We start from the raw sequence: 130,733 nt of genomic DNA, 5'->3' as shown, positions 1-130,733 counted from the left end.
TGCCATGGCACAGCTGGAAACGTTCCATTTATTTTAGGAGTTATCCTTGGCCTTTACAAGTGAGTACATCTTAAACTGACATACAGTAAAATGAGATCTGGCTAAGCATCAAAATGGATTTCTATCATGAGGAGCCCACCAACAGGCCCAACTTGAAAAAAAACGGTTATACTGAAGTTGGGCGCGACAGAAGCACCTGCTGATCATTGGCCCTATTGATAGGTAAGTAGGTGGCGACAGTCACAATTGGTTTTAGCAGAGACATTTAATCAGTATTTATAGTTTGCCTTTTGGAGTAGGACACCCAGGCATCCTAAATTATAAACAATAAGGGATTTTAAGATGACATTTTGCATATTATTATTCTAATCACATATTTAATTAAAACAACATCTTTTGTGGTTGTACACAGAGCACAGATTGATTTGACACAGAATGACCCATGAATACTTCACTGCAAATCATTCACAAGCATCACATAAGGACATTTCACCATTCATTTAAATGTTCTACGGTTATAGTAAAATACCTACTTTTGACTCTCTTCATAGAACACAATAGATATGTAGCACACACTCTATGTAAATGACATACTTGATCTGTAACCAGTGATATATAAAAGCTGCATCTCTCTGTTGCAAGTCAGATTGAGTCAAGATGAGCAAGACATCAGAATTGCATCGATGGATTCTTTGTCATTTAAAAAAACAGAAAATGAAATCACTACCCTCCACTCAGTGTTGTAAATCACATTAAATAAATTAGAGATATTGATCTTAATGATAGGCCAACATGCATTTAAGTAGATGCATATCTGAGTGACAATGAATGTAGGCGGACGATAGTCTCCTTGGAATCACATTGTCCTTAACTGGCAAGTTGGAGGAAGCCAATGAAATGGCAGATTAGCTACTCACATGCGTTTGCATTCAAGTTATTTTAAGCAACAGATGAAGCTAAGCTGCTTGCCAGAAAATCCTATTTGATTTCATTGGTTGCCCTCGGGTATGCCATTCAGTTATATTGATCACCAATATACAATGGCCCCAACCATTATTCAGGTACCGTACATTTCAATAGTTATAGTCAAAAGCTTGACAGATAATAGCCACGTTATTGAATATGGTTATTTAATCCCAATTTAATTTAACAATTAGACCTACCTGTAATTTATATCAAAATTTGTATTTACAGTAACTGTCGGAATAATTCTTGGTGTCGCTGTACCCAAGCAAGAACCTTTTGAGTTATACCATAAAAGGTCCCAAATATGGATTCGGTAAGGGCTGAGGGTTCTCAAAGCTGTGTACATTGAGAACCTTGTGTCACCAGCAGCACAGATTGATTCTGAAAGGAAAACAAGAAGAAACAACTTCCTAAATTAAAAGTATAAGCAGTTTCATTTTCAATTCAGGGTTTCCTACTAGAACAATTATTTATTGTGATTTGGAGTAAAGATTTTTGAGAATCTAGCCTTATATCCTTTTTCAGTTTGGAATGGTATTACATAAGTTATATGAGGGTTGAATTCAATCTGTACTGTGTGCATTGTTTCCAGGGCTGTGTGAATACTTACCTTTAATAATTGTGTTGTTTCCCTGTTCTATGGCAACATACAATCTAACTTTCTAGATTTGTGGTAAACCCCCGAGTTGTAGCAAGAAAATGTAAATCCCTATACAATTACAGAACCATCCAACAGCCACAAGGAAACACTCCTTATCAAGCATTGTCCTGGATTATTATTATTATTATTATTATTATTATTTATTTCTTAGCAGACGCCCTTATCCAGTGCGACTTACAGTCATAAACAAAAATACATTTCAAAGAATCACAGTACAAGTATTAATACAATTAAGAGCAAGATAAAATACAATGACTTTGGACTTTGGATTGATTCAATGTACTTTATTATGGACCATTCAGATTGGCTTTACAATCTTTAATATACATGTTAATGTCTAAATAATATCCATTGTTTTATGGAGTATTGCATAATATACAGTATATTACTCTCACGACAGATTTACAGTCTGGAAATTATTATTAATGCATACCTTCACACAACATACACAAATGAGATTCTGCATCTGATTGATTGTGGTGACCTGCTTGTTTCTAGTTTTACAATATACAGGTTACAGAGTCAATTGATTTGCTCAGGGTCATGCATTAAACCTGTGGTTTGGATTAGACCTATCCTCTTGTCCAGTGGTACTCAACTCTGGCCCTCGAGATCAAATCAAATCCAGGTTTTTACTCTTCTGTTAAGAAGCAATTAACTAATTTTGGACCTGGCTGGAATAAAGACCAGGACTGGAATAGATATTGAGGGCAGGAGTTGAGTACCACTGCTCTAGTCCTTAACTACAACCACAATGTGATACTGACACATATCCATGACATGGAGAGTAATTGCATTAAACTGAGGACTTTCCTTGGCAGCACAAATGCAGTAACTGCACAAAGTATTTCTTCCCTTGAAGTAAAAGAGTGTGGAAGTCATTGCTACTAGGCAAATTGATAACAAAACTAAGGTACTGCTCTCTGCTGTTGAGTATGTTACGAATTAAAAAACAAACAAAAAAAAAACAGTAAAAACTCAGCAGGTCCTTCCTTATCAGGGCAATTACTCCATTTGATCATTATAAAGTAAAACTTGAAAACTGAATACTGTATGGATCACAAGCTATTGTAAATAAAATACAATAGAAGTTTGTTTAAGACAGAGTAAGGCTTTTTTTCTCATATTTGTTTGGACTGATTTTTGAAATGGCTGTCGTTTGTTTACAAATTAAGTGCAGAGAAGCAGCATGACATCATATATTATCAAATAAACATGCAGTTTACAATAAATTCACAACATGTATACATATGAGATCAAATGTTTCAGTTAGTATCCCCTCACACTGAAGGCACTAACCCTAACGCTTTTCTGCTTGACTAAGTTTGTTTTAAATTTGACTTTATAACCATGGTAACAAAGATAGTTAACTGTTAAATGTTTTCGGTTTGTGCTTTCATTTGTGTAATCAAGGCAAAGCATTATTTGCAAGGGAATCTGGTAACCAGTCAGCTGGCTGTATAGAAACATCAGGCTTTTTCAACGTGAAAATTAGGACTGCCGTGCCTTGACGATTCAGACAAGGACCAGTTGGAAATGAATGTGTTCACCAGACACTAAACCTGAACCTTAGCTAGCTGAAAAGATGTAGACAGCCTCTGCAATAAGTGATCCTTATGTTTCGGAAGCTCTCTGCAGCTTTCTCTTCACATGCTGTTGACTGCTCCTGCTGATGCTGCAGAGACAGGTGGTGATTAGTGTAATGTAGTCACCTCAACATAAGGGACTGCGCTTTGTCCAACACTAGCATATCACAATGTCCTTTCTTAAGAAATGTTTTGCTAATGGGCAGTAACAAAACTAAAACAATATACTCATATTTAGAATATACATATATACTGTACAGTAGAATATCATATAGGGGTTCTATAAAATACATGCTTTCTGGTTCCTCTGATCTTGAATGAGGTGAAAATCAGCAGGTATCTTACTATATTGTTCATAATATATAGTTACATAAGAATAATTAGACAGCTATAGCTATAACAATTTTATTTATTTTGGTATTCTTTTAATTATTTCTTTTATAAATATTTTATTAAATATAGAGTGCTGATGAGTAGACCAAACTAGTAATATCTGTTTGATAAACATAATTAATTAGTCCAAAATAACTTTAATGGAAAATAAACAAATTTTCAACACCAGAGATTATGACCAGTTACATCCAAATTACACCATACAGACAGCGCAAAATGGGTTTGAAAAGAAGACATCATTAACCACTCCGGATAAATTCAGGAAAAGAAGTTGTCAAATACAGAATAGTGGTACCTTAAGATGTTTACCATAACTAAAATAAAGCATTCATTTAAGCCTGACCCAGGGGTAGGGAAAGCCCACTGCAGTTTTAGCTGTTATTTATTTATTAAGTGCTTTAGGACATAATCTGAGGTTGAAGTCTTTTAATAATTAAGGTGGCTGGAATAAAAGCCTTTATTGGAAAAGTCAAAAGTCTACTCTGGCATAAACCATACCCCAAACCTAACTCCAAAGGTCTGTGTATAGACATCTTTTTATTAATGTATTTATTGCATTTATATAGCGCTTTTTATACAAAAGTATCGCAAAGCACTGTACGGTATCTAGCAGAAAAAAAGAACAAACCACAATACATTTGTTTAACTACGTGTAGGCTACTGTACATAAATATAACACATATATAAAATCATTGGTCCCCTTTCATATAAATACTATCTGGGGTATAAATCATAGCATACCATTTCATTACATACAATTAAACAGAAAACAATCTCTCAATACTGTGTTTATAAGAAAATATAATGTGCCACCTGGTGGCCATTTTTTGCACTATCAGAGAACAGAAACACATATCCGCCATAAACGTTTATCCACCATGATCAACTGCTTCAGCAACTTTAGTTTATTATTGAACAAAAAAGATAAGTTCAGAGGTTGCAGCACCTACCAAAGTTTGCGTACACTGTGTTGTATGTACTCTGTGCGCTACCATTGTCATGTGAGCAGTTCAGTGTGTTGCTATGTAAATAAATCCTGTTTGCCTGCAGGGCGTATCAACTTCAACCTCCGTCTCGATCTCAGCAGCGAATGCACGCACCCACACGGCATGTTTCTGAATAAGGGATTTATGGGAGCTCCCTAATAAAAGCTGAATCTCAAAACAATAATTGTGTGAATATAGTAATTGTTACAGATGTATATAATGATATTGTGATGGGGTACCCCCACCCCAGTGTGTATTTTGTTTATTTTGTATATTTATTATTATAGTGTGTAAAAAAAACACAATGTTTATTATTGTTGCTTTACAGCATGGAAGGGGTTCAAATTCCCCATCCAGCTAAACCCGTGCAGAATGTGACCATCTCCAGATGGATTGATTAATTTATTACTAATCTGAAGATGGTCACATGTATAAAAACCTGCAGCTTTGGCTGAATGAGGCTGGGTGTTCAGGGAGGAAGAACAAGAAAAGTTAGAACTGAGAAATATATATTAACAATTGTTACTGGTGCTGGCTTTAAATCCAGCACAATACTTGTTTTGTTCAGTGTTTTGTGTGTGTCTGTTTATTTTGGCCACTGTGCCGTTTTATTTTGTAAAAGTCTTTAGTTTTGTTCAACCTTTTTATTTATTATTGAAACACACAACTGCGCTTCATACCTCCCAGTACTGTGTGTGTCTCCTTCCTGGTCTGATGTCTCCCACAAGCCTATCCGTGACAGGTATTTAAAACAGGATTAATTTATCTGCCTTTTTACATATCCGCCCTTACTCTGGTCCCACCGAGGTCAGATATGCGACGGATTACTGTAATAGTTTCTTGGCTTTCCTCTACTTTGATGAGATGTCGGGCGAGGCACAGCAGCTTGACTGGATAAAGAACGTAGTGAAATACTATGAGAAATGTATCTTACAGTCCCTACTGAGTCATTACAAATCTCTGGTAGTGTAATGGACAGCATTGTGTGATGCACTGCCATTATGGATTTTGTCCCCTGTTGGTGAGATGACACAAACCTGCCTCTTTTGCATAGTGGTAAAGCTGCTCGCTTGCAGTGTGCAACGTTGGGTTGTGCTTAGGCACAAGGTTTGTCTGAGAGGTGTGTGAAGATCGTCATCAACTACAAAATGTGTTGAGCATACCAGCAGCTTCACTGTCAGTCTTTTTTTAGCTCAACTAACAAGTGCTAGGATTGAAAGCTCTGTATTTCAAATCCAACCCTTACTTTGTGTGGTTTAATTACTTTCTGGCCAAATTCTATAATGCTACAGAGTACAGATGAAACAGTGTAATTAACCTAGATGACTAAAGATATTTTACATTCAGATGGTTTATAATCTTAACATATTTGTCTCTGTACCACTGTTATATTTAACTTAATGTTGCAAAAGGAAACAGAATGACAGATAAATGTCATCTCAATTTTTGATAAATCACGTACTGATTTTGTAGATGTACACATCAGTACACAGTGCCATGATTTCTGGTTTAATTTAATGGAATGGGCAGATGGCAGACAAGATTAACCCACTGTAATTCTTTCGTCGTCTGTTTGTAGGGAGGGGTGATTCATATGGAGAGACCAATGTAATGTCTCTGCTCTTGACTTTCAGAAATAAGGTTTTTAATGGGATATGAGCAAACATAATATTGTTTTGTATTTTTATTCCTGTTAAATGTTGTAGCAATGCAATTGTTCTGTACTAATGTTTATGGTAACACAAAGGCAGCTATAGTGTTATGAGTCATTGGTAGAATGGTACCAGTTTTAACAGTTTCATAATTTGACATACCAATAATTTCACATTAGTATGAACTATTGTGCTATCATACCAGGACCAATATTTGTTCCAAGCCACGTGCTGTTATGTGGTGTGTCAATGATTATATCCCAATATTTTTCTAAGAACACCAACTTTTAAATTGTTATTTGTGTAACCTTTTAAACTTTGTCTTAACTGCAGGTGTCAATTATTAATAATACAAGTATATCACCTCAAACAACACAACACAACTTGTTTCACTCACAGATTTGACCATCTTTAGTGTCCAGGAAATCAGCTTAGTATTTTATTCAAAGGAAAAACACATTTAGTCCTCTGATGTCTAAAGAGTAAAGCAGCCATTGCTTGTATGCCCAGCATGTGTGTACGTGTTCAGTGCCGCCCACAGGGGGGGACAACTGGGAATTTTGTCCCGGGCCCGGACATTCCAGGGGACCTGGACTGGCCGTTTTTTTTTTTTTTACAGCTGTGGGGACTTCAAAACTTTTCCCACGGCGAAAATGTATGTGGACGGAACTGTATGTATTCTTCCGATAGTGTTGTTCTGGATTCTAAACTGACATCTCATGACTAGCTCCTCACATAGCAGTTCAAGCACATTTGGAGACTTTTTTGGGAGGCTGATTTAATCTCACAGGTATATCCTGGTTACAAATTTCCAACAGTTAAACAACAATTTGCAGTTGTTTCTGTCAGCTGATTTAAATCGCATTGGATACACCAAAGGTAAGTAAGAAAACAGCCAGAAAATATGAAAAAAAAAGCTGAATCTTTCACAAAAATGTGAAGCCTATTTTCCCTAAAGTTACAGTCACCTCTCAGGGGACAATGGCATATTATTTTCTATAGGAATCAGTACACCTTTCTTAAGAGGTTATTAAAAGAGATCTTGTTCCTGAATGGATTTTCGCCAAAGCATGTGAATAATAGACATTCCACACATCTAACCAAAGCAAACTTTGAGCAGGAAGGCGAGAATAGACCTGTGGTTAAAATGTCCACCAACAGGAAGCAATGGTTGGTATGCTCACCTTAACCCTTTCAGTCCTGAATTATTTTTGACATGCTGAAAAATAAGCTCCTTTGAGTATACATGAGAACAGGACAACATTGTTTTTACATATATGTATACCCGTAAGGTACCAACGTGATTTCCAACAGCATATATTAACATATATTAACAGGAGGCTGAATGGCCTCCTCTCGTTTGTAAACTTTCTTATGTTCTTATGTTCTTACATGGCGTTAAGTTCAGCAATGACTGAAAGGGTTAAAGGGAAGGTTGTTTAGCTGTTGTCGTGGAAATTCTAATAAAAGGAAGAGAGACTGCGAGTTCCAAACACACAGGCCTTTATTTCTTAAGTTTGCAAACTGAAAACACTCTCAACACACAGAGTGCTAGATAATTATCGAGCAGTGTTTCAACATACAGAGTTAGATCAGTTTCTTATATACCTTAAAACTGTCAGCAAGCCAGAGGGTTAGCCAATGATGATTCAGGTATTAGCATATAAGAGAAAACTTATAACTATGCATACTATGCATAAGAAATAAATAATAATAATACGTGGCATAAAACTAAGCAAGCAGATAAAAGGATGGGTGGTTTGGGTATACGTGCAAAAAGACACGTCTGGCTCATCCTTTTATCTCACAGCCGCAGCTGCAGTGTAGGCATCTTGCGGTTCTTTGTAACAAACTTTATCTTAGGCAAAGCATACAAGGTTATATGAGCAAGGTTATAGGAGTACAAAATGCCAGTACATTATGGCGAGCCAATTCTATTTTCTGTAACATTTCTATTACACTGTCAATCTGACATTGCTGCTCTTTGTAATATTGGTTTTCAGGCAATTAATTTCTTATTTTTTTTCTTTTTTAACACTTACCCTGTTATTGTTTTATTTTATTATTTTTTCATTTTAGGGGGATAATATAGGAGGCTGTGTGGTCCAGTGGTTAAAGAACATGGCATGTAACCAGGAGGTCCCCGGTTCAAATCCCACCTCAGCCACTGTCTCATTGTGTGACTCTGAGCAAGTCACTTAACCTCCTTGTGCTCCGTCTTTCGGGTGAGACGTAATTGTAAGTGACTCTGCAGCTGATGCATAGCTCACACACCCTAGTCTCTGTAAATCACCTTGGATAAAGGCGTCTGCTAAATAAACAAATAACAATAGCACACACTCCCCACTTGATTCATCAACACGAAGAATGCATAACTTACCTGTTATCACTAACCTTTATACCATGCTAACTGTTCCTGTAATTGTAACTCTAACCCTTCCCTAAAGCAATAACTAGAAACCAAACTTCAATACCATAGTTCTGGGATGAGCGTTTAAAACATTTACAGCTTTCTCTGCATTTTATATTGAAAATGTTATTTGCTGATTTTGATCAAACGTAAGTATCAAACACATAAAACAAATAGAAGACAAGGCGTTTTAAATAGTGTACAGATTATCAGTACTCCAAAAAAAAAAAAACACTAATCTGATCGGGGTCTGGTCCTAACCGGTTTGTATTAGCAAGAGCCTACTGTACATGAGTTTATAAGCATACCCCTCTCAATGGTAAAATAAATAGTAATGTTAATTTTTATTAAAATAAATTAAAAAAGGAAGTGAGATGATGACACCTTCTGGTCTGATAAAATCATTGCAGAAAATGTTTGTTTTTTTCTAACTTTGAAACCCTGGCACCACTATCTTATGGTAGAAAGCAATCCTATTTATAATAACTCAAGTCCATATCTAAATAGGGATCAGGTACAGAACTGAATTTGGCACCAATTGTTTTTGTAATTTTTATTAAAATGCATACATTTCCAAAAATAAGTATAATCACTGAGATAGGTATGGATTTGTCTCTGATGTAAATATAATTCAATAAATAGCAGTTTCAGAGTAGTACATCATATCTTTAACTGGATTAGAGCAGTGGTGAAGAGCAAGACATTACAAGACAAAAAACGAGATGCATATAATATATTATGAGTAGTAGGTTTTATTAAATGTTCTTTAAAAAAACATGCTTTTTTGATAGTGGTTCCTATTAGTATTGCTGCATTTCATCATGAAAGAATCATTAAGAAGAAATACAAGCGACAAATCATTGATGGAAACAATGTACTATTTGATATAGTTTATTAGGTTTTATAATCGAAACAGTAACATAATAAAATGATTTCCAGTATGTATTCTTAGGACAGAATGAATCTTGTTTCTACCACTGAATGTAAATACCACTTTGTAAGCACAGTTTTTTTTTCTGAGCTCTTTTCATTGGTTAGATGAATGCCCATTCTTTATTTTGAAAGCATTTCTTGGCTGTAGTTCTTGTATTGAGAAAAATAAAACACATCACTCAGAATAGAAGGACATTTTAATTATAGTGTTCCCTTTCCAAGATAGCGCAATATGTAAGATAGAATATAGAATATTACTACATCTCAACTTAGATTTTTACTTTTTAAACTCACAATATGAAAGCAAATTAAGCTGTATAATGTTTAATGTATATGATTTATGGCAATGCATGTGATATGCGCTCATTATATGCTATTAAAAATATTACCATATTATATATTATCTTAGCCAGTTATGCTGCATGCAAAACACATAAAATAGCTAGATGCTTTTGGTTATTCCATTATAAAAAAGAAAAAGTGTATCTATTTGCAAAAGAGTAGTTTTCAAGATGAAAGATATAAAGTGTGCTTTATTTTAGCCATTAGTGAGGGAGCGGTAAGTCAGGCCGGACTGGACACCACATCCTGCAACGCTGCAGTTTCATATTCTTGGATTTGCCGACCTCTGTGGAAGGGAAACAAATATGCTTCTGAGTTTGTCTTTAGTATCATCAGCTATTATTTTCATAGATATGTTTATTAACATACTACAGGAATCTAATAAGCTATATAGAAGACCATCCATCATTAATCTAAATCACATCAGAGAGAGAGAGAGAGAGAGAGAGAGAGAGAGAGAGGGAGAGAAAGAGAGAGAGAGAGAGAGAGAGAGAGAGAGAGGGAGGAAAGATAGAGATATATTTATTTATATATGCTCAGTAAACTACTAAATGTAAGTCATGCAAGAGGATTACAATACTGTATATTAATGTTCCTTTAATAGTGTATTCAATTATTCTTAGGAACAACGACAGTTAAAAGAAAAGGGTGTAAAAAAATCCAAATAACAATGAATGTAAGAAATGTGAATACATTCGAAAGCAAACATACATTTCAGTATTTGGTTTAAACTAATACATTATATTCTACAGTACTATAGATTGTGGAGATTGCTGTAAGCATGGCGTTTACTTTCACCTACATCTTGTTGGTTTGGTATTATTGAGCTCTTGGCTGGCTTCCACCACTTGCGTGATGGGACACGGCCAGTGGGGGTGCTGGGGGTGCGGCCGCACCAGCAACTTTTTTCGTTAACTTTAGTTTATGAATGAGCATTTGCACTGCCTACAAGAAAGTCGTTAATCAACGTTTCAACCAATTAGTATTGCCGTATGCGTGCTGTCATTTAGTGTTTCAACCAATTAGCACTAAGCATTGCTATGCGAGGGCGATGTTCATTGTTCCAACCTATAAATGACAGTATCAGCACCAAGCACTGTCATGCGAGACGCAGCGTTTACTTACAAATGTGTCCTGACCTAGCAGCTGGTGTCGCTATGATAACTGTGTGTTTAACAATGTGGGATGGCAAAACATTAAACATTAATCTCTAACTTCCAGAACCACGTTTTACTAGTAGAAAGAACCAGTCCACGTTCTGTATGCCACTTATTTTAATTTAATTAAACCAAAGAAATCATACTCTAAACTGTATTTTTAGTGGTGCTGTCTTCTCTGTCGTGTTTATTATTATTATTATTATTATTATTATTATTATTATTATTATTATTATTATTATTATTATTATTATTATTATTCCCTATGCCCTTTAATAACTGTTACTGCAACAGCCCAGGCCAGTGAGGCACGATAATTTCCATTAGTAGGCACATACTATTACTGTATTTGGAATTTAAAAATGTATTGGTATGGATTCAAGTAGAAAGTGACATTTTATGTTTTCGGTAAGAACTCAGAAGAGACGTCCAATCGCTAAGGAAAGTAGATTAAAAGGTTAAGCTTACGCTAACGTCTGTTTTAATGGATGTATAACTGTGTTTCTTGCCACGGCATGACAAACTGACATTTTCATTTTTAGCTTCCAGTAGAAAATAGTTTTTCAATTCACCATTGTTGATTGTTACATTTTGAGTTGAATATTTTGTAATTGACCGCAATGTAATGGGGGAGTTCCCAAATGTAAAAAAGAAATGCAAGACGCATATAGAAGGAAGACAGGGAGGGATGCAAGACGTTTATAAAGGAGGGGGGGGGAGGGGGGGGGGGGGGGGGGGGGGGGGTGTGAAACTACTAAGAGATAAAACGATTCAAATAAAAACTAAATCTAAACAAATCAATTTACAGCGATATTGACTTCAATCTTTCTTTCACTCTAAAGAACAATTACTCGCAGATAAAAGCAATGCTACTAGCTCGAGTGCTAACAGGTTTATTGTATCACCAGATTGCAATTTAAATAGCGCCCCTTTTAATGCAAACACAGATAATTAATACTTCAAGTCGTTTCTTTGTTAATTCTACATTTTGGTATTTGTTAAGTTTAACAAGCCGTGTGTATCCAGACAGAATATCTGTATTTTACGAAATCAAAGGTGTGTAGTGTAGTGACTATATCCTCCTTACAGTGAGTAGGAAGCCACCAGTTTTCATTAAGGAATGTACTAGAACTACAAAATATTTGCGCTCGCTTTAATTCAGCCCATGGTTAAACGATGCAAATTACAGCTTTAAAGACAGGTAGAGAGAACATAAATAAATGTAAAACTCTACCAACCCAAAATTAATAAGTAACCGTTGCTACCAAATGCTAAGTAGTAGTGCACTGCCTTTAAACATGTGTCTTTGTTTCCCAATGCGTCTACACAACGAACGTACAAAATGTGGAACTTTCCCGATTAGCATGGGTGTCTGTCTGTAACATGGTTTCAAGTCTGATCTGTGTTACGTTAGAGACCAGCACAATGTATAATGTGTGGATAGACCTATTAAACGTGTCGAATAGAATGAAGTCATTTTAGTGCCGAAGATTGATGTATTTTATTTGTAGGTATTTATTTAAAAAAGACATCTAAGGACAGTACACCTGTTTGCAACATCTGATTTGCAATGTAGTTAATACGTTGTCTTGTCGCTTTGAATCTTACATACATATTTTTAGACTTTGTGCCACTGTGTCTTATCCCTTATGAAACTCACCTGGTCTGTGCATATTTTCATTGTGAAATGCACACAAAATGACGATTTTGTATATATTAAAAAATTGCCCGAAGGTAGATCCGCCACAGTGTTTCTCTATGACTAATAGGCAGTTCTGCCACTTTGGATCAATTTTCATTTTTGTACTTACCTGGGTTTTTGTTTGAGGAATTCATCATGGTGTCTGGACCTGAAAAATAAAATGGTACAGTGCTAATTTGTGACACAATAGTGAACGAGTGCAGACATTAATGAAGTAACTCAATATAAAAGGAGATAAACGTACCACTGTAAAAGGAAAATGCTTTTGTTTGTGTGTGTTGCAGGGGGTGGGCACATTGCCTTGTGGGTAAAACAAGGCAATGTGGCTCTAACTAGCCTGTGGAAAGGGTTTCATTTATTTTTTTGAATGTTTGTTTCCTTGTTATGTGTAATTTGATATGTGCTTTTTAGAGGACATGTATTGTTATACAATGAAAAAAGGTCAAATCATAAAAACAGAATTACTGGAAAAAATATTTCAATGGGGGTCTGGCTTAGCGGTATAAATAGAGGAGGCTGGCCAGTATTTGGGGGAGTGTGAAGGGACAGTAATGAAGTAAAAGCTGAAGAGTAGTGCTTTAGAGTTAGCCACAGAGCTGCGGGCGCAGACTACAACACTAACCCACATTATGTAGGTCTACGTCGGGTATCTTTTTCTGAACTCATTCAGTTGAGTAATTGCAATAAAAAAACACTCAGAAAGAATGCACACATCAAAAGGTAAGAACATGTTATCTGAAACCACTTACTCTTAAACTATTTGTATATTTTTGGCTGAAATTATATTTACTGTACATGAGTCAGTGACTATCCCTTGGAATTGTATCAATAATTAGCTGGAAGGTTTTATTTGCAAAGTGGAAACATTGCAAGGAAATGGACTTGGACAAAGGTCCAAATCAATGTAATCGTAGTTTTGTTGTCTGAATCCCACACAATGTGACATATTTGAAAACCGTGACATTAGGCAGGAGAAAGGAACAGGTTTTCACTCGAATGACTGGGAAGAAGCCAGTATAAATAAAAAACAGCACAACTAATACTAATAAAAAACAGTGAGAATGTCAAAGAAAAAAGTAATTTATGTCCTACCTTTGTTAACTTCTTGATGATGTTTATATTTTATACAGCATCTCCTGTGTTTTCTTCTCTTTCCTTAAAAAGAGAAACATAATGTTTATTGCATACTAAGTGTCTCACATTTCCACTGTAGGAACACACTAATTCAACAAATAGGTATGTTGTGAAATTTAATAACATGTTTAATTACAAAAAAAGTAATATTGTGGTAGTTGGTATCTTTTGTAAGTACATTGTATTTACACATGTGCATTTACAATCGAGTTACTGTGTAATTACATATACAATTACAGTGTAATTATAATGTAGTTAGACACAGCTCAATGTAAAGTGTTACCCACTTACTCTATAAAGTTGAATTTACAGAGTTAATTTGGAGACTATTTGTATGCTAGCATAAGCTAATTGTACAGTATTGTATATGTCACAATACAGTAATTTTACTGTTGGTCTTTCATCGCTAGTATTGATATCTAATTGTGATTTTTCATGATCATTTGTGAAGTGTTAACAGAATTGGAACTTTTTTTTATTTTGCTCTTATCTGCCCCCTATTTTACTGCATTTAATCCTGTACTTCAGATTACTGTAATCTGCCAAGTGTTTAACCTGTAGTATTTTGTATTTAATCATATCCTGATGTAACTATCACTATTATCTGCTGTATTATTGAATTGTGGTTTGTCACACTTGTACTTTGCTTGAACAAAAGTTATTGTATTTCTTGCTCTTATTGTATTACTTGTATTGTAACACTTGAAATGTATTTGCTTACGATTGTAAGTCACCCTGGATAAGGGCGTCTGCTAATAAATAAATAAATAATAATAATAATAATAATAATAATAATAATAATAATAATAATAATAATTTATGTCATCTGTAAAACAAAACAAAAAAGTTTAATTTTCAGTTCCATAAACATCAACAAATTATTGATCATCTGCCATGAATGAGGTGCAAAGCTAAGTCCCAAACCTGAGCATGGAAAATTACTCCATTCAGAAGCATGCCTGAACAAGACACCAAAATAATGTTTACTCAACTACAGTGGCACTGCACACGTTTATGTATTGATTTATTTTTGTGTAGTACAAACACACAATTGTAATATTTTGTTGAGGGATCTGTTATTAGCGGTTATGCCTGTGTATGAATTGTGTCTTAGTATATGTTATTGTAAAAAAAAATATTTCTGACATTTATTGTCATTCAGTGTTATTGTTTCTAATTCTAATTTCTTCTTCAGCTTTTGTCGGAAATGTCCTATATATATATATATATATATATATATATATATATATATATATATATATATATATATATATATACACAGTATATGTTCTAATCATTTAAACCTTTTGTGCATAAAAACACTTAATTTAAACTTAATTAGTTTAATTTATATATATATATATATATATATATATATATATATATATATATATATATATATATATATATATATATATTATTGGCCTCAATTTAGCAGACTCATTCGTAAAGAAAGAACATCACAATCATTAGAATATTCAGAAATCTCATTTGGATCATTTGACCTTGGCATCTCATTGGCAGGGTGTTATTAAATCTGTTATTAACCGGCAGGTATGTTTTCAAGGTTTTGGAAGACCGCGTTGATATAACATTATGAAACTGGGGTATTTTGTTCTGAAACATACAGTACATTTATTTTCAAATCAATGCAACAACCCACTCAAGAGTCTCTCATTGAAAAGTGCAACATCCATACAATAACATTTATAAAAATGATGTGTGTGCTTGCATACTAATGTATTAACCACAATGTGGTTATCACAATACAATCCTTAGGTGTAATATATACTGTAACATACGTAAAACAAACACACTTTACTATGAGAAATAGACAGTGTTGTGGACAAGGGCATTGCACACCACATACAGGTTACAACAGAGCTGATTTATGTAATAAAAAAAATCCAGTGGAAAAAACAGCCTTTTCTCTTTAAATAGCCCTATGTTTCAACATACAACATAAAGGCATAATTGTCTATTGTTTGTGAAGCTAAATGTATAGTTATTAAAGGCTTGTCACTTATATAGAAAATTGCCTATATAGGAATTACCAGTTTCTCAGTACTTTTGCTTTTATCATACCATTGTAGGTTATATCTTAATTAAAAAAAAAAAAAAAAATACAAATATTAATAGTTAAATCAATTCTAATGTTCTTACCTTCAGTGGAAAGTACGGAGAAACAAAGCATTAACACAAGCACCAAGCCCACAATTGTCACCTTCCTCATATTGCTGCTGGATTGTTTAGGATACTGAAAAATAGAACCTGTGTGCCACCGTTTATTTATGCTGTATAAAGATTTCGTAAGCCCAACCCTCTTGTACCTTCTACCCTTCACAAGATGACTCACAATACATACAGGGCAGATTACCAACTGTTACTCTATTAACTGATTATATTATTTTAAAGGATCAGTGTGTTTCTTACAATTTCTGAAACTTGTATTTTAGATAACAACGGTGCAGATTGTGCTCTGGAACTACAGTTTAGTAAGTGCCACCAGAAAGTGGACTTCACAATAGCAGCTGTTAAAGGTGTACCTTGTTATACTGCCTGTAATGTTTGTATTACTGTTCTGTCAACTTGCCCTATCTTAAGTTTACTAGTTTTCCTCCCTAGGTCATCAAATATCCAAATGCCAATGACTTCTAATGTATTACTCTGTACTATATGTACTCCATTTTAACCACGAGGGCTGTACTAAAGCTGGGGATTAGCTGATCGAGAACCTGTCCCTGTATTCTTTCGTTGCAACTGGTAGAAAGATATTAGTTGAGTACATAAGGCTTGTTGCAAATGACCAACAATGACTAACCACTTTTGGCTATTTACAAGCGCTTTAATAAAAGGTCTGAGTTGTTCATTTTTTGTTTGATAACTTTATTGGGTGCTTTTTCGATTAACAATTTGGATTAAATGAGGGCTTTGAGAGTCTAGTCTGATGGGTCACTTTGGTGAAGACTTCTCTGATGATTTCTACCCTTTTTTTTCCAGAATGTATTAAAGGTAGTAAGAAATGAGGAAGCCTATCCTGTACAATGTAAATCACTTGCAGACTTGTCACATACAATCAGTACCTTCCAGGCTGTGTGTACAGTGGACCTTATGTCTGTTATAACTAGGCTGTAAATGCAGTGATGAAGACACTAGTTGAAACATTTGTCTACTTAACTGTTTCTGATAAGTTTTACCTTGGGATCTATATTGTGTTATGAAGTTATGGGTGCTGTACGTATGCTCAAGCCATGACAATGAAGTTGCACAGATGTCACTTCAATAAGTGTTTGCAAGTAACCAAACCTGTTTTAGACAATGACTGGTTTACCTGTGCAGTGGATTTCTAAGGGTTTTTTTTTTTTTTTTTACATGCCAAATCAGATGCTACATTCCAGCAGTTAAAATATTATTCTAATGGGAATTATGTAAAAATGGCACTGGCAAAATACACAATAGCACACTGGTAATGATATTGTACTAATTTGTAAATGGGTGTATAACACTGATTCTATTGATACTGAGCAAAGAACTATTGCATTGCCGCTGAATATCATTTGGTTTGATTTTATTAAGATGTGGTGTTTCGCAGGAACAGGTTTAATGGCTTGGCAACAGGTTAGTAAAAGAAAGAAAAAGAAAAAGTTCCAATGACTGGACCTGGCTTCTCAGAAGAAAAAAAACAAAACACATCCAGGCATGTGAACAGGGTTAATTCTAACGCCATGACTCTCATCCATTCCATCATACGCTGCATGTATTCTGTTTCTTATTGTGCCCTGAAGCATTTCTCCAGTGGGAGGTGAATTTTGGACCTGAACCTCCCATATGGGGCCAAAAGTGTTAGAACATTTCACACAAAGTATTCATTGAGAGATATATGACACAAAAAATACCTGAGTAATCTTCAACACCATTATATACAAATTAGCCAGAAGGCTAAATATTTGATTTAAAAATAATGTAGGTCAACTACAAAGTCTTATTTATTTAGACTTTTGTGTTTCTTATTTCACCAAAATGGAACCCAGCAGTAGCTTATAACTCGTGTTCATCATATGGTTGAGTTTTCATAACCTCACTGTAGTAACATTATCCACAACACCCCTTCCTGCTTGGCATTTACCTTGCTGTTACTGGCAACTGTCCATTTCAACAAGGTCAGGAGCAGTACAAGGGGATTTACAACCATTAAATTCTGAAACAAAGGTCCACATTTTTAAGCATTTACTCCAGTCTTCAATTAATTTCTTCCATTCTTTGAAAGAGGTACTATAAATAAAACTACTTTTACAAACTAAAGTCAGATATTTCAAGGTCTCTTAAGCACTCTCAATGAGTTTTGTACACATATAAACATTAATGGAAATAACACATGGTTCATTGCAGAGGTTGAGAAGATATGGAACATCCCTTTCCCTTTGAAAAACACAAACAGTCAGTTATTCTGTGAAAATGTGATATTTTTCCAGTTACCTAATCTTCAGAGTTAAGGCACCCTATCACGAACATGAGAAAAACAGCAAGCAATTGCTTAGCTTGGCAGAAAAACCAGGAAGTGGATATTACATTACATTAAATCAAGAACAATAACAAAAAACAATATTAATATTTTTGATTGATGTTGGTTCTTGGCTTGCTAACAAATAAGAAAACTAAACTTTGGCAAGAAAATGTGTATATATATTTATTTATTTTATTTTTTGTTATTACAGGCAGTTGAAGTTGGGGCAGTCATATAAAACATCATTATAATCCTGCTCAGCAATGCAAAGCCCAATACAAATCATAAACTATTAGCTGAAGTAAACCAAAAAAAATAAAAAATCAGCTGAAGTCCTTATTTTTTTATTCTGCCTTGCCATGGCATTTGAACATTGTGCCACAACACTGAAAACCCCCTTCAATTCTAAACACATTTTTAATATTAGTAAAAGCATACAATATTGATAGGCCAGTAATCAAAATTTGCTCTAATAAATAACGGAGTAACAGTGACTCACTCTCACAATTGTCATGCTTAAACATTTGAAGATTTGCAAAACAAAACATATTGTACACACTTTCTGGGCTAAAATGAAAAACTCACAAAAGTTTCCACAAAGAAAGTAACACTATAATGTGTTTATAGTTTTAATGGCTGCAATTAACAAGAACGATTAACTCTAGTTTAACTACAAGATCTAATCACCAGGTTGCATCAACAGGTTCCGTCGTACTAAAGATTTTGCTTTAGTGTAAACTTCCCATTAAAGAAGACATCCTAGTCATAAATCAGAAACGGGATTTTAAACAAACAGTTAACAGCAGATGAAGATATACTTAGAGAAGTGGAGGGTAACACATATTTTATTATCCTGTATTTCTAACAAAGAAAGTTACAAAACTAAAATCGGTCTTCCAAATGCATGCGATCATTCCAGTAAGATTAAGTTACAGCACACTTTCCATGAATTAGTCCCAAAAAAAAAAAAAGGAAGTCACGTGGTCTCATTTCCGTTTGCTGCCGCCACCATTTGCAAGAATGGTGACCACTCTGATGAAGATGTTCAGTGTGTCAGTGTAAATTCCCAGACATCTATTTAAAAAAATAAATAAATAATTAAATAACATGACAAAAGTGCATAATAACACATAGCTTTTCTAATGATGTTATCTACAAAATATAACAAGTGCATGTGTGTAGGGTGTCTTATATTGTATACAAGACGAAGTGAAGCAGAACTCTGGCTGCTCAAACTGTGCAAAATAATGGACTATACACAAGCCCCTTTTAAAAGCCCCTCTTCTGATGATTTAAATCAAGTATGCATTTTATGAAACCCTTTTCATCTGCTTCAGGCGGTAAACACTTTTCTTAAAATAAAAAAAAAAAATCTGTTTTAAACAGTTTAAGGTTTTAAGGCTTTAATTTTCTCTCTGTCATTAGCAGTTTGAGACATTTTTACCTCAACCAGATGCTATGCTCTTATACTTACGAATTGATGGGATCATATTTCTGTACTCCATAGACAGGGTAAGATTCGGCACGTCTGATTACTTTCTGTGTGTCGTACAACAGAAACATGCCAAACAGGATCAGACCACCATAAATAGCTACAGAGTAGAGACCTGCTCCAAAAGCTGAAGTAGGAGGCAGGAACATTGATCCTAAGGAAACAATCAAACACAGATTTTTATAAGATGACAATTTTATTTGAATTCAATTTTTACAATAAATTTCTCGGTTCTTTTTCTGGACATTCTATACTCTTAACGTGTTTCAGCATCCTGCATTCCTCCAGCTGGCAATGTTCAAACTGATGTTAGAATGAAATACATTCTTTTTAAGCTTTAAGTTTCACTTTACATAATAAAAAAAAAAAAAAATGGGCATGACAGAAAGATTAAACTGCCAAATCACTTTGTGGCATTCTTTTAATAATAGAAAGTTACTCTTATGCAGCAAAACCAGAAAAAAAATCTAAATTACATGAAGTGTGTGGTCTGGTAACCAACCATACATTTTAAATCTGATTTACAATTCATTTGTAACTATACTGCAATTTTTCTAATGCTATTTATGCTAACTACTAGTTTTGTACTATCCCCTGGTAAAATAACCTCTTCCTCATAGCTGGAAGCACTGCTCTGTTTGCCTTTTTCATTAGGAATTATCCAACTGTTTACTGCTGTGTCAAGAAAACTGGGTGGTAGGAAAAAAGTTCTGAATCATCATTCACAAAGCATTTTCCACTTGAAATCTGAAATACCATTGTACACTAATAAAGAAATTACCAAAACACTGAACAATCTACTCACCAATTGATGAAGCAAAAACCAGCCCCAATCCCACAGCTAATGGACCTCCCATGCTTAGGAACTTCTCACTAGGGGCACACATTGCCACAGTAGAAAGACCTCCCACAATACCAGCGGTGTACCAGGCAGCACGGATCAGCAGAGGACCCCCCAGAAGAGTCACTGGAGCCACCACGGCACCCATTACACCTTCATTAAAAAAATATAGAAAAACAAATATGAGCTCATATTTACCACCCTCATGCACTTAATCAGAATGCCTAATGGTGGTTTCATCCACCCTCCTGAGCGGCATCAAAATGCCATTTTCAGTAATGTAATTTGTTTTATTTAAAACTGAAACTGTCCTTCCACAAGTACAACCAAAGTATGCAACAAAACACTGAGAATTTATTTAAAAATAATTTTAGCTTTCCATTTATCTTCCCTTACTTAATGCTTGGTGTGGCTGCCCTCTTGTGGTACAGTAAGAAGGTACAACTGGTATTCAAGACATGAACAAGAAAATAACAACTGGTTTATAAAATGTGGAACATGTTAGGTTGTATGTAGCCTATCATTCTTTTTGTGGGTAGAGCTCCTATCTGTACATCCATTATTTTAACTGCTTTAGAAATAGACACAAATCACCTGAGAAATGAACATTTTCAATTAATACACCTAAACTTGATTACAGGATGCCGGAAGCTCAGACACAGTGTTAACATTCTCTTTTTTTATTTTTTTAAATTGAAGACCGCTTTTGCAAAAGCCTTTTCTGGGGGTAAGTGGTTACACTTTTGATTAGCAGAATACAATATACTCCTTGAGTCTAAGACACATACCTTGGACAGTTTTATTTAATTTTGACTGATGCAAGGCAAAAGCTGAGGGATCCCTGACAATCAGCACTCATTAATAATTAATAAGCAGAGATGAAAGTGAGGAGAAGTAAAAAAAAAAAAAAAAAATGTACACTTTCAATTGTTCTTGTTAATTTCTATTTTTGTGCACCTTCCTTTCCCTCCCGTTTGTTGAGCTTTATCACCGTGTAACAATTTTTTTTTTTTTTTTGGTTCCTGGGTAGTAAGTGTTATTTCCTAATTGCTTATGCCTCAAAAGTATAGAAAATGGCTATTATTCCCCACAAACTTTGCTTTTGTGACCAGGACAGTGATATTTTGAAATTTACCTATTTCCAATGAGAAAACGGGCGAATTTGTCTTTTCGTTCACATAAAGTCAGAGAAAAACAACATATGAATCCAAATTAACATGTATTTATACTAAAGTAATACAAAAATGACTACAAAAGATTTAGAAGCGAGTAGTTTTTCGAGATTTACGATTATACTGTAAATCACTTTCACGAATCAGCCCCCAAATGTAGTCTCCCATTTTTTTTTTTTTTTTTTTTTTTTTTAAATATCAGGAAAAATCCGTCTTGCCCTTCTCCGAAAGTTTTCCTGTCTGTCCTCAACAAGAGACAACCGTCACTGAATCATGAAGTGTTCCTGAGGCCAATGACAGGTCTCTGAAGGTGTGTGGTTTTATATCGCTCTTAATTACTCCCCTCTACAATGGTTTGCACCTTGTAAATGCTCTTTTCTTCATTTGAATACATTTCAATATAATTTACATGGATTAATGATGGCAAAGTGCTAATTTGATAGTGGTGCAGAATGCCAGGTGAAAACCATTCTTTACATGCGCAGCTAAAGTCCCACTGATTTTGGCAGCAATAGTGGTGTTTTGCAGCCGCAAATCACTTTGCATGTACCCTTACATCAGCCCCAAAGTTTTTAATAGTCTAAAAATGTACCTGCATACAACATCCAGGCAAGGTGTTTGGGACCTGGGCTCTGGTCATATGATATTGACCTGACTAACATTCCTGCCCCTATCATGGCTGCAAATGTTGCACCTATAGCCTAGAAAAAAAAAAAAAGAAAAGAAAAAGAAGAGTTTACATTCTGGCACAGACATGCAATACATAATTATATGACGTGTTATTCCTCAGGAACACTAAACTACCACAATAGTGGACATTTTAAACATTTCATTTAGTTAGCCACTGTGGCTAAAGTAACTTAACATTTTCTAGACACACTGGAAAAACTTTAGCCACTTAATACTATAAACAAGTTATAAACATACTGTTTCAGCAAGGCAAAAAGACGTGCATTTTATTTGAAAATACCTAGATATTTAAATGCCAAACCCTACATTTACACATAAACATATTTAAATTGCACTATAACTCTGATTCCCATTTAATAAATGCCAAACTTAGTCCCACATGAAAAAACGTCAGTACAGATTTCCTAAATTCTGAATAGGTTTGCAGAGATATTCATGTACTGCATAATCCTTTATTTTGACTGACGCTGTTTTCTTTCCACTACAGAACGGTAAAGCAAAATTGTGCCAGCAGACAGTACTATTAGTGTATGTTAATATTAATGCCTCCCTGACCAACCGCAGCTGTAGTTACACAAGATTATACATGTGATAAATAATATGAGTAGGATTGTACAGCCACTACCGGGTTTAAAAAAAACTTTTTTTTTTTTACCGTGTTCTTTCACCTGGGACTACTGACAGTAATATTGCACCGATTCTGACATTAAAACTCAACAAATCATAGTGAGACAAATCTTTCTTTTTAAAATAATAAATGTGTTTATTCTTTTATTAAATTGTTCCTCTTTCAAATCTACTCTGTTACTATTTCCAAAATATATTTCAGCACATTTTGAAAAGATAGCAAACAACGACAAAAAACAAAAATGTAGCTGTGATCTTTTGACGCTGCGTGTTTCTGTGAAAAGGTATGTTTGAAACCATGACTGCTTCACCTCCCTGTGAGTAGTATCACGGTAATATTTTAGTTTTTTGTGACTGGCATTCCTTGGGCTACATCTTTCAGAATATGATTCTGGTAATTTGTCAGTACTTTTTTTTTTTTTAATATATAACATTTATTAACATTTGGATGCCTTTTTTTTTTTTTTTTTTTTTTTAAACAAGCAGCGCCGTCTGCTGACTTTCTAATTTGAGCCCGTCCTCCCGCCAAACAAAATATTTGTGGCATGCACATGTTGCGTGATCAAGGGCTTTCACTGGGCAAAATGAAATCAAACTAAAACAGTATTGATTCATCTACCAGCACACGTTGAATGTGCTGGCAGTCTTACACAAGTACATTTTTCAAAGCCTTCGCCACCGTGGCGAACTTGGGGAAAAATAGTTGAGTCACAAGGTAAAACGTTTCTCTTGTGGCGACGTCGCGAACGGCTAGTGTGAACGTAGATAGTTGTTGCTGCCAGTGATTACATTTGGATAGTTGGGAACTGCATTTTTAGTCAGACAAACTAGAGAGAGAAACAGGGTTGGATACCAAAGAGTGAGTACGCAAGTCGAAACCACCGACAGCCGGGCGAGTAGCCAGAGTTTGTTTATTATTGAACACAGAAGATAAGTTCAGAGATTATAGATTCCACCAAACATTTCGTACACTGTGTTGTATGTGATCCATGCTGTTAGTGTCATGTGAGTCGTTCAGTGTGTTGAGATGTAAATAAATCCTGTTCGCCTGTGGGGTGTATCAACTTCAACCTCCGTCTCGACCTCTTGCCTGTCACTAAGCAGAGAATGCACGCACCCAGACGGCTACCCTGTCACAAGCATTAATACCCTGTATCTTTCTAAACAATGAATTAAGGGGAGCTCCCTAATAAAAGCTGAATCTTAAAACAATAATTGTGTGAATATAGCAATTGTTACAGCTGTGTATAAAGGTATTTAAAACAGGATTAATTAATTTTTATATCAGCCCTTACTCTGGTCCCACCAGTCGGAAACGCCACGGACTACTGTATCTGGAGAAATCAATTTATTTTTTATTTATTTTTTTACAGAATGAACACAACAAATAGCCTTGACTCATTCAGATGGGTAAAAGATTATACTGTATGGTAGAATGTTCTTACCAGCCAAGAGCCCCTCATCATCAGGTTCATAAGCATTGGTGATCTGCTGACTGCTACAGCAGACAATGCCGTCATCCCTACACTTCCTGCAAAGTACATGTATGTAGAGTGGATTCTGTCTTTCACATACTGAGGCCAGATACTGTTTGGGGTGGGAAAGAAAGGAGAAAATTAATTAAATAGAGAACTACCCATAACAACCTAGTCTGAAAAGTTATCATGCAAGTCATGTTTGTAGTACTTGCTATACCATTTACTACATTCTGATCAAACCCCAGAAATGTTCCCTGATGCATTGTTTCTTTCTTTATTTCAGGTATTTAGTTAGTGAGGAGCACATACAGCCTATTTATTTGCAGCTTATCCACAATCAAAAAAAAATCTGTTTTGTAGTGGTTGCTGCAGTTCAAAGACAATTTTGTCTCAGTTAACGGGATTATTTAAATTTACTTAGACAGCTTTTTCAATGGCACCAATTTCATTTGACATCCCCAACCCATAGTAACATAAAGCCCCAAGACCAACTACAGCTCCTCCAGCAAGGACCACTCTTCCCATGTTATCAACTAAAAGAAAAAACAAAAATGTACCTTAATATTACTGAAACGACCAGAGGTTAAAATAATGTGGAATTGAACTGGTTAATTTCTACAAAACAATACCTGTAAATAAACTTATTGGGAGACTCAGACACCAACTAAAAGCATAGGTCTGTATCACCGATATGGGCAGAGGATTAAAATATGGAATACAAATGGTGTATTAAATATGAAAAAAATACCTTAAAGAATGTGGTCTGTATCATCAATATGGCAGAACTTGAAACACTGCAGTGGTGAAAAGATTAATTTGTACTGAAAAACAGTGCTATTGGAATTTAAATGAGCAATTCATAAAATATAGCTGTATATCAAATGTGAAGACAATAACTCAAACTGTACTTTCAATGCCAAGGTGACATTTAACATAAAAATTAAATATATAGTCTTTTTTGTAAAATTGCTGCCATAAGAATATGATTTCTTGTATGATGCCCATTGGACTCATGGAATATTATGGAATACAGTTGTGTATAGATTATGAAACCAATAGGTCAGTGTTAGGCTAGGTCTTAATCTGGAAACCAAATAGTCACAAAACCACAATAGCGCAGCCAGATTAGGTCACAGGTCAAAATGAACGGTACTGAGCAAAACACACAAAAAGTAAAATAAACAAACAAACAAACAAAAAAGAAGCAAACACTAGAACATCTACATTAAATCTGGAAAACATTAAATGGGGGAAACACACACACAGACACGTTATGCAAACCAAAGATCTTACATTTAATTGCAGTTTCCATCGCTGGCTTCAAAGCTGCCTCTTTGATTGCTTCTTTAGCCGTTTTACCATGCCGGAAACCAAATCGAGCTTTGGTGGCGTATCCCTGGAAGAAAAACCTCCTATCAGTCATAAACCCTAAGGAAGCTTTTTGCCTGGTCGCTTCTCATTAAGATTGGTATGGTGATTCAGATTGAACATACTGAGATGTAATGGTGGCTTGCATACTGTAGAATTGCAAAGCATTTGCCTATTTTGGCTGTCCAGCCAAACTATTTTTTTCCTTGTGGAATTAAACAGTACAGTTTTTTAATTCCATCCAATCCCCTAAAAAAAAAAGTGTCAATGCTGTGAACTCATCAGTTTGTCATTGAATTCTAAGTATTAAATCTGAAGTATAAAACAACCTTAGTGAATCAAAATAAGCATTTACACACCTGGTTGAACTGCTTTAGAGGCGGACTGGTCTTCAGGCCGAAACTTCTTAGAGCTGGGGATGCCTGGATCAATGCAGAGCGCAGACCAAGGGCTGGTATACTGTGCAAACACGCTAGCCTTGTCACCAACATTATGGCAAAGCTAATTAAAAATGAGCCTCTCTGTAATAACAAAGGAAAAGTAAAGCAAAGCAATGAGTCAAACTGATGAGAAGCTTCTTTTTTAGGAAGCATGAAATCACAAACCATCTCCTGAACTCTATCTCCAACCATTTTAACTCTATAAAACTAGTGATGCACAAAGTGATCAGCTGCAAATTCCAGGAACTGCTGATACAGTGACCAACAGTTGGGGTATTTACATATTACTAAATATCTAGCACGGAAAGGTGCACAGTTTTATAGCAATTTGATTTATTCAGGACTGAAGAAAAAAATGTACAGTTTTTTTTTTATGTAATCTTATTTATACCAGTGTTGGCCACTGGGGGGGGGGGGGGGGGGGGGGGGGCATTTTGTTGCCTGACCTTCTTAGATTTTGTTAGATAAATTCACCTGGGAGTTTCTGGGCCTGCCGAGTTAAGAAATGCTAATTTTTGGGGGATTTCCCCCCCCCCCCCCCCCCTTCGAGCTGTGACCTGGCAAAGGTCAACCTAAAGTGAAAAATCACCCTGGGCTCAACTTAGACGCTACCATCATATGTAGCACCTTATTCAACTTGTAATGAATGGGCCTTTCGAGAAAAAATACCAGGAGCACCTAACTCGCTTTTGGCAAGTTGCCAGACCCAACCCTTTACCCTGTAGGGGATGCAGGTCCTAAAATGTTAGTATGGACCACTCTTCCAAATTTTGTGAAACACTTTTGGTTTCAAGTCCCCCCCACTGGTCATTAACCCCCTCTAAAATAAGAATTTTTCGTATTTCTACCAAGTTTAGGCCGAAATAACTCACTTGCGGGGACTCCAAAAATCACCCAAAGATATTTTTGGATTGATGTTGATGACATCTACAAGAATCAAGCAAAACATAAGTTTTCCTTGATTCTTTTGGATTTTTGAAGTTGTATTTGTCATGCATTCGAGCATTGCTTATGGCCACTTTGGTGAGGCTAAAGTACCACATAGTCCTAACCGAACTAGCATTATTCTTCAATTTTGCATTGTCTGGGGTTAGTGCTAGAGTAGAAAGTGACAGGGTGTGCTTCCAGTGGCACTAGCTTGGAGCTGAGGGGTTATGAACTTGTGTGTGGAACTTAAGATGTCTTTGTTACAGTGACACATTTGAAACTACCAAAAGCCTCAATTAGTTGCGTTTTAAAAACTACAAACTGATAGAAAACACAAAAAAATTGATTACCATGGTAAACTTAAGGAACTTGAGGGGTTAACAACTTCCGGCATCACTAGAATTTCACGTCTACTCCTACTGGAACCGAACTAAAAATCTCAGTTCTTATGACAAGTATATAAGTACGCAAAAAGGAAAAGGATCTTAAACATTTTAAAAGTTGCATGCAGAATGTAGTTGGTTAACAACTGCTACAGAAACCACACATCACCAAGTTGAGCCCAAAATAAATAAAAAATAAATAAAAATAATGATTAGCATTTCTGAACTCAGCAAAAACCCACATATGAATTTTTCCAGATAAATCTGAGACGGTCGGGCAACGACTCTGGTTCAGTTGGTATGGAATGACCCAGATGGCATTATTTTTCTATTTTATCTAAATGACAGTTAAATCACAAAAATGTCTGTAAATACAGTCATATTTACAAATCAACATTTTGTAAAACACCGTCTAATGTGTGTTAACATGCAGATTAACTAATTACGCATATAACAAATGTAAAGATTTAAAGCTGTCAAGTCATATGGGGCCTACACTGTCTAAATCTCACAGAAAATGTTAGCAATACGAATATTCACCTCAACAGATATGGGCATTTTCTGTCTAACCAATTTCATGATTTATGTTCTCTGAGGTTTCGTTATAACTCTTACAAAACGAAACTAGTACAGTACAAACAAGTAGCTGTACCCCTCAAAAATGCAAGGTATACACAGTACTTTTGCTTTGCTAATATCTGTTTACTTAAATAATATATATTTTAATGCATTTAGTAAATAACAATCCATACCTTTTAGCTACTGTGCGTGTTGTTTTCTCCTTGTGATAGATAAATCACCTTTCTTACGCACCACAAAATCACTCCAATGTATCTGACAGCAACCTTCCTGAAACGTCTGAGCTATTACGTCATACAGACTCGCCACCGTAGTGAATTGTGGGATTTTAAGTTTTCTTTCAAAATCTTTAAAGCAACAGTCATTTATACCATCCTCTGGTTTATTTTATTATTGCACTTAATCGTTACTTTGTTCCCATCAGATCCAATTATATTTATCACTCTCAGATTGACTTGATTGTTGCACTATATAAACCATTACTTATGAATAGTCGGAAACTAAAATTGGAAACTGAAATTCCTTTTTTGGATCTTATTATTATAAACATAAGCGCCTATGTGCCAAAAATAGACTTTTTTTCCCCAAATACTTTTTGCTGATTGTTTTTATCCACACCTATGCACATTTGACAATACTCGCACATTGGCGACTGTATATGTTATTGCTAGGGCCGAAGATTTTCTATATATTAGTCTGAACACAAGATGATTTTCCCGACACTTGTCGGCTCTCATGAATATTCATGAGCAGACAAGACGGGGGCGTGGTTTGGTTGTCAAGGATGGAATATGTAGATCAGCGACAATTCAATTCCTTGATAGCGGATTAATCAGGTCTATTATTATTATTATTATTATTATTATTATTATTATTATTATTATCACGACTACAATTAATAGGTAATACCGCGGAGGTGTTCGGCATTTAATTGTGGCAACACAGTTAAGAAAAAAAAAAAAAGGAATATCATCATTTTCAATTTTCCGCGTTATGATCTTCTGTAAATTTCTTAAACGTTATATTTGATTTATGGATATCACAGGTATGAATGTAGGCCTATAATTAAACACAGTGTATACTGCCTCAATTGGCTACACTCGTCAGACAATAAAGCCATTAATAGAACAACATTAATTTAATTAAGATATTCCTTTTTTTTTTTTTTACCTGTGTGCTGCCACAATTAATTGCGGAACACCTGCGAGGCATAGTAACCCTATTAATTAATAGCCTAAGCCTATTAATTGTAGTCGTGATTGAAATATTAATAATATTAATGATGATAACAATAAATAAAAATAGACCAAATTAACCCAATAAATAATAACCTATTAAATAGACCTAATTAACCCGCTACCAAAAAATTGAAGAACAGATTTTGCCTTCCCGCACACATGCATTCAAAGGCTAATAAAATTGCTTGAATGATATAAATTATTTTATAAGCAATATTCAACTGTAATGAATACCTGCTATTGCAGTGTTATAAAAACATGGCACTATTTAAAGCACTTATAAGAAACATTTTAATTATGTTAACGTGACATGGAACTATTTATACAACTCACAGTATTTGGTGTAAAAGGAAATTAATTAGAATAATTCCTCATAGTACCTTAATTACAGTTAAACATGAGCTGTGAATGTTCCGACACTGTGTTTTATGACTTTACACTAGCAATGAAACATTAAAAACTAACTGTAATAGACAGGTTTTCCTTGTTAATAACCATTAAAACCTTTGTTTCAGACAAAGAAAAACTCTCTCAGCACTGTATTGTGTAAGGTTAATACATTAAACACAAATAATTAAGTCAAATACTGTTGTCAATGAATGCTTTTAGTCCAAAAAATGTTGTTTTGAAATTATATAAACCTTGATGGACTAAAAGCAAAGTCAACTGATTTCCAGGGGGGATGTTAATGGATTAACACAGGTTACTCATTTAAAACATCTTATAGCCCTGTTACAGAAGCAAACATGATTCACTTTACAGTCTATACAGCAACCACTAGATGGCGATAGTATAACACTTTTTCGGTGAAATCTGTTACATAAGTCTGTGGCGTAAGTGAACCCCAACAAATAGTTCTAAACTGAACTTGAATATTATTGATTGATCATTTTCATAAATTCCATACTGAACAATATAGTACAGTACAAATAGTTTATAAAACTCCAATATACTGTACATAATGTTATGTTAGCTGCAGGTCTACATTTGCATGTTCATTAAATGGCTTGTTTCATAATACATGCACTGTTATTTACACTATTGCATTGCCATAACAATCCACATTCTATCCACACAGATGGCAAGTTTTTGTTTTCTGTGACTTTTCCCCCACCGTATATATAAATGAGATAAGAAGATAAATGTGTATTTTTTTTTATTATTATTATTTTTTTATTTAGCAGACGCCTTTATCCAAGGCGACTTACAGAGACTAGGGTGTGTGAGCTATGCATCAGTTGCAGAGTCACTTACAATTACGTCTCACCCGAAAGACGGAGCACAAGGAGGTTAAGTGACTTGCTCAGAGTCACACAATGAGACAGTGGCTGAGGTGGGATTTGAACCAGGGACCTTCTGGTTACAAGCCCTTCTCTTTAACCACTGGACCACACAGCCTCAAAAGCACTTACTCCGTTTTGATTTATTTTTCTAGAAGAAAATTCTAGAAGACCTCCACATGAGCAGAATACCTTTAGTGTGGGTTCTGCTAAACAAAGCAACATGAAACAACAAAACTCAGAGGTTATTTTTAGAACAATGGTGGACAGACCGTTTCCTGTGAGACAGCAGCACTCATTATGTTTGCAATAAGCCAATGCCTGCCTCTGGTAGAGATGTAAAATAAACGTTTCAGTAAGGCTATTGTAAAGAAAGAGGACTGCAATGTGTCCTCTGGGTAATTCATGCTTACTGTAGGGACCAAATTTTAAATAAAGATTCTCTGAGAGCCGATGAGAAGCAACACAGTTTTATTAAGCAGAATTCTGAAGAGAAGTAAAGCAGGCGGCCTGCAGTTAGTTCTGTGACACGTAATCACAAGTAACAACCTTTTATACCAGTGCACAGACAAGATAATGACCAGTGCACAGACAAGTTAATCAAAGAAGCAGACTTGTTTTGTGTACGTACAAGATAACAATCAAAGGAGAAGAATGATCAAAGAAGCAGGCCTGTTGTCTTGATCGTGCAGTAGGACATTTACTCGTGTACCAAGGGAACCATAAATCACAAGATGATTTGTGGGGGAAGGTATGGTATTGTCTCTGTTATATCTAGGAAGACAAATGTTACATTAAACAACACACTGACTCACCTATCCTAGTTCCACTCTCTGTTAAACACACATATTCTTAGCGAAAGATGTCATTATAATTCATTTAACCCCTTCATTGCTGCCTTTTGGGGGAAAAAAACTTCACAAGTTAAACACAAACATGTATTCATCAATAATTCTAACAAAACTAGCTATCTTTCTCAGAATTGAGAAATCTTTTGCTGCACATTTTGCATACGATAACATCCCTGTAGTGATCAAAGTAGACTGAACTACGTGTTAACCTGTTTATAAACCTATTTCTCTCTGTACATAGTTGTGCCAATCTTCAGGTGTGATGCTATTTCAGATTTTTATAAACATGATTTAAACAGAACCTCTAGATGGGATTCTGTAGTTCAGAAATGAATACAATGACCGGCACATGCCGGTACTTTTGAAATTACAAATTTATAGTGACATACTGTTTGGTCTGCAAAGATTTCATTTAAATCCACTGGCCATTGTGATAGGTTGAGGTGACCCATGTTACACTATTATCGTTTTACTGTTTTATTTTGTTGTAGTTTGGCAGATATAGGGAAAAACTTCCATCCTGTCACAGCCATATTCCCAAAGATTTAACAGATGAGGTTGATATTTATGAAACTGTTCTATACTTTTATTAGAGAATGCATCAACAGTTTCATAAATACCTGTATTTTAGTCATAAAATTATTCAAGGGACTTTTTAAAATATGATCTTCAGCTGTGCAGCCATGTCAACAAACAGTATTGTACTGCATCTATAACGTGGCAATAACTATTGCATTGTGTCCTCTGACCCAAAGACAGTGAGGGTTTGGAATGGTACTGGTGGGAAGGGAAGGACTATGATGTCCAAAGAATAAATGCAGAAATATGACAACAGTCAATATTAATCTTCTCAAAATGCAAGAAGGGAAGGAATGCAAAGACTTGGAAGATTTGTGTGTGTCTAATCTATTTGGCCTTTTCAATGAACTATATTACACTTAATTCAAATGCATTAATGCATGCATGTTCAATAACAGAATATACACATCTGTAACCACCATAGCAAGGCATACAATTTTCCTGTGACTAGCATTGCAGCTATGTCACTGTGTTACAGGGCTGGGAGGGGTATTTATTACATTTTAACATTTATTTGCCATTTTTAGTGAATATACCTGAATGGTCTTAGCATGCTATTTTAATGTATGATTTACATTTATTTTTAATTAATTGCTTTAGTTGTCAGGATAACATAACCACAAGGAGAATCATATGATGTTACAGTAAAATAAATACATTGGGAAAAGTTTATACATTTTTTTCTTTTTTTTTTTTTTTGTAGCCGCGTTTTGTACTATTTAAGAAAACCCTGCTATGAGCTTCTCAGGGCAGAGAGTGTGGGGAACTTGCCATGATTATAGTTTGCAGTAAAGTTGAACAAAGAATTGACGTCCCGGTACATTTACCTTCTAATACGTTATTTGGGAAAGGATTACAGACAAGTACGCTGAAAGGACAATAAACGTTTTTGGTGATTCAAATTCCCGAAAATTACATTTTCTTTGACCCGCACCCGAACCGCAAACCGCAAAAAGGTTAACATTCCGACCCGAACCCGAGCCGCTTTTGCGGTGCAGCCACGGGTACCCGACCCGATGCAGGACTCTAACCCCAGTGGCTCTTGAACGACTACTTGAATTCACGAGTGATCTGGCATGACCTTGACATGTTCGTGGATGTAATGCCTGTAGGAACGCAAAGACATAATTTAGCAAGGGATGCTATTCATAGGACAGATAGTTGCATTGAATCGTCTGCAACACCACACACGCCCTCATAGTCGACTCGTTGCAATAAACGTTCACATAAATCGTGCAATTTCTTGCGAACCTCTCGCGGACCACATTTGCATTGTAATTTCTTCACACTTCTTTGTTTGAAAAGGGAACTGTCTCCCCGCACATTTCCAAGTAATAAACACTTTATTTTATTGCGCATTGGTGTCCTTATTATAACTCCATTATACTGTAGCCTAAATTATTAAATTATCATTTCACGTTTTAATACGTTCTGACTATTTACAGTGATTTAAAAAAATATATATCACTGTATAAGAAGAGAAATCTGAAATCATTTCAACTCAGCAATCCCGTATCAGCAACACTTGTCACGATTCCTCGACCTCTTATCTGACAGGGAGAACAGTCAGCCAATGGAAGATGACTATTTTTGTGTAAATCCTTATTAGCACACAACAAGATGCAATGTAAAATACATGCAATGTATGTATGTTTTTAAAGCTTCAAATAAATTACTCGGGGGAGCTCCTACAGACACCTTTAGTTGTGTCCGCTTGTTCTGTAGCATTAAAAAAAAAAAACGCGGAATTATTTTCTTATTATATAACCCACCCTATTCGTTTTTTTATTTATTTATTTTTTCTAATTTTGTTTTTATCAAAGACTTTCTTAAATACTTATAATGTGGGTACATTTACATAGAAAAAACAAATAAGTCAAATAAAACCTCAACACTAATTTAATTAATTTGCTTTCTGAAAGGTTACGGATTGATTTTTTACAATTTTCATTTTATTTTATTTCTCTCAAAGTGTCTTTGCACTTGCTTCAGAGTGTTTTTAAAATATTTATTTGAATACATTCGCTGTATATTTGTAGACTAATTACTTTTTTGTGTGTGTCTTTTTTATTTACCACAAACAATATGAGCCTCAGTATTGTGATAGTACTAAATGTGTTGACGTACGTTTTCTTCAAGACACACACACAAAGACATGTCATGTCATGTCTTTTTTTATGACAATGTATTATAATAAACCTATATCGGTATGGGTAGTGATGTGGTGTTAATCATATCATAATATCTGTGTAAAACACAACCTGGGCGCAAGTTTTGACCAACATGTATTTTTCAGGGGCTGGATTACTGAATAGAAATGTCATGATTTTAAATGTGTAAATGTATCCAGGCTTTAATAGTGTACATTTTCATAATGAATTTTATTTATTGACCTTCTTAAAAGAAAATATAACATTGTCTATTATAGAATCTCTTTTGTTTAAACAATTTGTTCACAATTGTGTATGCGTATCGAAATATTGTAAATATTAAATTGCTTATCAAGTTGTGCTAATATTTTGACTGCGAATGGTTTAATTCGATATGTTGTATTTTGAGTTAATTGAAGGCATATTGTGCTGAACACATGTGCACAAACTATACATGTTTAAGACTGACCAAAAAAACAAAACAAAACAGAAATAAAACATAACAATAATATTTGGTTGCATGGATTCTTAAATTAATTTAGATGCCCATTTTATTACAACATTACACAAGTAGACGTTATAATGTTTTAATAATCAATTTAATTGGTTACAATTATTATAACATAATATAAAATTCAGTCTGCAACACGTCAGAATATTTTGTTAACAGGCGTTATAACGCAAATGATAGTTCTACTTTTTATATGAAGATAACGCTATTGGTCAATTGCTAAATACCATTCGATGTGTTAGGGTAACTTATTTTTCTGTTACCCAAATTCCCTTATCTCCGCTTGATATCTGCAAATAAACGTCTTGGAATGGAGGTTTGTCTAAATTAAATCCGTTCTAATTTCTTAATAATCTCTTACCACATGCAATGTTCATTCGAGCACTACATCTGAAACTCTTTCAAGCCCTAGTGTAAATTAACTTTAGAACCAGCCAGGTCTAGGGGAGATCAGTGATCCTATTTCAATTTCGTATTAGTTTACTTTGGGTGTTAGAAGCTGGCATGCAAGCAGCTCTTCTCTCTGGATTCAGTGTGTTTGTCTTCAGGGGGCCTGGATGCCCTTTTGATCATTTCAATCTCTTTTTGGTATTTTATTCCTGATTGGTCGAAAGAGTTCGAAGGGGAAAATCTTTAATTAAGAAGATTATCTCTTCCTGGGATGAGAGGAGCTCCATTTCAGAACCCCCCTCGCTCTCACATGAGAACTTCAATCTCAGAAGCAACACTTCTTGGCATATCACTCTGCAAGAAAACCAAAACGAATGCATTTCTGTCGTTGACTATAAAACACTAAGAAATTCGTTTATAAGAAGGATGATGCTTTCTCTGGAATCGTGCTATTCACTATTTCTATTGATGGCCCACCTGCAGTCATGTTGTACCTGGTAAGTTTGTGAGGTTCTTACCCTGTAAATTGCATTTCGTTTTACCCGGTTGGCATTTCCAAAAACTTTACATTCTTGAATGCATATGGGAAATTGGTACTGAAATATGTTGTGGAAAAACTGGTATTCTTCTTGACGCTTATTGGCGTGCAGCTGATAGCATAGGTAAACATTTCAAACTTGTACATCTGTGGGGATGTAATTTCAAAGGTTTAGCTGTGGGCTGAATGCGTGCCATTTTCTTAAATCGTCATTACTTATTTTAATAAATATGTTTTGAAACATACTTAAAAATATATTTTAACAACAATACTTTTAATGATTTACGTTATGTCATTATATCAATTGTAAATTGGTTAATTTACAAGATAATCACCAAAAAGACAAAAATCCTCAGACCACTAAAAACAATTCCAATTTATTTTAGAATCTCTTCTTGTTAGATATCTGTAGGCCTACACTAAAGGGAAAATTATCACCAAACGAACTGCATTGAACGTTTAAGTTTTTCTTAGAGGAATAAAGGTGAGCATAACTTTTTTTTTTTTTTAACAAATATGAATAATCAACTTCTTATATAGGCTGCAGTTAAACATACGATGACCAGCAGGGGCTCTTTTCTACATACACATACGTCTTACGACGTGGGGAACAGAATATAAGTTAAGAGCAGCGTTTCTAGATGACGTTGCTCACACGATTCGATCGTATTACCTGTTGTATTTTACCGACGCCAAATTACCTGGTGTATAAATACGACGGGTGGATCACAGTCATTTCCTGCGTTGAATGTTGAGAAACATGCCTGCTCTAATGCTGTGCAGTTAAGACATAGACAGAGACAAGTCCAGCGACAGAGAGAATCGTCTCAAAGAAATGTCAATAGAAGATGTGTGCGCAGCATCTTTGACATGCTTTCTGATCAGGCAATTATATTGAAGAGGGAGGATATCCAACAGCTTTTTAAGTTTTGTGATCCCTTCGCTAGCAGCACTCATTTTGTTCGGAAAGCCTGTCCATTTCATCTTCATAAAGCGGTTGTTACAATGTTTTACAATGTTTTATTCGTGTTGCTGTTTGGGCACCTGCCATTTTTGTTTTTCCTATCCGCTTTTCCTCCAAACACAATTTTTCTCCTACAACCTTGCTTTAGCCTATATAAGCTCAATATATATATATATATATATATATATATATATATATATATATATATATATATATATATATATATATATATATATATATATATATATATAATTTTCTCTTCCCTTTTCTCTCTTTTGCTTTCGCGAGCCAGATTTATGATGATACATTGTTTTTAATCATCAGCCTACAATCACACGTAACTTTTATGCACTGAGCACGAGCATAATGCTAAGAATCAGTTTGCTGCGGAATAACGCGGAAAACTGATTTTCAATGCTGTGGGAGAATTTTTAGTTATACACTTGGGCCTTGTTTTTTGTTTGTTTGTTTGATAACCAAATCAATACTCTTATCATATAGGCCTGATCATCAATTGTGCTTTAAATTTACGTAATCATACTTGTTCAATAAAACTGCAAGGTTGAACGAGGAGCACTGTCAGTGTCACATCATGCTGAAACGAAGCTGCAGTTTACTTCAGTATCCAGTGCATTGTTACGACTGAACGAGCTGCTAAACATGCAGAAAACGATACAAATCACACCTAAGATCGGGTCACAGAGTTTGGCAATAGCCAAAGACTAACTCGGAGATAAACTGGTATGAATACCATTTCTCTCTCTCTCTCTCTCTCTCTCTCTCTCTCTCTCTCTCTCTCTCTCTCTCTCTCTCTCTCTCTCTCTCTCTCTCTCTCTCTCTCTCACTACACATAAGTATTTGTAAAGTTAAATGGTAAGTTTGTTTATATCAGTGATTGATGGCGCTGGTGAGCTTGTAAATTCCTTAGAATTTAAGAGTACCAATAAATGCTTTCTGTATTAACTGTTATTCAATAGTACTGCTTGTTTATAATGTGACGATGGGGGCCCAACTTTGGCATTTTATTTTAATTGCGGAATAACGTGGATTTTTATAGTTTTTTTTAATCAGAGATTTTTTTATTTTTTTATTTTTTGCGGAAAACTAAGATCCCTGGTGAAGACGGTATGTACAGGTGAGGTCTGTCGCGCGCACACGAGCAAGCCGTTTGAGCTGTAACATATTTATTGACCTGGTAAGGGTTTTTAAAACACCGAGATTCACGCCGTTGTATTGCAAAATATTACATTTGAATCTTATTACATATTGAAAGTTGATTATTATTCGAGAAGGTTAAACGTCAACAAGTTTGCACTTAAATATTTGCAAATTACTATTCAAGTTTGTTTGCGTATAATTTTACATCTTCAGTAGAAGGATGTAAAATGGTTAACAATAGCCTATCCCTATTCTATAGTGATCAGCAAGTAAGTCGCTGGTTGAGTCGCAATCTTAACCAATACCGCCTAACTTCCAATTTGCTATTAGGCCGCACAGTTCATTGGGCCGCACAGTTAAGGGTGTTTGGTTAAATATTTTTTGTTGTAATTCTTTCATCCAACTTCTATCAATTGCTTAAGCAATGTCAGCGTTTTCAAATTAAATCGTTTTACATTCTAATTTGCTGGATTTGTATAGGACATTTTTATTGAACTTGCAGCTGTTGAATATTATAGAAAAATGTTCTCAATAAACCGTATAGGTTTACATAAAAAGCCTAGGATCCCTTTTGGCGAAATTATGAAATAATATGTTCACTCTAAAAGCTTATTTACCATTGAAGTTGCAGAAATACAGTTTTTAGATTTTTTCCTCCCCATGATCTGCGTCTAGTGGGTTTTCAAAGAAAAAAACAAAAGTCAGACCACAAATGCCAAACAGTTTGTGAAGGGCGTTTTATTTCTCTGGTTTAACGGTGTGCCCTTTCTGTCTTCCAGGTCAGTGAATAATTTTCTGATGACTGGCCCAAAGGTAAGAACATTTCTGTTGATAATGCGCTTTTAGAAATCACAGAGGTGTCCATGCTACACAAAATCATGGGAAACTTGGAAAAGGAAGTTATTCATTAAGGATATAGGTATATATACTTTTAGTCCAATTAAAATAGATAAATGTTTCACTTAGATTATTGTGAAATTTGGGGACATTGGGACATTGTATTACTGCACTAAAACCTAGCAGTTTAAACAACTTAGGACAGTGTTTGTATTTAAGCAGGGAATGAACCTCCCACTCAGGGCAAGACATTCCAGATAATTCCATTCCCCTTGATAAGACTGCCTTGGTGGGCCAATTACCAGTAGATGAGAGGGGGAGCCTGTAGATAAATGGATGTGTGTGGGTTTTGAAGAGTTGCGCACTAGAAGAGAAAAATGGAGAGTGGGTTATGAAGTTAATTTTAAAATGTAGCCTACTTCCTTAGAACTTTTAGTTGAAACCCTCCCTGTAGTTTCTCATGCTTGACAAACGCTGGCACACACGTTAATCCTTTTTAATATTAATGACATGCGGATGTGATTCTGTCATTCTTTTACAGAAGCATGATTGTGTTTTACCATGCATTTGAAATCCTTTTTCTTGAATGTGCTTTTAACATGAATTTCTGGTTTATATGGGATAGGAACTCTTGTTTAACTGGAAGTAACACCAAGGGGGGTGCTGGTGTTCTTGGGGGTGAGCCAGAGGTCTCTTTAGCAGGAAACATTAGCAAATCTGTCACCATATTATTGGGGAGGGAGGGTCGTTGAGAGAACTAGAAACGTTCTCACTTGTTCCACTTACAGCTCCAAGAAGTTTTACAAGGCTTGGCTATTTAAAAAGGTGTAGATTGTGTAGGTCCTGATTGTGAACCAAGACAACAAGCAATGAGCTAAATCTTCTCCTATCCTTTGAAGACTGCCACTTGCCACCAGCTGAAGTATTGATTAGGTTTCAGTATTCTGCTAGTGACACGTGATAATGTTTTAACAGAGATAAATGGTTCCAAGAAGTAGAGATGTTCATGCAAGCTGATATTACACCACGTGCATTTAGACTAGTGTCAGGCAGGACAGAGCATGCATACAACCTCAGGAATGTATTGCGTCTTCTGTTTTGTGTGTTTATCAGTCAATGACCATTCCCCTCAAGCTGCCAGCAATGTGTTATGCATTGTTACTATATTGGGCTGTGACAGCAATATTTAGCTTGTTTTGCTGTATAAAGTCATTTTCAGGACATTGGTATTGGCTGCAGCCAGGCCAGTGCCGGCAGGTGCTATGAAGGATTCAATTTACAACACCAATCCTGGTCTGAACTCCCCCTAACACTTCGTGCTGACCCTCACTCAGGATGTCAGTTGTATTGAACTGTGCCAGTTTGTGTGCTGGTTCACTGAGGGTTGAGACCACCAAACTCACAGGTGCTAGAACTGAGGCTAAATCTAAATGTTACAATTGTATTTTCTGACTAAACATGTACTACAGTAACATTAGCTATATCCTAGAAGTAACAACAGTAAACCTAACTGTGGTCTAATTGATTTGCAGGCCTATCTGATCTACTCCAGCAGCGTGGCTGCAGGTGCACAAAGCGGTATTGAGGAGTGCAAATATCAGTTTGCTTGGGACCGCTGGAACTGTCCAGAGAGGGCGCTGCAGCTCTCCACACACAGCGGACTCAGAAGTGGTAAGAATTGATTTTTCTTTTTTAAACTGAACCTTAGACTGGGCGTATTTCTATATATCTGCATATGCCTCAGTTAAAGTTTTTTAAATCTGATATGCAATGTGACTGGTTATAAAGAAAATATTTAGGTCTCTTTGTATATTGATTGATGCATATTAGATTCACTGCAGCTGCCATCTTCCAGTATCTGTGACTATTGTCATTCTTGACTTATCGCTGTAGTTGCAGTGTGGGCTACAAATGTTCAGACTAGTCTGAAACCCATTATCATGCCTCTTTCCTAACTTCTACCAATATAATCTGCCAACAAGTTCCAGGTCTTATATACAGTGTTATAGCACAGTTGATTGAGAGTTCTTTCAAATTACATAAATCTATGTACTGTTATAGATAGCTAGCTAGCTAGATAAATAGACACCAACACTAGGGGGACACATATTTCACATTATGAATATAAATAATTGTGGTAATAACCACAATGTGATTTGTAAATGAATTTGTTTATTGGTTGTTGATATTCATTGTTTTTTTAACCAGGCTTAAGGCTAAGTGTAGTCATAGTACTACAAACAGTACACATGATGCATACAATCATGTAATTCAATCTGGTAGATCAGGCGTACTGTATTTATAAGTAGATACAAGCTTTAAGAGACTAATTGCACTGTAAATGTGGACTCACTTTTGATCAGAACCAAAAGCTTGCATCCCTTTACAGATTGCGAGTTGATAAGGTGTGATTCTCTTTGTCAGGAAAAGCCTGCCAATTAAAGGATCATTAAATTAGTGAAGCTGAAGTCTCAGTTACAGCCACTGATTCAGTCCACAGAGATTAAAACAAATGGTGTAATCCAACTGGGATCAACATCTTAGTGGCTTCTTGGGCCATTATGTGCTCATAATTACAAGGCTTCCTAGACAATTACAGCTGTCTCTCAATTAAAGGAAAGAATAGATACATTAGGGATATTTTAAAGATGAAAGGAGAAAGGGAACAATCTTTTTTGAGATTAAGGTTTTATCAAAAGTGGTCTACAATCCAGCACAATTTCCATTCATACTACATACTTGAAATGCCAACAAGGAATGGGTGAATTATCCAGAGTCCCAGCTCTGTGACTGTGAAACTCTAAAAGAGGACCTGCCTGGGTTTATATACAGTACTACATGTCTGTTCTCTTACTCTTCTGTCATCTTTTCTAAATCATATTATGTTAGACACCACAGGGATTAATATAGATCTGCTATTAAAGCAAACCCAACTATCTCAGTAAATTCATACACATAGCTACACAGATGTTTATCTGTCACATAAAAGCTTTTTATTAACTGAACAACTGGAGTTAGTAAATTAGTAGGTAGTAGCCTGTTTATCTTGCTTGCAATTACTTAATACTGTGTAATATTCTTGATGAAGTTAAAATTGCTGTTTTTTTTTTTTTTTAAGCAAACAGAGAGACGGCATTTGTTCATGCCATCAGCTCTGCTGGTGTCATGTACACTCTTACCAGGAACTGCAGTTTAGGAGATTTTGATAACTGTGGCTGTGACGAAACTAGAAATGGGCAACTTGGTATGTAAAACCATTTTCCTGCTATTCTACTTTTATAAAGTCCTTATTTAGCTTAGACATGAACTGCGTTGCTGTATTGAACTCAGCTAAAGGCCTGAATGAACCTGAATGAATAAAAAGCAGTGCTCTAGCACCACAATGCTTATGAATCCAGATCTATGTATCAGTATATTGCCCCATTCATTTCCTAGTGTGCCTTTGCTTTGGTCTCTGCAGGAGGGCAGGGCTGGCTCTGGGGTGGCTGCAGTGATAACGTTGGCTTCGGAGAGGTAATCTCTAAGCAATTTGTTGACGCCTTGGAGACTGGACAAGATGCACGGGCTGCCATGAATCTCCACAACAATGAAGCAGGCAGAAAGGTACATGGGTGCTTAGTTGCATTAAAAAAAAAAAAAAAAAAAAGATTTGGGGTGGAGTGGGGTGGGAGCTGGGGTGTGCCAATAATACTTATTTAAATATCAATTTCCTAGAATGCATTATAAAACTGTATGTTCCACTTGTAAATGCTATGTTGGTCTAGTGGGCTGCATGATACAATACAACCTTGTGCACTCAAGGAATCCAGTTCAGACCACACAAATTCATTAGCCCACCAATAAGGCCCCTAAAGAGAATGACAAACAGATTTTTTTAAAATATGTTTTAGAAAACACTCTCTGCCACCCAGGCATCCTATTCACCCCCTCGTTGGTAAGGTGCCACTCTAACCCATAACACTGTGTGCGCTGTAGCAAACTGAATCCCCAGAAGGGCCTATTACCAGATTTGAATGTCTTTTATATCAACGATTTCAACCACAGATTCTTGGGGCCAATGGTACAAGTCTTAATTAGAAGACCAGGGATGTTTAGTTTGGTTTTATTCTTGCTCTAGATATCTTACATTTTGGTCTTTGTGACACTTGGGAAACCCATGGTGATCACTGCTATGCTGTTTAAGTACTCTTTTTCACTGCCAGTACTCATTCCGCATGTTTTGTTTGATTCTTATGGCACCTGGAGCATCATTGTAACAGAATATGGACCAAAGAAACCCCTTTTCACTTCCCATTGAAAGGAACTTCTATTTGGTGTTCTTATAGCAGCAAGAAGAAAACATAGTGACAATAGCCATGCTAAATAAATTCTCCTTTTTTCACAAGCAGAACAATCTTTCTCAATGTGAACCCTTTCCCCCTCTTAGAAAGTGCTGCAACAAAAAGAGACGACCCTTTTGAAATAACAGATGTTTGTTTCTGGCAAAGTCAAGAGATATTGAAAGAAGATTCAAATAGATCTTGTTGAACCCCAGTTCCTTTTTATTTAATTAAATGCATTATCCCTTTTTGGAGCATATGGATGGAACAATGTACCATGTGGTAGAAGACTGCATTCCACTGACACCCAGATATTTACTGCACAAGTGCGGTACTTAATAGCTTCTTTGATTTAGACGGTTTTAAAAAAAGAAACATTGCTTCATGCATAAAAGTGCAGTACTTACTTGCTGATAAAAATATAGTTTGGTCATTAGACTTGTATGTCTAGTAATAAAAAAGAAAAAAAGAACTGATTATTACAACTGTTCAAATTCCCACCACAAGATACTAATAGTCTGTACTGTACGTTGTCCATAAGTAACAGTTAATACATTTAAATTACATGACACGACAAATGCATTAATAAAAAGTAGACCTTTCCAACCCAGTATTATTTAAACCTAGTATTAATAAGTAAATCTAAAGTATGTCTAAAGTAATTAATGCTTTGTGTACAGGAACCTATTAAATAAATCACACCCTTCTTTCCACAGGCAGTGAAAGGCACCATGAAAAGGACGTGTAAATGCCATGGGGTATCCGGTAGCTGCACCACACAGACCTGCTGGCTGCAGCTGCCAGAGTTCAGAGAAGTTGGCAACTACCTGAAGGAGAAGTATCACAAAGCCCTCAAAGTGGACCTCCTCAAGGGGGCAGGCAACAGTGCAGCCAGCCGAGGGGCCATCGCAGAGACCTTCAGCAGCATCTCCAAGAAGGAGTTGGTTCACCTGGAGGACTCCCCTGACTACTGCCTGGAGAACAGGACGCTGGGCTTGCAGGGCACTGAGGGCCGTGAGTGCGTCAAGAAGGGTAAGAATCTGAGCAAGTGGGAGAAGCGGAGCTGCAAGAGGCTGTGCGGGGAGTGCGGGCTGGCTGTGGAGGAGAGGAAGGCAGACATGGTGTCTAGCTGCAACTGCAAGTTCCACTGGTGCTGCGCGGTTAAGTGTGAGCAGTGCCGGAAAACCATAACCAAGTACTTCTGCGTGAAGAAGGAGAGGAGGGGCACAAACGAAAACACCGGCAGGAGGAAAAAACTCAGACTAAAGGCGGCGCACTAAACCCCCCCCCCCCCCCAAAAAAAAAAAATAATAAAAAAATAACCTGGCCTCCTTTACAGCCTGGATATTTAACTAATTCTCTCATAATCTGTAGCAAAAGAAAGATCATACCTTGGAAATACCAGCAAATACCTGCTTTGAAGAGTTGACATATTCTGTAATTGGATCTCCATTGTAGGTCATCAACAGTAAAGTCTGGTGCGATAGTAAGAAATAGAGTGGAGGAAAATACTGTACGAGAAATACAGTACTGTATGTAAGAAACTCCAAAAAGAAGGCAGACAGTACTGCAAACCCTTCTGATGCATGGTATTTAGATTTCATATTTAACTTTAACATTATTGGTGAAGGGACCACATTTTATTTCAAATGTGTAATTTACAAAATACAGATTTTCTTATAAGCTAACAGTTACCTGTCTGAAATAATTATTGTTCAACAATAGTGACATTTCATGACTTTATATAGTTTTTTGTTTGGAGGAATAATAAGGGCTGATGGTAAAACCATTAAGTTACAGAAGGAGAGCCGACATCCATAAAAGCGAGTGAACAATTACATTATTCTGAACAAGTTTATAAACTTACATGGAATTGTTGCAATTTCCACGTAAAACAATATAAAAATGAACATTTATAGAGATTTAGAATTCCTTCCAAAAATGCTTGGTTTCAATCTTTAAAAACAAATCTTTAACCCACATCCAAATGACATTTTGGTAAAGATTCCTATTGTGTTGATAATCTGGGAATTTCATGTCACATGGGTATATCAAGATGTCCTGAAAATACTTGCTTACTTCAGATTACCGTTTGAAGTAAATGAAATGTAACAGGGTAGCAAATGGTCCTATACTTATCCCTGAAAATTGGGTTCAGTCTTACTGGACTATTTAATTGTACATAAAATCAAGCACTTTGTACATTGTTAATTTATTGTACAGTTATAAAGGATTATGTGCTTATGTCTTTTGTTTATTATTTCAGAATTAGTTTTTTTTTTATTGTATGTTTTTGTGTTGTTAATTGTATACTATAAAACTGTAAAAAAAATGGTTTAACATTAAATGTGTGTACATTGATGTGTTTCTGAATAGTGTTTGTGTTGATTGTATACTTTTTCAGTGTTTTTTCATCTATTGGGAAGCTATCTGACTGAATGACAGCCCCGTGAGGTTAACAAGATTTATTATAAAGTCATATGCTGCCATATGCATATTAGTAGTAATTCAATATCTTCATATGTTACACCATAAATACATTTTAAAAACATATAAAACAATATCAAAACAAGAGATGCAACAACATCTTTTCAGCTGATATGTAGGCTGTAAAAGGTTTAATGTGCTTTTTTCAACATTGAAATTTAAAATGCTGCAATAGCCACAATATTGTATGCTTAAGCATCCATGAATGAATATGCAACTGTCTGATTTAAGGATTTGAATGATAGCCCCTCTGCCCATTTATAAATGTAACTTTAATCAAGCTACACAAAAATAATCTTGGTTTAAATAGATTAATTCTGTGCTTCATGAATGAAGTAGATCTTTACCAGATCAAAGCTATTGAGCTGGACTCAATTAACACAATAGCCTGTTGTCTGAAAGAGCAGTTTGTTGTTTTTCTAGAAATAATCTGTAGTTGTGGCAACAAAGAAAAAAGTACACCAGTGACATCTGACTCTGCTCCAGTGCTTCCTCATCATCTCTTTACATGCAGTGTGCCTGTTGACTATTTAATCAGTATAAGAAAGAAACAAAGAAAAAGAAAAAATAATCTGGCATTGACAGGCTTTACCATGGGTGATCGGGGTATTCAAATTCAAATTAATTTGATAGACCTATGCAGTTAAATAGCAAAGTTAACAATATTGAATTGTACAACTAAAACCTTTGACACAATTAAACAGCAATACGATAAAGCAGTACTGTAGTTGGTTTGTGACGATTACATTCATTAGTGTGAAAATGTGTTTTATTGTTGTGATGTGGAGATCCACATAAGATATTTAAGAGGATCCTTTTAAAAAAAGAATTACCCGAAAAACCTTGTTCATACATTTTATTATTTTAGAAACAATGGGGCCTATTTGTTCTAAAACAGTGGTGTACCACCACATTTTACAAAAATAAAAATATCTAAACTTGGTGTTTTACTTTTTTAGAGAAACAAACAAAAATAGACTCATACATACTGTAATAGATGTTGGTTTGGTAGTATTGAGTCTGGATTTGTTTTTTGTTTGTCTAAAAATAATGTGTGCACCACAGATAAATATATTGTTGATTGATTCTACAGAGATCTACAAAAATGTACACTTGAGGTGTGTGGAGGGTAAACAAACATTTAATCCTAACCAAAACCAACAAATCAGCTTTAACCCTGGCAGTTACAGCAAATAAATGTTTTCTGTAAGAATTGATTCTCTTTGGAACATCAACCAAAAGCACAAAAAATCTAAGACAAACCAAGTTCAACAATGTGTATTTTTCAAATCGGAGTGATTTTCAGTACCAAGATAAAAGACATTGATACTTTGTCAAAATGACTCTCTTCCATTCCTTTTGCACAAATTAAGTATTCAAGTTTTATATTGAGAAATATTTATATATATATATATATATATATATATATATATATATATATATATATATATATATATATAATGAACACTTATGAAAATGAAGTTACTTTCTGTTAAATAAGTTCAAGATAAAGCAACAACAATTTAATTATGGTTTTCATTCCTTCGTGCCTTTCTCAATTTCATCCATACAAATTCCTCTTTTTTATCCCATTGTAATAATCCTCAAAGAAAATCGCAAACGCCCTGCCAAATGGAAGTTCCCTTACTGTATAATAGAAGTTTAATTAACTTTGTCAGGATAGAGAAAGGATTTGTAGAAAAACATTAAACAAGTTGCCCCTCGAATCCTACTGCCTCTTCATTTTCTATGCTAATCTCCTTTTTCACACCACCTTCTAAAAAAAATGTTGGGAAAACTTCTCGTTGTCTGCGTAGGGCTTCCTGTGGATTTTTTTTATTTTTGGCCCACCTATTTGGCTCTTTTCACTCCTCCAGGGCAGTCCTTTGCTCGATTTAACAGTGAATGGCGAGCTAATCAGCCCCCTCTGAAATCTGTGGCTGCTGAACAAGCTAATCCCCTCTCCCCTCCTCCCTCAATGGCCTGTTGTCTTCAAAAGGACTTTGGGAAAAGGCTTTGCACAGATTCACACTGTTTCGTGAATAGAAGTTAGTTCAAGTATTGTACCCAAACAAGTGGGTTTAATAAACAAATACTTGCCAACAACCACCCCACCTGCAAAACCTCAACTCCACAGCAACACAAAACATGAGGGCCCTCCAAATGCGATGGGATCTGAAAAGGGATTACATTCCATTGGTTCTGTGGATTTCATGACAACCTTACTCCCCACAATAAAGGCATAAGGAAGCATCTTATTGACATCTTATTTACAAAATGCAGTACAAATCTAAACTTCCCATTTCAAACAGCAGCTACTACCATTAAGATCCATTTCAAAGCTTCAGTTTCCCCTCAAATGCTCAGCACTTCAGTAGGAGAATTGCATTAGGGATGGCCACAAGGAATGACTGTAGCAACTGTTTAAAATAATGGCTTGGCTATAAATAACAACACTTCCATAGTAGTCGCATTCCTAAATTGACTGCTGCTATAACTGTTAAAAGTCAAATTTGTGAATGCTTCTCTTTTAAACCAAGACACTTTTTTTTTTTTAATTTAGTCGTCGCCAATGGTTTTTTATGCAGGTTTTCTCCCCAATTTGGAATACCCAATTATTATTTTTATCCCGGTTCACCGCTGCAACACCCCGGCGACTCAGGAAATAGAAGCTGAAACGTGTTCCTGCCAATCTGTTATTTTTTGCACTGCGGATCCACAGCGAAGCCACCAGACCTATAGTGCCGGAGGACAACACAGATCTGAATGGCTCCACTGCAGACCCGCAGGCGCCCCATCAGCCACAGGGCTCACCGGTGCGGGGTGAAGCATGGATTGCCCAGCCTACCTAAGCCCTCCCTACCCGGGTGGCGCTCGGCCAATTATAAGAACATGAGAACATAAGAAAGTTTACAACGAGGTGAGGCCATTCAGCCCATCTTGATCGTTTGGTTGTTTGTAGCTTATTGATCCCAGAATCTCATCAAGCAGCTTCTTGAAGAATCCCAGGGTGTCAGCTTCAACAACATTACGGGGGAGTTGGTTCCAGACCCTCACAATTATCTGTGTAAAAAAGTGCCTCCTATTTTCTGTTCTGAATGCCTCTTTATCTAATCTCTATTTGTGACCCCTGGTCCTTGTTTCTTTTTTCAGGTCGAAAAAGTCAATACCTTTTAGAATTTTGAATGCTTGAATCAGATCACCACGTAGTCTTCTTTGTTCAAGACTGAATAGATTCAGTTCTTTTAGCCTGTCTGCATACGACATGCCTTTTAAACCCGGGATAATTCTGGTCGCTCTTCTTTGCACTTTTTCCAGAGCAGCAATATCCTTTTTGTAACAAGGTGACCAGAACTGAACACAATATTCTAGATGAGGTCTTACTAATGCATTGTAAAGTTTTAACATTACTTCCCTTGATTTAAATTCAGCACTTTTCACAATATATCTGAGCATCTTGTTGGCCTTTTATATTATGCGCTGCCCCCTAGGAACCCCCGGTCACAGTCGGCAATGACATAGCCTGGATTTGAAACTGCGATCTCCAGGCTATAGAGCGCATCCTACACTCCACGCGGAGTGCCTTTACTGGATGCGCCACTCGGGAGCCCCGAGACACTTATTTAATATGCAATACTTCTTTTGCGTGTTAAAAACCACCTCTGAAAAGGTCATTACACAAATAACTTTTGTTATCCTTAGGCCTGTACAATTTCACTACATCAGGTACACCAGAGGATGAACGGGAGCGACTTGCAAGTCCAGGTTCAATGACTCATTAGGAGAATGAACTTATTTATCTGGCAGTTTAATAAATAAATAATTATTTTTTATTATTATTTATTTCTTAGCAGACGCCCTTATCCAGGGCGACTTACAATTGTTACAAGATATCACATTTTGTTTTACATACAATTACATTATTATTATTATTTTTTTATTTTTTTTTTTTTACATACAATTACCCATTTATACAGTTGGGTTTTTACTGGAGCAATCTAGGTAAAGTACCTTGCTCGAGGGTACAGCAGCAGCGTCCCCGCCAGGGATTGAACCCACAACCTTCCGGTCAAGAGTCCAGAGCCCTAACCACTACTCCACACTGGAATGATTAATCGTTCAATTAATGTGCTTCCCCACACAATGCAAAACTCCGCTAAGCAAGACTGAACCAATCCTTTTTCAGAAACACATTGCAGTACAGTGGACTAAATGATTAGTTCCTATAGTGAAAGACTGTCACTGGTTCATAAAATGAAATTGCCACAAAACATCCCACTGCCCCCAAAATCTTTTTACACCTACCGCTTGTTTTGAAACACGAGGTAGGTTATATTAAAAAAAAAAAAAAAACACAGAATGAAAAAAATAAAACTTTGCTGAATGAAAATAATTGTGGCAAATGGAGCAGTGAGGCACTTCAATTCAATGCCTTCAATGGACTGTGACCATGTCTTCCTATAACATTCGTTCCTTGCAAATTTGTACTGTCTACATCATTTAAATGGATCATAGTTATTCTTTAAATTCAAGATATTTTACCAACCTTTACTTAAACATCTTTTAAAACTAATACACAACTAACACCCCAAATGGTCAACTTGGGAGATGCGGGCACAGGAGATCATTGAATAACTGATAGAACAATTAAATATAAGCCAACCAAAAGGATGCAATAATGTCCATTATTTCATGTACAGAAAAAAAAAAAACCACTAAAAGTAAAATTAAGATTTTATTGACAGCATCCAAGCAAAGATTGTGTTTGATGTTTGTTATAAAAGATGCCTACATCATGTTGATTATGCAGATAATAATGTTTACCTTTATGTATGACACAGGACTCTGCTAAGTCGTCCTAGTTTTGGTGCAATGAGCAAATATAAATGTGCTGCTGTAGCAATTAGCTTCACTAATATTACTCTCCTCATTGTACGCAGCATTTTCCACTTACCCAATATTTTTAATAGATTGTGACAGCAGAGAACAACAGAAAAATAGAAAAAAAGTTATGCAGGAAGCAAAAAAAAAAAAAAAACACCAGTTGGGACTTCCAAAAAGCAGTATTACACACTGATGTAGATAAACCCTCACGACAATATTTAGCTGTTTGAGTGACGTTCATTGTTAAGTGATATTCTGAATAATAACCCTTGCTGTTATCTATAGTGGCTACTGAAGAAAGACTGAAACGTACTGAAAGAACAATTGTGTTCAGCACTCTGATGCTGAGGTTTCAGTTGGACTGCTATGTTTTTAATTTTATTAACAGCACATTCATACAACAAACTGAAGCAAACAAGGCACAGTTTAATGTCGAAAAGGAATGCAGTTTAAAATAAATAAGGAAATAAATAAAGGTTTCCTTTCCATAGACAAATCTGACTTGCACACTGTTACCAAGAGCTGGCTACAGCATTCAATTAGTATTGTCACAGCAAAGAAAACAGTAAAATTTGCACTCCAAGTCATAAGATGCTTGAATGTAAGTGTAGCATAATTAGTGATTCTGTTTTTCGGGTTTTATTAATTGTATATTTCGGTGCTTATTTTTAGCTATTTTCAAGTTTTATATAAATCAGAATTTTTTTTTCGGGGCCTTCGTTTTTTATATACTGTATGAAATTAGTGTTATCGGTTACTTTCCAAAATGCTTCAGCATTTTTTTTGTGTCAAAATATGTATAGTAATTTCGACATTACTTGCATACTTAAGTTGTACCTTCTTTCCTTTGCTGTCTTCCACAACGAAATCCCTATGGTCACGGGATCATTCTTCTGGGGTTTTTGTGTGTAGGCATTTTTGTACATTTCGCCACAATTCTGTTTTAAATCCTCCGTATCTTAACTGTAATACAGCTTTAAATTCCGCTAACAAGCCTCCATCCTGATTGTAATCTCATTTTAAATCTTGCAAGCGGAGTCTCCAATAGAAATGTAGGAATGTGCTGACACTCAGTAGTTGGGGCGGGTTTAAAGTATTCAGAACGAATCAATGATAGATACAAGTCAGGAAGGCGGGACATTGCCCAGCAGCACTGTGAAATGTATTTATTATTATTTTTGTAGTAGGTTTTATTTTATTTTTTTTATGGGAAAAGGGTAAAGTAAACGTGAATAGATTAACCATTTCCACAGTTTTTCCGGTGTTTTCCGTTGTTTATCGACTATCCACCGATTACATTTTTTTGTAAAACCGAAAATCAGAAGCCCCAAGTATAATATATCCCAACCAATGCCTCCTAATTAGCCATTTATTTAAATGTTGTGTGCATCATTTAAAACCATACACCTTACAACTGTTTGCTACAGGTTTAGAAATTCTCTAGAGTACTTTCTAAACATAAACAGACATAAAATAGTATGTAACCCGTTTTGAGTAGTATTTATTTAGTGTGTAAAGGGTGCTCCAGTTAGAAGCCGACACTTATTTTACAATACAAACTGAATGTTTGCTGTAATTACAGTAGTTTACATTCATTTCTATAATAACTTCAACAGCACAAATTTTAAGTAACCATATACAACCGTCAAATATATATAGCTTTGTAAACACTGAAATACTGCAAGGACGTCACAGCTGTTTGCATTGTTTTATTTTGCCTCCTTATTCTCAGATACTGAGCTTATTAGCAATTGTTATTACCACTTTAACGATGGGCATGAATGCAGAAATGTCACTGAAATTGCTGCTGCTAACAATTTGAGTGTGGACTGCAAGTGCTTGTTGGTAGTTTCGACCTTCAATGCAGCGTCCAATCTCGTGCAGTCCCCCGAGGATGTTAGGAGTAAGCTATGGGGGAAAAAGAAAAGGTAGACAAAGATGAAAGTGTGACTGAAATGTATAAATCCATTATGCATTACAAAAAAACAAACAAACAAAAAAAAAAAAAACTGTCTCAAAGGTGCTCAGCAAGAATGAGATCCATATCATCCAATTAAAACAAGAACAGCTGTTTCTGTAAACTTCACCATTTTAGAAAATTGATTATATTTTAATAAAAATGTTTAATAATAGTTCATAGGGCATTTGCCGGGACTATAGGGTAGGACACAGAAGGCAGAACGAGCTGTTAGGCGAGACAGCAGCGGGCAGAGAGAGCCCGATTTAGCTCTCCGATTTAGATGCCAGCTCTGACTTCTGACAGAAAAGAGACCCCCGATAGGGGAGCCGTCCTACGCGGAGGAGAGGACTCGGTCTTGAAGGCCCGAGGATCTGAAAAACATAAGAAAGCTCCGATGCGGCAGAGTCGCCTCGTAGGGCGAGAAAATAGGTCTTTGTGCTGCTGAGACCTGAAAGGAAGTGATAGTATAGGGTTCCCTGGCTGATAAGGTGCTGCCCTCAAATAAAGTGAGGCGCAGCCTCCGAAGCCGGGAGCAGAGGGGCATCCCGCAGTGAACCTGTAAAGAAAAGGAGTAGATGGGTTAGTCGGGACTCGAGCACTGAGAGATTAAAGCGGGCCACATCCGGGAGGGTTAAATGTAGGATAGAGCCTCGATGTGATGAGGTGAGATAAGCGGATGAGCTGCGAAAGGAAAGTGTGGCCAGGGGTCCTTTCTGACTCACATGGTGAGAACCTCCCTTTAATGAAGGTCGAGGAAGCGTAGCATGACCTGAGGTCAGGGAAGTGAAGCTCACTTACCCCCCCAAAGAATGGACCCCCGGCTCCCTGCAGAACCTCACCGTGAGACAAACAGCAGAACACGGGCCAATGCATAACATAAATTCAAGGAAGAAATGAACATACAAGACAAACAGAGGTTAGAAAGGGTTAGAGTGTGGTGGTTTCTGTGTTTACTTGCCGCTCAGTGGAGAGGAAAAAAAACCCTTTTACAAATAGGGGAAAACCTCTGGTAGCCCTGATGAAAAGGTAGCCCATGCTAGCTATTTTCTGGTGGGCTGTGGCGATGTCGGAGGGCATGCGGAGGGCATGCGCGAATATACGTGTCTACTGCTGATGAAGACCATATTTTTTATTAAATAGAGATTTATGTTGGTGCTGGCTGCTGAAGTGGCTGCGCCGATTCTAAATGAATGGGGTGTGTAGAATTGTGGCAAAAGGCCTGCTCTGGAGAGGAGTGTGTTTGAATGTGATGAAAACCAATGTCGGCATATGATTGAGCGGGAGGAGTCGATGAACAGCGGCTCTGATGTGAGAAAGGGCTTCTTGAAGGAAAGCAGCGGTGATCTGTAACCGTGTGCTGTGGACTGCTGTCAGTAGTGTGCAGTGGCCTGCTGTAGAGAGCAGAGATCTGCTGAAGAAACTCATTGTGAGATACGAGCAAATTTAAGCTGCATGAAGCGCCTCCTTGGGATTGTAGGTGGTTGTTGCACAATTGTCTGCTACCTGAAATTTTGATAGGACATCAATATGGTCTTTGTGTGTTAAGGCGATTTAGATGGTGCCGAAGATGAGGCTGGTTTTGGCAGAGATGTAGAATGCATTGCTCTGAGGCCGCTGCAAAATCGATTTGATCAGGAGCAGTCTATGAGCGTACTGTCCATTGCAAGACAGTAGGCTGCTTGACTGAAATGTTGACAATCGTTGGACATGGTATCCTTATCTGACTGACAGCTCACATCGAATAAAATATTGACCTTCTGAAGTAAAACTGATTCTGATTTGAAAATGTGACTTTTGCAGTGAAAGAGGAACAGCTAAAACATATAGAACTTGTGGTGTTATACTGCCATCTAGAGGTTATGATTAGAATAAACCGTTGGCTTTAGAAAGTGATTCAGGGTAGAATATATTTGGTTATTGTGGTTAATAATCCTTGTGATTGTAATGTTTATCCTAAATGCCCTGATGCTGTATCATGGTTGCATTTGGACAGAGGGAGGTAGAATGGGCTGTGGGCATGCAGACTCTGCAGCGTTGGCTCGCAGATCGCTGAAAATGCGGTTTAAAAGAGGTCTAAAATCAGAGGAATCTTATCTGCTGATAAGATGGCGGCAGCTTTAGTGGAGAATTCTTTATGGCAAAGGTGCGCGACCAAACTTTTATTACGGGCTGCATGTCCACAAAACTAGTTTAACCTCATGTTTATAGCGGGCTGCACATTAAAGAATAACCAGAGTTTAACCCTTAACTGCAATATTATATATTATATATATATATATATATATATATATATATATATATATATATATATATATATATATATATATATATTTCCCTGTTAATTTCATACTGCACAATACACAAACAAAAATATACAAAACAATTAAAAAACAAAGTATTGTTACAATATACACACACGCATAATACAAGGCAATTTAAATATCAAGTTCAATTGCAGCAGCCAGGCAGAATGCTGCAAGCCTGACTCCTATGTTGAGAATGGGTTCTTTCAATGCGGTGGGTTTGTGCATTTGAGAGAGGAAGTTGGTGAGAAGTAACTACCCTCCGCTGTACGAATTAAAACGGTGTGCTGCTTTTTTTTGTGAAAAATGAGAAAAGCAAGGTCGACAAAGTAAGAAAAATATTTACAATATATTTCAGAAGTGAAATTGAATGGGCCGTAGTCAGACGATAAACGGGCCTCGGGCTGAGTGTCCCTGCTTTATGATACTCATAGAACATAGTATCCCTGTATTTAACTGAGAGCTCCACGATGTAGAATAAATATTGATCCAGCTCTTGACGGTGGTGTGGAACTTAATGTTGTATGACTCGAGTGTAACGATGATATCTTTACCTTCAATTATTTACGCCTGATAGAAAGGGCTGTGTAAATCACAGGCCGTTCGTCAGTACAGGCAAAAGAGGAATGGCCTCGCTGAGCATTTTCTATCTATGAAGACAATTTTGCATATTCTTTATATTTATTATGTAATTTAAAATATATTGAACACATTTTTAGGACTGTTAAGCATGTCTATAAGTAAGTTAACATAGGTTCTCGAGACCTGCAGTTTGATTTAAATGTCACGGATTCGGCAACTTGAACTTGCTCTCTGCAGTTGTGAAAGCGCAGCTGCAGGAGCTGGAGCTGCAGTACTGAGGCACAGAGCTCAGTGCCTCATGAAGCTGCCTGGTTACCACGGCAACTAACACTCACAGTAGTTGCTCCATGAGGGCGTTGCCGTAGTAACCATGTCCTGTGAAGCACCAGTGAAAAAGTTGCAGCACAGTGTAGTTAGAGTTTAGGAGGTCGGCAGTTTGTTTTGTTTTGAAAGTGACGTTATGGGAGTAGGCGTCACGTGATACGTTACAACACACGAAACTAGAATGAGAACAAAGCTGGGGTTCCTGCGTTGAAATGAGTATTGAAACCAAATTAATGTCCTTACCCATTATGATTTTCTGACTCAGCTGCTGATAGTAGTAGTGAATTGCTAAAACAGGTACCCACATGGGGAACAGACGCAAGCGAGTTGATTGGCGGATCTACTGCGGAGGCGGGAGTGAAAGGAGCAGAGGCTGCAATGGCGTCTGCAGCGAGATGAGAGAGCAGCAGAATTGTGTGATTCTATTATTGAATGACCAGGTGGGGAGGGACACTACTGCTGCTTTAACTCTGAACTGCTACGGAGGAGAAAATGCCTTTACAAGAATAACTGTGAATCTTGTGGATGTACTAGTCTTTGAAGAAAGGTCGCGCTGGAAGTGCGTCCAAGGAAGATTCTGTTTAGATCTGGCTGCGTGGAACGCGGGGGGGGGGACGTCTGCTTGTAGTTGCTTGCAGGCAGGGTTTTGAAAGTTTGGCGGAGAGCCGATCTTTATCAAGGAGACGCAGCGAAACTGCTGCACCAAGAGAAAGAAAGAAAGCTGAAGGACGAGAAGAATCTTCAGAACAGGTAGGAAAATTCTCTAAATCATCTGAATCGGAAGAGACAGCGAGAAGACAAAGTTTAGACAAAGAGACCGTTTAAGTACATTTTGACGGGGCCTGAGTGTTTGCTAGAGAAAGAAAAACGCTAGACAAGGAAGGTGTGTGTGTGTGTGTGATTAGGGTTTAAATAGGAAATTGGTAATGATAGACCGCGATTAAAAGCCCCAGGCTCATGCCCCCGAATCTCACCAAAAGACTAATGTGTGCTGCCTTTTTTTTTAAATCAACTTTCGACTGCATTTTGTACTTTTTTTCTTTAAAAAACACAAGACAAAAAGGTGAGTACCAAGAGAACGTATACTGGCAAAATACACATACCGCTTGCTCTCTCAGCTTGTCGTAGAGGTATTCCAGCCGCTTGGAAGCATCATCAAGCTTTCTCTTCGTTTGCTAAAACATAGGCATTGTTTTAAACACATGTATTTCATTTCAAAATAACACAACACTGGATGTCACAGATCTGATAGTACCCATTTCAGGAGCAGGGTTTTTTTTTTTTTTTTAAAACCCCTTCTTACTTACCAAACAATAATTTGGACACTACAAAAAAGATGCATGCAGCTCAAAGAAATTTGGGAAGTACTGTATAACCATGGACACAGGAACCAAGAAAAGCTACTGACGCAATTGAAAGGGCAAAGGGAAGGGGAACGAAAGAGGGCCAAGGCTTATAACAAATGGTCCTCTTTGCTTTAATATCTATGTTAGAAAAAAAAAAAACTGGTTTCCGATGAAAACTAAAAAAGAAAGTGATAAACACAGAAGTCATCCACAACATTTGATCATAAATTCTGAGGTAAAACATGTAAGAGGCAAAGTGACTTCAGTTTTGGTTAATGCCTTCAGTCAGTTCCACCTCAGTAGGGAACTTTTTCCCCCCCTCCAAACTGGACAGAATTTCTTTATTATGGTCTTTTGTACACTGACACACAGGGAATGCACAATGCTTCTGCATTTTCTGGGTTTACACAATTTCATTTAGCATCATAAGCAAAGGTGACGACAGTGGGATAAAAAAAAAAAAGTCAGCTCCACCCCGATAACCCTTTAAGGACCGGGATCGTGCTAACACGATCATACTGAAGCGGGCTTCTAGGACCTTGATTGTGTAAACACAATAAAAAAAAAAAAAAAAAAAACACTTTTTGATGACTTACAGGGCCACCGTACAACTGATGTTCACTTCCTGGTAGTTTGGGTTTTTTCGTTTGACGTAACTGAGAAGGGCATTTAGTGTCTAAAGGGCGGAGAACGTTTTGTAGCGTGGAGAGAAAAGATGTTACAGTCTGCTTCAGAGAAACTTGTAAGAAAGGTAAGAAAGACAGACATGGAAAAATGCCGTAAATCTGATGTATTTGACAAAGTTATATTTGAACATTTAGTCTGTCTTGTGTTCTTATATATATATTTTTTATATATATATATATATTTTAGCTCAAAGAGCCAGCTGCCATATATATATATTATTTTATTATAAATATCAAGAAACCAGAGGATACTATTTCATGAACTAAGTTATCAGGCAAATGTTTCCCTTATTACTGAATAATGGAATGAATAACTTATTTTATTTATAAATATTTATTTTGAGAACATAATTGACAGCAGTGTATATTATTGCTTATAAAGACCCCGAGAATAAAGTGTATTATGTCATTGCAATCACTCAGGTGAAACAATGTCTTGTAATTTGCCCAAACATCAATATTTTTCAACAGAACTTTCAGGAAGTATTGCAAGGTCCCTCAGGTCATAGAATAACACGTTTTTATACATATTTCTCGAAGCAGAAAATAGTAAAAAATACTTTACATTAAAAAAAAAAAAAAAAGTTTGTATGGTTTCTGAAGTACTTTATAATGTTCCCCAGAATTTTAATTTTTATTTGCTGAAAAAATTATTGGTACTGAAAAAATTAAATGCTAAATTATAAGAAAATGAGACCATCATGCAAATGCACTGAGTGTCCCACAATCAAACCTGCACTGGGGTTGTTTGATTATTTCAGTCTCTGTGGTAAAGCCATGACAGAGGTGTTTCAAACAAAGTAAAAGATTTGACACCTTATCCGTGTTTACAGTTGATCTTTTTTGTTGTTGTTGTTGTTTGTTTTTAGTTGAGCACTTTATTTATCTTGCCTTTTTGTTGGATTTATGTTTTTCCACTTCAAAATGAAGGTTGTACCCATTCACATTTCTCACACTTGCTTAGTCCTATTGGGATTGACATACCGGGTCACCAGCAGCTAGGAGGCAGCGCTGCACCAGTCCATCAAAGGTCGTCTTCAACACCAGATGCTCTTGTGGAATCTCCTTCTTTGCAATCTTCTCTGCTGGTAGTTGATGAAGAGTCTAACCAATTACATAAGAGGAATACAACAATTCAGCCTTAACAACACTTTATAAAAATCATTGCTGTCTTATTTAGATGCAGAATGTTGGCAGCATAAATGGAAATCCTCAAGATACTACAGTGGCATGACTCGACCCAAGATGGCCAAATGAATTATTTGATTTAATAGACAAGGACCATAAACACAAACAAACAGTCTGCCTGGACCACCCCTATTATGTTTATCTAAAACAGATAAAACACAATTTCTTCACCTTACCTGGATATTGGCTTCTATAGGTGCACCTGGTGGCGCCTGAATAGTTTCCTGAGGTAGAGAGGCCTGAGGTTGGAGTGCTTTGTGTTCCATAGAGAGGTTCATGACAGGTGCTGTGATGGGGGCTGGTGGGGTGTAGCTCTCATGAAGCTGTGCAAAAAGAAAGAAATGACAAAACAACTTGCAACAGTTCTTTAATGATACATATGAGGGGTAACATTGTAATCCTGAAGGGTAAATATTTAGTGAAATAAGTTCATCATTATTATTATTATTATTATTATTTATTTCTTAGCTGACGCCCTTATCCAGGGCGACTTACAATTGTTACAAGATATCACATTATTTACATACAATTACCCATTTGTACAGTTGGGTTTTTACTGGAGCAATCTAGGTAAAGTACCTTACTCAAGGGTACAGCAGCAGTGTCCCCACCGGGGATTGAACCCACGACCTTCCGGTCAAGAGTCCAGAGCCCTAACCACTACTCCACACTGCAGCCCTATATTAGCTGGCACAGGTGAATCTGGAAATAAATGTGATGAATAAGCATGCTAACAATTACATTAAAAAAAAAAAAAAAAAGCTTCAAAACATGCACGTGTGGCAAGTGTCTTCACGTCTGTCCAATATTTAACCATCTCCAGACACTGTACACAAATGTGCTACACACCACATCACCTATCCACTTTGTTACTCATTCAGAAATTATATTTAAAAAAACATATTTTACATTTCTACATATAGTGTGTGTCATATATATATATATATATAGACACACACACATTTATAACTACAGCTTTGAATAAAAAAAAAAGTTAGTTTGAAAAACTGTGCATACATTATCTGTAATTCAACAAAATGTGAAAACTCTGCAGGGGGGTGAAAACCACTGTGTGTGTGTGTAATATTATATATTATATTTTTCACAAAAAGGTCACACTTTTGCATTAAAACCAAGTACTTCACAGATAAAAAGAAGAAAGTCATAATTAGCCAAAAATAGACACAAATTGGCTCTGGACCTCAGCCTCGGTGCACATGATGCGGCTGCTAAACACATTACTGTACTCCATTAACCCGTTTAGTAAAGACCAATTCTGTGTAGGGAAGGGGAGATGAAAGAAGATGGTTTTAAAGATGAACTAATCCGGTTCTAGTAAGGAGGACCTGCTGCTAATTCCATTCTTAGCTAAGAACCTTAAGAGCTGTTTTTAAGTTTTGATCTCCAGGTTCTTTCCAGGGACAATGGGCTCAAAATTCAGTGTGTAGATACCGCATGTCAGAGAATCCTAGCTAAAGCTTAGCTAAACAAATCCACTCTAACCATCTACAACTGTGTTTCATCAACACTTATTTCAACAAACATAAATAGACAAGTAAAAGTCTGTCTAAAACTAGTACTGGTAGGTAAATCCTGCACAGTAACAAATACACCAATCATTTCTGGGAAAACCATTTAGCTGACAAATACCAAAGAGTAAAAGCTGGCAGAAAATTAAAGAATGACAAAAAAGTTGTACTTCAATAGTACAGAATACTATAGAAGAAGAAACAACTGAGTAGTCGAATGAAAAGTGGATACCGGTAAGTTGTTTAAGACCGAGACATCATAAATGAGGTGTTAGTATCATAGTAGAGTTTATTAAAATGATTTACAGTATGAACATGAACTTCTTGTGATCTAAAGATACATGCAAAACATAAAATAAATTAGAGAGAGAGAGAGAGAGAGAGAGGATACACACACCCACACTCTGAGAACAGAATAAACGTTCCAGACAACTACTAAAATAAGTGACATACAGTTGGACTAATATATGGACACAATAATATATCCCCAGAATCTAATCAATAATTTACACTGAACAATGTTAATACCAAGTTTCATCACAATTGGATAAGCTGTTTTTCAGACATACGTGACATTCGTACTTACAACCGTCTCCACTATAACCCAGGCACTGGGGATTTCATCCCCTGGGGGGGATATTAAAGAAAGCTCCCAAGTGGCATCCTCACTAATGTGTCAAATAGTAGGCTATGCTACTGCTTATAACTTAACTCTAATACCTACTGCAATATTGGTATCAAGTGTGTTTCTGTGGGGTTCTGCTTGTTCCCAGTATTAAACAGATTAGTGCAACTGTAGTGCAAGAAGCCAAGCCTACGTCAAACACTGAATCAACAGTGGAGTCAAGATTTGAAAACAGGATTTGCCCAACTCCCTGGACAAAAGTGGGGTCATAGAATAAAGCTGGCCCAAGCCAAGTCAAAAAAGTGGTGCAGCACACAAGGCATCACATAATCCTTTCAGGTCTTGTCAGACTCCTTCCTACATACTACAAGTTAACTACTTACAGCAGTTTTTACTGGGACACAGAAGATGAACCTGTGCCTTATTTTAACTGGGATTCAATAGAAAAAACAGAGAATATAGAAATACAGTATGATGATTGAATTGGATTAGAAGTACTAAATCCATCATTTTAGTCTCATGACAAAGATGATACTAAATGTAAAACGACACCAATTCACTGAAGTCATGATGCAAGTCCCCAAAAACTTGAAAATTGCAGTGAATGGTTCCAAGAATCCCTGACTAATAGGATTTGTGGCTTAACCCTTCTGGACACACTACATCAACAGGGGGTCTGGTTAACTGCAACGTGAAATCAGACTGGACAGATAAGCTGGCAAAGTGGTGGTCAGAATTCCATCCAACATTCATTCAATTTGTTTTTTGTTTTTTTAAGTGTTTTTTAGTTTCTCTTTGTACTTTTACTACATATGGTTGTTTCTGGATGGTGTAACACGCCTCGATTTTAGAATAGAGCTTTTCTGAATACATTTTTATAAAGTCAAGCAACATTTTTTTTTAATTAGTTTTTTGCTTTTGATTTAACAATCCAAATTAAAGTATGGTCAGCAAATACAAAATTAGTTTAGTGTTGTTACCTTTTTCTTCCTCGTCCCTCCTCGCACGTTGGGAGGATCATTCCATCCTTCTTGAGAGCCTGCAAATTAATGAAAAAGAATGTCTAAAATATATTCATACAGGGAACGAATTAGTTCCACAACTCTACCACAATGTAAGCCCAAACAGCCCAAGCCACACGTGTGTTTATGTTTTCAGCCACTTTGCTGCATTAATGCATACAGATCTGGAAGGTCTGCTACTTTTTCAGTGAGGGAACAGGTTGGTATATAGATAGGCCTATTTTTCCATTTTACATGTTCGCTTTATATATTTTTTTTCTGCAAAATAATTGAGCCTAATAGCTTCTCTAATTGTGCAAGATTAGGAAAATCAAGTAAGACAACATGAAAAAGGAGTTCATAAATAAATATCTAAAAACTTAATATATTAACATCATGTTTGTACATACAATGATTGCTGATATGTTACTGTCTTTTTTGTACACACTATACATCATGTAAATTATTTACTATGTAGCATTTATTGATTTTTATTTTGTATCTATGAAATGATCTGACTTGAGTCTAGATTTACATCGTGGATCACAGAAAACAAGCAGAGCTTACTTTTAGTGCCAAGCACTGCTAAACACCACAACAGTTATTCCCAACGTGAATGGTTGCATTTATGTGAATTACAAAGCAAACTACAAAACATTACAGCACCATTTCAAATGCAATCAAGCTGCTGACAAATAAGTTGCCAAAATCAAAGTCCTTGATGCAAAAGAAAATTATTCGCAGCATATCCTGGTATTAATTTATCCTGGTATTAATGCCTGCATTGTCAAAATGTGACACATCTTCATAAAGTAATAATATGAAACGCGTTTCTCAAAAACTACAGAAAATGCACCGGACATGTTTTTGCATACATTACACTGCCTAAAGAGAAGCATTCAGTGGCTGCTGCTTGAAAACAATATTTTCATTTGCTGAAACTTTAAAAACATTTCTAAATGATTAGATAATTTAACAGTATTCTAAAATAAGAACCTGCATTTAACAGTTACATCCAAAAAGGTCATGTTAGGTATGTGCATTCTAACTGTTAGTTAAAGACAAGCTAATTATAAAAAGTAAACAGTTTTCTCCACATTGGCAGACTTCAGGAAACTTTTGAAATATTTATGATTTTGTTTATACAAGTAGATGTGGTTGGATATAAGAATCTTGCATAAGTAACTATTTCCAAGCTTAAGTTATTTATTTTGCTTTAAGATTAACAGCTCTCTTTAAGGAATAAAGGCACCTGCCAAATAAATAAATAAACTTGGTTTGGCATCTCTTCAAATGATAAACCACATTTCTTTCATAAAATGCACAATGCCAAAAACATTTGTTATTGCCATGGACAGGACTCCACCACAATCACACACTATATCAGAGTTTGCACTTAATGTCTTTGCATATATGCTTTAGTGGTGTAATTTGCATTTAACTTTAGCTCTTATAATGGCTGGGTTCTGAACTCCATTACATTGCCTAATCATTTTCATGTATGAGCACATATCAGCTATATATAAAATGTATGAGGATTTTAAAATGGATGCCAATAATAATAGTATTTGTATAAAATGTCTGTACATCTCACTACTAATAAAAAAAAACACCCCAAAAAACATAGGGCTGAAGTTTTTATCATGCAGAAGCATTTTGTCCAAAACGTGGAGAAAGGGTTAGCAGAAAGACTTCTTTCGAAAGAAGTCATGCCCTATATAAAACAAAAAAAATAGGGCTAGCTCTTTCTCAAAATGCTGTGACAATCTCTAAAGCCAAGTCCTAGATCTGCTGTTATTCTGTCACCTTCATCATCACCACAACGATTTTCCAGCCAAGGAAAGTATCCTGAAAATCAAACAGGGAGATCTGAACAACAGCTCAAATATACACAACACTCACGACACTTAGGAAAACCTGCTACTCTTTCTTTATTACTGCTTTTTTTTTTTTTTTTTAGCACTGAATAAATGCAAGCCACAAGATTTAATTAATCCCACTTCTGCTCTAATCACAAACAGTATACTTTTATTTGCTCTTAAATAACCTATTTTCATATTGTTTTTTCACTAAACTGGGCAATACACCCTTAATAAAAGAGCATTTTCAACACAACTTAAGGGACTGGGACACTTTTATAAGGGTATGCACCAATAGGTTTTTCACTTATGCCATCCTAGGAGTAACAATAGTGAACAAACTATAGGTTTACTTTTAAGTTAAATGTTTCTGGGATTACTATACATATTTGATAGCACTTGATTAAATAATTCCCAAATCAATTAAACTACTGAAATACTAAAAACCATAAATCACAATTTACTTGGAATAAGTTAATTTAATATAGTCAGAGCTTTAAAAAAAGCTGGATCAAGGTAATGAGTATATTGAAAATAGAACTGGAATGGGCCTTTCTCCCATGCAGGACCTCAGGTTTTTTTTTTTTTTTTTTTTCATGAAACAACGGTTTAATGTTGCCAACAGGTGGCTTTGTCAAGAGAAATGAATGGGGTGGAAATAAATCCAACAGGAAATAGGCACAGACCTCACTAACTTATTATGCTAGTGTCTGTCTGGAACTTAATGGAGACAAAATGTTTCAAACACCACCACATACTTCTAAAAGAAAACAAACAGCTGTGCTTTATTGCCAATATGGACAAGGGAAGCTTCAACCAAGCACACCATTGTGTGCTGTAATTAGCTGGATTTTAGGGCTTCTGTTTTTATTAATTTCATTCTTCATTGCTTATTTTTTGCTATTTTTGAGTTATATGTAAATTATTTTATTTTCGGGGCTTTCACTTTTTATATACCACATGAATTTATTGTTTTTGGGGACTTTCGGTTTTTTCAGTCACAATACTTGCACACTTCATTTGTACCTTCTTTCCTTTGCTCTCTTCCACAACAAAATCCTTATGGTCACAGGCATATTCTTCTGGGGTTTTTGTGTTTTTAGTCATTTGTTTACATTTTGCCACAATTTGCAATCTAACTGGAATATAGCTTTAAATCTCATGAGCAAGAACAATCCTCCTTCTCTTGTAATCTCGTTTTAAACCCCGCAAGCGTGTTACAATCCTCCAACAGAAATGTAGGAATTTGCTGCCACACAGTAGGGCGAGTTTAAAGCATTGAAAATGAATCAATGCGAGATACAAGTCAGGAAGGAGGGACATTGCCCAACTGCACCTGGAAATTATTATTATTGTTTTTTTGTAGGCATTTAATTAATTTGTTTTAATGGGGAAAGTGGTCAACATTATTTGAGTAACCATTTCCAGTGTTTTTCCAGTGTTTATTGGATATACAAACATTTTGTATCGGGGGGGGGTGTTTTTATCGGTTAAAACCGAAATTCAGAAGCCCTAAACGTACTGTATACTACACTGTGGCAAAGCATGTGTGTCCAAAAGAACACAGGCAATGTTTCAATTAAAAGGCCATGTTTGGCCAGGCTGGTGCAAAAAGCTGACCCTGTACTGCCCTTCAGAAAGTACACATTAACTTATTACAGACTACTGAAATACTGGAAACAAATGTGCATGACTAAAGGATACTGCTACCCCATGAAACATTTAAGCTTAGCTTTTCTGTTTTGCATATAGAAGGCAGAGATAACTGATTAAAACTCCTCAAATCTCTTCTCAAATGATACCAGTGGTTCTGCAGTACCTGTGGGAGGGGGAGGAAAAGAAGCAGCAGCGAAGGTCTTGGCGGCAGGAGCTCCTGGGCCACCCTGGGGGTACCCTGGTCCCAGTGGGTAGGTGGTGGGAGGCTGTGAGGCTGGCATGGAGGTCGGAGTGCGAGCACCGCCTGGGAACATTGGTTGAAGACCAGCAGCCTGGGAAGATGGCGGGAGAGGACCAGAGGGCTGGTAAGAGGGAACAGAGGCAGGCCTAAAGGTAGGCCCTGACATTGTGGGGCCAGGCATTGACGGTAGGCCACTGGGCTGTGCTGCAAGCGGCTCAGGTCCCGATAGACTGGAAGCCAGGAAGGGAGGATGGGTAGGAAAAGCTGCTTGTCCACTTGGAGGCCCTCCTGGCTGACTGAAAGGTTGAGGTTGAGGGAATGCTGGAAGAGAGATTTGGCAGCCATTAATAAAATTAAGCATGTGGCTGTACCCGTGCACACAAACAACCAAACTGTATGAGCTATATATAATGTATGGGTATTTTAAAATGGATGCCAATAACAATATTTGTATAACATGTCTGTACATCTCAGTACTAAAAAAAATAAATAAATAAATAAAATGTAGGGCTATATCATGAAGTTTTTATCCTGCAGAAGCATTTTGTTCAAAACATGGAGAAAGCTACAAGGGTTAGCAGAAAAATCTATATTTTCATTGAAAGAAGTCAAGCCCTATATAAAACAAAAAATAAGGCTAGCTCTTTCTCAAAATGCTGTGACAAATCTCTAAAGCCAAGTCCTAGCTCCACTGTTATTCTTTTATACACAAAACAACCAAACTGTCTTAGAAAGACTTCTGCAACACACAATTTCTATATTAAACTGGCAGACCATTAGATTTTAAAGTAAGTGTGCCCAGATAGTTTTATCTTGATTAAATTTGTAATAAGTCTGTTAACCACATAACATCACATTCTAGTCAACAGGTTAATATATAATCACAAGCGAAGATGTTACTTTATTTTGTGGACAGAAGCAGCAGAGAGATATGCATTTTCCTTTCTTACTAGACACACAGATGTGTTCTCAAACATAAGCGTACAGTTTTAAAGAGACGGTTACCTGAAGCAGTGGCAGGATGTTGAGGGTATGGTGGTCTGGAGAATATGCCTGCTGGAGGTCCATGGGAAATGGCTGGCATACCAGAGCGAGGCATGGAGTCTGTCGTTGGCTGTGGAGTGAAAACTGGAGGCAGCCCTGAAGGTTGCATCTGAGGACGAAATGCAGGTTAGTATGGGCCCTACAAAAAAATAAATAACCAACCTGTGGTTCAGGGAACATGCAAATTCCTGGCACAAAAAAAAAAAAAAAAAAAAAAATCTAAAATTGAGCTACAGCATCTACAGATTCCCACACCAATCTGCTACACACAAAACAAAAAAGCTCCAGCCCATTTTAACTACATTATATATCCATCTACTCCAAAGATTATTAAACATGTTTTACTCAACCACTGCAAAAATATAACCACATTGGCAATAAATTACAATGCTTTCCTTTTATGCTTAGTGCCACATGACTGAGAATTGATATTACAGAGCTGGAATATTGCACTACTTTCTCCTAATGTGCAATACAGCCACCTTCTGGTGGCTTTTAGTCTCACACTGTAACTATTACACAGCCCTCCTCATACCTGCTGCTGGGTTCTGTGGCCCGGCTGGTGGGTTGGAACTGCAGTAGAGGCAGGACGGGCACCTCTCCCCACCTGGACTCTGTTGTAAGGGAAGGGAGGAGGTTGCTGACCTGCAACAGCCTCTCCCTGAGCATGAAACAGCCTGTCCCTCAACTGCATGATTAAAGCAAAAAGGAAGAAAAATAAATAAATAAATGTTAGAAGATAAGAACACTCTCTCAAAACAGTCATTTCAGGTTTTTATATAGTCATTTGCATTTACTAATAGTTATACAAACAGGAGACATTAATGGGTAGGCAGTCTTTAATCAATCTGATGTGCCCATTTACACAAAAAGTGCATGCTATATACTACTGGTGTTGCTATATTTTTCTGTGCCCTGCTGCTCCCTGTGATCATCTTACCTCCATTTTTCAAACAGGTTCCTGATCTCACCTACCTGACTGCTGCTTGCAGGCAGATAGCTCATGGCTGCAGCAAGACTCCCCTGAGCTGCTAACAGGTTGGCATACTGAGTCAGTTTCTCTGCCAGGACAGTGCTCCGAGTTGCCACATCGCCACCACGAAGCTGTTCAATCGATTTGCGTAAAACCATCACCTTCTCTACCAGATCCTACAAGTCAGACAACAGAAATGTACTTTCCACAGAGTTTCCATATATTTTTAAAGCATTTGCTCCTGTCTTAACTCATTTATTTTTTTTTAAAGGAAAACATATATACATTTTACCAAAAAGACAACTAAACCACTAAGTAATTGAATCCAAGGTCTCCAAGTTATTGGTGAATACTTATTACTCAATGGTGAACCCAACCTACAGAATCTGTGTAGTCTAAATTTACAAAATAGAGCGCACAAAACAAAAGTCAGTTGCATCATGTCAGCCCATTAAAGGAACATGAAATAAACCCTCATCTTTCAGAGAACCCTTTTTAAGATTGAACTTAACAATGTTCTTTGTGGGCTTACTTCTAGAGCCAAAGGTGATGAGGTTTCATTTTTCAGTACCCAGCATTCAACCAGTTTCTCAACGTTCCCGGAGCAGATGTAACACAGACAGGCCCGAAGACACATCCTCTCTTCTCCTTCACGCTCCAGACGAGACCCCAGAATATCTAAGGAAATAAAATAAATATATATATAAAACTGACAATCGGCATCAAACCTTTCAGGGATCCCATTATCAGCTGTTTCCTACATTTGCAGTCACGAAACTTCTGAAGATCTGGGTCTTTGATCATGCCACCTATACAACATTGGGCAACACTTGGGCAGTTATGCAGAGGAAGGCCTTGGTTGAATCTTGTTCAAGGAACACATGAAGTCTGCTTGAGAGAAGCTAAAGACTAGGGGTGTTCACAGAACCAGTTCACCAATGCACTAACTTGGCAAAGTACACTTCCATGTGTCCCAATCCAATAATAATAATAATAATAATAATAACCCAAACAGCACTCTTACCACACAGCTTCAAGAATTCCTCAGGACGTGCATAAGTCAGGAGGGCAGCTAAGGCTTCCTTCCAGTTTTCTAAGTCACATGACTGTACAATATCTGTCCAGTTTCGGTTAACTATGGAGGACACAAGCTGAAGATCCACGTAATGTACATTAGTCAGTCTTTTATTCTAAACAATACAATACACATTTGCAGACTCATTGATTCAAAGCGGTTTTATTTACCATTGAAATGCTGGTTTTCTGCTTTGCTAGATATCTCTGCTGGGTTTTCTTCAACAGCTCCTCTCCACCACTAATAGCCAGGATAATAGCATCAGCAAAGCGGGCATCGTTAAGACAGAGATCGACAGCCCCTTCAAAGTTACCTACTAGGAGTGCTTGGCTGATCAGACCATCGGTATCTGGCAAATGAAAGAAAGAAAAAGAAAAAAAAAAACACTGGAGAAAACCACACCTCAAGCGGGTCATGAGGGATTCAGCCAGTACTTTGAAAAGAAACAGATGTGCTACAGTGGATCAAATCACAGAAACCTTCAACAAGACACACTCATTTCCACTCAAACAATATGCCGGGAGTGCTTGATCCTAGCCACTTAAGGCCATTCTGTACTCGCATGGCCAATCAGTACACTCAAATAAATTGTATAAGTGACTTGTGAAGGAGCTGGGTTTATAGCACCATTATAAATATGTACCACATTGATTTGGATCAGCTCTGGTTGTTAGCACCTCTAACAAGAAAAAAGAATATTTTTAAAACACCAGTAGATACAAACGAACTTACTTGTGGTTGTAGAAATCTGAAATTTGGGCTTGTCATTGGGAAGATTGCTGAAAAAGTCAGACTGTGTTGAGGATGTGGGGGATGATGAAGTATCCCCTGTGGCACTGGATTCATCCGATCTCTGTGCATGGATAAATTATGTGTTAGTGGTCACACAGACTGCCACAATGTCAGACTATTAATGCACTTTGTCATATGAATTATGACATAGCATTTTTTTTCTCCAAACCAGTGCAAAACTTTGATAATACAGTGACATGATTCGCTGTAGTTTAAGAAGCCAAAAATACATACCTGAGCAGACAAAATTTGCATTTTTTCTGCAAGAGCATTAGCATCAACCCCATGACTGTTAGGATGTAGACTTTTTCCTAAGCAAGAGGCAATCTAGGATGAAAAGGATATTTAATTGGAGACAGGCTGCTTTGTTTAATAAATAATTAAAGAAAAGGATATTGCATTCAAATGCCAGTTTACCATATATATCTTCAGTCCTGTTTTTTCTGAATCAGGAAACCTATGAGTGAAAACCCATGACTGACACGGCCACAACGGTTACCCCAGGGTCTGAAGGGAATAAGTCACATTAATACATTTTCACATGATTTACCTTTTTCTCCAGTTCTTCTTTACTGTATCCCAGAAGTCTTAAGAATTTGCTGCGAGCATCATCTTCAAAGTTAACCTACAAGTAAAATGAACCACAATAAAATGTAGCCTTCAACTAAACATTATAGGCATCCAGCACTCATAACTGCAGACTTCTTTCTAATCTGAGGCAGTCACTGAATTCATTCCTTGCTGGGGAGACAGTGAACCCTAGTGGTAAAAAATGATACTGGCAACCATGACCTCAGATCTCAGCTGACTCAACCTGACTTCATTGTGCCATCTTGGTCAACTCACTTTACAGTACCCGTTTCATACAACTATGTCTTTTTTTGTTCACTTTATAATATAACATGACATCACACAAAGGTATAGGACAATACATTTATACCTTTAAGAAGCTCCAGATGTTCTTTTCAGAGTCTGTTGCTGCCTTCTGAATCTTGGCTTGGCAGTAGCTGGAGAAACTTCCAGTGTGCAGTGCTGACTGCAGCTCGCTGGAGCGCTGGAGGAACTCGGTTTCTGTGGTAACCTGGCTGATGAACACGTGACGTGGAATGGGCTGTGGTACTTGCTGTTGTGCAGGTTTGGGATTTTCAAAGGTTATCAGCTTCCCTCCAAACTAAACAGGAAAAGGATCGGGGTGAGTTCTTAAGTGGCCAGATTAGTGTAAACATCAATCGACTTTTCTGCATGTTAACACTGCAGTTAGTTGTGTGAGGATTCATTCTGCATTTAGATCCACTGAATGTGATTTGCTCCAAAATATCTCTCTATTTTGTGCAAGACAACTGAAGACAATGTATTGATGTTAGTAAGTATTATTGCCCATCAACTGTACATGCTAAGCATATATTATTTGCTTACTTACTGCAAATGATGCCCCCACAGGCCTCCTGATCCATTTAGGAGGCTTTTTAAGAGGAAGAATGACTTTCGTCTGGGCCACCTTGTGAGGAACCTGCAGAGGAGGGAGGGACTGCCCAGTTCCAAAAGGGTCCATGGCATCAAACGAGGAAGAGATCTGCACACATTAATTAAAACGACAGTATAGCAATGTGTGCAACCAGCTATCAAATGGACAATGGAATATGGTATGAAAAAAAAAAAAAAAAAAACACTCCACAAGGAAATTGCATGCGCATTGGCTATACAAGTTTAATTAAATACTTTAGAAACCATAAACTTAAGAGCTGTAATTCATTCTTTAAAATTTTCAGAGATTAATTACTGACCATTTATTTTAAACTCCATAGCAGGCAGATGTTTATGGGTCTTGTTCATTCTTTTATCCAAAGCTGTCCCCTAAAAGATTTTTTTTGTTTGTTTTTTTTGCCAAATGAACATACTACACTACTAGAAATGAGTCTCCTATTCACAACAAAGAGTGATTTTAACCAATAGCCCTGCTTTTGTGTCTCTGTTGGTAACAGAGAAAAATAAAAATAAAAGCAGTACTATCATGAAATCTGAGACACTTACCCAAACAATTTGCAAATGAAACTATGCTCAAAAGGTTCAGGGAAGGTCATGGGAATCCAAATAATGTAAACCGTCACAAAAACATACTGTAGTCGAGGTTACTTAAATGTACGACATACTTAATACTTCACTTCTGTCATTACAGTCAGCATTCTCATTTGTCAAAACTGGAACTGCTCACAGGTAATGACTTGTGTGCTAAAAAGGTACTGACAAAAATAATCTGTGCACAAGTTTACAGGGATGGAAATAAGACTCCAATTGCATAGCAGTTTGAGCCATTCCTGGTTTTAATAAAATGTTTAACAAGACACATCTGAGCTTGTTACCTATACACTGTGGCTAATCAAGCACATATTAAAACCTGGGATGGGTGAAACTGCTTTGCAATATGAGTCTTATTTCCATGGTTTATCACTAGCCCAAATCTATAAAGGGGAGCTTAAACCAAAGCACTTATTTTTGTCCCAGGATAGAGGCATGCCATTGACTCAAACTTTTTTTCTTTTCATTGAAAAATACAACAAAAAACAATCCTGTGAAGTGTACTTTATCAACATGGCCTTGTCCTTGAGCATCTAGGCTTCCTCCCATTACTGAGTAAATGCTTATCCGACCATCAAATGAGGCAGCAGAGAGAATGGCGGGATTCCTGGGACACCACTGGACATCGAAACACCACTGGCTGCTTGTTGGCAACTCGTAAATCACCTGAAAAAAAATGACATGATAGTCAACAATAGGACTTTAATCAAAAAAAGCAACCGACACAAAATAGCAATCAACTTCAGAAAATATGTTACATGTGCTTACAAAAAATCAATGATAAAACATTCAAATCTAAATGTAACTGTCAAGAAAATAAGAGTTTTCAAGCATCAACTGACCCACCTCTCCCGTTCCTGGGTTCCAGCACAAAATCCTGTTGTCTTTAGCACTACTGAGCAGCAGCTCTGGGTCAGCCTGGCTCCAGGAAATAGACAGAATACCTCTGAAAAAGATACAAAACTAGAGTTTCATATGCTTTACTTTTCCCTGCTGAGCGGTGTTAAAGATTGGGGTTAAGCATTTTTTATAAGCATTGCTAGCCATTTTGCAATGCATGTCATTGTTAATGATGTCAATGGGGCAACTACTTGCTCTTTACCTTGTGTGGTTCTCTAGAATTTTTAAAGGGGAAGAGGCAAACCGCAGGTCCCATATCTGGATTACTGGCAGACGATCATCTTCTGATGCCAACACCAGCTGAGTGGCCACTTCAGGGTGCCACAACATCCCAGAGCAATGCATCTGCAGACAAGCATGGATAAAACTCAAACAAATTGGCAAGAACACCACTCAAATACAACAAACAATCTTTTCTTTCTACCACCCCATGACATGGTTCAAGGCAAAGTAGCTCCACGCCGTGGCATAGTGCGTTTCATTTGCCATATTTAAGATTCCAGATCCCATTCGCAAACCTCAAACTGAGAGCTGTGTGCTTGTTGTCACCAAATGGCAGTGATTATGAGATGAAGCAACATAAAATCCAGAAAAGTAAACTGTAAACTTCTGTTTCATCCATCATTTCTTGCCAGATTCTGGTGCCCACAGATAATATCAAAACAATAGCACCATCACCTTCACAAAACTTAAATCAAAACCGATTAGCATGGATTCTAATCCATGTACCAAGTGGACTTACTCTGTTGCTGTGATCACTGATTTTAATGATGGGTTCATTTTTTCTCAGGTCCCACACAACTGCCTTACCACTGGGGTGAGCTGAAGCAAGGATGTGCTGCACTTGCCTATTCCAGGCAACAACACTGACGTCTTCAAGAGGCTACAAAGGAGATAAAATAACCCTTAAAAACATCTTATGTTGGATTTACTATCTTGTCACAATTGAAGACCAGGCAAATAGAACACTGTATGTATATTCTCTCCTGAAATTATGTGACTTTACCCTCTACTGGCATATTTTTGTAAAATCGAACACAGAATTTAATGCCAAAAACTGTTCAGGCAGATTCGCTCTCCTGCTGAATTGTGGCAGGGCCTTTCTGTAAGCAGACACAAGTGTTTTGTATGTGATACATTTAAGCCCTAGAAAAATCTGCCCATTTGTCTTTACTTAACAGGATAATGTGGTTTGGACCCCACCGGGCTACTAGTATACTGTTTACAAGTTTAATCAGTCTCACATAAAATTCACCGAGCTCTAAAACAGCTTTTTTTTCATATTTTCATAATATTTGCATACTACATAATACATGTTTACATGATGTAATTATTATTCTCAGACACCAAAATATCTGATTACATTACAAATTATCCGACTGATTTGGAACTTGACAACAGCACTGCACACTAACAGTGATTGAAAAAAAAAGTACTTACTTGTGACTTTGCCCCTGGTGTCATTGGATTACTAAAGTTATTCAGATCCCAGATATATATCTCTGAATCATTGGCTCCTGAGGCCAAAAGGTTACTCTGGGAAAAAAAGGGAAAATAAAAAATTATGACAAATTCTATAATAATTCTAACAATGTTACAAGTTAGTATTCTGTTTTTTCTTACGATATTGTACGGTCAACTCATTAAAAGCAGTTTATTCGAACAAATAAGGTTTTATAAAATAGGCTTAAGAAAAAACACTTTTTTGATTATGGTAAGAAAGGTTACAGTCTTTTGGGGGATGGGGGGTATTAGACATGAGACAAACCAGGCAAAGAGCTCAGCTGTAGTCACACCTTAAAGGGGTTGAAGTCAAGGGTCCGGACAGGGCCTGTATGTTTCTCACATTGTCCTACGATGGCCTCTTTTTCTGAAGCCAGTATCTTTATTGGGTTGTAGAGAGTGACAGCACCATTGTCACCCCCACCCACAAGCACCCCTGAGGATCCTGCTGTGACTGCTCCAAAATTCACCCAGATCAGGCTGTGAAACCTATAGTGGAGAAATACAAATCACACATATTTAAAAAAAAACAAAAAAAAAACACATGTATTAACTTCATTTTACAACCTGCCTTTATTAAAAGCACAAAAACAGAGCACTAATTTGATTGGCTTTTAAGCTGCCTGGATCCAGTGCATAGATTAAAAATACCACATTGACTAGTTTTCCGTGAAAATGGTACATTTGTTACACCAATAAGTCACTGATATTAGACAAAAAAAAATGTTGTGGTGGTGGGTCTATCCTGATACGCAAGGATAGTCAAACATATATTTACATATTTATATTGATGACACCAATGTAACAAACATCACATTTTCATATAATGGCCCACAATGAGAACAATTATTTTGTATATACATTTTTAAAGCTGCAGTAACAGACTGAAATATGAAAATATACATTGTGAGATTGTGGCATAAAGTACACCCCCCCCCCCCTTCTCCTTTTCAGTGCTTTAGCTGGTATCCAAATACAGAAAGTGTTTACTCTAAAAACAACTACTGACCTGTTTGTGGTTGAAAGGGAACCTCTTAACTTCATGTCTAGTGAAGGATCTGAGAAATCCAGTTCAAAAATCTCCAGGGCTGCACTTGTACTAAAAGATGCATCTAGCTGTTGGGCAGATGTACCTTGAAGAAGAATGTAATATAAATTGAAAAACAACACAAAAAACACTTAACGTTTTATATCCATATATACACCCAGTCAATATTGGTGATTGATGTTAACGAAACACTGTATCAAACCGAGTTTTCTTGCTTTTTTTTTTTTTTTTTTTTTTTTTTTTTAAATACCTGTTGCTAAGTAGGTAGGATGCCGGGATGCAGGGCTCCATGCCTGATTGGCTGTCCTTTGAATTTCTTTTAGCTTCATTCCGGGTGTTCTGAAAACAATAAATGTAAAAACGCTGTAGAATGTAAAATCGCTGAGAAATGCAAGATGTACAACACCAGATTTTAAATATTCTGCTGACATAAAACTAAATCTCGTTTGTTATTTAACTACTTCTGTTTACTAGAATACCTAGCACATGTCATCCCTCTACTAGCATGTACACAGTATTTCAATAAAACTATAGCCTACTACAACTCCATACATTACTTCAAGTTACGCAGTATTATGGCATCAGAAATCGCCATGACTAGTAATACACACAATCTCTAACAGCTGGCAATCTGACTGTCGTATCTCTGAATTCAGTTAGTTTAAACATACGTTTCTGGATTACTATTCTTTAGCTACCAGTACATAAATATGAAATTCCAATAAAAAATGTGCTGTATTCGAAGGTATATATATGTGTGTGTGTGTGTGTGTGTGTCGGCATTTTTATAAACTTATTCACATACACGTTCTGATTTTGTAATAAAGCATGTTTTGTCAGTGACTTCACGACTTAAACTTATTTTTAGAAAGTGTCTATTAATACTCAGCGTACTAATAATTTAATTATGACTGCATAAAATAAAAGATAACACATGTTGTTAAAGGCCTGAAACAGCTGCTTTGGACACATTGTTGCAGTGAATTATTAATATTTTTGGGGAATAATTCTTTCATTGAGAATTACTATTTTTATCGTAAACAACTGCAGTAAAACACAAACTTATTTCTCAAAATATGTATATTAAAAAAGTGTAAGTACCACAGGCCTGATCAGTTGTTTTCGCTGTCATACGTCTCTAAATGTTATCGTTTGAATGTTCTTTTCTCAATTCACTATAACTCATTTTATAGTCAACAAAGTTTCTACCAATAATAAAATACTTACCGTTGTATTCAGTGTACTCTGTATCTCCAATTCTGCTTATTTTATGCATACAAATGTTAATATTACAACCCTACATTCCCTCTGTTTGAGATGGGATGTGTAGTCTTTCAGCGCTACGGCGGCCGACGTGGCAAAAAACAACGATTCGAACAGAATCACAGAGTGAGACAGACGACCCGCTGGAATCAGAACAAGGGAGCAAAAAAAAAAAAAAAAGAGAGAGACTTGACATGTCTGGTGATACGTAACTGATTGATAAGCATTTTGAGACCATTTTAAGACGTAATTTGCTAAATGTGCTTAATTTTGTTCTGGATGGAAAATAATACAAGAGATTAACAATACAAGATTACAATACAAGAGATTAACAACACAGAATGACCATTCAATTGCCTACATTTATTTAGTATTTAAAAAAAAAAAAAAAAAATTAAATCAGCATGACATTGTAACTATTTATCAAAATAGCAAGTGTTCAGTTGATCAATTCCTATTCTTTTTCATTAAGTATTTGTAGTGATTGATGACTATTCTGTTGGATCTTGATTTTCCTTGGATATAGAGCTATTTGCTGTTTTTGAGTTTTCTCTGTATATATGTATCCTATCATTTGATTGTTTCCTTTTGTCTCAAATGAACAGAAGACACTAAAGGATAAAACCCGCATTAGCCAAACTGAACTACAAACTACTTCCAATCTGCAAAGGAGATGTGGCTTCTCAGCCCTGGATTAATGTTTTAACCAACTGAATACATTTTCCAAATGATCCATCTATCTCATAGTATGACTCAGACACTTTGCAGTCCAAGTGTCTATAACCCATACATGTGTTACCCAATAAAGCTAACTGATATAGGCTATTATAAATTATTTCATGTGATGCCAAACAAAAATTCCCAATTAAGCAGCAAGATAGTTGTGGTCATTTGTCCAGATAATTAATCATCAAAAGATGTATTGTTTCTTCATAGCTACCCACAGATTACTGGTGCACTTGAATCTAGGAAACTTTCAACCCCTTAGTTGGGAACAATATGAATTAATGAGATAAACAGAAGGGATGTGTTACATTAATTTATATGAATCAAAAAGCCTTTTAAAGAGGCTATTGGGGCTAATTTGGCCCTTTGGTTTATTTAGAAACATAAACAGCTCTTGGAAACTTTTATAAGCGTACCTCTTCCCCAACATTAATAAGTGGGGTAAGGGTGGGGCATCTAATCCTTTATGGTGTCTTGTGTAAGTTTTATTTTGTAACTTGGCCCTTTTTGAAAATATCAAAAAAAAAAAAAAAAAATGTATGCAATATGCTTAGGTGATTTGGAAATCCGCAACTTATGTTTTGGTGGCAATGATAAACAGCAGAGAAACCAAGAATCTACACAGAATTACAGTAGCTCATGGTCGAAGTAACATTTTTATTAGAATTCTGGACTTGTTAATATAGACAACACAACAAACCTAAGCATCACAATTGCTCAGTTTAATATACCACTGTTAGATTTCATAATGTTTCTCTTCTTCAGGCTGTTTGTTGGGGTCACCGCCTCTTTCGAGATGTAGGTTATTATAGGGATACTGTTTGGGAGCCTGTAAAAGAAAAACATTTTTAATTCTTAGCATGTTAATACATTTGCAAATTTAAATAAGTATATGTATGAAACACCAGTTGTTTAGATTCACCGTAAATCATTTTTTGTTTCAGTCAAAAGTTTAAGGCACCCTGTGGTCTAAATAAGCTCTCAGAATAATTTGTATCCTTCAAGTAATATACATCTGGTACACCATTAACCAGCCCCCTGAAACACTATTCCCCTAGTGGTATTACTAGTAAAAAATACTACATTTGCTCTTTACTGGTATTTCTTACTGATGTATTTCTTATGCCTATTAGCAGATGCCAAGTAAATGTAAACAGAAGAACATAGTTAGGATAACATTTTAATGCTCATACTTTAAAAGTGCCATTCCGTACCAACCCTACTGTCTTAATTGTAAAGAAATCATAATTGTAGCACAGCTCTCTCAATATTAGTTTTTGAGTTTTTAATTTTGTACACTAATATTTTCCCTCTGGATTAAAATGAACAGTAAATGTATGCAATAACAAATCTTCATTTTAAGAAACAGTGATCTAAATATTTTTATTTTAAAAAAGGAACACATTCTGATGCTCAAGGAAACAGTTGGAAAATGAGCCTAAACTGTGTCCTTAAGAATATAATTTCCTTTCAAACTTACCACAGGCTGGTAGGCTGGGAATGTTTCCCCAAGCCAAAACATTAAGAGCATAACACCAACAAATCCAAACAAGTGTTTGCACATTGTATTCCAAGGGACCGGGCTGGGAGATGTATCCACTCGGTTCCTGATGAACATGTCGAAATCCCAGTGCATCTAGGAGGATAACCAACATAATTGTGTTTCCCATAGTAAATGTTCTTTTTTCAAGTTACCACATGAGTCTACACTAAAACCATAAACCTTCAAGTCATTGTAAATGTAAAAAAAAAAAAATCTAAAAATAATATATATTTAACCTATATATATGCGTGTGGGTGTGTGTGTGTGTGAGACACATTCATTAGGTAGCCAGTAATACAAACAGAAATATATAAGGGTTGAAACTCTTAAGATGCCATGCGGTGAAATAATAGAAGATGCTATTTCATACCGGCTCTCCCCAGTTCTTCCTCAGGTCTGGGTGGTCCCAGGAATACCAGGGGTCTCTCTCATGTTGTGACTTAGCTGGAAGCATTGGGTAGTCACCATAACTGTAGAATAATAAGATTAACTATTTACTGTGGTTCATGATATAATTACAAGTACTGCTTTCCAACAAATATCAGGCAATACCAACACAGCATGTGGCAGCTCCTCCATCTAGGGGGTCATGGTGCCTGGTGTAAGTGGGTAAAGCCTTTCCAATATATACCTTAAACCTGTACTACGTATAGTAATGACAATAGAGAGGCAGCAGCTGGACAAAATCATTATTTTCTAAAGTAGTAGTCCTTCAGTTGAATAGTTACAATGTTCCATTACTAGCATCCCACAGCTCCATCTTTACAACATGTTTTAAATGGTTCTGGAAAGAACATACCCCCTTCCCTCATCAGGGTATGGTTCGTAGTCCTCCACCCTCATATTATACTTCTTGGCAGCAGCTGCTCTTTCTTCAGGTGTCTTTGGATAAGGTCCTGGTAGCATATCCTTAGAAATTCCAGAGGCTGTAAAAGTTAAGATGACACAATACAGATGGTGTTTATTTTCTTGTACCAGGAATTGGACAGCCAGATTAACACAAATAATAAACCACACGTTTATAATACGAGACTGTTTACATAATGTCTATCTCCGTCTCGTACTTCTTCAAATGGAATTTTTATTTTTTCTTAATAGTTCTTTTTCAGCAGGATTAGTTTGGTAAAACATATATTGTTAAAATGAATTAGGTTTTTGTTACTGTTAAACGTCCCAAGGTTACTGCTTGGCAGATAGTAAGTTATTGGGTTTCTATACGTTTGTACAGCAAAACGTAGTAACATTCTAACATAAATAAATGATGTGACTGCAATTAAAAAACTGACCTGCCCTAGTCCCCAACATAAAGACTGTTACCCCCGTCCCTTTCCCCTTGGAAAGAGCCCTAACCCATCGACCACCAAGCGCAGCCATATTGACTCTTCTCTCACAGCGACAGCCGGGTACGAAATGCGCAATACGCGTGCGCCAATGCCGTGGTGCGTAAAGCGCAGATGGTTCAAACACATTTCTGATGTTAAATGATTGTATTTAGACTGAGGGCAGCGCAGTACAATATAATATCTATGTCATGGTTTTGCTGTCCTTAGGAGTTTTTTATTTTTTATTTTTATACTATAGTATATTAAGTGGTATTCTGACGCGTACAGTCAAACATTCACAAATACACTAAGCTATTTTTGAACCTAAGGGCATTCACAATAATAATTAAAAAAGCAAAGCGTGTACCATCAATACAAAATTAGAAATAAAAAGGGGTTTATTTACAAACTAGGTAAGCCTAACATAGACACCTTTGCAATGTGTATGTTATTACATGCAATTATTCCGTCGCAACTCTTGGTGTCACTATACTGTTACTAACTTGTGTTGCCCGACAACTCTGTTGTGCGTTTTCTTTAAACTTGTAGGTGCTCTCTCGTCAGTTGGGTTTTGTGTGTTTACAGTGTTGGGTTGTCATTTATTGGCACTGCAGCGGTTGTAACGTGTTCTGTACTATCAGACAGAAATAGCTATTGGTATGTTTTACATAACTGTAACGTAACATCAGTGTCAAAAAACCCCCAAAACAAACAACAACAACAACACCCACTTGCCAGATTATAGAAACGGTCTCAGTTTAACAGAATCATACCGTGTGCATGCATTTGCAGCAGCAACTGCGATGGCTGAAGGAGAACCATCGTGTACCGAGGAGGGCACCGAATTTTCAGAGTTCCGGTGTCCGGGTTGGAGCGAGTCTCAGCTCCGCAAGTACACTTTCCAGACCCGGCCAATACCCAGGCTCTCCCATACCGACCCCAGGGCTGAGATGCTTATAGACAATGAGGTATGTACGTGTACTGTTTTGGAAGTATGGTTTGTGCTACTCGTTGTTATGTTTAACACAATAACTATGTTGTGACTGCATGTCTAGAAAACATTTGTCATTAATGAAAGCATATACCGTTTTTCAGTGTCCTGCTATTTACTTAATACAATATAAACTCTTTAGGCTTGTTTACGGAGTTTCGCTATACTGTACCACACATGAGTAGCCTACATTTTGATGCATAGCGTGCTGTATGGATGTATTTAACTGTGATTGAAAAGTTTGTTGTTCCTAATCCACAGTAATATTTAACGGGAGTTGATAGTCGTTCACTATTTTGAATACATTTTTAAAGACCTGTTATTGATCAGTATTTAGACATCTGAATTTAGACAAGGCGAATTATGTAGTTCCCTTCAACGTCTAGAGGTTTGGGCAATGCATTAAAACTACCAGCCTTTTAACTGAAAAGGAACACTTTATATTGGCTTATATTCCTTAGTAAGGGAAATAAGAGACTCATTGCATATCTGGTTGATCCATTCCAGGTTTTGCTACGATTTTTATTTATTTATTTATTTATTTATTTATTTATTTATTTTATATAACCACGTTATACTAGACAGGTGTCTTATTATTCTCAAAGGAAAACCTGGAAAGGATTAGACTACAGTTCAATGGTATTCTTCCTGCGTGTTTTTTTTTTTTTTTTATATAAATCCTATCAAGTCACTGTGGCCTGGCAGATGAAGAATATACTTCTCACAAGCGATTGACAAATGTATTTGAGCCTTGTGGGCCAAATGAGCCACCTTGTCACGAGCTGACTGTTCTTCATTTCCAGGTGCTTCCTGTCATGTATTCGATTGGAATTGTAGTTTGGATAAATACAATTAATCATGTCGTTTTTTTTTTTTTTTCATGTTCACTCAAGGTGTTAGATTTGTGCGAGTTAGGTGAGGGGATGTGTGATAAATGGGAGCAGTTAAATGTAGTGCCAGACAGGTGAAAAACACAGGTAGCAGACATCTTTATCTTTGTATACATCATCCAGACAGGAATTCAGGTATTCATAACATTGCTTGGCACACCAAGGGTCTGGTAAATAGTGGTGATATTTAAAATGGCTGCTGTTTAGATTAATTTAATACATTCCAGTGGTACTGGATTGCAATGCTAGAGCCACTGTTCAGTTCTGTTTATTTCATGTAAGTTTGCTTCATTCTTTCATAGTTTAACCTTCTTTGCGCTCAAATACACCAGAAGCAGCAGGACAGTTTAGGATGCCACTGCTCAGGAAAACAAAAAACAAAAAACAAAAAAAACAAACAAAACAAACAATATATATATATATATATATATATATATATATATATATATATATATATATATATATATATATATATATTTAAATACCATTATACACAGCTGTGTATAATGGTGTGTAAATATAAAAATACACACAATTATTGTTTTGAGATTAAGTGTTTATTAGGGGCGCTCCCCTAAATTCCTTGTTTAGAAAGATACAGGATTCATGCTTGTGACAGAGTGCCGTCTGCCGTGTGGGTGCATGCATTCGCTGCAGAGTGACAGACAGGAGATCGAGATGGAGGTTGAAGCTGATATGCCCTTTGGGAGAACAGGATTTATTTACATATCAAGTCAACACACTGAACAGCTCATGTGACACTACAAGCAACGGAGCACATACAACACAGTGTACGAAAACTTTGGTAGGATCTACAATATCTGAACTAATCTTCTCTGTTCAATAATAAACTAACGTTGATGAAGAGATTGATCATGGCGGATAAACGGTTAGGGCGGGTATGTGAGGGACAGATACCCGAGGGATTACTGTATTTTATTTGATGATTCAACTATTGAAAGCTACTGAACTACTGTACTATGAACTATAAATGATAGAAAATGTAAAATTTTTAGACATGCACTTCTTCCCCAAAATAATTACTGGAGACAACACACCCTTCACCCACACAACTGTTTGTTGTCTTTGGTGCTGTACAGCTATGGCCAAAAGTTTTGCACCATGCACCTAACATTTTAGGATTGAGAGATTAATTTATAAAAAACAAAAAAAACTATTAACATAATTTAGATCTTTTATTTAACATAATGGAATCAAAGAAACTACAAAATGATATTGCAAAAGTCAACCGGAAGCCATAATAGTAGTACATTATTTCATGTTAGATTTCGAAATGTCACATTTTTCAATTTTTCTCAGTTTTTTGTAAGGTATATGGGAAAACTACAAAGCGGTATGTAATTCAATATACCTCATTTGAATTTATGAAGCAAAATTAGTTAACTCTATGGGGTGATGCAAAACTTAAGAGCTGATTTTTTTAGCATGAATTTAAACATCCTGATGAAATATATAATAATACAAATTGTTCAGAGGCTGTAAATGCTGAAAAGCCTCTGCTTTAATAGAAATGTGACATTATTATTATTATTATTATTATTATTATTAATAATAATAATAATAATAATAATAATAATAATAATAATAATAATAAAAACATTCCTACAATATGTCTTTACTATTTTCTTTTGCTGATTAAAATAGACAACACAATAGTTGTTTGTTAAAGTCTTTTGGGATTTTATATTGAAAATGAAATGTAATCAGAAAGTTATTCCATTAAATATATTTGAATTCCCATATTGTATTTAGATAATGGGACGTAATTTAATGCACTTTAATTTGCACTTATCTGCTCCCTACTTTAGTGCATTTAATCCTGCACTTAACCCAATGTGTAGTACTTTGTATTTCACTTGCCCTGATGTGTCTATCAGCACTTAACTTCTCTTGAACTGCCCCGATATCAAATTGTACTTTGTTTTGTATTTACTCTTATTAGGACTTAAGTCGCTGTGTTTTGTGTCTTGTATCTTGCTATTAATTGTACTGTAATTATTGATATGTGTTGTGTTTTTTGTTTTTTTTTTACAACTGTAATTCTCCGTCGGTAAGGGCGTCTGCTAAGAAATCAAATAATATTAGTTGGCGTTTAACAGCAAATACCACGGTCGATTAGTACTGCTATTGCCACAACAGCTACTGCAGTAGTGTTTTTGGAAATAATATGGGCTTAGCTGGAAGGCATAACATCATCATCATTTTTGTATTATTATTTTTCTGTGCATTCTGTTTGTACTGTTTGTGTGGAGGGTAGCATACAGAAATACTTCATTCTGCATTTGCATTGCACTCTGGGCTGCAGTAGTTGAACTAGTCACGTTAATTACGAGAAAACAATAGCTTATTCATTGCTCCAATTTTAATATTTCTTTTTGTACTAGCGCGTATGTGACTCGAGTGACTTGGGGTCTATAAACCACACAGGTGGTGTAGCAGTTGTTTTTATTGTTTTGTATTCCTGTACATTTATAGGTCTTCTACAGCAATTGCAACAGTATTGTGGTATTTGCGTTATAGGTATATGTGGTGTGCAGTGATATATATATATATATATATATATATATATATATATATATATATATATATATATATATATATATATATATATAAACCTGGCGCAGACATACTTTGTTTTTATGTATTTTGTTTCCGCTTGCGTTGCGGTTTCGGTGTGAATTTGTAAAGCGAGTGCAGACCCACGTGGTCTGAAGAGTACGCTGCCTCAGTCACGTAGCACAAGCCCTATACTTGGCTCAAATGTGCAGTACATGACTTCAAAAAATAAACAGCCATCATCGTTAGTGTTATTTTAGATACTCTGATTGGAGCATTAACGCTCGTTATATATATATATATATAAATTAAAATGTAAAATTAAAAAAAGTATTTCTTAAGGCCCCAGTTGTAGCATTCAAAAGAGAAGCTAATTTAGGTGATATTTTAGTTCACAGTAAACATAAAAGAATAATTGTCAAAATAGGTTCTACGAACATGTGCACTAGTAGATGTAAAGTGTGTAAATACATAGACAAAAGTAAAAATATAATTAAACATAAGAACACCACATATCCACTAAAAACTAATACCTACTGTAAAAATAGCAATGTTGTTTATGGAATAGCCTGTGAAAAATGTGATGAAATCAAATATGTTGGAGAGACTGGAACTACTTTATATAAAAGAATTCAGAACCACCTTTCATTAATTAGAAATAAAAAAATGAATGAACCAATAGTACAGCACTTCACCAGTCAGGGACATGACATAAATGATGTAAAGTTTGTAGTATTAGAACAGCTCAAATTAGACAATGCGACATATAGAAGAATAAAAGAAAGTAAATGGATAAATAGACTGAACACGATTATGCCAGCGGGACTCAACAGAAAAGAATGAACTAATTAACTTCAATAAATATATAACATTTAAATAAATAAACAATATTCATTCAAAAGTTGTGCATACTGATGCGCTGAGGAGGCCAAATCTAGACTGATCCTCAGAGCCAGCATTGCATGATATAATAAAAATATAAGTTTATGTAAAGTGGTGTTAATTAGAATTAATACAGATTCAAAGATAGAAGTAAAAATGATGTCACAATATATAGAACACCATTACATCATGTAAGAATAAATCATGGATTTGAATGTAAACAATAACAAGTAGTTGTCATGCCGTCAAAAACCTATAAATACCTCCAATGTTTTGATTCAAACACAGGCTCCCTTGAGAAAGATATGTACAACATATCGAAACGTTGGGCAGCTGGCTCTTTGAGCTAATATATATATATATATATATATATATATATATATATATATATATATATATATATATCTATATATATCTATATATATATATCTATATAGATATATATATATATATATATATTTATAGATATAGATATAGATACAGATATCTCTATCTATTTATCTATATCTCGATATATATAGATAGAGAGAGAGATAAATAACCAACTATTGTTTGTTTTTGCCTGGTGATTTGTGAGTCATACACCTCATGTATCCTACATTCTGCTGTGTTACCTGTCTGAATGAGCTTTAATATGAATAAACCTTTTAGATTCTGAATTGAAAAATAGCTACTTCAGTTTACCTTCCTCAGCCTTTCCCATGTGTGTTCTATTAGAATACCAGTAATACATTTGGGAAAGTAAAGGGTGATTACATATATAAAAAAGGGTAATTTTAATTTAAAAGTTAATTTGAAAGCAGTATAGCCAATTTTGTTAGCTGCCTTTTAACATATACAAATAGTGTATCATTCTTCATTTGCAGTGGATTTAAGAGGATTAAGTTATGAGCAGGCAAATGGGCTTAACGTTTAAAATTCATTTTCTCATTCTAGGAACCGGTTGTGTTAACAGACACCAACCTCGTCTATCCAGCACTCAAATGGGACACAGACTTCTTGCAAGAAAGCATAGGAGATGGAGACTTTTCAGTGTACATTGCCCAAACTCACAAGTTCTTGTACTACGATGAAAAAAAAATGGCAAACGTTGAAAACTTTACACCAAAGTCAAGGCGAGTGGAAATGAAATTCAGTGAATTTGTGGACAAGATGCATGAGACTGAAGAAACTGGTGGAGAGGAAAGGTACAAATATCAAGATTTGGTGGCGACTTGCAGTAGAACAGCAGGTGTTAAATTGGATAAAACATGGAAGTGAAATTAAGTGTACAAGTGTCTTAGAAAAAAAAAAATATTGCTATATTTTAAGAATTATAGTCTGTGATTACTGACTTCCAGTACTTTGAAATAAATGTGTATTTCATGATATAGCTATAATATGCCTACAATATGGGAAGATATTGCCTGTTTGTTTCATTCACTCCATTTGCATATTAAACCTAGGCTGTTGTCCGTGATGGTGTTCAAGGCTTATAAGATCCTCAGTCGTCTTCCTTGACCAGTGTGCTGCATTTGAGACTGAATCCACTGCCAATTTGACCCAGTTGTAGGTCCACAATTCCACAAGGCACTTTAGGCATCTTCTAGTATCTATCCCACTCCAGGCTGCAGATTGGTGTTAGATTGGTGTTTTGCAGAATATTTGAATTCATCTGTGTGGGAGAAAAGAAAGTTTTTGCAGCTGCTTTTAACATGCATTTCATTATGATAGTATGGTTTGGATCATAGGACACTACAGAGGTTTGGATTAGCCAGTCTACTGTATATTAATAAATTACTTAGCCACTGGTTAACTTGCCTTTCCATGAGCTGATAAATAATAGAATGTGCTGTAAACCAGTACCGGTGTCCTGGGGAATAAGTAGACCGGGGAAAAAGTGGATCGCCGTCTAGAATTTAAAGGGGAGGTTCCATTGTTTCTAAGGTTTACACCTACTAGTACTGCATCTGGGGAATTAGTAGATTGCGCCCAGGGAATAAGTTGATCGGATATATTAACTAAAAATAAATAATTTAAAATTTACTTTGTGTCATTTATATGTCTGTCTGTTTAACAAACGTTATAGCAGCTCGAGATGTTTTTGTTATATATTTAACGTGTAAGCAGTACTGTAAGGATAGGTATGCGAGCGATTAGCAAAAAGTTAAAGCACGATTTTCAGTCATTGACAAAATTGAACTCCATGCTGCGGTTACTAACTTAGGCCACGATGCACAGCAATCACTGATACACTTGTATTATTATTATTTATTATGCGTTTTGTTCTTTCATTTATATTTACAGGCAGCACTCATTTTTATTTTCAAACCCAGGTGCATAGGCTACATGACAAAACTCCTGTTCCTATTCAAAAATAAAAATATGTTTACTGATTTAGCTATCATGTTTGTGTGATGTCCCCCCTATTACCATACGATCTGGCAAATAAAATGACCAGATAGAAAATGTTGATTCATGTAGTTAACCTCCCCTTTAATCAATCGCAATCCACTTTTTCCCCGGTCTAATAATTCCTTATGACACCGGTATACAAATCAAGATGAATTTATTACCTATTGTCTGTGTTATCGCTCTTAGTGGGCTTTGTATTAAACTAAAGGAAACTCTAGGACACCTCAATTTGATATAATTTGATTTGCTACAGCACTGATTAGACTAAAAGTGTGGATGGAGTATGGAATTCAAAAAATTTTTAAACAACCAGACCGGATTGGCTTGCTACTCCAAAAATTAAAGTTCAAAGTTATCACAGAGGAAATCTAGAATTAAGGAATCCACTATTAGACTAAGCAGAGGGCTAGATGGGTTTATCTTGTATTCATTTTAACCTGCAGCAGTGTGATCTTCCCATCTCTTCATCCTTTTATGCGTACAGACAAAAAAAAAAAAAAACTTTTTAACTGTAAGTTGAGAGCCATAGTTCGGGTGTTTGTGGATCTGTGGAATGTGTTGAGGTGTATGAAATTCACAGATCACACATCCCATATTCTCTCTCTCTCTCTTTGCCAGTTTTCTTTTTGGAAACTAAAAATGAAAGTAAAGTTTTTGTTAAATTGTCATTGTCTTGGTGTTGCTGCTGCAAAAAAGCAATTGTTTAATAGGCCACATCCTTGTCATAATTAAATGACTATACAGCAATTGGTACAATACATTTATAAAGTAAAAGCAATTGTTTAATAGGCCACATCCCACATACTTAAATGACTATACAGCAATCGGTACAATACATTTATAAAGTAAACCATTGTGCGGACAGCTTATCAATTTCAACACGTCCTCCTACTGTACATCTTCTTCTACAAATATTTTCTTGCTCAGTTGGCCTACCTCATTTATTAGTTTCTTTAAGATTAGTTAAATTAAGAGCAGCCAAAAAAGTTTCAGTCCAATCCAGACCTTTACACAATTTGTATAGATCAGAATTTTTTTTTTTTTTTTAAGTTGTTGATTCAATTTTTAAAAAGAATATGAATAACTGACTTTCCAATAATTTCAGGTTATATTTGCAGCAAACACTGAACGACACAGTAGGGCGGAAAATTGTGGTGGATTTTCTGGGATTTAACTGGAAATGGATTAACAAACAGCAAGCCAAACGGAACTGGGGGCCGCTGACATCCAACCTGCTTCTCATTGGCATGGAAGGTACTGGGTCGATTCCATTATGGTGCTAAGCTTGCGGGTTTGCTTGGCATAGCAGAAAAGTACACTTCGCCAAGAAACACTCCAAGTTATCTGGACAATTTGTTATTCACAGTAAGATCTAGTTGGGATTAGAGCAATTCAACAACAGGGCAGAGGTATTTCCACACAATTCAGAAACAAACTCACTAAATAAATTACTTTTTTTTTCTTTCTTTTTTTTAAATGTTATTTTTAAGGAGCACTACATTTAGCTGTTTTATTGATATTAATAATCATTTGTTTTTATTTTGGGTAGTTCTTATGTTAATACAAATGCTTTCCTAACTTTTTGTAAATTGTGTTTTTGATAATTTAATTTGATTTATTGCATTTTTCTCGCAGGGAATGTGACCCCAGCACACTATGATGAACAACAGAACTTTTTTGCTCAAATAAAAGGTTACAAACGATGTATACTCTTTCCACCAGATCAGTTTGAATGTCTCTATCCATTCCCAGTGCATCATCCATGTGATCGACAAAGTCAGGTGAGGGGCGGATCTCAGTTTGGTAGTTGCTGGAAATTGATGTTTCTACACTGACTGGACATAAATCATGGAATGTAATTAAAATGAAAGAAATACTCTAGTCTGTAATGTATGAGAATGTATTTGGTAATGTGATCTAAATCATGGTAAAGCAGAAGGATCTCATCTCGACATATCAGAGCAGTTTCTGAGTGTTCCTGGAATTGCAACATATGCATAAAACCAAGACTGTGTGGTCACAAGTGGGTTGAATCTAGCCCATATGCTACCGTAACAAAGTGACAACCAAAGGGTGTGTTACAATGCCCCAAATCACAGAAACTTTTAACAATGGACAAGATGCATAGAGCTACTATTAAGGCCACTGTCATTTTTTTGGATAGCCAGCCAGACTTAAGCCCTGAAAGAAAGTCCAGAAGGCATATATGAAAGCTAAAAAACATATTACCAATGGAAAAATATAATGTCTATAGAGTATGACAAGGCCTAAGGACGGTATATATGTTGATATATGTTCCGATTTAACTGGCCTTTTTACTAATCATTGTCATTTTTAGGTTGATTTTGAAAATCCTGACTATGAGAAGTTTCCTAATTTCAAACATGTCGTGGGTTATGAAACAGTGGTGGGTCCAGGAGATGTGCTTTACATCCCGATGTACTGGTAAGGGGCATTTATTAATATTATTTACAAGTCGCCTGGTGTCATCCCCACATCTGCAGTAAAATTACCAAAAGATGTTTTAAGCAAAAACCTGAAATCTTAAGACTGTGCCTGCTGTGCGGCATTGCACTGAACAGCTGATCTTAATTTACCTATCTACCTCTTGAAATTAATATAATTTAAATCCTTTAACTGTATTAACTTGTGAATGGACGTGAATTACAACCCAAGGGCAGCCCAATACCTTCACTATGTACCAGATTTTGTGCCATTATTTGTCTGGGATCTGTATTATGTCATCTCCTTGCAGCCTTAATGACTTACTTCTATTCAATCATTTCCCGAACATAAATTATTGCTAAATTAATGTGTTTTTAGCTTTAAATATTGTTTGACATTTTGTTTTACCTTTAATGTGAGCTCCACCTTGTGGTCAAAAATTGTAATTGTAGATTTTTTTGAAAAAAATTGTTTCATCTGAGTGAAACTAAAACTGGTCTGACAATGGTCATTTTAACACTGTGTCTGTTAGTTATTTTAAATGCTTTGAAACGGTAACATGCCGTAAGGCCTCCTGTTGGTAGCATCTGGTACTGTAGGTATCAGTTGAAACGAGATATTCCCCAAAATACAAAGGACTAGAGTGTTATAAGGCAGTACCACGTGATCAGTCTTGCACTGGAGATAATACTGGCTTAGATGTCAAATCTCCAGAGAGTGTCATTTAATAAATGGATTTAATCCCCCAAAAATTCATTAAGCATCAGTGGGGAACTTACAGATAATAACAGTGTGATGGAAAGGAGCAAATTTAGCTCAGTACGAGGGACAGCAGAGGCTGACAATTAACACTCTTCAGCAAATTAACAGGCTGTGTGTGAAAGGCAGTAATTTACAGCATGTTGCTGCTGCAAAGAGATAAGGAGCTGTTCCAGCATAAGTGGCTTTTACTCTAATGGATCAGGACCCTTACTGATTTAACGTACATGTTACACTCTCAGATTCTTTTTATTGTCATAATTAAACCCCTTTATCCTGGATACAGCTGAAGTTAGTTTATGCCTTGTAAATAAGGAACCATAGAAAGGGAATCAGAAATCCTACAAACAAAATGCAAAGGTCTTCAAGTTCTGTTTTTAAGGTGATTTTCAGAGTTTGTTGTGAATGACGTGGCTAACTCATATCTGTTTATCCTTCGGACCTTGCTAAGAATGTGTTATTACTTTTTGGTTTGCAGTCAGATCATTCATATTCTGTTTTTGCTGTTTTAGGTGGCATCACATTGAATCCTTACTAAATGGAGGCATTACTATCACAGTTAACTTTTGGTACAAGGTAGGACCTTTTGGGCTTTTCTGTGGAAACCTGATCATTAATGGGGGGGGGGGGGGGGGGGGAATCTAAGTATTGTCCGACTAACATGCAGATATTACCCTCAAAGTAAAAAGATCATCTCTTAACTACCTTAGCATTTGGTGTCAGTGACTCAATGGCACCACCTTGTGAGGGGAAAAAAAGCTACCCATGCACCATTCTCTCAACCTAGAAACTGGAGCAATGGATTGTCCTTTTAGAAATAGATTTTGATCAGAAACATTCATGTCCATCGAAGTCCATTTGCTGTACTAAATGTCACTGTCACTGAGAAGTGTTTCATAATTGGAGAGCAAAAAGAATAACTTTGCTAGACCAGTTAAGTGGTCTGCAACAGCAGTATCTCTTCTGCAGGACATATTCGTTATGAAGGGACTTAGTGATCTGCTTCAGCAGAATTGTCAGGAAAGATGGAATCAGACTGCTGGTTATATATATATATATATATATATATATATATATATATATATATATATATATATATATATATAATATGGCACTATTCTGGCAGCTTGATGGGCCTCCAAGTTCATATGAGTTGGTGTAATCAGTTTCTCTAACTCCTCCTCCCCCCCCCACCCCCACCCAGGGAGCACCCACACCAAAGAGGATAGAGTACCCTCTGAAAGCTCATCAAAAGGTGGCTATCATGAGGAATATAGAGAAGATGCTGGGAGAAGCTCTTGGGGAGCCACAAGAGGTATTTATGGCAAATGTTTCAGGATGCTTATTTTTATGACCATCATCATACTTATCTTTTGAAGGTTTTTAAAAACAAATCTTTTTACAAAACCATTTCAACACAAAACAATCAGAAACTTTCAGGCTTTACTTATGGTGGCGTTTCTTTCTTTTCCACAGGTGGGTCCTTTACTAAACATGATGGTCAAAGGGCGGTACGACCAGGCCTTCAGTTAGTGCTTACTGGAGGACACTTTGACAATGTGTAGCTGCTGGAGGGAATGCAGCCAGCAGCACATGTGTGCGCAAACTGTAAGCTAGTTCTGCACGGCCGCACTCAAACACCTACTGTAGGAAAGCTTCTTCCACTTTGCTTTGTCCATCTGCCAGTGATGTTACTGTGGATCCAACCCGTATCTCTATCTACACAGAAACAAAATAGCTGTCATCAAGGAGATTTCATACATGAACATTGATGTGCTCCAGTGTGGAAACTTATAGTTGCCTGGTAACCAATGTTGCTGAACTTGGAATTGGACTGGTGGCCTATGGGATTGTCTCAAAGCAGTTGCTTTGTGCAAAAGCTCAGCTTGTTGTGGGAAATCAATAAGTAAAGTAATACGTTTGTTTTTTATGAAGCATACATTTTAACATAGGTTATCTGATGCATAATTAGCCATACAACATAAAGAACGGTTGTTTCTACATTTGGTTATTGGAGCTGGTGTGACAGAAACCTATTTTCAGGTTCTGTTTTATTCATTAGCTAGGTATACAAGCACTTCAAGCCAAATTAAACACTTGGCAGATGTTGAACCAATTGCCTCAAAGACCAAAAAATAAATCCTGGGTCATGTTGTGGGGAAGAGAACTGTGGTTGTTAGGTTAATGTGATTTAGATACCATACCAAATCCTGTTAGTTTTTATCAGTTTTTCAGACAACATGCTGAAAGTAAATTCTTGCAGAGATTTTTCATCTGTATGTGAATCTGGTTTAATTATTTATTTAGTTTTTTTGAGCCCACAAAAACCTTACAGTGTATATATTTGCTGAGACAGCTTCATTTTGTATTGCAACTTTGTGTATGAGCTAGACTTTCTTTGCTTAGCATTGTTACCCTCACTTACCTGTACTTCTCAACACCCTACTAGCACCAAAGCTTAAATAAGCACTTAAATAATCACTTGTGTACATGATGTAGTTCTGACAACATAGACAACTTTTTTAAAAGTGGACCTGTGTGGGGCTATCAAACTTAGAAACAGTATCCTCTTTTAATGAGAAAAAAGCTTCCAAACCAAATACAGGATAAATATGGTTTAATACAAATTACTGTGCATTTTGTTAGATACTATCAGTTCAGTTATTGGCAGCATTTCCAGTTTAAGGCTGAATTGCATGCAAAACCTCAGTTGGTTTGAACAGCTGTCGGTTATATTCTTCTCTACAGCATGATCTCTATGGGAGGTTTTCCAATCAGTATGTACTATGGTGATCATAGATTTAGAAGTGGTGAACACACCAGCCATAACTCAAATCCACATTTCAAGCACTTGCCAGTTGGATTGGTATATAACACTGGGCATGAGAGTAGTGTCTGTTCTGTCAACTTCTCGACCTCTCTCCTCTGCATGTATGACTGATTAGATTGACAGCCCTGCATGTTGGAAGTGTCCACAAAGAAGTGATTGCAAGATAATAACAGTGAGCTTCCCAGGCTTCCCAGGCTTAACAATCCCAGGATTGTTAATTTCCCATTAGAAATTAGTTGACTGCCTAATAGATGCAATTGAAAATTAATACAAAGTCACAATTGATATAAGCTCATTTGTATTGAATTGAGTCTTTTTGATCAATTTCATATACAATAATTGTCATAACGAGGCTATATGATTTAAAAATAGTGAATGTATAATAAGTCTGGTGTTCGGTAGACTGCTGGGGCTGGCTGGGGAAGGTTTGAGAAAATATTCCAATATGTTTGAGTTAAACCAAGGTATGGGAATTGTACATATTTTATTTACATGTGTAACTGTGTCAAATACAGTATTTGAGGAGTTAACAAAACAGCATTTGCGTGTTCAAAGATTGAAAGAACATACTGCTAACTTTTGTTTGTTTATTTTTCATATCTAAGATGTGTACAATTGCTGATTAATAAATCTTTGATTTATTTTTTTTGTTACTTAGTGTTTTTGTAACTTTGATACCCTGTCATAATGCATATTGCTAATGACCTGACGAGAGATGATAGTTGATTTTTAATAAAAACTCTGCTCTGTTGTTTCTTAGTCACTATATAGGATCACTTGAAATATGATGTGAATGTGAGTATTAAAGTTACAGTTTAGTTTTAAGACTCATGTTTGATATAATTGAAGCCTAGCGAGTTTTCATGTTGTAATTTCAATTTTGAAATCAATCAGAATTAATAATAAAATGTAAAACTTGCAGGATTTGCTTATAAACTCGAGTTTCACAGGCCTATTCAACTGTTAACATTCTATTCTCATTTGTATACTGTATATACATATTAGTCTCTTGTCATCCTTGCAGTGCCCATAAACTGCTTCTATTTGAATGTTTCCATGGCTACCAAAGTAAATTAGCCAATTACAGTCATTGTAATATACTCCCTTTTAAGTGTCTCCAAGCCGAAAGGGAGGTAATTAAACTTACAAGCAAGAAAACAGGATGATGTAAGGGACGCAAAAATAAGAGTCTAACCAAAAATTCATTTAGTACCACTCCATCCCTTAAACAACGACATATTACAGATACCATATTAATTGAAACGCATTTTCTCAGCCTTGCTTTTTAAGGTTGTCCAATGTCAAGAAATCCCATGTCTCCTCTTAATAAAGCAATACAGTAAGACTATTATTATTATTATTATTATTATTATTATTAAAACACCAAAAATGCAATATGGACTTTTCTCTAAAGTGGTTTTGGCAAAAAAAGGACAAGAAAACAAATAATGAAGTGTTTAGGTGTCTGATTGTCAAGTTAATGTTTAGGAAACCTGCCCCATTCTAATTGATTTTTGGTTATGTTGACTCATTTTATCCCTGCATAATGTTTTATACTGCACAAAATTTGACTGGTTTTGCCATTTTAAACTTGTGGAAAAGCATATAGATTCTTTATTTTTTTTATTTCTTTACCCCACATAAACCTGTTTAACAGGAGGTAGGTGGTTGGAAATTTAAACAAACATTTTCATTTAGAATTGTAGTGTGATACACATTTTTAATATCACTATTTGCACATATTTTCACATTTTTTTAAAATGTTGGTCAAACCAAAAAATATCCATCATATCAACAAGTGATTTGATGGACAACGACACCTGTGCCTCCTGCCAGTTCTTTTGTCAATTCAACGCTTGTCTTCTTTCTATTCCTTAATGATATTATCTTCAAGTATTGCTCATCCTTATTAGACAGCTTTCTGGGTCTTCCAATCCTGGGTTTGTCAAATACAGATGATGTTTCTCTGTACTTGATTATGCTTCGGATACCACACCTTGAAAATCAAGTGATGCAAGCTATTTCACTCAATGTTTTTCCTTTTTTATGCAAGTCAAGGTTGTTATAATAGTAGAAAACACTAGTGGAGGCGTTGAGTAAATTGTTGATGCTCATAATGCATCGGAGTAGAAAAATGCAACATGTCTAAGACTTTTGCACAGCAGTGTACAATCTGCATGTTTGAGCCCTTTTCAGGCTTAGTTGGCTCAGTTCCTTAAATGAATTGTTATGACAAATGCCAATTCAGTAAGAGGATACCTCACAGGTCATTCAACAGTCATCTTTTCTTGTTTTTTACTCGTGTGGTTTGATTTGAGAATGATGCTGGAATTATTATTGTCTGCGTTGTATAACGCAGACCTTGTTGTTTGTTTTTTTTTTTTTATAAAACGCTGCTTAAAGTTTTTGAAACTCTTATCTTCATGCTGTATTGTGCACTGATCAAATGATGCCAACCAACAGCTGAATAGAGGCAGATGGGACTGAATGTACTAAACACAGAGTATTCTCTCCCACCACATCAGACACTGATCAGCTGCTTGTCAGCATTTACTGAACGTTCTTCATTCTGTCTCCAGTGTTGCAATGAGCAGGCTTTCATGTATCCATTCAAAGGTACTGGTGATCCCACCGCTTCTGTCTGGATGTAGACATTTCTTTCAGAAGAGTTTCAATGTTACATTTCACCTCTTTAAAAGGAACAGTTAAGCCATACCTAAGAAAAAGGAACATGATCCTTTTTTTCATCTCCATTTCTAGGGGTAAGATTATTTGGTGATTAACTACAATTACAATTGGTTGCTACTTCAAATTACAGATATTTCTCGTAGACTGATTAGCACCAATCTTGGTTGCCCAAGATGGGGAAATTGGAAAATACAATGACTTCGGAGAGACCTTAATGAGAGCCAGTGTCACCATAGCCAGGTCCACGCACAGAAGTGTGCAAATTAAAATTTGAGACAGTCTCTGTGTATTGTGTCTGCAGCTGGGTACCGGTGTTCTGTTAAACATCTGTCTATGTATCTCCTGCTAACAGTTTCTCCTTAGTTTTCTAGTACACAGGTGGAGGATTTGATATGGCATTCTGTTCTTACTATGCTCCCACAGTCAGACTTGGGGCAAGTTATTTTATGCACCCAGCTGAACTGCATGCAAAACCTTAGTTGGTTTGAACAGCTGTCAGTTCCATTCTTCTCTACAGCATGATCTATATGGGAAGATTTCCAAACACTATGTACTATGATGATCGTAGATTTAGAAATGGTGAACACACCAGACATAACTCAAATCCACATTTCAAGCACTTGCCAGTTGGATTTGTATATAACACTGGGCATGAGAGTAGTGTCTGTTCTGTCAACTTCTCGACCTCTCTCCTCTGCATGTACGACTGATTAGATTGACAGCCCTGCATGTTGGAAGTGTCCACAAAGAAGTGATTGCAAGATAATAACAGTGAGCTTCCCAGGCTTCTGTGATTGTTAATTTCCCATTAGGAATGACTTGAAATTGAATACTAAGGATGCCCATACATACAAAGTCACAACTGACATATCATAATACTGCTATCATTTAAATTAGTAAAATAGGATCCTCCTGGCATTTACATATTTGATACAGTTCAAAATACACTAAAGAGACTCGTGTACTGCACAAAGAGGCCTATTTAGTCATCTAAACAGTGGCAGTGTTTAGATCTGCCACAGCTGAGGTCAGTGGCATAAACACCATTATATTTTACTTGTCAGCTGCACTATACTGAATAAATGATGCTCTTAAGCGAGACCAGTTTTCCTATGTATTTAAAAAAAAGAAATTGCCTCTTAATCGGCACTCCTATGGCATTGATGATAAAATATTCAAAGTTCCAGCGTATGTCTTTCTTGGGGGACCAATAGAGTCTCTCTATAAACCAGACATACAATCAAAATCACTTACAAAGCACTTTCCTTTAAAAAAGTGTAGACTGGGTCTTCCTTAGCCCCGTTCACTTCAATCTTTCCAATTACCTGAAACTTCGGATAAATCCTTCTCCTGGTCTCACATACTTAGGGATGTTTAATGTCTCATAGTTTTCCTCTGTTAAGTTTGAAATAATACACTTTAGTAAAAGGAATAATGCGTCTTGTTATAGAAATGCTACCAACAGTTCCTAACCTGTCATGTTATTTCATGACTAGCAACTATAGCTTACATATTTGTTTATTTGTCATCTGTTTTTTATGTTATTTTGGCTGTGTCAAAATAAGCCATGCTACAGTATAACTACCTGTTTTCTTATAGTTCAAATGACCTGCAGAATAACTCTTCATAATGCCTTTTCATAAAAGATGATCTAAAAGTCAATTAATTTCACCACAGTAGTTAAATTGGTAAATAGGGTCCGTTTTACATTTGTATTTTTATTTTTCTAATGGCCTGTTAGATTGAAATGACTCCAGATGGTATTGAAAAACACAACCCTTACGAGGTTCCTGAAGGCCAAACTGGTTACAGGGGAAGGCGAGAACAGTGAACGAATTCCGAGCTAACTTTTCCATTAGTGTGTGCAGTTCATAGTACTGCAGTTGAGGGGGAAATAATGGACACATGTTAAAATAAAGTAATTGAGAATTGTACTGTATATCACTTCAAACACAGACATTAATTTTAAGGTATAAACAGGCAACGGTTTTGACAATTGTCTAAAAGAAATTAGCCTGAAATGTTGGCCTATATATACAATTATAGTAATTCTAAAGCTCACTGGTTTGTTTAAAAATAAATAAAGATCAAGCATATTGTATACAAATATTAATCCATAACTTAAAAAACGCTCAAACATATGGTTAAGGTTATAAGATACTGAAACTTTTTTTTTTTGGATATCATTAGTAACAATTTTTTTTTTTTCACAGGAATGTATTTCTGAGCTTTGTATTAAAATAATTAAAAAAGGGTCAAGAAAAAAAAAAGTAAACTAACAGTGCTTTATTTGTTAAACATGAACGACCGAACAGCAACAAGGCTTCAGTCTTCATATGCAGGAATGCAACTGTCTGGTTGTAGTAGGTCAACTCAATGGGTGCACATTCCCAGGGAGACAGCTGATACATTGTGGTCTAGAATAGAATAATGTACTAGGTGCCGTCTGTTACAATCCAGCTATAGCTGCATTATCACTTAAATGTAACTGCAGATAAGGTCACTTCAATAACTTTATAACTGCACTTTAAATGCCGCAAGTGAAGTTTAACTATATGCTCCTTCTTGCACAGTTCAGCAGCAGTAATGCAAATGTTACTACGCACAAAAATAAAACATTCCGTTCAGTACTGTTGTCCAGATGGTTGACACTAAAGTATCCAATCAATACAGTACGCCCGCCACAGAAACCCTGAAAACAACACTCACGTGCTTGGTTTTAACCAGCTGATCCCCAACTTTGTATCATCCCCAGTTAATAGGACTACGGTACTTTTAGTTTGTTGCAATTCGGCGAATGGGAACTATCACCCAGAAAGCAGCAGTTTCTCCAAGTACTGGGAACCCAAATAGAGATGCACGCAAATCTGGAAAGCAGTACTTATATTTTTCATTGTGTTACAGTACAAAATCCAGTCCATCGGTGATCTGTTAGCTGAGATGGAAGGAAGTGCGATCTGCAGGTAACTAAGGCGCAAGATCGCAGGCATGCGATAAAAAGGTTACTGGATCAATGCGCTTACAGATGCGTAGCTCAAACACAAAAGTACATAATCTGCTTTTTTCAAACATCAGATGATGTTAATACGTATTGATTTAATAAGTATTTTACGTTGTATTAAGAAATGCTTATGAGATATTGTGAAATAATTGTCTTGTGAGTCCTGTGATTGTACAAGCAGCATTTGGGGGAAAAATGTGTTTTATGGTCATGTTACAAAATACAAACCTGCAGTCTCCTGGTAAAGCAATAATACATTCTGCTTTTGAAGGACATGTCATTATGCGTTATATAAATTAGGTCGTAGTTGAAAAAAAAGCATAATACAGAAAATACCATCTTAACCTGGCTGATCTTTGAGTAACTATGGCTTCTTATCAAGGCCAATGTCTGAGCTCAGCATCTACATAGGAAACCATCTTTTTTGCTGTTGCTAGTAGAATTGAAATCTATCATTGCTTGATAATACCCCATTATCGCCACTTTAGATCTCATCTGTTGCTGCTGGTATCACCTCTTGGACTTGCCATGGGAGGATGTTCTGGTGCCACATGTGTTCTGCTTCTTACCAATGTGCCACCTAGTGAGCTTGCAGAGAGTTAGCAAGCAGTTTCAAGCCCTCATCCCGGTCTACTTGGCCAACTGCTGCTCTTTTGACCTCTCTCAGGTAACAGACTTTTTACTGGAATATATAATTTTGTTTAAATAATTAGGTTGTGCTGTTATTTTATATATGTGCCCTCTGATTTACTTGATTTATGAATGCACAACTATTGCCACTTCCCTTTTTAATTCAACCCTTACTGAAAATACATGTCCTTGACCAGCATGCAAAACTCCTTAAGCAAGGACTACTATGTCCCTTCAGCACAACAGAAGCACATAATCATGTTCTTAATTACAAAGCTGTTTCTCGGTGCCCTCTCCCCGCACTGAAACACATGTTTAACTCAATACGAATTGTAGACTGATGTTTGCAGGCTGGTCCTTGCATACCCAAGCAAATGGGGCTGGAGTCCATCAACCTGATTGCCTGTCGGCAGCTCAAAGATGAGGCCGTCTGCTACCTGGCCAAGAAGTGCCTCAAGCTGAAGTCGTTGTCAGTGGCAGTCAACACAAATATCAGCGATGTCTCTGTAGAGGTGGGGGCCAAGAACTGTCCTCAAATGGAGCACCTGGATCTCACTGGATGCCTTAGGGAAATAATGAGTCCATCAGGTATTAGTATATATTATTTGTGTTGAGAGAAGTGCATTTTGTATATAACCATAAAGCCTCCATCTTATAAAAAATGCAACTACAGGTTAATTTTGATGCAGTGGTTGTATTGTTACAATTTATTTTTGCTGACTACTGCTACTGTATTGTGATGATGTGTCTGTCTCCTGCTTGTAGTGTGGGTTAACAAAGATTCTAAATATGTTTTACTAGACAGTGCAGAGGAAAAAAAAAACAATTGTCTTTTATAAATAATACATACTGCAATACAAGAAAACCTGATAGAAAAAGCAACGTGGTTTTATTAGTTTTATACCACTCAAGCCATTTTTATATCCTTTCACTTGACACAGCACATCTCAGAAAGCCGTTTGGTCATTACTCATTATTTGTAAGATAGTATTTAAATAAAATAATAATAATAATAATAAAAAAAACATGGAACAATGTAGTTTTAGACAGGCTTTTTAGTACGTTGTATGGTTTACAGTGTTTAAATACAGCACAGTGCTTTATGGTTTACAGTACCTATAATCAGTTATTTTATAACTGATACAGTAAATGACTGTAAATGCTAACATGTCAAGACTATCAAAACTCTCACATTCACAGCTTAAAATATGCTGTGAATGTAATGCAAATTAATTAGTTACACTAAACAGACTGCAAAAAAAGCCTGAACTATTTACTTCAACAGCAATAATAGAGCTTAAAATCACAATATGAAGAAAGCCTCCCACATTTTATTTACTGATATCACAGTTTCCCAACCGTATTCCACAAACCTCAGTACAGACATAGCATTTCTGTATTGTGCTGCATGTGGTTATACATAGGGAGTGAGCATACGTGGAATCATTATTACATGGAGCTATAGTCTTTTTTATATAATTTTTTAGTCTGTATCTGTTCTGCTCCCAGGACTGTAGTGGAGTACTGTACTAAGCTTCAATCTCTAAAGGTGAACAACAGCCACAATATCACAGAGACCACTTTAGGTTTGCTCCGGAAAAGAGGTGTGGAGATAGATGTGGAGCCTCCTCTACAGCGAGCACTGATTTTGCTGCAGGATGTAGTTGGATTTGCTCCCTTCATAAACCTCCAGATCCTCCAGAACTCTCTAGGTAATTTCTGCTTTGTATCTTTAACACATTTTACAGATGCCCTGTAACCATTGTGGGGCTAATTACGTTAGTTTGTTTAATAATGAATTTAAACACTTAATTAACTTGTATAATTAATACAGTTCAAATTAACGTGTGTTAATCAACTTGAATGAATACTGTATGACCATTACCATATTAGATCACCGACTAAACACAAACAATCTATTAGTAGGAGGCTGTGTGGTCCAGTGGTTAAAGAAATGGGCTTGTAACCAGGAGGTCCCCGGTTCAAATCCCACCTCAGCCACTGACTCATTGTGTGACCCTGAGCAAGTCACTTAACCTCCTTGTGCTCCGTCTTTCGGGTGAGACGTAATTGTAAGTGACTCTGTAGCTGATGCATAGTTCACACACCCTAGTCTCTGTAAGTCGTCTTGGGTAAAGGCGTCTGCTAAATAAACAAATAATAAAATAGTAATCTGTTAAATAATCTGAATATTCATTCACGTTAATTATTATTTTATTTAATGACATGTATAAGATCGAGGAATTACAATTAACACACAAAACACCCTCAACCACAACAAAGTAGGATAAAATATTGTAGCGGTTTATACAGAAAGGAAAAACTTAGAAAATCATCACGCGGTAACAGTTCACATACATATCAATGCAGCATAAGTCAGCACCTACTCTTTGAATGTATATGCTTCTCTAGATGTTGTTTTTTAATAATGCAATTAAACTACAGTACAAGGAGAATCCTATTGCTTTCCTAACATTCAGCATAGGTTCAACATCTCATTCTAACACAGTACACCAACTCTTCTGTCTCAACTTCAGTACAGGCTGCGCGGATCTGCCAGCAGGTGATGACGTCACTCTGTAGACAGTTCCCTCAGCTCAATTTACACAGACAGTGGCCCTGTGCTTACTGCTCACAGGTAAAATAACTTGTGAAACACAAGCACTTATTGAAATGCAAAAACAATTTCACAATTACATTTCTTCTAATAACATATCACAGCTACGGCTGGACTACAATTGTTTACTAACAATTACACAAGTATACTTTTGCAACACTTCATATGACAATGAGTTAATCAGCTTAGTTACTTTTTAACAAGGTTCAAACTCTGAGGTTTTTCATGAGCGCGTTAAAAGCGCAATTTAAGATAACTATTTTATCAATTTCTGTGTGTTGTAATTATCACTAATTACTCTGGTTCCACAAGGGAAAGGGAAGGGAATTATACTCAACGGTTCCTTGAAGAAGACCCCAAAAGTCTGCTGAACAAATCTTCCGTTGTAGTTATATTCTCGCTTCGTTTCCGCAATTCTTCAAACCCAAGTTGGGCTCCTTTATCTTCAAAACCCAAGTGGGGGTTTCACACATGTCCTGTGTGTTTACTTCTTTGAATACTTCGCCCAAAGGCAGACACATTCTCGTTATGCTGTGTGGTTTCTTCTTTGAATGCTTCGCCTCGCAGGCAGACACAGTCTCGTTATGCTGTGGTTACGAATGGGAACAGAAGCTTGTATCCGAGCCGGGAATGGTTCGTTTCGACGCGTAGATAAACTGACTCGCAGATGTCTTTTCCTATTAGCAGGAGTCCTGAACACGGAGCTTTCTTTGACGTTCGTTTATTGCAGGGTACAGAATCTTCTTGCAGTCAAGAGGTATAAGCTTAATGCTATCTTCTCTTATGTGCCATGTGAGACTCAGAAACCAGGTCAGACCAACTCTGAAACCAATTCAGAACCAATTCAAAGTTCTTGCTGCAAGTTGCCAGTTCTTATAGGATTTTCGCACAAAGACCTATACATTTCCCCTACAACTGTCTTCCGTTGTTTTTGGACTATGATTGACTCACCCTGCATTATTTAATTTATGACTTCCTTCGGTCGTCTCCAACTTTTGCTTCCTCAATAAATCCTTATCTCGGGCCCCAAACTAATTATTATCTTGTAGAGACTCTTGGTGTTAGGTTCAGCTAAAGTCCCCCGATTCTCGGCTCATTAACCCCCCTCTTCCTTTGTGTAGGATGTTTCAGGAATTTCTCTAGCCAAAAGTCCACACGCTGTGCTGCATCCTGCTTGTTCAACAATGAATCCAAAAGATTAGTTCAGATATGTCCTTATATCAAACACAGTTATTAGATCCAGGCAATTGTGCCTACACCATCTGAGTCAGAACAACAGTTTAAAGAGATATTTGTTTATGTTCCCTGCAAGAAAATGAGAGTTGCATGAGCAGCGCCACAGAACAGCTGGATGAAAGTTTGGAATTGCTAATCAATAAAGAAAGAACTGTATCCTTCAATAGAAATCTGATACACTTCTAATAAAATTGTGTGCAGCCAAACTGAATTTGCATAATTACATTTTTAGCACATACCCCAGCCTTGACTGGAAGAAGGTCATTATGGAAGTTCAAAATGAAGCTTTGTGTGGTTTGAAGCTTGTTATGGTGTTCAATAATTTGACATTGTAGTTTCGGAAGAAGTTAGGATTTAAGATGTTTTTCCTTTCTGATTACCTGTTGTTATATATACATTTGTATACATTGATACAGTTGGGTTTTTACGGGAGCAATCTAGGTAAAGTACCTTGCTCAAGGGTACAGCAGCAGTGTCCCCCACCTGGGATTGAACAACGACCCTGGTCAAGAGTCCAGAGCCCTAACCACTACTCCACACTGCTGTCAAATTAACAATAAAGTCATTGGGAGGCAAACTATCTGCAGGTCGTTCTTGTAAATAATACTTTGAAGCTGTCAAACCTTCATTGTGATCAATGTTAGTATAAAGAGATTCAACATCCAAAGTAACCAAAAAATAAGGTCATCTTGTATGAAGGTAAGGAGGGCACAAATGGCTTAATAAAAAAATCAACAAACTGCGAAGCTGGTTCAGCAATGGATCCATTGCCCGATATAATAGGTCTTCCAGGTAGATTTTGGAGATCTTTATGTACTTTAGGGAGCACATAAAAAGATGGAAGTCTGGGACGTTCACACCATAATAAACCATATTCTTTCTCACTGATCCATCTTGCATTTTTAGCATTTATCAACATTTCTTTAATTCCATTTTTCATATTATCCAAAGGCTTCTCTGAGAGTGTTTGATAGTATTCTGAATTGTCATACATTTCTTTATCCCATTGTGACAGAGATCAAATTATTCTTGGTGCTAGATCTCCCTCCCTACCTGTGAGGGCACTGTGTAAAGGGAACAGAGTATCCTATACTAAATGGCATGATAGTTTATTCCTTGGGTTAGGTGGAAGTCGGCTATCTAGAAAAGGGGCGGAGCAACGGTACCCAAACTCAATGCCCCGGATGGGAAACGGCGTGGCATCCGCGGATTGGAGGAGTGGATGCGCTCGTTAACCTAGGGGTCATGGAGGGTATATAGGGGTCGTAGTGTAAGCAATCTGGTCCTTGGTAAATGGTTAGATACAAACCCACAAGGAGTCGTGTTATTTGCTGAGAACCGTGAGTTTTTGTCTTGTGTGTTAGTGTTTGTTGTAACTGTCTGTTTGTCTTAAACTAGACTACCAATAACATGATCCAGAGCTGTAGCGCAAGCCAGCATCAACCCGGACATCACTTTCACCCCTGCATTCACAGAGAACTGTATTACAGCACTAGCACCTATTCACTGTCACTAAAAACTGTGTTTGTGTTTTGTGTTTAGTGTTGGTGTACGTAAAACTGGACTTTTGATTACGAGTCAAACCCGGGGATTACAATTACCGAGTGATACACTCCGCTCACTCACTTCTCAAGAAGACTTGCTTTCAGCTTCTCATCAGGAGCTGTCTTCAAACTGTTTTTCTAAAATACAAAGTAGTTCTTTAGCGTCATCAGAGTTTTATCAAAGCTACTTGATCTTTGATTACTTACATTAAAATAAAAAAATGAATCAGCATATTAAAAATTGATAATTGTTGGTATTTTTACTACTTAGAACTACCAATTGCCTTTTAACAATAATATTTATTTGCAAAAATGTATTTTATGCATTGTTAGATGTACTAATCCCCCCATTGTAGTTAATGGAACACCGTGAACTAAACACAATCTGACCTTTTATTATTTTTCAAGTTTTGTTTGCTGTTTTTCGGAGTGCCTCTGATTTTTATATTCCTTTCTTTTGCAGGTTATCAAGTGAAGTACAGCAATTGAAGATTCATTCGTTTCAAAAGACGAAAGTTATATATTTGTGCTGGCACATGAGTAGAAAATATTGTGACTTGTTAAAAATGCACTCTCATTAGTAAATATAGTACAAATGTACAGACGATTTAATCCAGCATAGACTGTACAAGTTTAATTGTATCTTACATTACCAGCATTATTTATCGTTAAATTATCTGTTTAGATAGCTCATGACACATGTGTAATCTGTGTTAACAGTTCAACATTCATAACCCACTGCAGTGGCTTATTTCCTTTGAACATCGATACACTGCCTGGATGATAATGACAAAATGGACATTGACTTTGTGCATGACACCCAATGTGGCTATTAATGAGCATTATACTCTTGCATGGCGCTGTGCAGAACTGCAGGGATGTGGTCTTCAGAGTTAATCATTTTAACCTTACAATGTAAACAGTTCATTATTTTAAATAAAACAGCATAGGTAAAACACTTTTTTTTTTTAAAACCTCAGATTAACTACAAATTACAGGAGAAGGATGGACTGGGTGAAGTAAATCAAATATGTGGCTACTTGGTTATTTGGCGTTAATTTATTTTTTCTTCATTTTTAAAAATTGATATTTTTTAGGTTTGACTTTGTGAGTTGTGGTTTAACCAATAAAAACAAAACATTACATTGAAGGTATCTAAAACAGCACTGAACAATGCATCATTAAAGTATCTTAAGGCTTAATCGTTCAGTATTATTCTGTAGTTCTACTGTACATGCATACAGATTACTCTGGGAACTCTACGGTAATTTAAACAAAGGTGACATATTTGTACACCATCAGATTATTTTAATACCTTGGCAAGTCTCAGTGTAACCAATGTACCTTAGGTGGGAGGCTTTGGTTCAACTCCACATCTCCCTCAATTATAAGCTGGACAGCTTCTTGAATGTCCCATTTGGATATGGAGAGAGCACTTCTGGCATCTGTTATACTGCATATGGGGAACATTTCCAGCAGAAGCTGCACCTGGTTGTCCTCCTCATTGGAAACTTCCTTGAAAACAAAAGATACAAAATGCAATGCTTGTAGTTGATTTTGTTTTAATCCTCTCATTTACCAGACTACCATTTATTAAGCTTCTAGTATCATCAATTTGCATATATAGTTAAACTAATACTCTCTATTACCTTTGCTGTAGCTCCCTCTGGCTGTGCTGAAGTGTAGTGCTTTTCATTTCGAAATCACATTTGTTAGTTGATGAAACTTCAGCACGTGTCTTTGGAGTGACATGTTCTGTCCCAAATAATACAAAAATAAAATAAAATAAAATAAATGTAGTTTTAAAGAATGGATAGCTGATATTTTCCACAAATCTTGCATAAAATTATCCCCAAAAACAAATAAATCCCAATGTGTTAGGCTCTTGTTCACATTGAAACATTTACTTCAGTTTTTGTAGCTACATGCATGTCTTAGTATATTGACAGTTTTTTGGTATATCATTACTAATGAATTGAGAGGAGTGTACATTTCTCAAGTATGTAGCCAGAGAAGATGCATTTCATAAAGATCCTCATACTCTTGTGTTTTATAGACTAAATATAAACCGCATTCTTAGAATGCTTATCTTTAACACGCTTTACTTGTTATGTCAGCGTGACGTTTTCTGTAATGCCTTATTAACTGTTTCTAGAGCAGCTTTGAAACACAGATTACGTTATTATTGCAGCCGTGCACTAGATGGTGCTTCTCTAAAGACACTGGCTGATCTAGCTTGGCTATGTGTGTCTATGGCAGGTAAATAGAACAGAAGAGCATCTCGGGACCATACCGCATAAAGTGTTAAAAGATTGTGAAACACCATAATACAGCATTTTAGTAATTGCAATTAGAACCACTGAATGAAAGGCAAAGGGGCAGCCTAATTTTAAGCTGTTTTAAGCTACTTAGGATGGCAACATTTTTGGTCATACAGGACAATATAGAAGCAGAAAAATGTCTGCTCACATTCTCGAAGAGGGTTTAAAACTAGGATTACTAAGTGATTTTTTTTTTTTTATTAAATTACCAAAATGGACTTGTAATTACTCTGCCCACTGTTTGATGGTTTAATTACAGTTTACCTCATTAACTACAATTTTAAATAGAAAAACAATTTTAATAGCTATACACTGTATCTTGTGCTGAACAAAACAGATTGCAGTGTCAGGGCCTTTTAAATGACTACATTTTGGTGCGACTGAGCTTTATGTGGTAAGAAAGAAAACATTTTTATGACTTGGTATTTTGTAGAAACTTACCCTAATGTTCCTTATCTCTGTTCCGGGCTTTAGTTAGTGCCACTGCTAGATTAAACATCATCTCACATACTTGGCACTAGAAACAGAATACAAATAATTAAATAAATACACAATAGTAGCATTATTATATCCTGGATTTAATAATGTAAAGAACAAAATACATATATGAATCAGGCCATATTCCTGTATACAAATGCAGTTCTGAAACTTAAATATTATTGAACAAAAACGGGTATTATTAATGTGAAGGTTTACCAGACGCCACTGTATATTTGTAACTCAAAATACAAGAGAAGGAATATTGTACATAAAACATGATTCACTGACTAACCATACAATCATGTAAAAATCCAATATGTATTCGAACAAACTATTGCTTAGCCGTATGAGCTATTCCAGCTTAACTAGACCTTTTGTACCTGTATCTTACAATTAAGGCTCTCTGGAAAACCAGTAATGCTTGTTCCCTACCTGTCAATTCCAACAAATCCAGGGACATAAACATTCAGCATTTCTACAAATATCTCAACATCAAAGTTTTCCTCCACACAGACCTGAGATCCAAGGTCCTCCAAAACACAAGTGAATGAGGAGCTTTATGTGCAAAGCATGGCATAATGAGAAAGGAACATCATCTAGACAATGTGGGGAAGCTATAAAAAAGGCTAACAAGATGCTCGGATATATTGTGAGAAGTGTTGAATTTAAATCAAGGGAAGTAATGTTAAAACTCTACAATGCATTAGTAAGACCTCACCTAGAATATTGTGTTCAGTTCTGGTCACCTCGTTACAAAAAGGATATTGCTGCTCTAGAAAGAGTGCGAAGAAGAGCGACCAGAATTATCACAGGTTTAAAAGGCATGTCGTATGCAGACAGGCTAAAATAATTGAATCTATTCAGTCTTGAACAAAGAAGACTACGCGGCGATCTGATTCAAACATTCAAAATCCTAAAAGGTATAGACAATGTCAACCCGGGGGACTTCTTTGACTTGAAAAAAGAAAAAAGGACCAGGGGTCATAAATGGAGATTAGATAAAGGGGGATTCAGAACAGAAAATAGGAGGCACTTTTTTACATAGATAATTGTGAGGGTCTGGAACCAACTCCCCAGTAATGTTGTTGAAGCTGACACCCTGGGATCCTTCAAGAAGCTGCTTGATGAGATTCTGGGATCAATAAGCTACTAACAACCAAACGAGCAAGATGGGCTGAATGGCCTCCTCTCGTTTGTAAACTTTCTTATGTTCTTATGTTCTTATGTTCTTAATTAAAGTCTTACCCAATATCAGCATCTGGGATGTGGGGTTGGATGAACTCATACAGTGCCTCTTGGATTATTTTGTTTAGTTCCATTGTATGTTCTTGGAAAAAACAAAAGTAAAATGCATAAACTGACATATCAGATGTTGTAACATTGGAGTGGGTGGAGATTTAGAATAGGAGCAGACAGTTACGTCCATTTACAGAGGAAAGGCAGCCATTGGGGCACACTTTGGATTAACTGCCATTAAAGTAAATTCTATATTTGACAATCCTGAAGCAATGTAAGAAATAAATGGCAGTCAATTGGACCAACCCAATGTGTGAAGTACTCCAGCAATGTCAATCTATGTCTGGCCTACTTAACTGGATTCTGATGTTCCTTTGTTCACTGTATGGAGTTTAGCATTATTCTAATTTTTCAGAAACTGTGAGCCAATACCTTGTGGCAATTTACTACAACTGAACTCAACAGTATAAGTGTAAAATTAATCACTGATATTTTTGAGATTGTATTAAATGTGGGTACCTGTGTTTTAAATTAATTCCTAGCATTTCTTACTAAAGCATACTAATCTAGGTCTTTAAAGGATTACATCAGGCAGTGGAATAAAATACAATGAAATCGTTCTTTAGATTTTTAGCCTTAAAAATGTCTTTCTGGCCTATTCAATTAACTTCTGATGCACCTTTGTTCACTTTATGGAGTTCTGCATTAATCCTATCTTTCAGAAAACTTGAGCTGCTACTGCCTGTCAGATAGTTTATTTAAATTGCCTTTTATATGAGACTGGGTGGCACAACTTTACAAAACAAAGTCCTTGTCTTTCACCACATCATTCCACATTTCAATATGTGACAAGTCTGGTGGCCTCAGTTCACATTCCCCTGGGGACTGTTCTGTTTTCCATTACAGAATAGAACAAAACAACTCTTTGTTAAAAAGGTAGGATTTTTTTTTTTCCAAAGTAAATGGAACTTTCAACATTATAAGGTTAGGATATTTTAATAAAGCAGATGACAACTTTAAACTTGGCCACGATAAAATGGTTCACCGTTTTAAGATTCCAGACATCCAACAGCCGCCCCAATTCTTGGACTAAATACACAGACAACAACCTCAATAATAATACAATAATAAAAATAATTGCATGCATTGAAGTGCATGCATAAAGCCCTCCATGTAAATGGTTAGTCGAAGTTCATTCATTTGAGATATCAAATTACATCTGTCAGTCACTTAGGAATACTGTACTAATAATAGCCTAATTAACAGGGTATCAATATGCATTAAAACACTTCTGGTGGCAAATACAGTATATTACGTTGTAAATGTCTGATGATCATTATCCTCTCAATTGCCTTTAAGCAGTTGTCTAACTGGAAATAACCCAACACACACTTTTCTTTTTACATTTGACCTATACAATCAAATTATTTATATTGTTAATTTCAAAGGAAAGCTTTCTACTGAATGTATCTAATGATACTTTGGCATAGGTGGAGAATAAGGGGCCAAGCAACATAGCTGGTGGAGAATAGGGGGCCAATGCAACGTTCTGTCTGTGTCTGTTGGTAATGGAACGTTCTGCCTGTGTCGGTTACTGCGTCCAAAAAATAATTAAATAACATTTCTAAAACCACGTATTATCAAAGAATAACCAGGCGATGTATGTGTTTTTGCATTGAATTACCCGACAAGGACGTAGGACTGGAAATTGTCTATTTTAAACTCTTGGCAACACTGCCTTCTAAATTCTTCTCATTCAAATATTTATAACGGGCTGGATTGTCATACAGATAAGATAGATCCAGTATCATTTACGTGCTGTGTTTTGTGACATAATCTAATATGGAAAAAACACGACTGATAAGACTAGATTAGACTTTAGACTTAAATGTCATTGATTTGAGATTTGATTCCTGGATCATTTGCTCATTATGTATTATCTTACAGTTAGTGTTTTTTGATGTGCAAAGCCAATGGCTATCTATTATGTCAGTCACGGCTTTTCTTAATTGGAACTCTCTATTGATTAAGTGTTTATTTTATACTGCCTAATCTTGCATACGTATTACCCTGTTTCGACAGCCCCTTAATAGGTTCTAATTAACATGCAGCCAAGGTGAAGTAAAATACTGGTTCTAAATACAAAAAAACAAAACAAATTAGGCTTTTGCCTTTATATTAAACAGTACTTGCAGATAGTGATCTTCAACAGCCTGGCCCCCTTACCTGGGTCCTGCTGTCCTACCTGGCTTGCTCTCTGTATTATAAAGAATGACGATGAAGCTTTTACTCTCTCTAGATCTTATACAGATGTAACAGAATTTCCAGAAGCCATGTGCTAAAGATTACAGGAATTTCTAGAAGTCACATTTTGCTGACATATGCTAAAGAGTACCTTACAATGTGTCCAAATAAGGTGTTGTTTCTGCAACCTTCCAATATCAATACATAGATCAAGTACTAGGTCTATTACTTAAGAATTCTGTACCTTTGTAATTCTAAATAAGATCAATACCAATTAAGTAATACATTATATCTAGAATGTACTATTACCAATACATTAAATAACACATTATAGATTATATGCATTATTATATATTAATGAACCTAATGTACCTTAAGTCCATATTTCATATGAGTTGACTGTGACTCTTGATTCCTTAAAAAAACTCAAATCTAGGATGAATAATGAATATTCTAACAGTCAACCCTAAATGACTCAAGCAACAATTTAAACATGTATAGGTCATCTTTGCTTCTTTGCTAGTTGTCCAATTCTAGTGGCTTAGTCAATAAGAGTTTCAATAAGAGTTTATCAGTCACGGTCCAATTAGCAAATGATCTGCTACAGCAGAATTAGAAGTGTAATTTTTTATTAACAGATGCCACTTTCTTTAGAACAAACAATGGCTTATCAATTAGGTTGGCTAGACAATTGAAAAGAGTAAAATATGGTATTCAGCAACTGCATACTCAGATCTCATTGACCTAGGCATTTGAAGTGCACAAGCAGTTTTCACAACTTTTCCATCTAGTCAACTTCATTGACAAAGTACTCAATACTGCTCAGACCTGTCAGGCAGAATACTGGTTTTAGAGAGTTGTTATGTGATTTTCTTACTTGTCTGCTTTGTATCCCTAGCAATAGGCTGTGCCAAATGACTGTATAATATCCCAGGCTGAAGAAAGATAAAAACCTCCTATAAAAACTTGTATTTAACACACAATATTTCTGATAAAGCCCCTCAGAAGACTAAAAGCAATCCATACATTCAAACTGTACTGGATCTTAATGCATCTCAGAGCTTATAAAGATTTCCAGTGGCCCTATAATCTTATTGTTTAAGTCTTTAGTTCTCTCTTTCCATGAATGGAAATGAATGACAAGTAAGATTTATTTGTTAGCTAAAAACACTAAAAGTTGCAGTCTATCCCTCTTTCTGGGCACTTTTTATTTGTCCTGTAGGGGGATTCCATCATTGTGACAACATTAAAAAGGACAAATCTGGCATTTTAACAGAGACTCTCACAATGGAGTCTAGCCAAGTAGCTTTACTGACAAAGATGGAGACTGCAACTTTCAGAAGCAGAGACCCAACAGCACATTACTAGTATGGTTACACTTTGATATATGGTCTAGTGATTTTTAATGACCCTGGAGTCACACAAGTTATAAAGAAGGGTCAGTAAACAAGAGCAGCAGGTTCCTAACCTCACGCAGACACCTTATTGTGGGAGCCAGTGGTTCCTTGATGGCAAGTATCCGAGGTTTGGGTCCTGCAAGAGGGAGGGTGGGAAACAAAGGGCTTTGGCAGCACACTGCTTGCTAAGTGAGGCAGGGCTTCATAAGAGGAAAATAAAACAATGCAAAATCCTCATAGGGAGAATTCTCAAACTGATTAGTGGAGCCAGCGCCCTGCATGGGACTCTAATCCTTTTCCTTAGACACTGAATTACAACTCTGCTGGCATCCAGGTGGAAATCAACGGGTAGGCAAGTGGGACAAAAGATAAGAGACAGACACAGACATCCTTAACTGGCCTGGCTGTAAAAGAATTATATGATCAGTACACTTTGAAAATATCAGTTTAGAATGTGTTTCCTGTAAAATGTGAAGAATAAATTAACACATTTCTGTTGTGCTATACTGGATCATAGCTTAAAGATGCAATTTATAACCTCTTATTGCTGTAAGGTTTATTTAACGTACAGAGTGACGTTGTGGCAAGCAGTTTTCAAAATGGGGGGAGCTTTTTGTCCATACAGCAAATGCAGAAGTTAAACAATGAGATGATTTAGTTTTATGTTTAAGATGTGATGCTGTGAAAATGTCATCGTTATTTCCGGCAGACAATTTTTAATTTCTGTCACTGGTGCATTTTTTTTTTATTGAAAATAAAATAAAATAAATACATCTAGAACACTATTCACACATTTCAATGTTCAGTCTCCCCTTCTGTTCATAAATCAAACCCTCTTCACAGACATAATATGCCATTGTAAATCATCAATTGGGGGGAAATATTATCAATATTAATATTGTTGTTTACCAGTGTGTTTGGTTTACTTGGTTCTAAGTTGTTTTTTTTTTAATTTAAATGTTTGTTTGTTTTTTTTTTTTGCCATGGCATAAGACCACCCAGTTATAACTTGATAAGAAATCAAAAGCACTACAGATAAATAATTTGCTCAGTAACGGTAGCACATGCTTCGGGAATGGAACATGCAGGATATTGGCTTTCATACAGACTGTATTACAAGTTAGAGCTTCAGTTGACTTCATGCATTTTTAAACAGGACCTTAAGTGTTCAACACTTAATATATATATATATATATATATATATATATATATATATATATATATATATATATATATATATATATATATATATATATATATATAATTAAGTGCAGTAACGTCTCCTTTTTTAAAGAACAACTGCAAAATGTGGCTACTTTTTGCTCTAAAATCTAAATTTGAAATATTTAATTTGTGATTGATGTTTTTAGTAAAATGCATATTATAAATCAGTGAGGTATATTATTAAAGTGCTCCCTCATTATTATAAAGCCATGTTTCCCAGTCTTCCATTTTGCCATTCCACTAGCACTTTCATTTTTCTTTATAAATTGGAACACAAATAGCACAAAACTATGGATCTAGACTACAGCATGTCCAATACTTATATTCACAAAGTGAGCTAGCACTGTAGCTCCTGTATAGTAATAATCAGTACCATTTTACAGTAACACACGCATTGTGATCTGTGAACTCTTCTTACTTTGGCAGATTTATTGAGAACAGAAACCAATTTTGAACAGCAAATAAGCAAAACGTTTTATATATGTATAAATTTTATATCTCAGGTAGCTGCTGTATTCCGACTTGCATGGTCTTAGTTTTAGATGATAATCAGAAGCTACCAATGTGCAGAAAATTGGTTCCCGTGTTCAACATCACTGTGGTCACAGAGCATTACTATAACCTTATATACTGGGAGAACACAGGTAGTCCTGGCATTTGTCATGCTTCGTGTTGTGTTAGGATATTAAAGACAAAGACTAGCACAATATCATAAGGTATTTATTAACACATTTGGCCCCCTATATACCTTAGGAATAAAATCATGGTCTCTCCCAGATCGATAAGCAGGAGAGGGAAACTGGTTTCCAATATCAATCTAACATAAAGGTGAACAGAAACTACATGCCTAGAAAAGAGACCCCAATGACTGGTTGTTAAAAAAAACAAAAACATTTGGTATGGTTCTTTTAGTGAAGGAGATACTGTTAAGATTATTGATAAGGAAAGGTAAATAACCTGCAGAAGTTGTATTTTGGAATTTACAGTAGGAAAATAACAAAATGGAGCAACATCTAGACATTTAAGAATGTAGTATGTTTGCTATAAATATGATTAACACAGAGTTGTTGTGTTTTGGAGAAATACAGTACCAAGAAAATGTCCACATAACCATATTTACCATGACCAGCAACCCCCAGTTTCTTTGTTTTACTTTCTTCAATCAAAAGTGTGTGCACATGAATTGTTTTTCATCACAACACATACTGTTTTCTATTTACCTATATTCATTATATATTCATTCATTTCAACAAAAATATATTTATATCATATTCAGGCATTTGAATTATTCTCCTGAACTTCAGTTTTGTGCCTAATACCTGTTTACTTGAAAAACTTCTGTTGACAACCAATTTTTATTTTATTTTTTTTATTTTTTATTTTGATATTTATAACAAACAGATTTTGGAAAGTTGAAAATGATTTTGTCCTCCTGCAGAAATAATACATTCTATGATGGACTGAGTTTTGTCATGGTATCTGACTTCATTTGATAATAATTTGTTGTAAGCACGAAAAGCAAAGGCAGCCTTTGTGAAGGGATTGCCATAAACACAATAAGAACGTGAAATATAAATGTTGTTTTCCTGGAGTTTCTTCACAGCGGTCCTGACAAATTTGACATCTTGCTAGAGTTCAGTCCCAGTACACTAACTTTGATTTATGAAACTTCAATATAAACTTTGATCGCTAATGTAGGCACAGAACAGAGTTTTACACAGTGACAGAACTCTAGTCTACACATTACAATTATATTGATAAATGAAACCTACAAAGTTAGTTTGGCATTGACATTTTATGTATAAATGTTGCTGTTATGTAAACAAGACAAGTAATTGAAAATAAATTGAAAAGCTCTTTCTAGAAGAATATAAATGAGTTGTACAGTGATAGAACAGGGCTGTGTGTGCTTGATGCACACAGGAGTTCAAAAATCAATACAATAATTGTGTTGAAGCATCACTACATCAGACAGCTTAACAACATGCTGTGTAACATTTTACACAACTGTAGCCACATACTGTAACATTTCACACAAGGCTTGTGTGGAAGCCACACGTATTTGTGTTTTCTTTTGGTTACCCAACAATGACTGTGTTTTATTTTCAATACTAAATCATGTTTTCCCATTTAAAACTCCATGTAGTTGCATTGTACCTTCTTTAGCTAACGCGCCACATTTTTTTTTGTCAGCAAACATTTTAATATACAATATTTTACTATGATGCTGTTTCGTTATTTTTACCACAAAAATAAATAAATAAAAAGAATCCACCGAAAATCACATTTGAAGATTTTGAAAATCAGAAATGTTATAAGCTGGTTACACTGTGGTGTACCAGCTGAAAGATGTGTTTAAGGGCTTTATAAATACCACAGAGGTGCTTTAAAAAGGTCACATGTATTTATTTATTTATTTTTTTTTTTTGAAGGTCATATTCTGTAAGTACTACTGACCGTATTCAGAAAGCATCCCAAAATAATTTCAGGGCTGTTTCCATTGAACAAAAATAAACCATTTTGGTGTCCCTAACCAAAAATAAACTACTATTCAAGAGCAATTTTCAGAAATATCAAGAGAAATTGCTTATCATACTAATAAAATAGATGATGGGTCTTTACATTAAATCTGAATCTTAATTAATGATAACTAATTTGAAACTGATACCACAATTAGTCTTTTAGTATTATAAATTTAACAATCACACACACACACACACACACAAATCAGATTTTCTGATTATTGTCATTACACAATGAGAGTCATTTATATCAACAGTTCGTGATATAACTATAAACCAAGCCCCCCACTGAATAACTGGTCAGTTTTGTAATAAGTTATTCTTCAAGGATGTTAAAGATGTTATATAAAGAATGTTGCTCAAACTTGTATCCAAACTGAACACTAGATGTCAGACTTGAGTTTCAATAGTTAGTAGTTGTGAAACATTTTCTCTTGATACCAGATGCCAGTTAATATTAATTTTGCCTCTTAAATCTGTCCACAAAGAAAACATGAGAAACATATTCTATTAAATTGAATACATTAAAAACATAATTCAAAATAATATCGCCAGCCACTGCTGAAATCATCTGTCTAAAAAAATGTGTAATCTTGGTAGTTTATTTGCATCCATTGAAAGCTTTATTTAATTTGATTTAGTTTTGTTTAATTAATTAATTAAGTAAAATAAGTAGTACATTAACAAAAAAACTTTACAAAATGTTTTCAGTGAACATAAAACCCTCTCATTTTAAAATATGTTAGCAGAAGAACTATGGACAACACAGAGAAAGAAATATGTTTAAGTTAAGCAGTGTATTAAAATACACTTTAGTTCTTGTATACCTTCAGCTATTTGGGTGTATATATATATATATATATATATATATATATATATATATATATATATATATATATATATATATATATATATATATATACATTATTATTATCTATGAAGGAGCTGAGAATCCTGTTTATTGGACTCTCCTATATGCTCTGTCAGTAGTAAGCATGACTTCACATTTGTAACTTTGGCAGCCAGTTCAGTCCTGCTTCAAGTCTTCTTCTATGCCATTACAAACACAGGAGATCTATTTTCCACTTCATGGCACTGTTTGCCCCCATCTGGCAGTTTGACGGAGAGCAGAAACTCAGGGTGTACCGACCGGGATTTGAATATTAAAAAGGATGGGATGTAAATCCTGCTGTGCAAATGTGATGTCCAGAAAGAATTTGTAATAGTTTAAACAGGTCTTAACAACCTACATTTGTGTTTACAATTTTTGAGCACACTGGAAAGGATGACCCAAAAATACCAAGATTTATCCAGATTATACAGGCTTATAAATAACATTAAATATTCACTAAAATTGATAAAAGCATTAGATAAGGCCAATTGTGAAAAAAAGGCATGATTCTTGTTGTATATGCAATAGAGGCTTGCCGTAGTACTAGGAGTGAGGCTGAGCTTGCTACACTAATCCTATTGGTTCCTTAGCTTACGGTATATAGTCCAGGCTCACCTTCCAATACTTGTTCTGCAAGCCTTTCTCCTCCACTCCCCACCGCCTCCTTTGCAACTGTGTCTCCCTTCTGGGGGTCGGTGGTCCTCCATCACCCGGCCTTGGTGACCTCTGACTGACGTCGGAGGTCACACCTCAAACGAGGGCGGCTCCTATCGGTCCAGAAGACGAGATCCTGGGCCATACAATCATCCCACACTACACTTTACATCTTACAATGCTGAGCTTTGATCTTTGAATTGCAGTATTTCACCAATTAAATGTATTAATGTTATTTCTGTTTGTTTAACCAGGTATTTATATTTATGTTGATGTTTATGTATATTTATGTAGGTGTATATGCATATATAAATACGGCTTCTATTTTAATAATTAACTACAGCATTTTGGCGTCCAATTTCTTCAGTTTGCATGGTAGAAATAGCTAGGTAGACTAATGTTGCTTAAGTTCATAAATAAACTATGTTCACAAAACTCAAATACATATACACACACACACACACACACACACACATATATATATATATACATATATATATATATATATATATATATATGCAATTCTAAGATGATTATGTATGTGAAAAGGAGAATTGCAAGAAGAAAACCCTAAGAGAATTTTATCTGTCCCTCTCTCTCTCAGTACACTGCAGAACGCACTAGCTGAAGTGTCTGTCTACCTCTTATTGTTTTACCTCTGAATTAGAATAGATGAAAAATAAATGACATCACAAAAGAAAACTAAAGGACAGATATGTGGTGAATGTGAGTGTGAATTGGCTGACACCCTGTAGGCAACCCAAACTCCTAATAGTAAAGACAGGTGTACTTTGTTTTACTGGTTTGGTTTTTAGCTGTTCCTAACCTGCCTGCTCTATGCTACCATTTTCTTACTAATTATTCAGAAAATATTCCAGACCCGAAACATAAAGCAATGGGTAAATCATTTAAACAGTTTACATGAATGGGGAGAGGCAGTGATTGTAATACGAAATGACTTACTCCCCAGTTGCCATATCCACATAAAGAAAGGTGACAAAACCAAGTATCCCTTTGATAGTTTCCGTCTCTTCCTCATGCCAGGGTTAAGACATAGATTCCCCTCAGCAGGGAGATATATGGCAGGAATAATTGATTAAATCACATTATAGAAAATCTCATTTCTCCACTGAGCTAATAACCCCCTTGCTTACCCCATGTATGAATAGCCCATTTAAACTGGACCATTGATTACAGTTATTTAAGATTACATTGCTTGGGCCTCTGTGGAGTTAACCTTACAGGTAATGCATGCCATCCATGTGAATATATTAAATAAGACAAGGATTCAAACCCATGGGACATGCAGCTAAGTCTTTAAGAGGCTAATCCCCCTTGCCACATGTTATGTCCAGATGATTTTAAAATGAACGACTTAGATTATTTTAATAGTAATGGTTCCCCAGTGGCTTAGGCCTTTTTTGTTGCATTGAACATATCTTTGAAATACATTTGTTTTCCATAGGTCACTATCTAAAGCAGAACAGCTTCAACCCTCCCTCAAAAGGTATAATTTCTATTTAAAAATTCATAATAGATTATGTAACATGCATTAATAAGGAATGTAGAGTAAGTTATAAACTACAGTAAGAACGTTTACAAATGCTTTAAAAATACTTAAAAAGTCATATTTTTTGTGTAATTGCATCACTTGATAGACTACAAGTACTGCATTTGAGAATACTTTGGGTTTGATATAATACGTTACAGCACAAAATATGCTGGAATGTTACAAAATTTGTGGCTTCCAGTTAAGTTTTCTTTTCCTATATATTTCTTTTTTTAAGGCTTTCTGTTACATGAAAAAAATATTCTAAAATGTATCTTAGAACATTACCAGTAGTTTTCTGCAAATTGTGTAAAAAGTACAATTAATAGGCTAATACTGTAGGGCATGCATCTGATACATAGAGCCTAATTCTTGTTGCCGCTGTAGTTTTACATTGCACTGAAAGGGTTAAACATGTTGCAGACCACATCAATCTTATGAGGCCCTCGTCACATTAGCATTGATCTACGGGGAAAATAAAGAGCACGCTTGTGTTATTATATACAGCAGAGCAATTTCTGTTTCAGTGATTGAGTGTACACGCAGAATTTGTGAAACATGGACACTCTAACATATTTTGTCTTCCTGTCAATAACGTGGCACTTGTCCAAATTATGGATCAATAGCAGCTGATCTTTTTATGTTAAGCCGTAATGAAGTTGGCTCTTTTTTATTGGAGATGTAATTTTGCTCCTGGCGATTAAATTTGTTTTTCTTGTTTTTAACTGACTAGGAAAGAACTTAATAAATAGTATTAGGGCAAGGTGCAGATAGGGTATGTACATTCTAGGATATTCTAGCAAAAGCTATAGTAAATAGTATGCTATCTGTTTTACTGTTTGTGTACAGTTGTAGAATGCAACATTGTATTTAAAGCTGGCTATAAGATTAACATTCATCTTAACTTGTAGTATACTATATCATAGAATGGTGCAATATAGTAACATGTAGCATACTCCAGTTGTAATAAGATGCTACAGCAGAAATGCACTGCAGTGATTTTCATGTAGATGTTCTGATTTTCATAACCTTGGTACACATATTGTATTTATCTCAGTGATGGTGTTTAGATCTGTTTAAATAAATTGAATAGACCCTGCTGTCTTAATCCAGTTGTATTTCTCCAATACATTATCTTACTCTTCAGGGCCCTATGAACAGGGGAAGAAAGGTACACTTCCACACCAGGTTTTCAGGCACATAAGAATTTCTACCAGTTTGGCTGCATTAGCAGCTTTGTTAGTATTTTATGGAAACCAGAAGAAGAGTTAGAAAATATTGTGATAAAATAAATCCTACTGTTGGGTTGCTCACTGTGAACTAGTATGCAGGAGTTGAACAAACAACTGCAAGTGTAGCACATGCATTTGTGTAAATGCAGGAGTTGAACAAACAACTGCAAGTGTAGCACATGCATTTGTGTAAATGCAGGAGTTGAACAAACAACTGCAAGTGTTAGCACATGCATTTGTGTAAATGCAGGAGTTGAACAAACAACTGCAAGTGTAGCACATGCATTTGTGTAAATGCAGGAGTTGAACAAACAACTGCAAGTGTAGCACATGCATTTGTGTAAATGTGATGTTCTCACCTGACTTATTAATACAGTAGTCTCCAGCTAAGAGAACACCCCACGGGAAGCATGCAAAGTGTTCTCTAAGCCGAAGTGTACTCTAAAACGGAGTTGACCACCAGACACAATATGAATGAATCAATAAATAAATATGTATTACTTGTCATAAGTAAGAAAAAGCAATAGGCAAGTGTATGTTAATAAACTATAATAATAAAGTAACAGAGAAACTAACGTTAATAAACGAACTGTCAAACTAAATTAACACAGCATGTTAAAAAATGCAGCAGCAGCAGCTCTAGATTAATTATGAATAAATGTACTGGAGCAATATTCAAGACACGTACATAATTATTTAACAGAATGGTGAAGCAACTCACCAGAACGGGAAACACCAAATTGCTCGGCAACTTGTGTCTGATTCAGGTTTTTTTCAAGAGCTCGAACGATTTCCAACTTTTTGTAGCAAGAGAAACAGTAGCGCGCTTCACCGTTTGTTTACATGTAATTTTGGAGTGATGTTATCAAGTTACAAAACAGAACTGTATCAGTTGTGAACGAATCACTAGCGGGGTCAAAAAGGTGTTCTTTTAAGTGAAGTTCCTGTTCCTTTAGGCGGAGCATTTACAATGGTGAAAATCGGTTTCCTATACACGAAGACTACTGTAATAAAAGTGGAATCCCTGACATGCACTCTGATATATAGAAGATGCAAGTCAGTTTCAGACACGACAAGCAGCACAGCCTTGATGAAGGGCTTGTAGGAGGCTTTTTTAAGGACTCAGGAGTGATGACTATACGGACCATTCTGCAAAGCAGTCTTTACAGCAGATATTCACTCCCAGCTTTCCAACAGCATTCTCCCAGAGATTAAAATGTATTTATGGCGTCTCTATCTTTCGAGTGGTTTTCAAAAAGTACCAAATAACTGTGATAAAGACAAATGATGGGACTATAAGAATAGCAGTACCATTATTAAATATAATCAAGGAATGGTCATTTATCCCTCTAGAACAATTTAAATACCATGCAGTGGACTCACGTCAAATTAGTGCCATCCTGGCTGCCACTAGTGGCATTACTCTCTATATGGCATACTTTTCTATTTTTTATGTTTATATATATTTTTAGAGTTGGAAAAAAGAATATACCTGGATTTTTAAACTTCTGTGAACTTTTTGACATTAGTCTGTGCTTTGTAGTCAGTAATGCATGGAGGTATCTTCACAAGATACACAGCAAATGTCTCTGGAGCAACTTTCTGCAGTGCCAAAAGGGCTCCTTACCTTCCTGCATCTCCAGGTCAGCTACCATTTGTCTTCTGTCATAGAGCACCTCTGAGCAATTCTTCATCTACACAAGACATTAGTGTCCAGTCAAAACACGGGAACAGTAATGTCAATTCCACTTCAGGGAATCCATAAATAAGGCCATATCACTGTAGGCTAACAGACATCCAAAACACAAAACAATTCAATCTGTACATGCACTTATTACTTTAATGAAAGTTTCAGTATCTTTTTTTTTTTTTTTGCTGAAAAATAAGCTTCGGGCAAATTGAGCAGGTTTAAAGTTACAGCATCCTTTTACATGGTAAAGCTTCTCTGTCTAGGCAGAGCTGTTGTACTGCATAGTGACAGATAGGCCTTTTTTGGGAGTTTTGTTTTTTCCAAATTCTAAGCAATGTTTAGTATAGTGGTCTGTAAGGAATGTGTCTAAGCTGATAAAAACTAAATTAACTGTCTGTAATGGATGTGACACCTACATTCTCCCAATTTTGTAATACCTTATGAAATATTTTGTCCAGTAAAAGTGCCAAGCACTCATAGTTTGTATTTTGAAAAGGAGTAATTCCAAGATTGAAGTACCATAATAAATGCAATACAGCCCAGACAAGATGATATTAAAGAGCAAGTAGCGGGGTTCTGAAAAATATAGTGGTATACATACCCACGTGTTGCTACAGCTGTTTAAATAACGTACCTGTCATTTAGGACTGATGCTTAATATGACTTATGCAATGTATACGGGCAGTAAAAACTACACCACAATTTACATTTGCAAAACACCCAACATTGTTTTTAGTTTAGATTTATTTTAGTTAGATCTTTCAAAAATGTTTCTCTGAATATTTGAATAGGGTTTTAATAGGTTTACCTCCTGACCCCCATAAAGAAAAAAAAAACTTAAACTACTAACAGGTGCATAAGGCCAAAGGACACTTTAGTGCTGACGTAGGTAACTGCTTTATAAAGCTGTCAGTAGACATTATTGCAGGCGGATTGGTGGGTTGTTTAAGCCTGTCATAAGGTCTTGCCACCTGAACCGTTATACTTTTTTTTTTTTTACTTTGAATGTCTTGATATTAATAAATCAGGTTAGAATCTCCAGGATGTATAAGAATTGTTATTAATTAAATGGCTAAAGGTACAGGACTAAAAGTGCATAACTGTTGTGAATAACTGCGTGAAACAAAGCATAAGCATGTGCTTTTTGAGTTGTGAGTATTATTTGGTTTTGGGCATTAATGGTTTTTTAGTCCCTTAAGCCAGTCAGTATCTGCTCTTGTCAACCCCCATAGCAGTGGCTTGGTGGGAGGTTTCTATTGTGCCCTGTGTTACTGTAGAGTATTTTTCTTGAGCCAGCTGTCTACCTGCACCCACCAGGTCATTTGTGGGACATATTTGAGTGGAGGCCTCCAGCTGTATCTTGCACTGCCACCTGATATAGAGACACACACACACACACACACACACACACACACACACACACACACAAGAGACCAGATGGCCTACTGGAATAATGCGAGTAATTTGTTGAGAATGAACAAGTAGATGAGATTGGCATTTGGCATTTTTGCTTGCACCAACATTAAGGACATATTTAACTTTATTGTTAGAAACTTATTTATGAAATTAGACAATAAAAAAAACAGATTTAGAACAGTCAAATGGTTCTCCACAAGAGTTTGTTTAAGCAGAAATAATTCTTGATGGCTGTCTGTTTTTGACTTTTTGAAAACCTGTATGTGTTTGAGTAGCAAGCTTGATTTGATGGTCCATTGTAGTGACTTGCTGGGACCAAGAGAGATAAGCTTCAGGCCATCATGAATCTACCTATTTCCTGGATCTGGTCTGTTCTTCCATTAGATTGACACCTAATAAACTTCCTGATTACATGTTCCTGTCCCTTATCTGACTCTCTCTCCGCTCTCCCCCTAACGCAATTATCAGATCACATTTCCAGCTTCTTTCATGCAGGGACACACACCTGTGCTATAAAACTTTTTGTTTTACTTTTAAAATAGAGGGTTTTAATTAAAGAGACAGTATTCCCTATTTTATGAGTTTACAAAGTGTTTACAATTGTTTAGAAAGTCAGTTTACAGCTATTTCAGTGTCTTAAATTGGTAGGGAAAGCATGGGGGGAGTAGGGTGCTCATGCTATATCTGCAATACTCAATAATGTTACAGTTCCCTGTTCTACCCATGAGAATCTGACCTTTTCCAATAATGAGGAATGGTGTATGGCTTGCTAGCTTGGAGGGTAGACATTGGCAAATTATACATTTCTTGTTGTTTACTTAATTAATTTTTAGCCTATAGTAAGAACATAAGAACATAATAAAGTTTACAAACAAGAGGAGGCCATTCAGCCCATCTTGCTCATTTGGTTGTTAGTAGCTTATTGATCCCAGAATCTCATCAAGCAGCTTTTTTAAGGATCCCAGGGTGTCGGCTTCAACAACATTACTGAAAGTCAAATCTCCATTGAGGTTACTGTTCAAGCAAGTTTATAACAAATGAATAAGACAACTTTTACTATGATGATGAATTTGTTAAAATTACACAAATAATATGGTCATTGGTTATGGTTATCTGGTTAATGCACAATAATCAAGGGTATACATTAAAACAAATAAGCCTTTTATATATTTTATCCTTCTGTTTAAAGGTTTCCCTATACATATTCGTGAATGCTTGCCTATCTCCCATAACTGCACTTATTTGTAAAGCAAGTGTGTATATTTCACCTCTCTTTGCTATTCAGATACTTGGAGGTTTAAACAATTTAAGATCAGTCTTCTAGCCAGCAGAGACGTATAACTAATGATGATATTAAGTGGGCTAACCAAGGAAGAAGTAACCTGGGATTTTATATGCTGCATGGATAAGCTTTTGATATGTTTAGATATGTTAAGAACAGTTTTGGAACATTTTTTGTCAGTTTGTTCATGCGGTTGATAATTTGTCAATTCTGCGTCTGTTCGGGGTCAAATTATTAACCTGCTTCAGACCTCTGTTCTGGACTTTCTTTATTTACAAGCTCTCTCTTTGCGCAAACAGTGCAAGACTTGCACTGTTTCTCTTCTCGTGCCCAAACAAGGCTTTATAGAATGAATAACATCGAAACACAACCCCTCTCCAGCAACCTGCTTCATTAAACTGACATACTGGGCTTTGGCTGGACACTAATAACCTTCAAAACCATTACGATCTTCCTAATTACTCCATTTAGAACAGAAGGAAAAGCCAGGCCTTGAAACACATGGGCAGCTAGCACCGGGGTAAGCCTGCTGGCATTTGGCCCCATAAGCTGGGCGCCACACAAAAGAAATGGTCCCGTAGGTTACCCATCTCTGTTCACTGTGATCTTTTTATGAATTAAACTTTATGACATTTGGGACTGACAGTCCCTATTCACTGACTGAGAGAATGTGTGAATGCAGGCTTTAATTAGAGAGAGGCCCAAGCGAGTCACCTGACTCATCATTAAGAATGCTTTATAGTGGCCTCTTGTTTTAATACTCTGGTGGAAGGAGAAATTCTTTGTTTCTTTGGCCCTGTCCAGTACCCCCCACAGAACTGCCCAGTGGGAGACTGATTAGGAGAAAGGTATTATCTGGGGTAAAACAAGTTTAATTAGGTATTTAGGCAGGTTTTTTTTTTTTTCAACATACCAGTGGGTTCTTTTTAGAGCGATTTGATGTGGAAAATGGTATTTATATATTATTGAATTATACTTACCTGTTGGTTAAAATATATTTTAAAATTAAGACAAAAAGCTAAATGCTATTTAGGTATAGAACGTACACCAGTAGGAATGTTTGTAAAGTTACTCTAGTTATAAGGAGGATCGACTTTGCACTTGAACACACAAGCAAGCAAAGTATCACTTGTGAGATTAGTGTGAGGCCTGGGCTCAAATACTGAAGCCCCTTTTAAGCCCACTATTAAGTGTAAAATAACTGAGTATCTTTGTCAATTGTAAAAAAACAAAACAAAACAAAAAAACCCACAGAGCAATTAAAATTCACAGGACTATATTGTATTAATGTGTAATTGTTTTAATTTTGCATTATTTGTGATGTCAGTGTACACATGTATATTTTTTTTACCATCAGGTCACTCTAGTAAAAAATGTTGTTAGTTGTTATGCATTTAAATTGTATCCATTAAGTGTGTTTGCAAAGTTGTCCATGAAGTTTTTGTATTTGTAAGAAATATAAATAACTCTTTTGAGTAACCAGTGAATATGATTTACCGTAACACACTGTGTATAACACACACATTTTTATTATGTGTGTTAGTAACTAGTGCATGTTAGTGATGACAACCAAGATATGTTAAATTATTATTTTTCAGAGATGACAAAGAAGATACTGGAAATGAAATTGGAATTTAAATACATTCTGTAATACCAACAAAAGTTTATTATTTGAAGTCAGTTCTTTAAAAGATGCAAAAAGCAGTGCACACTGTCTTTTACTAGAATGACTTTTGTTGTACTTTTTTCAATAGCGATTAGCACTCTACAGACTGAATATTTTTTATCCTTTGTAGGAGCCCTGGTCTGTTGAACAAGACATGATTGGTGACTTGCTGTTGCCACGTTGGGAGTTTTAGTGTTTAATTAGATACTTTTTGTTTTCGCTTCAGCCACTTCGTAAACACTTTGTTTTCTATTCCCTAGAGCGTAGTAACACATCTAGTCAGAAGGTTTGTATCAAAAGGGAAGCTTGAAATGTCTTTGATTTGTGCATAGTTCACTTATTTAAAAATGTATGTATACAGTTACCACTTAGTTGTCTAAAACATTTTTCTATGAAACCAAGCAAATTGAATGTCATCCCATTCAGCAAAAGTAAATTGAACGCAACCTGGATTATCTGAACAAAATACATATCACCAGAGGATATAGTATATATTCAGTGGAGTTTTACTGACATTCTACAACATACTAATGATTTGTAGTTAATATGATTCTACGAAAATGTTCTGTTTACATGTCGGCCAAGCAAATCAGTACAAAAATAAATGTACCATGGGATCATAGAGTGTGTGGGGATTTCATCTGAAATCCCTCGCAAATGTCCCCTGTGCTTTAGACTGATGAGAATTAGAATAGGCAGGAGAATGTTGCTTTCCCTTTCTTTACTCCTTCGTAGGCCTGTTTGAATGGAATATGCATTGAACTTGTGTCCTCCAGCAAGCAAGGATCAGAGTTCAGAAGCCAGATTCAATCAGAGAAGAGCTGATATTATGTTCGCAGATCTCTGGTGCTTCGTATTTAGAACGAAAGCCTGATGGTTGTCAGCAGTAAATTAATACATCGGTTTGTGATGTTTACTGGATCCAGCTATTAAAACTTTATCTGCTTTCTTAACAAACAAAAAAGCCCAAAACATTCCAGTCTGAACACCTTTAGTTGAATCGTAAATAATTCTTATCACATATGAAGAGATAGTTGTCTGTTTTATGGTACTAGCAGGATAATGGAGTATTATTGGTGGATAACCTGTGACTAGGGTTTAACTGTGACCCATATTTTATTCTGTGCACTTCTACACTTCCCATGAGCTGTATTGAGACATCTTTTCCCCCTGTAATCTTTTAATAACCATCGATATGTAACAGGAATAATCACCCGTAGAGACACCTTGCTTTCATTTGGTTTTCTCATTCCATGCTTGCTAAATTAAATAATGTTAAAAAATTAATGTAAATAATGTTTTAGATGATGGAGAGGATGACAAATAGTTCCCAAGCTATACAATGGCCAAAGGAATAGGTCACTCAAACCATGAAGACTAGATCCACCCAGTGCAGGCATGTTTTCTAAGAATTGAATGAATCTAAACAGCTTCTGGGATTTTGCCCTAAAGCCAGCACAAACAGCCCAATGTGTGTTTAGTACATGTCCTGGTCTGTAGATTAATGACATTAACGAAGTTTCCATTAGCACAGCGATGGGGGAGAAAGAGGCGTCCATGCGGAAAGCCACATGACTTGAGCACTGATAAGAGAAAATGAAACACATCTCCATGGGCCAAGTGGGGCCAGGAAATGCCACTACAAATTAGCCGCAGGCCCAGTTTGTTGTTACTTCATTAGCCCAACAGCCCCCGGGAAAATAAAGAGGAAGGTTGTGACCCCTCTTGTGTCCAAACTGGAAGCCCAGAGGAGCTGCCTTCCAAACTTTGTTTTTGTGTTTGCAGACAGGTGGCTGGGTAGAGATGGGCCTGGTACAAAACCAGCCATGACAGGCACTTGAATACGGCGTGCATTTGTTTTGTTCTGAAGCAGAAGTGCTGGTGGGGGGTAGGGGGGGTGGGGGGGGCATCAGGTACTGAGCCCCTGCTGTTTTACCGAGCAGTCAGACTTTCTGAATATATTTTACATCAGACCATGACTTTGTTCTTTATTTTGTTTTGGCTAACATAAAAGTATGCACATGCTTGCCTTCAAACCTGTTTAACCTGTAGGATCTGAATCACATCTGTGCAGTTATTGTAGCTCTCTATCTTTGCAGTGCAGGAAACTTGGCTGCTGTTTATACTGTAGCATGCACAGGGGTAGGGGTCAAAACATAAGCCCGATATATGCTCCTGCAAGGGAGCCTGCCTCTTTTGTACAGCGGTATCGGTGCTATGCTTCAAAAGCGGGAGGTCCCGGGTTCGCGTCCGACCTCTGCCTGTGAGAAGCCCCTGGTTGTGAGAACCAAGGTTCGCCACACTACTAACAACATGAATGCTTGTTTCATAAAACTCAACAGAGCGCCAAGTGTATTTTAATCATATGCGCATTATCAAAATGTTTTCAACTAATTTTGTTGAATAAAATCTTCTTCTGTTGTAGGTCTCCTCTAACTTGGTAATCCAGGCTCAGCTGTGGCAGACTAATGCATTACGATTTAATTAAAGTGATGAGGATGCTTTATTATACTAGCTGACATGCACTGGCAGATATTGACCTGAAAAAAAGCTGTATCCTGATTGGCTATGGCAATGTCCAGTTCATTAGGTTTATAATACAGTATATTTCTAAAGTAATTTATTCAAAATATGCATGTATACACGCTTGCCCTTCTGTGCCACAGCTGGACAGTCTGTTGACAGCAATTGAGGTTTACAAATCTGTTACTTGAAGTTGTAATTATTGGATCAGTTCCAGTCATCTATAATTGATTGTCACAGCACTGCTATTTACTGCAGCAGGACTCCTTCACACAATGTATAGGATGTCCTGGCTCAAAGTGATTTTATGTATCTTGTAGCAGGTGAGACTCTAATGTACAGCAACGGCACAGTAAACCATGCAATGGGCCTAGTATTACTGTTTTCTGGCCTTTTTGTTTTCAGTGTTTTGTTTGTTAAAGCTGTCATTTGTGCCTCCCCTTAATTTACTGTAGCAGACCTCTTTGGAGAAAGCAGCTTGAAGAATAATAAGGTCCTTGTTGTTAGTAATATGACTCGGATAGCAACCCCTTATTTGCTGTCAGTGGCTTTATTAAAGTCTACAGTTTCAGACCCTAAAACCTGAGCTATTGTGTTCTCACCCTACACAGTCAGGGTTAACTCCTCAGCTCCCTGGAATTAATATAAAAGCTTGGACTGTACACTTTGTTTTTAGAAAGTCCAAATAAAAGCAACTTAAAAAAAGAACATTATGAAACAACATCATTAAAGGCAATTGTTTATAGA

The 130,733-nt window shown here is 36.2% G+C and overlaps 6 protein-coding genes and 1 pseudogene across 12 annotated transcripts; 3 read left to right on the top strand and 4 right to left on the bottom strand.

The window, feature by feature from the left end:
• Positions 1 to 18,596: 18,596 nt before the first annotated feature.
• Positions 18,597 to 28,741, bottom strand: LOC117414923 (growth hormone-inducible transmembrane protein-like). The gene is made up of 9 exons (XM_059026413.1): positions 28,597 to 28,741; positions 26,454 to 26,615; positions 26,020 to 26,122; positions 25,148 to 25,259; positions 24,694 to 24,835; positions 22,524 to 22,632; positions 20,724 to 20,912; positions 19,901 to 20,072; positions 18,597 to 19,500 (listed from the first exon to the last, which is right to left on the bottom strand). Exons 2-9 carry the CDS (start codon positions 26,583 to 26,585, stop codon positions 19,413 to 19,415), a joined length of 1,047 nt encoding a protein of 348 aa, XP_058882396.1. The 5' UTR covers positions 26,586 to 26,615; positions 28,597 to 28,741; the 3' UTR covers positions 18,597 to 19,412.
• Positions 28,742 to 35,619: 6,878 nt separating this feature from the next.
• LOC117414647 (protein Wnt-8b) lies at positions 35,620 to 44,519 on the top strand. The gene is made up of 6 exons (XM_034024409.3): positions 35,620 to 35,919; positions 38,862 to 38,895; positions 40,452 to 40,590; positions 42,038 to 42,163; positions 42,380 to 42,522; positions 43,955 to 44,519. Exons 1-6 carry the CDS (start codon positions 35,849 to 35,851, stop codon positions 44,516 to 44,518), a joined length of 1,077 nt encoding a protein of 358 aa, XP_033880300.1. The 5' UTR covers positions 35,620 to 35,848; the 3' UTR covers position 44,519.
• A 5,928-nt stretch (positions 44,520 to 50,447) lies between these two features.
• LOC117415733 (protein transport protein Sec31A-like) lies at positions 50,448 to 76,754 on the bottom strand. 2 transcript variants are annotated; one of them, XM_034922083.2, is made up of 27 exons: positions 76,548 to 76,754; positions 75,571 to 75,659; positions 75,282 to 75,405; positions 74,566 to 74,761; positions 74,210 to 74,305; positions 73,512 to 73,652; positions 72,972 to 73,114; positions 72,716 to 72,815; positions 72,374 to 72,535; positions 71,214 to 71,366; positions 70,734 to 70,964; positions 70,344 to 70,418; positions 70,028 to 70,120; positions 69,734 to 69,854; positions 69,172 to 69,350; positions 68,951 to 69,077; positions 68,459 to 68,604; positions 67,929 to 68,102; positions 67,489 to 67,641; positions 66,915 to 67,062; positions 65,832 to 66,230; positions 63,960 to 64,001; positions 62,133 to 62,191; positions 59,175 to 59,321; positions 58,795 to 58,914; positions 56,882 to 56,953; positions 50,448 to 52,517 (listed from the first exon to the last, which is right to left on the bottom strand). In XM_034922083.2, exons 2-27 carry the CDS (start codon positions 75,647 to 75,649, stop codon positions 52,338 to 52,340), a joined length of 3,660 nt encoding a protein of 1,219 aa, XP_034777974.2. In that variant the 5' UTR covers positions 75,650 to 75,659; positions 76,548 to 76,754; the 3' UTR covers positions 50,448 to 52,337. The 2 variants fall into 2 exon arrangements, with proteins under 2 accessions (XP_034777974.2, XP_058882395.1); XM_059026412.1 differs by lacking the exon at positions 63,960 to 64,001.
• Positions 76,755 to 77,946: 1,192 nt separating this feature from the next.
• Positions 77,947 to 80,250, bottom strand: LOC117415923 (NADH dehydrogenase [ubiquinone] 1 beta subcomplex subunit 8, mitochondrial-like). The gene is made up of 5 exons (XM_034026861.3): positions 80,139 to 80,250; positions 79,652 to 79,778; positions 79,223 to 79,322; positions 78,790 to 78,945; positions 77,947 to 78,138 (listed from the first exon to the last, which is right to left on the bottom strand). The coding sequence occupies exons 1-5, from the start codon at positions 80,224 to 80,226 to the stop codon at positions 78,046 to 78,048; spliced, it is 564 nt and encodes a 187-aa protein (XP_033882752.1). The 5' UTR covers positions 80,227 to 80,250; the 3' UTR covers positions 77,947 to 78,045.
• Positions 80,201 to 94,693, top strand: LOC117415922 (hypoxia-inducible factor 1-alpha inhibitor). 5 transcript variants are annotated; one of them, XM_034026859.3, is made up of 9 exons: positions 80,201 to 80,255; positions 80,967 to 81,142; positions 86,451 to 86,701; positions 89,014 to 89,162; positions 89,544 to 89,689; positions 90,247 to 90,353; positions 91,625 to 91,688; positions 92,317 to 92,427; positions 92,589 to 94,693. In XM_034026859.3, exons 2-9 carry the CDS (start codon positions 80,978 to 80,980, stop codon positions 92,643 to 92,645), a joined length of 1,050 nt encoding a protein of 349 aa, XP_033882750.2. In that variant the 5' UTR covers positions 80,201 to 80,255; positions 80,967 to 80,977; the 3' UTR covers positions 92,646 to 94,693. The 5 variants fall into 5 exon arrangements, with proteins under 5 accessions (XP_033882750.2, XP_058882394.1, XP_058882392.1 ...); XM_059026411.1 differs by having other exon boundaries at positions 80,235 to 80,291; XM_059026409.1 differs by lacking the exon at positions 80,201 to 80,255 and adding an exon at positions 80,379 to 80,587.
• Positions 94,694 to 96,552: 1,859 nt separating this feature from the next.
• On the bottom strand, positions 96,553 to 98,537 carry LOC131737572 (glutathione peroxidase 3-like; annotated as a pseudogene).
• A 940-nt stretch (positions 98,538 to 99,477) lies between these two features.
• Positions 99,478 to 106,819, top strand: LOC117414658 (F-box/LRR-repeat protein 15-like). 2 transcript variants are annotated; one of them, XR_009329052.1, is made up of 4 exons: positions 99,478 to 99,593; positions 100,120 to 100,298; positions 100,598 to 100,849; positions 106,122 to 106,819. XR_009329052.1 is itself a non-coding variant. In XM_059026408.1 (4 exons), exons 2-4 carry the CDS (start codon positions 100,203 to 100,205, stop codon positions 106,145 to 106,147), a joined length of 360 nt encoding a protein of 119 aa, XP_058882391.1. In that variant the 5' UTR covers positions 99,478 to 99,593; positions 100,120 to 100,202; the 3' UTR covers positions 106,148 to 106,819. The 2 variants fall into 2 exon arrangements, 1 of the variants encoding a protein (XP_058882391.1); XM_059026408.1 differs by having other exon boundaries at positions 100,612 to 100,849.
• The last annotated feature ends 23,914 nt before the right edge of the window (positions 106,820 to 130,733 follow it).

This window comes from Acipenser ruthenus, chromosome 7 (genome assembly GCF_902713425.1).
Source record: "Acipenser ruthenus chromosome 7, fAciRut3.2 maternal haplotype, whole genome shotgun sequence".
NCBI classification, from domain to species: Eukaryota; Metazoa; Chordata; class Actinopteri; order Acipenseriformes; family Acipenseridae; genus Acipenser; species Acipenser ruthenus.
Note: the sequence above shows the minus strand (reverse complement) of the source record. Positions and strands in the feature narration are given on the sequence as shown.

What these genes read in the sequence shown, in the direction of transcription:
- LOC117414923 (XM_059026413.1), bottom strand. Translation starts at nt 26,585, where the DNA reads ATGTTGGTGACAAGGCTAGCGTGTTTGCACAGTATACCAGCCCTTGGT. An exon ending in CTCTAAAGCAGTTCAACCAG is followed by an intron (nt 26,123 to 26,453) that starts GTGTGTAAATGC and finishes TTTTTCTTCCAG; the next exon opens with GGATACGCCACCAAAGCTCG. An exon ending in TGATGAGGGGCTCTTGGCTG is followed by an intron (nt 22,633 to 24,693) that starts GTAAGAACATTC and finishes TTTTTTTTCTAG; the next exon opens with GCTATAGGTGCAACATTTGC.
- LOC117414647 (XM_034024409.3), top strand. Translation starts at nt 35,849, where the DNA reads ATGATGCTTTCTCTGGAATCGTGCTATTCACTATTTCTATTGATGGCC. An exon ending in TTCTGATGACTGGCCCAAAG is followed by an intron (nt 38,896 to 40,451) that starts GTAAGAACATTT and finishes ATTGATTTGCAG; the next exon opens with GCCTATCTGATCTACTCCAG. An exon ending in ACAATGAAGCAGGCAGAAAG is followed by an intron (nt 42,523 to 43,954) that starts GTACATGGGTGC and finishes TTCTTTCCACAG; the next exon opens with GCAGTGAAAGGCACCATGAA.
- LOC117415733 (XM_034922083.2), bottom strand. Translation starts at nt 75,649, where the DNA reads ATGAAGCTAAAAGAAATTCAAAGGACAGCCAATCAGGCATGGAGCCCT. An exon ending in GACAAGGCCATGTTGATAAA is followed by an intron (nt 71,367 to 72,373) that starts GTACACTTCACA and finishes TAATGTGTGCAG; the next exon opens with ATCTCTTCCTCGTTTGATGC. An exon ending in ACATCTGGAGCTTCTTAAAG is followed by an intron (nt 70,419 to 70,733) that starts GTATAAATGTAT and finishes TTTTACTTGTAG; the next exon opens with GTTAACTTTGAAGATGATGC.
- LOC117415923 (XM_034026861.3), bottom strand. Translation starts at nt 80,226, where the DNA reads ATGGCTGCGCTTGGTGGTCGATGGGTTAGGGCTCTTTCCAAGGGGAAA. An exon ending in TACCCTGATGAGGGAAGGGG is followed by an intron (nt 79,323 to 79,651) that starts GTATGTTCTTTC and finishes ATTATTCTACAG; the next exon opens with TTATGGTGACTACCCAATGC. An exon ending in GGAAGAACTGGGGAGAGCCG is followed by an intron (nt 78,946 to 79,222) that starts GTATGAAATAGC and finishes TTATCCTCCTAG; the next exon opens with ATGCACTGGGATTTCGACAT.
- LOC117415922 (XM_034026859.3), top strand. Translation starts at nt 80,978, where the DNA reads ATGGCTGAAGGAGAACCATCGTGTACCGAGGAGGGCACCGAATTTTCA. An exon ending in AGATGCTTATAGACAATGAG is followed by an intron (nt 81,143 to 86,450) that starts GTATGTACGTGT and finishes TTCTCATTCTAG; the next exon opens with GAACCGGTTGTGTTAACAGA. An exon ending in CTCTTGGGGAGCCACAAGAG is followed by an intron (nt 92,428 to 92,588) that starts GTATTTATGGCA and finishes TCTTTTCCACAG; the next exon opens with GTGGGTCCTTTACTAAACAT.
- LOC117414658 (XM_059026408.1), top strand. Translation starts at nt 100,203, where the DNA reads ATGTGCCACCTAGTGAGCTTGCAGAGAGTTAGCAAGCAGTTTCAAGCC. An exon ending in GCTCTTTTGACCTCTCTCAG is followed by an intron (nt 100,299 to 100,611) that starts GTAACAGACTTT and finishes TGATGTTTGCAG; the next exon opens with GCTGGTCCTTGCATACCCAA. An exon ending in GGAAATAATGAGTCCATCAG is followed by an intron (nt 100,850 to 106,121) that starts GTATTAGTATAT and finishes TTTCTTTTGCAG; the next exon opens with GTTATCAAGTGAAGTACAGC.